General features: G+C 41.0%; 4 protein-coding genes and 2 long non-coding RNA genes across 11 annotated transcripts; 1 reads left to right on the top strand and 5 right to left on the bottom strand.

Annotated features, from left to right (window-relative positions):
- Positions 1-4511: 4511 nt before the first annotated feature.
- Positions 4512-14571, bottom strand: si:ch73-233f7.1 (uncharacterized protein LOC100537710 homolog). The gene is made up of 4 exons (XM_017703775.2): positions 11594-14571; positions 8430-8488; positions 7850-7968; positions 4512-5899 (listed from the first exon to the last, which is right to left on the bottom strand). The coding sequence occupies exons 1-4, from the start codon at positions 14090-14092 to the stop codon at positions 5580-5582; spliced, it is 2997 nt and encodes a 998-aa protein (XP_017559264.1). The 5' UTR covers positions 14093-14571; the 3' UTR covers positions 4512-5579.
- Positions 14572-19434: 4863 nt separating this feature from the next.
- On the bottom strand, positions 19435-26116 carry LOC119264349. The gene is made up of 4 exons (XR_005130968.1): positions 26053-26116; positions 25373-25432; positions 25165-25276; positions 19435-19500 (listed from the first exon to the last, which is right to left on the bottom strand). It is a non-coding gene; the product is annotated as an uncharacterized LOC119264349 (long non-coding RNA).
- Positions 26117-66717: 40601 nt separating this feature from the next.
- Positions 66718-90253, top strand: fgf18a (fibroblast growth factor 18a). Of its 2 annotated transcripts, none has more exons than XM_017703777.2 (5): positions 66718-68453; positions 80744-80783; positions 80939-81116; positions 88420-88526; positions 88666-90253. In XM_017703777.2, the coding sequence occupies exons 1-5, from the start codon at positions 68422-68424 to the stop codon at positions 88930-88932; spliced, it is 624 nt and encodes a 207-aa protein (XP_017559266.1). In that variant the 5' UTR covers positions 66718-68421; the 3' UTR covers positions 88933-90253. The 2 variants fall into 2 exon arrangements, with proteins under 2 accessions (XP_017559266.1, XP_017559265.1); XM_017703776.2 differs by having other exon boundaries at positions 66721-68453; positions 88663-90253.
- Positions 74793-91970, bottom strand: LOC108430954. Of its 2 annotated transcripts, none has more exons than XR_005130966.1 (3): positions 91619-91970; positions 81601-81757; positions 74793-74910 (listed from the first exon to the last, which is right to left on the bottom strand). It is a non-coding gene; the product is annotated as an uncharacterized LOC108430954 (long non-coding RNA). The 2 variants fall into 2 exon arrangements; XR_005130967.1 differs by lacking the exon at positions 91619-91970 and adding an exon at positions 86592-86687.
- A 2658-nt stretch (positions 91971-94628) lies between these two features.
- On the bottom strand, positions 94629-117918 carry fbxw11a (F-box and WD repeat domain containing 11a). Of its 2 annotated transcripts, XM_017703778.2 has the most exons (14): positions 117776-117918; positions 114079-114183; positions 108776-108844; positions 107586-107805; positions 106143-106329; positions 103337-103427; positions 103032-103169; positions 102776-102894; positions 100755-101004; positions 99450-99568; positions 99161-99271; positions 97367-97445; positions 96960-97124; positions 94629-95785 (listed from the first exon to the last, which is right to left on the bottom strand). In XM_017703778.2, exons 1-13 carry the CDS (start codon positions 117812-117814, stop codon positions 96963-96965), a joined length of 1689 nt encoding a protein of 562 aa, XP_017559267.1. In that variant the 5' UTR covers positions 117815-117918; the 3' UTR covers positions 94629-95785; positions 96960-96962. The 2 variants fall into 2 exon arrangements, with proteins under 2 accessions (XP_017559267.1, XP_017559268.1); XM_017703779.2 differs by lacking the exon at positions 114079-114183 and having other exon boundaries at positions 117776-117917.
- A 3537-nt stretch (positions 117919-121455) lies between these two features.
- On the bottom strand, positions 121456-133544 carry etf1a (eukaryotic translation termination factor 1a). 3 transcript variants are annotated; one of them, XM_017703780.2, is made up of 11 exons: positions 133398-133544; positions 132641-132763; positions 129956-130131; positions 129316-129455; positions 127676-127814; positions 127310-127500; positions 125417-125546; positions 125022-125195; positions 123640-123704; positions 123275-123422; positions 121456-122304 (listed from the first exon to the last, which is right to left on the bottom strand). In XM_017703780.2, exons 2-11 carry the CDS (start codon positions 132724-132726, stop codon positions 122222-122224), a joined length of 1332 nt encoding a protein of 443 aa, XP_017559269.1. In that variant the 5' UTR covers positions 132727-132763; positions 133398-133544; the 3' UTR covers positions 121456-122221. The 3 variants fall into 3 exon arrangements, with proteins under 3 accessions (XP_017559269.1, XP_037398918.1, XP_017559270.1); XM_037543021.1 differs by lacking the exon at positions 133398-133544 and adding an exon at positions 132994-133223; XM_017703781.2 differs by lacking the exon at positions 133398-133544 and adding an exon at positions 131508-131542.
- Positions 133545-144179: the final 10635 nt, after the last annotated feature.

Raw genomic sequence — 144179 nt, 5'->3', positions numbered from 1 at the left:
ATCATCATCATTGGCATCATCATTATATTATATTATGTTATATTTCATTTCTAGCATTAAAAGGTATTAGTCAATAATGTCTTTAAATTCTTCAGTATAACTGCTATAAAACCAGCATGTAAGTTATACAGTTATGAGTGTGAGTAACTTTAGTGTGAGCCCATATGTTTTAAGTGCTTACCAGCACCAGCAGCAGAACACGGGGTCAAAACGAAGTACCAAACGGTGGTACATGAAGGGTACCCAAAGAAACACTTGTTAGATCTGATTAAAAATATTTTTCATGTGGTAACAAGTAAATCAACGTATTATATTCAACCTAAATAAATACTTTGAATGAATGATTCTTTCAATCTGTGTAGGTTTTTAAGTTGAATAAGGTTAATCCACTTGTTACCACATGAAGTACATTTTTAATCAGATCTAACAAGTCACTTTTTACAGTGTCGCCTCTAAATAGAAAACAGAAGGGGGTGTATTTGAGTGACCACGTTTTTTGGGTACCCTTCATGTACCACCTTTTTCTTTCACATCTCCCCAAATCAAGTCATACAAAATAGCACACACTTTTTCCTTTGTTGGGAAAAAGGCAACACTTGAAGTTTTAGAAATTGTGTTTCACTCTGGGTGATCGCCCTCTGCAGGTTACCAGTGTTATTGCTCTCAGTGTTTTTTCACTGAAATGTTCCAAGTGGACAGTGCTCCTATATCTTCACACACACTCACACACACACACACACAAAAACTGATATTTAAATTGAACATGGCAGGTGTTTTGACAAATTTTCAAGAGTCTCTAATACTTAGAATGAAACTGTAATTTCAAGGAACCAGGCACTGTGTGGTATAACCACTGGCATAGCACCAAATGTTTGGCCCTTGGCACAGTATCATGCCCCTGTCCAAATAACTAACTAACTTATGAACTAACTAACTAACTAAATAAATAAATAATTATATATATATATATATATATATATATATATATATATATATATATATATATATATATATATACTGAAACTGCTCAACAAATAGAGAAAGTTATTTGCAAGTTACTTAAGCTCACCTTTTGTCTTCAGCTGCATCAGAAGAGGAAACTGCTCTCTCTCTCTCCCTCAGTGACTGTGGCTGCTTCTAGAACAGAGTGTGTTTTACAGGTAATTTCATGGGCTGTGATTGCAGAAACAAGCCGAATAATAAGCCGAACTTGAAAGATGCTAATGGAAAATACAGCATCAAAATAGAGTATCAAAATTAGAAACCAGAATTAATTTATTTCTCAGGGTATTGGAGGGGCCCATAATGCAGTCAGGTCCATCATCAGCCTTGGCCCGATGTCCCTGGGTAGAACAAATGCTATCCTATCTAGCTCAAAGGTTTAAACCTGCACTGTTATCATTTTATCCACTTCAAAATTGATGATGTCAACTATAGTACACAAGCTCCAGAATATGTAATCATAGGAGGTATTTACACAATGAAATAAGACATCAGATATAAAAGATGATCTAATCAAAATAAATCCTTTGTGGAGATGCAAACTCATTCAAGACAGTAGGTCTTAGGATTGAAATATATGCAGCTCAAAATACGTAGAGAGGAAGAGATTTTAGGGTCAGCATTTTATTCTATGTCTTGCATAAGTGTGCATTTGCATGATGCATTTCCAGATTTAACGGAAGTTTGAAAGCCCATGTTAAGATCTTAAATGTACAGATGTTTATCTTGTCGTTTTGGGACCAACTAGTTGCTAAAGTTTTCATGATTTGAACTTTCTTTCTTGATATTTCTCAATAAGATATTAGAAGGCCACCAATGCACTGAACTATAGGACATATCCTTAGCCTGTCACCTCTTTAATGTAGTACTCAAGGGAGGTTCTGTTCAGCATGGTTTTGCACACTCTGGGACACACTGGGCCATTTCCTGGAAAGCAGAAAAATGTGCACATATGTAAAAAAAGTGTTGACTTTGGAACAAGCCATCTGTTTTGGAGGACAAGGTTAAACCACCTGCTTTCCTGTGGCTTGGCCTCTGCAGAGTCAAAGGTCAGGAGCTAATAAAAGCCATTCTCACAGCATGAACCACTGCTCCTTAATGTATTATTCATGGTTGTTAGGGTAATTTTATTCGCCAAACTTTTTCAAATGGTTTATCAGGTTTAATATGACGTCACTACTTTTCTGCATGGAGTATTGTTGCTTTGTTCACACATGAAAGCAATGAGGCAAATAGTGAGTAGTCATTTTGATAATTAATATTACACAAATCAAGACTAATGAAATGTATAATGATTAAACCTAAGCATGTTATTATTCCATTAAAATAACGTCAATCCATGTTGCAAAACATGTGCCGACATAGAGTAACACTGTTCCATGCTTATTACCAGTGCCAGACAGTCTACCATATCAGTATACCATATAACTTACTCTACACAAAGTTACTCCTCTAAGACTTTCTGATGCTTTACAGAAATTGATCTGGAGCTACGCAGTGTCTGCTGAACTTGCACAGTTGTGAGTTAAGCAAATACAATTTGAATCACAGTGATGGAGTAATTTTAATCAGGCTATCCTGCTATGGCCTACTCTATGAAAAGATTCTAAATTGCTCCTCTCCTCACCTCCAGTCTCCTGGCCTATGGAGAGATGAACTTCGATTTAGAGAAGTGTGTGAGCACCACAGAGACTGTTTCCATCATTATCGTTTGTAGTGTGAAAGGACACGTGGCAAACCTAATTACCCCTCTCAATCGGGCGATACACATCTATTGACATTCTGAACTCATTTCCCGTGGAAATTAAAATGGAAAGGGCACCGGAGAGAGTGGGGTGCTTTCAAGATTGCGTCCAGGTGTGGCATTTTGAGGCTGAGTTCAATTCCCCAGCACTTTCCTCTGTTTCGCTGTGTTTAATTAAAATGATATTTCCAAGACGGAGCTGTGTGTTTGTTTAGTTAATGAACCAAGTCTATTCTCCACAGGCTTAAAGAGCAATGCAGATTTTAATGAGTATATTAGAATGTTTACTCCCCACTAGGGAGAGAGGCCTTGGTCTTTTTTCCCTGAGAAGCTCCTTTTCATGAAAATCGCTTGAGATAAGTATATAATGCAAGTTAATCAAGGCAGATTTTAAGTGAAGAAATGTAGTGATTGTATGAAATGCCAGTTAATAAACACATAATGTAAATATAAATGGATACTTGCATGATCTACTTAAGAATTGGATATACAGCCATATACAAAAGTTTGAACACCCCCAGTTAAACTACATGTTTTGTGAAAGTAAAACACATCCTTTACTGGGAAAATACTTAAAATGTTAATTTTTCTTCACATTTTAGTGGAAAATGTCTGTTTACCTGCTGTATTTAACATAATGCAGGGAAAATAATAAATAGAACATATAAAATGGTTCACAACTTTTACACCGGCCACAAAATGTTACATTCAGCAAGTAAATTGTAATTGTACTGTCATAGAACAGTAACTGTATAACAGCAATTGCATTAAAATGTGCAGAAGGGTGTTTTCTGCACAGAATGTGTTAACTTCTCTACACATTTGAGCAGTGGCAACCAGCTTTTTGCACACAACTTGTCAGTTAACTGTTTACTTGTCAACTAAAAACTTAATTCTTTACCAGAGGAACAATCAAAATATTTAGTAACACATTACTGACAGTTAGAATTTATAAATCCTTATAGATACAAATATCTGTAAGGATTTATTCAACCTGGTCTCATGGGATATGGGTACCTCTGACCACTTTTTTGCAGAGCCACGAATATGTACCCTCGAGTACGTTTTGCTGCACTTTTGAGAAGCAAATGTCCACTGGGGGGGCTAAAGAGAAGCTTACACTTTAAAGTAACGTTGCGATTATTTTGCCTTTGAAAATGACTGTATTGAGGTTTTGATTGAGCTCAAAACCTCAAATACAGTCATTTTCAAAGGCAAAATAATCGTAACGTTACTTTAAAGTGTAAGCTTCTCTTTAGCGCCCCCAGTGGACACATGTTTCTCAAAAGTGCATAAAACGTACTTGAGGGTACATATTTGTGGCTCTGCAAAAAAGTGGTCAGAGGTACCCATGTCCCAGACCAGGTTGGATTTATTCCAACAAGTATCACTTGTCATTTTACTTTATGAAGTAAAAATGACATTAAATTGATGCAGCCTTTATGGCAACTGATGCTGGAATAAGCCTTTATAAATGTTGGTTTATGTCAGTTGTTAATAAAAGGCTTATGTAGGTGTCATGTAGCATTTCAGTAATGTGTTGCAAAATATTTTAAAAGTGTGTGTCCTGAGATCACACATTCTACAATCAAATGTTATCGTAATAGCGAGTATTTCAGTGTAATTTTCTCTAACTTTATTTCACTGGTAACCTGTCACATATTGTGACATCATAAAGGCACTGTAATGACAGCAACCTAGTAATGTAAAGTTAATGGGGCTTTTTCGTTTCTCTGGGACAATGAAAGACAGAAATGATTTCACCTTTGTTTCAGAAAAAGAATACTTTTATTCTCAGAATTTACAAGGTAATGTACGCCATAGTCTGAAGTAAATTACCTGCGTGAGTCAGTCACCCACTTTGCATACATATCAACGCTGCCCCTATTGTTCACTGAACAATAATCATATTAGACTTACTCATCTGTTTCAGCAAGCAACCAATCATTCCAAGGCTGTGCACCATGGCACAAAGATTCTGCTCAGACAGAAAATTCACACTATGCGCAAAGGCCAAGTAATGCTTACATTTAGGCTGATATGATTGTCAAATAAACAGTACCGAAAACATTATAGTCACAATTCTTAATGTAAAAAAAATAGAATCTAATGATGTTATGAATTTTAAAATCATTTTGACGATGTGACTCACTTCTCACACCACTGTTGTTTCACTTGTGCCATTTGTGAGCTTCAGACCCAATGAACAGTAGACAACAGCTTAATTCAGTCAAGATTCACACAGAAGAATTCATTTTGACCCCCCCTTACCAGCAGCTAAATCAAGCCATCTTTTTGTCATCATGGTCATAACATCTAAATCATTCAGATTTTCTTGTACTGTCATCCTTTCTTGTATCCAGTAACCATTCACTTACCAAACCACATTGAGACCCATACAAACAGGGTTTTATCACAAGCCCAGCATTCAAGACTCACTCTCTCTGAATATTCATAATAAAACTAACTAATGGGTACAATGTGTAATCTCTGACAGTGATCCAGTTTTAAAGGCCAGTGCCACTGTTCAAGGCCTCCTCATATAGGCCCATGTTTAATGTGTCACAAACATAAAAACATGACAGAAATAAACTGAAAGATGTGTCTGAGAGCAAACGAGTCATGGGAAGCAGACCACACAGAGCAGGAAAATAATGTCACTGTAACACCAGAGTAGTTTGGTTTGGAAATATATGCTCTGCTTTGGTCATTATTCTCTCCTCTTTTCTTCTACCTTGTGTTATTCCTTCCTTCCACAACATTTGTCCCCCCCCCCATGCTCTGTCCACCATCACATCTCAGCTCTGTCCCACATTCTCTCCATTCCTTCTCTCTATTCATTGTAAAGGTCATTATTGATGACTTCTGTTCCTGTGTCATCTCTAGGATCGTAACTGCTGGGCGAGATGAACTTGCGCTTCTTGCCGAATGTGGAGAAAGCGTTATGGACGTCAAGCTCGCTGCGGTGGCTGGGCCGAAGGGTGCAGAGGGCAGAGGGCGTGCCAGGGATATAGACGTTATGCTGGTAGTCAGGTGGGGGTTGGCTGTGCGAGTGAGCTGCAGGCTGCTGCTGTTGGGGGTTGTTTGTGGGTGTATAGCGAGGTGTCCATGCCCTCTGGGGGAGGCCTGTGGCTGGGGAGGACATCCTGTATTCTGTTAGAGAGGAAGAGACAGCTAAAATGTGACATTTGCCATTGCTCACATTTAAATGGAGCAGTACTATTTAAGCAATAGAACACGAGAGAGAGTGTGTTATCGCGAAATAACATCATGTAATGTTATGGCGATACCACACAACCTCGAGTGTTCTATTGCTTTTCAATAATCGAAGCATGAAATTACTAAATTGGGTCGTGAACATAGTATTTAATATGTTTTAATGTTAGCGATTCCTTCCACCTAATTATAGTTCCTTAACAAGCAGCTCAATACTACGTCAAAGTAACAAGCTCAGCTGAATCGCTGCACAGCCAACAGTTCATTCTCCAGCTCCTTACATTAAATTCCAAAACTGTCACTGAGCAAGCTTCTTTGTTTTTTATTGCAACAGTTTTATGGCTCAGTCTGATTTAGTCAGACTCTGAAGATGAGACTACACATTTGGCGAATGGTATTCGGTTAATTTCTGGCTAATTCCAGGTTGTTTAGGTGTTCTTCTATCACAGCTGCCGACTGAAAAGCTTGCTCAGTGTTGATGACAGTTTGGGAATTTAGTGTAGTTTCATCTTCAGAGTCTAACCAAATTGGCCATCGGTCAAATGTGATCTTAAAGATATCCATTTTCCTGTTTGTGCACAAAGTAAGAAGTAAAAACTTCTAAATGGCTTAGCATCTCCAACAGCTGTCAAACTTGTTGCTTAGGAACACCGTCTTAGCGGAGTGATACAATGTTTGTGAAAAACCTGTTAGGTTATGTCGAAATAACAGCACAGTTAGAACGCCTCTCAACCAATCAACTTGCATGGCTGGAAGTAACTGTTGTAGAAAATATGATATCAAAAAACAATAAACAATGAAAAAATAAAGTGCATAAACAAATTCAGCATTTTTGCATCTTTTGAGGTCAGCATTTATTACTTTCACATGTACACCAAAAGTTCAATATCAGTCTAACCAAGACTACTACATGCTCATGTAAACAACATGCTTTGATTGTCATGGTCTGACTAAGGTCTTACTCAATCTGGACTAAGTAAGGCTATAACATGATCCAGGTCAATACTGCCAGAAACATGATGGGTTCTTCTGAGTGATGCCATGGAAGAAACATTTTTGGTTCCCTAAAAACACATTCAATTGATATATTCTGTATTTTTCTGTATATTTATATTTGTAAATTAGATGAGCGAGCATTAAGAATCTATTTAGAGTTTAAAAAGCCTCCACATAATGTAAAGGTTCTATATACTATAGAACCATTATATTTAACCACACATCTAAGCCAAGAACAACTTAGGAATCTTTATTTGTAAGGGTGTACCATATGTGAAAACCAGATTTATGACAGCAAACAATAACAAGTGACAGATAGCAAGAGTGCCCTCACTTTTCTTGGAAAAGGACTTCTTTGTGCCAAATCAACATTTGTTTAAGAATCTGGGGCTTAGTCAGGCTATTGTGTACATGTAAAGGAGTTCAGGAAGAGGGCTTAGTGTGACAGTTTGCTCAGTCCTATCAGAAACCATAAAACTATCAAAAAGCAGGGCAGAGAAGTAAACATTCAGAAATATTGTGATATGACACTCCTCTTATCTATTCAGTGCAATTCCTATTAAAATCCGCCGCTCTTATGTACACAAGTAGACCTGACAGAAGAGCTAACTGATAGATAAACTAACACATGCTACTAAGAATTTTTAATGAAAAAGATAGCACAGTGTAAGACATACTGTAACAGTAGCTTGTGTAAACATATTCTAGGAACATAACAAGGATGAAGCAGATTTGAAATATGCAAAAATGTCCCTCCCTTCTCTCAGAGAGAGTTTCAAAGTATGTAACTTGATAGAACTCCCTTTTCAGCATGGGATATAATGAAGTAGCAGGCCAGCGAGTGAAGAACAGCAGGCCTATACTGAATAGACTGGACAGTTTGGGGCTTACCTCTCATTCGTGTCCCCCAGGTCCAATACTGTCCTGCAGCCATTGGACTGACATAGTTTTCAGGATCATGCTGCATGGCCTTCCTCATCAGAGTGCCATCCATGTTTATTGAGTTATAGCTGGAGAGGCATCACATAGGTATACCAGTTATAACAAACACAGTATATGATAGAAATTCTGATAGAAATTCTATGGTAGCTACACAATTACAAATAGATGCTAGAGAAGAACGACTACAAGGGAAGTTGATCTTCAGTAGCACAAATGATTCCTTTAAATTTAGGATTCTGCAGTCTCTAGTACAATGCTACACTCTAAAAAGTGATGTGTTAAATAGCAACACACAAACTTGTGTTACCCATTTTAACACTTTTTGTGTCACAAATCTCTGATGTAGCACATTCTGTATTAAAAATAACCCAAAATGTGTTGTCCATAACTGGCCATAGAAATATTTCAAAATATTTTGTGCTAAATGTAACACAAAATATCTGTGTTGTTATGACAGTGATGGCGTATAAGGTGAAGTGTCAAAGTTTCTGTGTAGTGCACTGCTCAGACATTTGTGTGTGTGTGTTACCTTTTCAAGGACGAAGTCTGGTTCTTAGTGAGAGCCCAGTCTGTATTGTCTTGTTTCAGCTGCAACAATAAAGAAAATCAGTTATCCTCAAGACCTTCAATACAACTTATAAATAACAATTTAACATGTCGAAAATAATAATAAAATAGCATGTCTTTACAGACACTATTTCATCATGATGTTCAAAAGAAATGTGCCCCCTTGTGGTCAAAAGTATGAATGAGCATTGCTCATTTGGAGATGGAACTCGATGCCTTAAGCACAGGCTCTTGTCATTTTCTTTCCCTTTTCATTCGCCCAGACGCAGTGGGGGAGGCAGAAGATGAGGGGGAGGCGAGCGCGAGCTAAAGCAAAGCCCGCTCATATTTGTCCCGAGTTAAAGGAGGGGCGCGCAGATTCCACGCTCTATTAATTCACTTAGACCCCTTAACACGGAGAAGGCGATGTAAGCGTGTTATTAGAGGAGTTATTTCAAATACCTTCCGAAACCAATTAAACCACCGCCGGGATGAAACGAGACACGATTTTAATCTTCAAAGGAAATCCACAGCAGGCAGGAAATTAATTAAAAATAATAATAAATGTAATTGTTGAGCGGATTAGATCAGTTTTAATTTCTTGCTTTATTTTAGGAATTTACCGCCCTTGTGCGTTTTAATAACAGCTCTAGCAAGACTGATGGGAAAACTTTTTTTCTCTCCAAAAGAGCTCTTGTGGTAGAGAACACTTTAAAATGGCTTAAAGCAAGAATAAGACTGAAATCTCGAGGGAGCCGTCATCGCTGGCTGGTCTGCTTTTACTCATAATGTATATTTTAGGCCTGGTTCCACAGGCCTGGACTGACAAGACTGCATACAGTTTTTTTTTTTTACTGAATGTTAACCGAAAGTAAAAACGACCAAATCCAGTGGCTACTGCCTATCGCTGCCTACATCTATCTCTGTCTTTCTCCCCAGTAACCTATATCTTTACCTCTCGTTAACACTATCTCTCTATCCTCAGTAACGTTTCAGTACTCAGTCTGACTCAGTCTCTCTCTCTCTCTCTCTCTCTCTCTCTCTCTCACTCATAACTTCTCAGTACTGTTTCTCTCCTCCTAGTAACCTATCAGGTCTCAATATCTCTCTCTCTCTCTCTCTCTCTCTCTCTCTCTCTCTCTCTCTCATGACTTCTTAGTATTAGTATCTATCTATCTATCTATCTATCTATCTATCTATCTATCTATCTATCTATCTATCTATCTATCTACCCCCCCCCCAGTACCTTGGAATTCTCTCTCTTTCTCGTTATCTCATTCGCTTTATAGCCTTTCCCCAGCCCACAGCCCTCACACTCTGGCTTTCGCTGTCAGTAACATTCTTTTTTTCTTTCTTTCAGCAACCTCTCAGTATTCTCTCTCTCTCCTCTCCCCCCCCCCTCTCTCTCTCTCCTCCCCCCCCCTCGCTCTCTCTCTCTCTCTCTCTCCTCTCTCTCTCTCCCCAGTGCCTCTCTCTTTTAGTAACCCTCGCCCGCCCCTTTCCTTCTTTCTCTCTTTCCCTCTCAAAAACATTCTCTCTCTCTCTCTCTCTCTCTCTCTCTCTCCCCACCAGTTCACATTCCGCGGGGATAAAGAGGGTGAATCTACAGGCCTGACACGTCCCTCTTCCCTCCTGCTCTCTCTCCCTCACGCGCTCCCGTTTCTCAGCCCATTCTAGACGGTACCAGTCCGCTTTCGCGCGCCATTGTGCGCCGAATAATGGGCATATCGACTGTGCGCGCGTGCATGTGCGTGTGCCCTTGAGGCAGTCCTCGCGAAGGGTGCTTTGCGCCTAAGATGAACTGATAAAAAAGTAAAACGGGCAGCTACAGGTATTCATCAGGCCTTACTTTCTCTTATGAATCCCATTCTTCAGATTTTTTTTACACTGCAATAAAAGAAGCAATCTCAGGGAGGTAAATGGCAGAAAGGCACTTCCAGCTTAAAGGAACATGATATTTTCCTCTTCTGTCTTATTTTTTTTAATGCAGGGAAAACATCACCTTGAGCTGCCGTTTGCAGAAACGCGTGCTCGCTATCAATCGACTTGATTAACGTCACCTCCTCACTCCTGAGAGCGCAGTCACTGAATATTTATCGATCAATTGACAGAGTAACTGGTGTGGCAGAACGGTAGCCTCAAAGCTAACATTTTTTTGTCTTATTTCCAACTCAGAGATGTCAGAAGTGTCACCTTGAGGCATTAACCTGCCCATGACAAAATTCAAGAGCTAAGGCATGAATAACTGTGTGTCTGAGGACGATGCGTGCACGGAAACAGAAGAAGCAGCTCTGGCTCCAGATGAGAGTGATTACTCCCACCCCCCCGCCACACGCCCCCTCCTCACCACACACACACCGAGAGAAACGCTTGTTCTTTTTCAATCAAGTTCATCGATGTCGCCTCCTTTCTTGCTCTTGACAGCACACTCACTGAATATTCATTGATCAGTTATTAAGGTGACAGGCAACAGTGAATTAATGTCACTGATCCTTCAAGTTTTCCTGAAGGTGTGACAACACAAGGCTACTCATTTACGCCAGAAAACAATATGTGGCATTCAGGAAAGTGTTTCCGTTTTAGAAGGAAATTGAATAAAAGAACAGCCGCATCAGTCAAGGTATGATAGCCAACACACTATCCCATATGACCCTCATATGGCTCATCACTCTCCTTCAGGGTTGCGGGGGGGGGGGGTGCTGGAGCCTATACCAGCGGTCATTGGGCGGAAGGCAGGTATGGCTCAACACATTGTTTCTTAATACCTAGCACACTGTCCAGTGTGACACCACTCACTATCCCATGGCATATGATTTAATCCCATAACAATCAGCATGATACCGAATGTCACCTAACACGTTCTCTTAATACCAATACACCACCCCATGTGACCCAATACATCATCCTATATGACTCTACACACAATCCAGTAATACCTAACACATTGTTCCACAATGCTTGCTTCACTTCCTAACCCAACATAGTGCCTCATATGACCCAGCACACTCTCCCAGACGTTATTCCTTATAACGTATTACCTCATAACATCAATACGCCATCCTATGAAACCGAACACAATGCCCCACACGACCCAACACACAGTTCCTCATTACCCTGATATGACCCTCACATGAAAAGCTGCTTTACCTCGTTAGGTGTCGTGGCTCCGTTGTTCACTGTTGCTCCGTGGTTTTTCGCTGTATTGTTCCTCGTGTCTCCGGGACTGCACGGCTTCAGGAACATGAAGTCGCTCTTGGCGGATTCTGGGGTCAGGCACACTTTGTAGCAGTACGGCTGCGGCGCAGCTCCGGTTCCAGGACCCCCTGTGCCGCCGTTCACCTCCACGCAGCCCGTGGGCACCTTAGAGCCGGTAGAGAGCTGCACGTTCAGGTTAGACTTCTTAAGCACGTCAGCGGGAGGAGGATCGTCCTCAAAAGAACAGCACGCGGCGCCGCCGAGAGAGGAGAACGAGTCCCCACCGTCTTTGTAGCACTTGAAACCGGCAAGCACGATGATTGCCACGAGGAAAATAAGCGAGACGGTACTGAGCGACACGATGAGGTAGAGTGCGAGGCTGGAGGGGGGCCGCGGACCGCGTGACGGGTCGCCGAGCTCGGAGGGTGACTCAGGCACGCTGTCCACTACGGATAGCACGATGGAGGCAGTGGCCGAGAGCGGCGGCTGTCCGTTGTCCTTGACTAGGATGACGAGCCGCTGGCGCGCGGCGTCTTTGTCCACAAAGCGGCGGATGGTCCTGATCTCGCCCGTATACAGCGCCACGCTGAAAAGCCCCGGGTCCGTGGCGTGCAACACTTGATACGAAAGGCGCGAGTTCTGTCCAGCGTCCGCGTCCAGCGCCGTGATTTTCGCCGCCAGGTAGCCCGCGTCCACCGAGCGCGGCACCACCTCTGTAGCCGCGGTGCCGTTGCTCGGCAGCGGCGACACGATGACCGGGGCGTTATCGTTCTGATCCAGTACGAACACGTTGACCGTCACGTTGCCGCTAAGTGGTGGAAAGCCGGCGTCCTGCGCGCGCACGCGGATCTGGAAGTTGCGCAGCCGCTCGTAGTCGAAAGAGCGCAGCGCGTATACGTTGCCATTGTCTGAGTTGATGGAGACGTACGTGGAAACGGGCATGCCCTGAATTTGCCCCTCCAGGATGGAGTAGGACAGATAGGCGTTCTGGTTCGAGTCAGGGTCGAAGGCGGTGACCGAGCAGATGGACGCGCCCGGCGCGTTGTTCTCGGTCACGTACACGGTGTAGGAGGGCTGCAGGAAGCGCGGTGCGTTGTCGTTTATGTCAGCCACCTGCACGAGTAGAGTTTTGCTGGTGGAGAGCGGCGGCAAACCCGAGTCGCGCGCCGTAAGGGTGATGTTGTACTCGGCTACGGATTCCCTGTCTAATAAGTCGCTGGTCACAAGAGTGTAGTAGTTTTTGAAGGAGGAATGCAGTTGAAATGGCACGTTGGGTGGTATTTTACAGTCCACGGCTCCGTTTTCGCCCGAGTCTCGGTCCGTCACGCTCACCACAGCGATCACGGTGCCCGGTGGCGCGTCCTCCTGCACGGGCGTGGACACGGAGGTGAGGATGACCTCGGGCGCGTTATCATTCACGTCCAACACATCCACAAGCACCTTACAGTGTACGGCCACGGCGGACGGGCCCTTGTCCTTAGCTTGCACATAGAGCTCGTGCACGGCGGACTTCTCGTAGTCCACGATCCCCTTCACGCGGATCTCACCGGAGTGCGCGTCCACACTGAAAAGCTCGCGCACTCTCAAGGGTGCGTGGCCGCTAAATGAGTACACGATCTCACCGTTCGCGCCCTCGTCTACATCTGTAGCGTTAAGCTTGAGCACTAGGGCGCCGCGCGGCGCGTTCTCCACAAGGCTCACGCGGTACACGGGCCGCTCGAAAACGGGCACGTTGTCGTTGGCGTCCAGCACGGTGACTGTAATCTGAGCCGTGCCCGAGCGCAGCGGCGAGCCGCCGTCCACAGCCGTCAACACCATCTCGTGCGTCTTCTGCTGTTCGCGGTCCAGCGCGGACTCCAGCACGAGCTCGGCGAACTTGCTGCCGTCGTTGCGCGTCTGGATGTCCAGTGTGAAGTGGCGGTTCGCGCTCAGCAGGTAAGAGCGCAGTGAGTTCGCGCCCACGTCCAGGTCCTGCGCGCTCTCCAGCGGAAAGCGCGAGCCTGGCGCGGCTGATTCCGTGATCTCCAGGTTAAACTCGCTCCACGGAAAGCTCGGCGCGTTGTCGTTCACATCCAGCACCTCCACTTCCACTCGGTACAACTCCAGCGGGTTTTCTATCACCACCTGCAAGTGCAAAAAGCAAAGTGGGCTCTGCTCGCACAGCTCCTCGCGATCGATCTTCTCATTAACGAACAAAATCCCGTTTTCCAGGTTCACTTCCAAATACTGCTTCCTGGCTCCGGACACGATCCGGAACCGCCTGGCCGACAGTTTGGCCACATCCAAGCCCAAGTCTTCGGCGATGTTGCCCACAAACGCGCCGTGCTCGAGCTCCTCGGGAATCGCGTAGCGGATCTGCGCGAGCGCGCGGTCCAGCGCGCACACGCACACAAGCAGGCAGACCAATGACCCAGCTAACGTCCATCGCCTCGACTCGAGCCTCTTCCCCATCTCCGCCAAGGCTAAATTCTCACTGACTCGAGTTGACTACATGCATGATGAGTTCCGAGAGATGAAATTGCTTTATTCAAAATAATAATAAAAAAATTATTATTATTTAAAAAAAGTTTCACATTAGATTCTGCAGCATTAGACTTTGCAGGAAAAGTCTATGAGAGAAAGTCAACCATTTCGTTTTTTAAAAAAAAGTTAATACATGTATTGAATGAGCATAGATGGAGCCGTCGGAGAGGCTCCCCGCGCGCAGCTCCGCGGGTGAGTGCGTGTGTGAGTGAGTGAGCTGCGCGTGTGTGAGCAGGCTGCGCTTTGATTTTCCGGCGTGTTAGGCATTTTGAGGAACGGTACGGTGGGAGGGAGGGGTCGGACTTCGCCAGGTTTCTTATTGGAGGATGGCGACATAATTACTGTACTAACACGGTTAACCGTCTCAGCGCCGCGCTGCACGCAAGGAGGAGAGAGGACAAGAGTAAAGTTTCCACTAAATCACTAAATAGTACATCAACGTCTCAATCAATACGAGCGTTCTTAATGTAGCATGTACTAATGAAGTAATGTAGTAGAAACTTTGACTACATACACACACACACACACACACACCCACCCACCCACACACATATATATATATATATATATATATATATATATATATATATATATATACGGTTATGTAGATATATTTTAATACTTTATTAAAGGGCACGCGCTTTAGGACTGTCACTTATAATATGTGCCACTGTAAAACGTTGATACGACATGTTTTCATCGCATGGAGAGATTTCCAAAGGAGGACAGTGATTTACAAGATTAAGCATCAGGGAAGTTATTGTTTTGATGGAACAAAACGAAGTCGTGTCTCTTGAAAATGTGACACATGTTCGCCAGGATCTAATCTTTTATTTCCAGGGATAATCCCTGTAAGGCGGGACATAAAACCATCGAACGCGACGGTCTCCCCCTCTCTCTCTCTCTCTTTCTCTCTCTCTCTCTCACACACACACACACACACACACACTCACACACACACACACAGCCGCAGATTCCAGTTCACTGTAAAGTCCATGAAGGCTGAAGGATGATGTCCTCCACGCGCCGCTCCTCTTATGCCTCCACCTGCCGTAGAGCGAAATCCTACCGCGCGGGTTTAAATAACGGCTGAGCGCAATCTGTTTGCCAGACTTAACCTCAAGCAGATGGTTAAGCCGCAGCAGAAATGATTACATTTCTGGAAAAAAACACGAGTTCCACCGCTCTCCACTTCTTCTTCTTCTCTCTCTTTTTTAATTAACGGAGTGGAGGATTAGCGGCGTAGCTATCCGGGATCAGCCGTTCTCCAACAGCAGAATACAAATGTTTCCTGAGAAATAATCCGCGGGCTGCACCGGCGGGGTCACGGTGCCATGGACATTAACATGCGTTACACGAGTCTTTAAAACCGCCTCGATGTCCGCCGAGCGCGTGTGCCGCTACTTTCACCCACTTACCGCCGAGCGCGAACAGCAGCTACAGCACTGAACAGTCCGAGGTCAAGCTTCATTCCTTTCCTGCCTTCGTACTGATATCTCTGATAACTACTGGAGGACACACACTCAAGATTCCCATTTATTAAGCGCTCCGCCTCCACCGTCCATCCAGTTTTAATTAAAGATAAGGCTTTACAAATCTCCATGACATTTGGCCTTTGAGAGGGCTTTGAGAGCCCGTTGGTGGACACAAGCAGCAGCGGGTTAGACATCATGCTGTTTATTTACGTTTCTTCAGTGAACATCCAATCGTTTGGGCATTTTTCAAGAAATCTAAACATAATACTGCGCCATCTAGTGGAGCTATCAAACACTACAAATAACTTCTCCCATTAAACGGGCAACAAATATTGAGGATTAACACGTGTTAGTGTTTGTTTGTTTGCTTGTTGTGTTCACCCGTACAGGAAAGAAATAAAAATAAAGGCAATCAAACCAGACAGCACTCTTGATCCCAACTCTGTAACTCACAATGTTAACAAGAAGTAAAAAATAAATTAAATAAACACTGAATATGAATTCGCCGTCTAATGGCAAAAATGTCCTGCGTTAACTGAACTGAAAGAATCTGTAATAACCCCTACAGCAGAGCGCAGGTAGACTATGTGTTTGGACTGTGGCCCTCTCAGACCAGAGGGCCTGGGCCTAAAACCTACAAAAGGAGGACGAAGTTAAACTTTAAAGTAAATACATTTTAGTTACAAAAGCAGCTACACACACGAGTCACGCTGGCTTTAAAGCCAATTAACAGTAAACTGATGTAAAATAATTCTGCCAACTGTAAAAGAGTTCTGGCTATCAGCACCGGATGTGTGCGTTTCCAAAGCAGCATCATTGGTGAGGCAAATAAAGGACCTCCAAAAATGGCAGAATCTGAGGTGCGTCGGTCAAAAACTTCTAAATCATTTAATGCGCCAAACAAAACAGTCTTGAAAAACATTGTGTTGTGTGCCCATCAGGAACACAGCGTACTGGCAAAGAGGAGCAGTGGATATAACGCTACATTTCCCAAAACTAACAGACAGACACTTAACAGGATAACTGCTAAACATCACGAAATTATGGGCTTAAAAATGATGACGGAACTGTCACAGGCGCTCCTGCGACCAAGTCTCAAAGGAACTGCATGCTGTGACAATAAAGCTCAAATCTAAAGCAGCACTAGCTTCTGGGAAATGTTTATACCACAGCATAAATGCACTTGAGCAGCAGCCAAACCTGGAAAACTACACATCAGATCCATGAGTGATTACGGGTGTAAACTTGTAAACTTCATCTCCTGACCTTAAGTGCTAACTGACAACGAAAGGCTTAACACTGAGACTTTCTACGGTCTTAGAGTGCCATCTAGTGGTGATATTCAGCACTGCTGAATAAAGTTCAGAGGATAACACTGAAACGACCTAAAGAGGAACAAAACGTGGACTAAGTCCTGCTTTCAGGCCAATATGTGAGCAAAAAAAAACAAACCGCCAGACATTGCAGGTGGTTCAATCCCCACAACCCGCGGACTGCACGATGGAAACTATAGCGTCTGATGCACCCACATGGGCAAACTGGTGCACTTCTGCAAGCTGAATTAAACGTTCTTGGCTCTCTTGAACGGAGAGGCGTGATATTCTGTCATGTTTCATAGCATTAAGCAACACATTATTCGCTTCATGAAATACTTATAAGACATTCTTGAGCGCAAAGCAGATTCAAATCTTTCATAAATCATCTCCAGCAAGCTCCATAGATAAGCTTATCATTATAACATGTAATATTTGCATTGCAGTGCCATGGAAATGTGATCTATTAATGAGCACAAGTACTCGCAGGCTCACAACGAAATGCCATCAGTTCAACTTTAGATGGTCATAGAGGGCCATCTAGTGGTCATTAACAGTATTGCTGCATGAACTTCGGGTCAAAACACGGAAATGCCGTTAAATATGACCAATATGTGGACAAATTTCTGATTTAGCACAACAAGTGAAACGACAACTGTATCTACTACACGAGAAAAAGAAAAAAAAGAAAACGCCAGACAGCGCCGGTGGTGCGAACTCCGTGACCCGCGGATCACGAAATGGAAATTCGAAAGTACGAAGTAACCACTTGGCTAAGCTGGCGCGACTGCAACAGCTGAAATTTACACACTTGACTCTGAAACACAGAGGCGCGCGATGACTTCAGTGATCGACTTCACCTTTTTTCCTGTTACCCAGGACACGCAGACGTGCTTTCGTCGCTGTTTGTGTTTTGGGAGGTTGTTGGGGGGTAAATGACACCTTAGACGATCATATTTAAAAACAAACAAACAAACAAACAAATAAATAAATAACTATACGACGTTCATGCTTTGAATTCCCTCTCAGAAAAACGCACTAAACTGCACTTTTTAAGTACAAACACTGTGTTACTGCGGTGGCACACTGAAAAACATGGTTCTTCTAGGGTACTCCAGTTAAGAGTATGGTTCTATATAAAGCCCTGAACACTCAAAGAACCATTCGTGTGCTTACATGGCTGTTTGCGTGGTTAAATGGTTCTCCAGATTGAGGGAGAATGTGTTGTATATGGTTCTATATAGAACTTTTATGAAAAAATGACTATATAGTACCAAAAAGGGTTCTATTGTTAAGCTATCAAGCTTGTAATGATAGAAAAACCCCTTTTGGTGCCATCTAGAAGCCTTTATAACACATTCTCCACTAAACTGAAGAACCATTTCAGCATGAAGAAAACCTGCAAATGGTTCTTTGAGTGTTCTTGGCTCTGGGTAGAACCATCACCTTTTCTAAAAAAAAGCCCTTGAACAACCATATTTAAGAGTGTACCTTCAAGGAATCCCTATAGATGAATGCATCCTGCTATGAACATTTGTAGTGTAGTACCTACACTTTAAAATGGTTTGTCAGTTGTAGTTTGTCAGCTGAAAAATGTTCATATGGTAACAAACAACTGAACAAGTTCTACTCAACTCAAAGATACTCTAATTGAAAGTATGGTTCATTCAAAGTATTTATTTAGGTTTAATAACATTGGTTAATTTATTTGTTACCAAACTAGGCAGCTGTTTTAGGCTGAACTGACAAACCTTTTTCTAGGTTTCTTTTTCACACACAGTTTTTAATTCCACTGGTCTTCAGACCTTCTGAAAAAGAGAGGTGTGTGTGCCTCTGTGGTTTGGAAATGAAATGCTTTCGGTTTTACGTTCTGTGGCCGGCGAGTGACCACTACTGGTCTGATACAGTACTGCAGCATAAACTACAGAGTAAAACATGTATATTTTATATATTACCAATACATCAAGAAAATCCTGATTTTAGCACAATACTAGAGTTGACCAAGGTATTCGCCATACAAGAGTAAGAGGCAAAAAAGAAACAGGTCATCGTGGCTGGTTTGAACCCTCTAAACCTGTGGAGTACGGGTTAGAATCTACAGCCGAAGTAGGCATATCTGGACTACTCATATGTGTTGTTTTAGTCACATCTGTTTTGTAAGCGTGGGCTACATTCTGTGCCTGTAAATCTACAAAGTGCACCAGTATGGTAGGGGTTCCTGATAAAATGGCCAGAGAGTGTTGGCACAAAGTGGGTGCACCTTATTGCCCAGTGCAAAACCATGAAAGGAATAATACTGTGGCGTCAGCGCAGAAGAAGAACCAGAGAATGCCAAAAAATACTGTTTTATTGAATAATGCACAAAAGCCCACTGACTCATGGCAAGAATAGCAGGGAAGGTCATCTCCAGCGGAAAGCGCGAGCTTGGCGCGGCTGATTCCGTGATCTCCAGGTTAAACTCGCTCCACGGAAAGCTCGGCACGTTGTCGTTCACATCCAGCACCTCCACTTCCACTCGGTACAACTCCAGCGGGTTTTCTATCACCACCTGCAAGTGCAAAAAGCAAAGTGGGCTCTGCTCGCACAGCTCCTCGCGATCGATCTTCTCATTAACGAACAAAATCCCGTTTTCCAGGTTCACTTCCAAATACTGCTTCCTAGCTCCGGACATGATCCGGAAGTTTGGCCATATCCAAGCCCAAGTCTTCGGCGATGGTGCCCACAAATGCGCCGGTGCTCGACCTCCACGGAAATCGCATAGCGGATCTGCGCGAGCGCGCAGTATAGCGCGCACACACACACACACACAAGCAGGCAGACCAATGACCCAGCTAACGTCCATCGCCTCATTACAAAAGCAGCTAAATGAGTCACGCTGGCTTTAAGAATAAGTGACCCTTATTAGTCCCAGAACGGGGAAATTTCACCTCCGCATTTAACCCATTCGTGAAGTGAACCACCACATACACACTAGTGGGCAGTGAGCACACCTGCCCGGAGTGGTGGGCAGCCCAATCCGCAGCGCCCGGGGAGCAGTTGGGTGTTAGGTGTCTTGCTCAAGGAAACCTCAGTCATGTGCTGTCAGCTCTGGGGATCGAACCAGCGACCTTCACGAGGCTGGATCCCTAACCTCCCACCCATGACTGCCCCATTCAAAGCCAATTAACAGTAAACTGATGTAAAATAATTCTGCCAACTGTAAAACAGTTCTGGCTATCAGCACCGGATGTGTGCGTTTCCAAAGCAGCATCATTGGTGAGGCAAATAAAGGAGCTCCAAAAATGGCAGAATCTGAGGTGCATCGGACAAAAACTGCTAAATCATTTAATGCGCCAAACAAAACAGTCTTGAAAAACATTGTGTTGTGTGCCCATCAGGAACACAGCGTACTGGCAAAGAGGAGCAGTGGATATAACGCTACATTTCCCAAAACTAACAGACAGACACTTAACAGGATAACTGCTAAACATCACGAAATTATGGGCTTAAAAATGATGACGGAACTGTCACAGGCGCTCCTGCGACCAAGTCTCAAAGGAACTGCATGCTGTGACAATAAAGCTCAAACCTAAAGCAGCACTAGCTTCTGGGAAATGTTTATACCACAGCATAAATGCACTTGAGCAGCAGCCAAACCTGGAAAACTACACATCAGATCCATGAGTGATTATGGGTGTAAACTTGTAAACTTCATCTCCTGACCTTAAGTGCTAACTGACAACGAAAGGCTTAACACTGAGACTTTCTACGGTCTTAGAGTGCCATCTAGTGGTGATATTCAGCACTGCTGAATAAAGTTCAGAGGATAACACTGAAACGACCTAAAGAGGAACAAAACGTGGGCTAAGTCCTGCTTTCAGGCCAATATGTGAGCAGAAAAACAATCCGCCAGACATTGCAGGTGGTTCAATCCCCACAACCCGCGGACTGCACGATGGAAACTATAGCGTCTGATGCACCCACATGGGCAAACTGGTGCACTTCTGCAAGCTGAATTAAACGTTCTTGGCTCTCTTGAACGGAGAGGCGTGATATTCTGTCATGTTTCATAGCATTAAGCAGCACATTATTCGCTTCATGAAATACTTATAAGACATTCTTGAGCGCAAAGCAGATTCAAATCTTTCATAAATCATCTCCAGCAAGCTCCGCATAGATAAGCTTATCATTATAACATGTAATATTTGCATTGCAGTGCCATGGAAATGTGATCTATTAATGAGCACAAGTACTCGCAGGCTCACAACGAAATGCCATCAGTTCAACTTTAGATGGTCATAGAGGGCCATCTAGTGGTCATTGACAGTATTGCTGCATGAACTTCGGGTCAAAACACGGAAATGCCGTTAAATATGACCAGTATGTGGACAAATTTCTGATTTAGCACAACAAGTGAAACGACAACTGTATCTACTACACGAGAAAAAGAAAAAAAAGAAAACGCCAGACAGCGCCGGTGGTGCGAACTCCGTGACCCGCGGATCACGAATTGGAAACCAAGGAGTACGAAGTAACCACTTGGCTAAGCTGGCGCGACTGCAGCACCTGACATTTACACACTTGACTCTGAAACACAGAGGCGCGCGATGACTTCAGTGATCGACTTCACCTTCTTTCCTGTTACCCAGGACACGTATTAGCAAGTGACAATACTTGCTTTCGTTCGTTTCGTTCGTTACAACCAACCAGTTTACATAGAGAGGAGATAAATACTGGTGAAATACAGCAGATATTTAGCAGACTTTGAGCTCTTAAGCCAAACTTTGAATAGGTATATTTTGGGAACTTACTTAGAGAGATTTAAAGCTCCCTGGGGCTTTAAATGTCATTCATGCAGTAACTGGACTACTGCTTGCTGTGTAGACCATAGCATATAATTTATATGTACTTTCATAATCATCAAACCAGTGAGCCCTTGTGCCTCGTGAATGGGTGCACTGGCATGCACTCCAATCAATAATATTTGGTAATATTTGATCATAGGATTTAATCAAGTTTCAATCATAACTGTTAAATTGCAGTGACTTTTCCCTTTGAGAGGACAGGTGTAGCCAAACCATGGCAGCAAACTCTCCCTACTGCATGACAGAATCACCAGTCCCCCTCCCTTTCAAAGCCAAGCATTCAGCTCTGGTCCATTCTCTTGGTGTGTGCCACTTGTTAATTTCTGAAGAATATCTCTAGATGCATTTGATTTTTGGACCACTAAGCTCTCAGCGCACTTCATTAATCTATGTACTACAGTTCAACTATAATATCTCTTTCTAAGTCTGTTCTTGCTGACACAGTCTGATGACATCCTGCATCAACATTGACAGCCATGTGAGGAGCAGTTGATCTGTTTTTAATCACACTAATGCACAAGTGTGGTCACTGAATGTGCGATTTTCACTACAAGTTCTAAAACTATGTACTGATGTCTTTTGCCTTTTGCCTTCTGCAGGTACCACTACAGTCAGTGATCCTATTGAAACATTAGCTCACGTTTGTCTCCAATAAAGAACTATGTTTGAAAAACAGATTTGTGAGTGTGAAGAATCCTTTAAAAGTTAAAGGTTAAGTGTGAAAGTTCTATACCAACTAAAAGGTTCTTCCTAGAGCACTTACATTCTGTTGAGGCCCATTAAAGTCTAAAAAAGGTTCTTCACCATAATGCATTTTATTTACAAAAATGGTTCTCTAAAGACCCACCAATTACACCAAAATGGAAAACTGGTACAGATCCTTTTCAAGTGCTTTTTTTGTACATGTATATGATGTTTAAGTAAGTTGAATTAAGAACCTTGCCTATTTCGAATTAAATATGTAGATATTTGTTATGAAGATTAAAAATAAGCATTGACAAGCCAGCAGAGGAAATTCTAAAATAATTAATAAATAAATAAACGTTTCAGTCCTAAATGTGACTGGTTAGTTCACTACCGATTAGTATCCAGAAGGGGGCAGCAGAGACCAGAAAATCAGAGTCTGTGATAAAAGAAGACAACTTGAACATGCTTCACAAGTGACAACTACAGGACCTTAAATGTTATAACAAAAATACTCAGAAAGATTTCTGTAATTTACAATTATTAGAATTCGTGAGCTCCATATTCTATATGGATGAATGGATTTGACCTCAAATAAATGGTTGCCTTGAAAATGAATTACATGCACTGTTACACTGATTTATATTACGATCTTCAGAAACATCGGTTTGAATCTTTTTATGTGATTCTCTCCCACAGGTCTTTTAGAGTGAGGTCATGAGTGTGGGCTCGGACAAGCATGTGGTCCTGACATGTATATCAGGGAGTAACCTATGAGTAGGCCTCTGAGTATGCACTGTGTGAGTGTATGTGTGTGGCGCGTGCATGAACACCCCCTGTTGGGGGATAACCTCTGATTGCTGTAGCAGATGTGGGGAGAGAAAGAGAGAGAGAGAGAAGCAGTAAGAGAGCAAATGAGAGAGAGAGAAAGACAGAGAGAGAGCGAGAGCTAGTAAAATAAAGACATGCAAAAGATGAAATGTTCATGCCAAGTCAGACCTTACTGAACTGGGATTTGAGAGGACTGAGAGGAAAGACTAGAGGAGGAGTAAAAGAGTAAAGTGTGAGTGTGTGTGTGTGTGGGGGGGGGTACAGACAGCTAATGATAGAAATTAAAAAATAATTTTTAATTTCCAAAAATTACTATAATAATGGAGGAGAGGAGAAGGGGAGAGGACGAATAAGAGATAAGAAGAAGAACAAAGTGAAAGATAGAAGGAGAAGAGAGATTTTTGAAGACAAGTAAGGAGGGGAGAAAGTGGAGAGCAGAAGAGAAGAGAGCAGATTAGAGGAGAGGGGAATAGAGGAGAACAGACAAGAGGAGAGGGGGACAGAGGAGAGCAGATGAGAGGAGTGGAGAATAGAGGAGAACAGATGAGAGGAGAGGGGGATAGAGGAGAGGAGAAAACACAGGCAGAAGAGAACAAACAGTGAGAACATGAAGAGAGAAAATATCAGAGGAGAATAAAATGGAGGAAAATAGAGGACAAAAATATAGGACTGGTGTGGAGAGAAGAAAAGGAGAAAAGACATAAGAAGAGAACAAAAAGTAATAAAAGAGAAGATGAGAAAAGGGTGAAGACGAGATTTAAAGAAGAGAACAAAGAGTAAGAGAACGAAGAGAAGAGAAGAGAAGAGAAGAGAAGAGAAGAGAAGAGAAGAGAAGAGAAGAGAAGAGAAGAGAAGAGAAGAGAAGAGAAGTTCTTGCACATGCTGCTCAGCTGTGTAAACTGCAGGAAGGCACAGTCTCGGATTCCCTGGGAAAAAGGCCTGATATTTATAGGAGACTGGCAGCCCATATGCCTCTTGCACACACGCTAATATTATTATTATTCCTGAACACTCAAAAATGGAAAATGGCAGCAACCTGAGAGGCCTGGAGAGGTGTCTGTGTGAGTGTGTGTGTGTGTGTGTGTGTGTCTGTGTCTGTGTCTGTGTCTGTGTTCGTGAGAAAACACAAGTATGTCTGTTAGAGTATGTATACATATGAGACAGAGGGAGAGGGGGATAGGGAGAGAAATGACAGAGTCACAGTGGAAAAAGAGGGGATAGACAGCAGGAGAGAAAAAGGTTGCGAAAAAGACAGAAAAAACTGGCATGGGTAGAGGGGGTGTAACATGATCTACTGAACTTATTAGTGCTGTCAAGCAATGTGAGCAGAGAAAGACAGAAAGAGAGAGAGTAGAGAGAGGTGGAGGGTGTCAAGCGTACTTAGACATGAGCATGTATTCCAGCGCAAGATTATAAGATTCCCGCAAGAACAGAGCAGACGTGTCGTAACAGCGCGCACACACACACACACACACACACACACACACACACACTTAGAGAAGAAAAGGTAATTCCACCAGTAACAGGTGGGCAGAGCAAGTTATATCAGTCAAACCCATTTGATTACATCTGTGGTACATTTGACCAATTACAGAGTTACTGTCAACATGACCTTTTTGCATTTTCACATGTTAAATGTATTTTTGTAAAATTCATGCCTTATAGTACTATTACGCCAATGAATAACGCACTGCATTGATTCTTACTTTTTTACAACGTAGAGAAAGTCAGATGCTGTTCACGACAGGCCTAACATTGTTGTAAACAAAGACACAGCAGAAGAGCCTTGAATATGTGACTGCTCTGACATGAGTTCTTCATTCCTTTTTTTCTTTTTTACATACTGTTCTTACCAATTCTGTCTGCTAGGTGGCAGCACTGAGGCTCACTCTGTTCTCCATCTCCGCTTTGCCTTGAGTTAAATTTGCATCACCATCACCATCAGGATCAACATCATCATCGAGACTGCAGTTGAGAGAACAAGGGGTGAGTAAGAGGGAGGGGTGATGATAGAAAAGATTGAGTTTTTCGGGAAAAAAAGGAAAGAGGTATGTGACCTACCACTGAGTAGAAACCCCTCATGAGTTGTGGTGATAACACATACAGAGCAGGCCTGTTGCTCTACATTGCAGAGAAAGTTAGAGAGAGAGAGAGAAAGAGAGATATAATGACTATATTTACATGAAGATAAAGACTAGAAGAACAACACAGAATTCTCTTCTGTTTTGAGGTCAAGTGAGGATAAGGCAAGGAGAAAGACAGTACTGCAGAGATTTTCCTTCATTCAACACACCCAATTCAAATCATCTAAGGAGCAGGATATTCATAAGTTCAATTTAGTGTGCTAGAAGAGGGAAAAAACTATTCTCTCTACATGCTTGCAGCACCCTCCACGACCTGGTTGTCACCCCTGGGAATAGTTCATGGTTGATACATATGTGGTGAGCGCATACTCACCCAACATTCTTCAGTGAACACCAACACTATATTGATGGTAACTGTCTTTATACAATTCCAGAAAAAACATGCCACAAGCCAAATGAACCAATGTGAATGTGAGAGAACACTTTTAAACAGTGTGAAGGCAAGAGAGCATCTTAGAATATCCCAATAATCACACACAGTAATCACACACAGAACCTCCCAATAATCACACACCAAGGGTTGGGATGTGACAAAATACAAGTATTGGGAATAAATATTCAGAATACAGAAATTAAGTATTATATTCAGTCCAAGACCTGTCCAGGGTGTATCCTGTCTCCCGCGCGATGATCATTGGAATAAGCTCCAGCTCCCCCTGCAACCCAGAAGGAGAAATGCCTTAGATGTGTGTGTTTGTGTGTGTTCAGTCCAAGACACATTTTTAAAGGCTGTATTCGGAAAAGTTACTTTTTAGAAGAACACTTTTAGAATACTTACCTACTGAATGAAAAACATACAATCTTCAAAAGAAATACCATTCATGCTTATTAGATTTATTTAGAATGAGTGCACAGCATAGTATATCAACCTTGCTTGTTAGTTCAATTCTAAAGAGGACATCAATTAATGGCTTTTTTACTAATAAATCAAAGTGATGAGCCAGTTATTAATCACAATTTCACTAAGCTCTTTTGAGAGAAATAATCTCAGTAGTTGACATATCAGTGTTCAGCATTAGCACTGGTTTAGCAGTGGTGTTGCGCTGGGCTCCTGCTCAGGTGCTTTTCAGAACTTAATTTAAATGATAAACAATATTTTCAAGAAATGTAATAATAGAATAATTACATAAAGAAAGCTGCCAACCAGTACCAGCAAGGAACAGTGTAAAATCATAAAAAAAAAATCTTATGTGCAAATGTAATTTAAGTGCATTTTAACACTGTATTCAATATTCAGCCACTACTACTTTTTACAAAGTACTTTGTCCAACACTAACACTAGATGACCAAAAACATCTAAATACTCCTTCTAATAAGTGTGTTCAGCTACTTTAAATTGTGGCCATTGCTAATGGCAGGATTGTCTGGAATGATGGAGGAATATCCAATATCTTTGGGATGTGTTAGAGTGGTGTTAGTGATCCAGAATAAAGGTAATTCTTTATTGTTGCCCACCCCTAATTCTTCAGTGATATGAAGCTGAAGTCAGCTATTCACCAGCTTCTTGTTCACTTTTCCCATTCCACCTTAAATGGTGCAGCCGTTACATTCTGGCACTTCAAGTGTCAGCATTGCTGATTTATTTAAGGTGGAATGGGAAATTTAGCTAGCTAGCTACCGAAATATTAGCATACTATTAGCAATTGTTTATACTTGCTATAAAGAAAAGGATCAAATACACTGAATCAGCATTAAATTAAGAAAATACAATGGTTATTGTAATTTTTAACAGTTAAAATACATTTGTAGGACTTTGCTTGTGTAGCCATTTAACTGTTTGTTTTTTTCTCTCTCTCATAACACTCCATTGGAGTGTGCCTCTAAAAACCACCATTGGGTCCAATATAAAGTGTAAAGTCTTCCAAAAAGGGTACATGTTGGTAATGCAGTAAATGAGGGAGAAACTGCTTATTAATACTCTTGACTTAAGAAAAAAAAATTACCTGAGCAGGTGTCTACACATTTTTGGACATGCAGTGTGTGTGTGTGTGTGTGTGTGTGTCAGAAAAGATGAGATGTATTAACTACCCCAAAGGTATTTACTACTTAGTCATTGTCATTCTTACAAAAGCGGTATAGTCTTAAAACACATTTTCACACAAACACATTAACTAACTACTACCACCGGAAGGGAAAAGAACATTTAATACCTTCAATTTACCCTTTACCCTTCACCCTTTAATAACTTCTATACACAACTGCTACACTCTCTCTCTCGTACTCCAACACAGTGAATTGATCACAGTATAGAGTACCTGAAAATATTAATGTATCACACATTTCTCACAATTTTATAGTTCATCTCCAGATCTACTGTCAGTCTAAAATTATATCTTCCTCTTCCTTGTCCTTTTTGCCATCTCTACCTCCTTCCACTTTCTCTTTCTCTCCCTCCCTCTCTCACTCATTCACTACCTGAAGTTATGGCTCCTTGCCCTATGAGTCACAGCTCTGGTAAAGCCATCAAAGAGAGAGAAAGAGAAATAGAGAGAGAGAGAGAGAGAGAGAGAGAGAGAGAGAGAGAGAGAGAGAGAGAAGCAAGAGAAAAGAGATTTTATGCAAAAGCATAGTTACAGGTTTTCAGCACAACAATACATTTTCTGCATGACTCTCCCCTCTGGTTGCCATTGGATTCTACAAAAACAATCCCTATTGGGCAACATTAAAAGTCAGAGGAGGACGCAGGTCATACTTTCTCTCTCTCTCTCTCTCTCACACACACACACACACACACATACACATACACATACACTTACTCACTCACTCTTCATTTTCCCTGTATGTAAGAGTGGGCTTTTTTGACAGTAAGTGAATATTTTTGAATACTCAGAACGAAAGAAGGTGCTCTGTGTGTGCGCATACATGTTGATGTGTGTGTCTTTGTTATGTATTGTTTTAAAACTCTTTCATGAATCTGTAAGTAAAGCATGGATGGCCCCAAGAAGTCAGTGATGTCACACTCTGGAAATGTGAGAGAACACTCCGAAAGTGTGTGTATTTGCTTTCTTCTCATGGTGTTTGCTTTCTTTTCTATGAGTGTATAAGTTAGAGAGCATAAGACATAGCACAGCTTCAGTGTGGTAAATCCAGAGAACAACTCCAGCCAGTTTCACCTACCTCTTCCTTTTTCAGCCAGTCAACTGACCAAAAAAAAAAAAAAAAACCCATCCATCCCACCTACCCTACCAATCCCACTCATTCTAACTTAACCCAACCCATGCCACCCACTTTAACCCAACCCAACCCATCCCAACCACCCTATCCCAACCCAATCCATCCCAACCCATCCCACCCACTTTAACCCAACCCATCCCACCCACTTTAACCCAACCCAACCCATCCCACCCACTTTAACCCTACCCAACCCATCCCACCCTTCTCAACCCATCCCATCCTTCCCAACCCATCCCAACCCAACCACCCTATCCCAAACCAATCCTAAAGCCAACCCTACCCTAAACCCAACCCTACCCATTCCACCCACTTTAACCTAACCCCTAAATATCCCACCCAGGTTTAACCAAATCCTACAGTCCCATTCCATCCTAAGTGAGTGGAAAACACCATTTGAAGGCAATATGTACTGTGTAATTGGGGAATACTGGTGGCTGATTTTTAGGGCACACTGCTTTCTCCTCTTGGTAGGAGGGTAGGCTGTGTTGGACCAAGGGGGAGACAGAACAGGTAGTTCAAAGTGCTGGCTGTCTAAATGACAGGGAATGACCCCCAGGACTCCTGGCTTGTGTATTTCAGTGGTGCAGTAAAAGAGTGTTTGACCCATGGTTTGGAGCTGGGAGTCTTAGGCTGAAGTTTGCTCTGAAACAGGACTATGCCTCCCTGAACCCCTGATGAAACCTACTCTTGGGCGACAGAGAACCAGGCCGTGCACCAGAAACTGGACAAAGTGCTGGCTTGCAAGGCAGGCAAAAATGTTTCTTGGAGGTTCTTTTTCATTTCTGGTGCATAGTAATGATGGAAGGGGCAAATAGCTCATTGGGGTCCACAGGAGCATCAAGAAGACACACTTTTTCTTTGTCACTTTAGATTATGGTAACCAGAACCCTATAGATTGCCCAGCCTTTTGAATAACTCCACTTATTCTGCAGTCAAGAGCAAGGTGGCATTAAGTGCCTTGACTGCCAGAGCTGATGACTTGTAGATTTTCTCGTACATGGATGCAGTAAAGCATTCCATCTTCCCAGTAAGGGAAAGGCTAGCTGGGAAAAAATAGTCCCTCCTCTGAGGTGGCAGGTGGTGAGCTACCAAAGGGACCATAGTAGACAAGCTGGAGAGTCTAAGCTCCTCCATGTCATTCACATTTATTTTAGAGCAACCCAACCCTTGACAGGCACATGGTGAGAGAAAAGTTTATCACCGAAAGGTTTAGTACCGCTTTATCTCCATCACACAGGCAGGTAAAGCAACTACTTGTTGGGTGGCCCGCATGAGCGTCTCTTTCTGTTGTACAAATCATGCTCCACACCCAGGTTGCCCTGAGATGCAGGAAATTCAATGTTAAGTTTGGCAGCAGCTCTTCTGAAAACTTCAATAGCCAAAAGAGGATATTGGTTCCCTGCCTTGAGAGATAACTGGCCTGGATGTCTGTGCAGATGGCAATACGTTGGCATTGTTCTGTGGCACATCCCATAGAAGGCCCAGGAGCACCTCTTTGTCCTCCTCCTCATCCTGTACTTCTGTAGCTGCTGATCGAACAGCAGAGGTAAATTGAGGGACTCCACCTCCAGATCTGCCCAGTTAGGGGAAGCCTGTGATTTGGCCAGTTTGGTAGCCTTCTTAATAGCAGGCCTGGAGGTCAACAGACATGGGTTGTAGACGGCAGCAACATGAAGTCATCTTTCAAAAATCTGTACAGCCTGGCAGTGAGTGTTGATGTCTGGGTCAGCGAGTGATGCCTGGGCATGTTTGACACCCATGTACATGATGCCCATGAGATGAAGGTCCTTGCTTAAGATCTTGTAAATCCGCAGACTGCTGGCCAAGAGCAGGATGTGATATCCTTAGCTCAGTCAGAATCCCTTTTTGAAGAAGACATGTCATACTGAGTGCAGAAAAGTGTAGCAGTGTGAAAACCAGCAAAGGTATCAGCTCACTTTCCTTGGTGTGTTAGCTAGAAAACAGCAGCAGAAATTAATCTGTTTGAGGTGTTTCACTTAGTGAAAGTGCTCAGCACTGATAATTAAAGGAGAAGACACTTTGAAAGACAGGTAAATCCAAGGAAGATTGTGGGATTTACGGGGGAACAGGCAAGAATACTTAATTGGGAGCTGCAGTGAATTATATAAAAGAGGTAAAGTTCCCATGTCACAGGCTTGATTGGTCTGGCCTTAGACAGACATGGTGCCATTGGTGCTTTTGTGTTTAGTCACAACTGCAATGTTTTCTATAGCGAGATAGAGAGGAAACGTTGAACCTACCCATCCCAACTTATTCTGACTGACAATATGCATCTTGCTCTACATTAACCTAAGTAACCATTTTATACCATCCTAACCTAAACCCACACATCCCACGAATGCTTAACCTAACCATACCCATCTCACCCTGTATTAACCTAACCCTACCATCCCACCCCATCCTAACTTAACCTTACTCATTCAATCCCATCCTAAACTAACTTTATCCATCAAACCCAAACTTAAAGCTGGAGAAGATTTTGGATGTTGTAGAAACCAGGAAAGGTAAGCAAAATTTTTAAAAAATAAAACTAAAATAATCCCACACCTTATTTTCAGCCCTCCTACCAAAGTTACTCCCCCAAAACATATGCACACCTGATTTTAATGCAATGTCAAACATACACACACACACACAGATTATACACAAGATAAACAAAGCTAGCAAGCTTACACCTACAGCTTAGCTAACATTAAAGTTGAACTAATACCTAATGTAGATACATAAAATAATTCATTAAAATAACAAATTTACCTATGAACAAAACAAATCAGATAAATACCTGTCGAACAGAAAAATAGCAAACTTGGCATCACTTGCCAAGGCCTTTCAACTCCCTCAGGTTTTGCCACTGTTGGAAGGCCACACCAGTCTTCACTCTTGTATGACCTCTTGCTTTATCCAACTTTTTTTTGTTTGAAACATTTTCTACTTCTGTCATATTTTTTTCTTTCTTTAGCAGAGCAAGCTGCTGTGTCTACCTGTATAACTTTCTCTGCCAATCTTGTGAACCTAACTCAGTACCTTTTACCTGTGTGTGTGTGTGTAGAGGATGTTGCTGCAAATATTTTAGCAAAGTACCTCATTAATGATAAAAAAAGATGATAAGTGGAAAAATGAAGGAGCATTAAAAATAGATTGTGAAATGACCACAATGTGAACAATGATCATAATACAATAAACATGTTGAAAATAATTCAATTTGTAATTTTGCATTAATTACATATAACAACACTTGGCGATGAACTTCATCTGTTTTGGCTTTAATTTAAGTTTTAAACATATGTGAAGATTTGCAAATGTCTAACAGCACTATAGCAAGTTGTCAATCTAAATAAAGTGAAAATAGACAAAGATAACAGTGTCTACCCATCCTTCCCCATCCTCCAACTCCACCCATCCCACTCCATCCAGTCACCCAATTCAATCCAGCACAGACCAACTCATGTCAGCCTGTACTAGTACCCGTAGAAGAGTGGCTGAAAAATCATTGAAAAAACATGCTGGACCATTTGCAAATGATTAGGAGAGAGAACGAGAGAGATATATAGAAGAGATTTTTTTCTTTTTCTGTGTACTCACTATGTAGTCACTCCACACAGGTTTGATTTGTGCACAAAAAACACAGCAAAGAAGAATTTAATGTCTGTTATCAGATAGAGGGGTGGAAAGGAAGAACTTGTTTACTATCTTTTCCATGAGAAAGAACACATGTGAGAGATGAAAAAAGAGAGAAAGAGAGGGTGAGAGAGAAGGAGGAGTTCTGTTCCAGAGAGATCTGCAATGATAAACCATCATACCACAGCAGGCTCAAAAACAGAATACAGACTGAGCTGGAATTATTCTTTCTGGAGTTGGTGTCCCTGAACCCAATATCATAAATACTGAAACAGTGAGCAACAACACTCCCTAAGGGATGAAAATCATGCTGATATCCTGACTACCTTTCTAGAGCACTCTTGGAGGCCTATTACAAAGTACAAACAGTGCACTTAGGTTGTATTACCATGGCAGTACCAAACTGGAATAAGACCTTCTCACTGAGAGAAGAGAGAGGAGATTTCTAAGCCAAATGTATGATATTACTCTATATGGTCTTCTCATCACTGTCATGCAAAAACTTCATAATGTTTTTTTTTTTAACACTAACTATTTGAAAACATCAGCTGCCATTTATATTACGTGATCACTTAATGATCAGTGGACCAATAGAAATTGTGCATGTTTACTTGAAATAAAATGTCAATAGTTTCGTTTAATGGGGGCTGGATAAAATTCCACAATAGTAATAGTGTATTTTTCCTTCTCGTGTGAACTTACCATGAATACTAATGCAGTTACCATGAACACTGACACAGCAAACAGTTAATGAAAACCAGTAGTATGAACTCATTCTCAGTTGTTATTACTAATGTTAATAATTTTAACTGCAATGCTCCTTTAGTTTTTGCACATTCTGGAGGCCTTTCTTTACAAATGACAAAGAGGCCCAAGCACTATCAGGATCAAAACCAAATCAGTGTACCCAGTGACCAGCTCTGTCCCCCAGGGTGCACCCTTAGTCAAGTCCCAGGCTTTCCCAGAAGCGAGGCCTGGACACACGTCCAACCCAAACACACATCAATACGCAGTCACTCCACACTCTGGACTCAAACTGACAGTCAAAGACCAACAGCTCTGGAGCACTTCCACATGAGAACAATCGCTGTGCACATTTCCCATTTCTGTGTGTCTGTGTGTCTCTGCATGTGTGAGGGGGTAAGAAAGGGGGATGAGGGGTCGAAAAACAATTACGGTAAGAAATGACTAATACGTCACAGACATGCCGAAGTTTTTTTTTTTCTGCTTCGATCATTCTCTTTCTTTCTTTCTTTTTTTTCCCTCAAATTTCTTTCTTCTCAAAGTCACTGTAATTACAAACAAAAGCGCTGACTTCTCTCCAGCTGTACGGATGATAATGGAGAATCGTGAGGAAATCAAATACACACACACACACAAAGATGAGAGCGAAGAGAGAGGATTAGCACAATCTGGGCACATACATACCCAGTCTCCCTGACTTCATATCTATTTGCTCAAACACAGCTGCTCTCATTTGGTAGTGAATCCAATCAGAGGCAATCAGGGCATAAACAATGAGAATCGATACATTCATAAATTACAAACGTAAATTCACTCAACACATGCTTGCACACAAAGAGATCACTGTTTGGAGGGGCATACATACCGCTATTCAGGGGGAAGATGGTTGTAGTAATCATAATCGTTTAGCGTGAGAGGCAGCACGGGTCAGTGTAATTGCACAAGTGGTAAATATTGAGTATTCCGGTTTGTAAGTAGAAACCTCAGGCTCAGTAATGAATAATGGTCATAATGGTTTTATTAGTTAGCATGGCAGAGTGGTGATAATTGTAGTTATAAAATGTAGTCTGATGTGAATTTGTACACAGTGGAAAACGCACATACGCACACACAAAGTACTCAATGTCATCATCAGCACTGACAGAGCCAAGCAATAATCACACCCAGATCACCTACACACTAATGCCAACAGACGACTACACACACAGCATATGTGTGCTACACCCACCATACCTACCCACTTATGGCAAAAGAGGCCTATGAAGTGTGTGTGGAAATGACCAAACAGGAAAGTAATAAACATTCAGTGTTTGTTTGTGTGTTTTAAGGATCTTTACTACTGGTTTGCTGTTATGAGTAAGTAAATACGGTTTCTAATGTGTGCAAGAGGGAGCAAAAAAGAGAAAGAGAGTGGGAGAGAGTGAAGCATAAAAAAGAGGAGGATTAGAAGGTCTGTTCTATAGGAGGGAGGGTGTATTTTCATCTCTCTTGCTTTTCTTTCTCTCTCTCTCTCTCTCTCTCTCTGTCATTCTCTCATTCCTCCCCTCTATTTTCCATTTTTATATGCAGCTCCAGATGTTGAAGCAGTGAAATATTAAATTACAGAAATTGGCTTGTTTCTGTACTTTGGCTATATCAAAAACAACCCTGCCATCTCTCTTTCTTACATACGTGCACTTGCACATTCTCTCTCTCTCTCTCTCTCTCTCTCTCTCTCTCTCTTTCCAATCATTTGGCTTGCACACAGACATGGTACTTCTCTTTAGCTGTGCTCCATTTTTAATAGATCAGATTCAGACTTTGACCCTCTCTTTTACTCACTCTTATTCTCTATCTTGTCTTTTCAGTCATACGGGCCTGTAGACAGACATGGTACCTCTCTAGCTGCACTCTATTTTAATCGATTAGATTCAGACTGTGCCTAGCTCTCTCTCTTACACTCTGTCTGTCTCTCTCACTCTGCTCTAGTCCGTAAACCTATGCAGTGCCTGCATGTTCTGCACTCACGTCAGTCGTAGCTTAATTCAGTGTGATAGGTGAGAACTCTGTCTCCTCGAGGCTCCAGACATTTTTGGCCAGCTGCTCTGAAGCATTACAAAAGACGTTAGCTTATCCATAAATTAGGTACTGGCCACATCACCAGATTGTTAATTCACTTTGAGTTCCCTGTAACCAGGTGCAAAAACAAAAACAACAGGCCTAAAAACGCAGCCCTGCAGGACCCTGAGGTGCTCACTTACCCAAGTCTCCTGGGAGATGACTCAAACCTCTGAACATTCATGAGCACACGCACACACACACATACACAAACATAACCTGAAAATAGAGATAAATACCTAGCCATTGTTCTTAACATGCTTTTCTCATTTAATTTTAGTGTAAAGTTGCGGTTAGTGTTCAACAGAGCATGATGGCTTGTTGAACATGACCGTGTGTTTCTCGTTCTTGCGTCCATGTGTTTATGTACTGATATGAAGTGAAGCGTGGAGGTTTGCGTACAACTGTGTGCACGATGTATGTTTACGTACGTGCCTGTGTGTGGCTTCCATGCTGTGTGTGTGTGCAGGCAGGTTTGTGGATGTATACGCAACGACAGAGCTATGGATATGTTATGTGTATGAGTGTGAGTATGTCAGAGAGTGTGAGGGCTTGCCTGCTCAGGGCATCGACTGAATTGTTTCCACATGTGTCTTAATGCAGAGTTCTGGGTGGGTAGGGTTGGGGGAGCATGGGTGTGTGTGTGTGTGTGTGTGTGTGTGTGTGTGTGTGTGTGTGTGTGTGTGTGTTGGGGGGGGTCAGGTTTCATTGCACCAAGCAGCACATCTGGGCCTCAAAATGCAACGTTAAATTTCCCACGACTACCAACGCACATTTTATACCACCACACACACTCTTCACATGGAAAAGCAACAAAACACACACGTGTTCACGCGTGCACACCATTTGCATTTGAGCAAACAAGTGGCTCATGCTGCACAAACAAAAAGCCAATACAGGAATTTACAGCTGCATCAGTCAACAACATACAGCATTTTTCACCAGCCACACACGTCACACTCCCGCTCCCCTGACACCACAGTCCTCTGTGTCGTGGGCATACGGGCGTTTCACTGGCACAACACATGGAAGGAAAATCTGAATGTGTTCACTAATCACTCCCCCATTACACCCAGAGAGAGAGAGAGAGAGAGAGAGAGAGAGAGAGAGAGAGAGAGAGAGAGAGAGAGAGAGAGGAGAATATGGGAGAGGGAAAGAGAGAGACAGAAGAAGAATATGGGGGAGAGAGAGGGAGAGAGGGAGAGAGAGAGAGAGAGAGAGAGAGAGAGAGAGAGAGAGAGATAAACATTCAGAAAACTGTGAGCTCTCCAAAGCTCCCAAATCTAATTTACACAACAAACAGAGAGAAAGGGGAGAAAGTGAAAAAAGAAAACGAAGGACAGCAGCGAGGGAGAAAAGGAGAAAAATGCTAATAGGCTCCAGTTGGGCATGTCTGGCCAGAGATTAAAGTAAGACAGGACATTATATATATATATATATAGAGAGAGAGAGAGAGAATGAGAGAGAGAGAGAGAGAGAAAGAGAGAGAGAGAGTATTTTACTTTTTTTTTTTTTTTTTTTTTTACAAATGAAGGTTCCTAATCAGTTCTTAACTTACAAAAATGGTTTGTTAAGGAACCATCCATTAAGATAGGGATTTTAACAGGGAGCCAAAGGTATTTCCTCAATGAAGATCAGAAGAGAAGATCAGGCCATACCTGATGGCTAAAGTTGTGCTTTGCCATGTGGTGGTGAAGATATGACCAGCATAGATGTTCTCTCTTCTTTCTCCACCAACATTACACTCTCTGTTTCTCTCAACTCCTAGTCCCAAACAGCCACTCTCCTTCTCCCATGTCTCTCTGTCCCTCATCAGTCTACCTCATCATCCTTTCACTTTCTTTATCACTCGTTTGCTCTTCCGCCTGTCTTTTCATTCTCCTTACCTATTGCTTCCTCCTTTTTCTCATCACTGTCCAACACTTCATCTGGTCTGTTCTGAATATGCCACAATGCTTTCATTCATTTTCTCCCTCTCTCTTTCTCCCTCTCCCTCTCTCTCTCTCTGTACTGGTGAGACAGGGGACAAGAGCACACTTAGATGGATATACTGTTCGAGGAAAAAAACTCCAATGGTACAGAACCATTTCACCACTTGAAGGTTCTTGAAACTTAGAAAAACACACTGGCATTATCTTATTTTTTAAAAGTTTCCTAACTTTCATATTTTGTTGAGATTGGCTTTACTTAATTGTTTTGGGTCCCAGAGACCCCAGTGCTATAAACAGAAATATAATAACTAAATGTAACATCAAAATTTTCAAATGTGTCCACTTTACCTTTATCACAGCTTTCATTCTTTTTTTTCACTTTTCCATGCTCCTTATAAACATTCCCAAATTTAAGTCTTAGAAATTGGTTACATTTTCCAAGTAATCCCAAATACATATTTAGAATTATTAGTCAAGCATACCTTACTCCAAAGTTTGGATGTCCACTTTCAATAATCTCGTGCAACATTCTTTTTTGTGTATTTGTTTCTCTCGGTAACAGTTTTTTGATAGCAAAACTTTATTTCAGCCTCATAGCATTGAGACACCTTCTCAGAGTTGAAGGATAGACAGAAACACCTATATGGATCCATATATGGATTTTTTCCATATATGAAGATCTGTTTATCTGATAGTGACAGTTTTGGTGCTCTACCTTACACAGGTGATCTGTATCCTAATGTCTCTGTATCTTTTAATGATTTTTTTGAGGTCCAGTTTTTGAAATGCTTTTTTCACTTATTCTCAGAAATAACTGCTTTAGTCATTTTAGATGCACATACGAAAAATAAATCTGCAAGGCAGCTGAGATGTGTTATGGTACTTGATTGTATGTTGATGCCTTTTTAAAGAGTAACATAACGCAGAGTAAAAGTAAAGAGTGGCTAGATTTGGCATTACTTGGTAAGTTATTAAGTACTGAGCTGATAAAACAATGATTTTTAATCTTTCAAAGAGCGGCTAGGGTCAAAAAGATCCCAAACATAACATGAGAGTAAAAAACATCAACTGAAAGGTTCTTTAAGAAATAAAAAGTGGATCTATGGCATCATTCAAAAAGGCCCTTGATTTTTTAAATGCATGCCTGTCCTTCTATTCCAGTATAAATTATGCTTAATGTTCATTCTACATTAACTAATGCAGAATTACCTTGTTAGGCATGTGTCTGTTGTTGTTTATTAGTGTTTCATTATGTTTAATTCTGTTAGTTATTTACTGTGCAAGGAAGAGGCTAGTTGGCTCCAAGCTGGTGGCTTTTGATCTCCCTGTGGGTGTGTGTAGAGTCTAACCTTTGAGTGAAACTGACAGGTTCAAGTGTACAGAGTCTCTCTCTCTCTTCCTCTCTCTCTCTCTCTGGAAACATTTTCATGATAGATTTTTTTAAGTGGGTCATAGTTTTTATTTTATTATTTTATTTCTTTTTTACTATTGTTTGTTTTCTGAAATGTCTGTCATGTGTCTTGACTACATTTTTTCTGCCTCTTCTATTACTAAGAAATCTATTTAATAAACATTTAATGCAGAATTCTCAATTTTGCCTTTCATTTAGTCACAGCCTGAGGGCCCAGTCATGGATCCTGTTGTATGTCTCAAAGGAAACCTGCTGATGACCCCTACAGATTACACACACACACACACACACACACACACACACACACAGTGGCCAAAAATATCCCTCACATGAAAACTAGAATGCAGAACAGCTCTCTTTCTAGACATACTACAGAGACCCAGACGAAACAGTTAGAGAGGAGCATGGTCTCACATGCACAGTTCACATGCATTCACATACCACAGACATATATGTCCACCACATAGAAGCTTGTTAAACCAGGGAAAAAAAGAACCCAACCTCATGCATATATATATATATATATATATATATATATATATATAAGAAAGAGAGAAGCCTCTTAAACTGTGGTCTTATTTTCTGTCCCAATGGGGAAAAAAACAGTCAGATGGCACAAATGGGGAGGCTGAGAGAAGACCTGACTTAGCTGAAATTCTCCCTGCTTCAATTTCTACTTTTCCACCAGCATCAGCTAAGCAGACAGAGAGAGAGAGAGAGAGGGAGAGAGAGGGAGACACAGAGAGAGAGAGAGAGAGAGAGAGAGAGAGAGGGAGACACAGAGAGAGAGAGAGAGAGAGAGAGAGAGAGAGAGAGAGAGAGAGAGAGAGAGAGAGAGAGAGAGAGAGAATATGTGCACAGGAGGCAAAACAGTAACCAAAAATGCTGGCCACAGAACACTTATCTTTGATCAGTTCTGACCACCACAGCTTGCCCATCTTCGGCGTTTGACCCTCAGCCAGACAGAGACAAGTGCAGCGCTCTGCGGCTCTGCAGGCTTGGCGTGGAGCTCTGGAGTACTGTGTGTTTGTGTGTGTGAAGCAGCCCCGCCGCTCGCTTCGCTCAAATTGCCCGGGACAGTCACGATTACCCTGTGGCCAACCAAAGCATTTCCTGGGTTAGTGTGTGTGACGCGTGCTGCTTTGCTGTGGTGGCGTGGGGTGTCATTAGCTGCTTGTTTTACTGCTACCCCAAAAGCGCCTTCAAGCCACATCCCCGACCCAGGGGAACATTGCGGCAACGTTACACAGCACAAAGGAAACGTCTTCACAACACTGCCACAATGCTGTTTTAGAAAGGTTTTAGTGCTACTTTAGAGGGCAGTTTTCTGGGGGTCTTTTCTGAGTCAAAGGTATTGCAGACTTTGTAAAAATAGCCAAACGTAATAAAAAGGTTTGAGGCACGCGGTTTATAAGCGCCTTAAGAACACTGTAAAAATGCTGTAAAAGTGTGTGTAAATATGTTCCACTAACATGATTATGTTGTTGCTGAAACACCTGGGCTGCAGCTTCTCACTCTGTTGGAAACAAACTCATCAAGTGTGGGCCTGAGAAAGAGGACTGAAAACGAGATCTTGTTTGTGTGTGTGTGTGTGTGTGTGTGTCTGTGTGTGTGTGCGTGTGTATAAAAAGTCAATGAAAATAGCGATTGAGGCTGTACAATATGCCTTTTTAATTGTTCGTGCCATATTAGAATTTACAGTAGCACTATTACAGATTATTGCAATGAGCAAATGTGCCCTTTACCAAAGCACAATGCATTTCAATGTGCACTGTAAGCATCTTGAACTAACACAGTTCCAGGAGCCAATTTTAACTGCAACATTGTTTGTTGCCAAGACCATTTTTCTGAGAGGACTTTATGCCTATTTCACCAACCAATGTTACTTCTAGGTACAATTAAGTATCTCTGTACAGCAGAAGCATCCAACAATTGGAACCCATTGTTTTCAAAGAAGGTGCACACATAGCCCTATGGCGACTCCCAGCACTGCTCAATTTCTCAAAGCCTAATAAGCAAACATACTACTGGCATATACCAACATGCCAATTCATGCTACAAAAAAAAGGGAAAAACAAAACAAAAGTAACCTTAATGACAGTGAAACCAAATTAATTGAGTTATATAGTCTGCCACACTGATGGGAAAAATATAAATAATTAATTAAAAAAATAAAACAAAGAACAAAAAACTTTCTACTTTGGTTTTAACTAGAGTTTTAAAATTATGTAGGAATTTTTGCAGACGTGACAGCTTTTTCTAAACTCAGCCATTCTGAACGAAGTGATATGTCTACTTTTTGTTCATCATGTAATGTTGTTAAACATATTTGGTAAACATATAAGGTAGTAAAGTCTAGTAGTAAACAACTAAAGTTGTTTGGCTAAGTGCTGGTACACACCTTGCCAGTTACAAAGAGGCCAGTTAGAGACTTCTTTTGTCTGGCATGGTGTGCAGCAGTGATTAGCCAAACTAATGAACTAGCTTGTTTAAAGTTATCATAACCTAGAAACAATCTTGAATGTGTTCACGTCTGCTCCCAGCTGAATTTACACCTGGTCTCAATTTATGCTCACCCTTAGTTCAACTAGAAAATTGCAATGATCTTAAAGTTATGCCCAAATGACCACAACCAACTTAGCTTACAGACCCTCTTGATGCAACCAGCCTCAGTTAATTGGTTGTGTGGGGGTTTTGATTAATTAATGCATTCATATAATCCAAAAAAAGAAAATTATTTCGGCCAAAATTAAGCATGCTACTCTATAACCATGTCACAAGACTGACTTTTTGAAACTTTAACTTAATAGTTATATTTTGAGTACAATGAACATATAGTTACTTACACTGCATCTTTTTACAGTGTAGGTTCTTTACAGTTTATTAAAAAAAGATTCTTCACATTCACACTCTCATAATAATTCTCTAAAGAAACACCCACTGAGAGGGTTTTTAGGGAGCCAATGGCATCACGCAAAGAACCTTCTTTTGCATCTTTATGTTTAAGAGTGTGAGATGCTGAATTAAATAGGGTCTGAAGGAGTGCCTTGAGTAGCAAATGTGTGAATTGAGTGTAAGGTGCATATGAAAGACACACATAAGACTCTTAACATCTTCACAAGAACCAAAACACCAGATGGCTGTGATGTACTACAGCCACGTCTCACACACAAACGAGCTCACAGCCATGCACGAATGGAAAGAAGGATTACATGAAGAGATGGAGGGATGACGGAGAGAGCAGAATGTATGATGATATCGGGGACAGCTGTGCATGAGCAGCACATCTGTGTGCGTGTGTATGAGTGATCTGAATGATCATGCATGTATGCCGCTTTCTATAAGTCTGCTTGTCATAGGGTTTCGGTTTGAGGATGAGTGAGGAAAGAGAGACTGTGTAGATGTGTATGTGCAGATGCCCATCTGGTCCTTCTCTGCTGTGTTCTTATGCCAGCTGCCTAATAGCTCCAATAAGACTGTGGTTTACAGTCACACACAAGCACACACACTCACAGAGTCACTCATACACACACATATACACACACACAAACATATGCTTCTGTTATTCTTCTCTAGGAGAAATATCCCAAAAAACTGCCATTTATTTACTTTGAGCTGCATGATTGTGGTCATATACTCCTGCCAGTACCAACCGAGAGGGAGAGAGAGAAAGAGAGAGCAAGAAAAAGAAAGAGGAACAGGTTGGCATCCTTTCACCTGCTTGAGACAAAAAAAGAAAACTATCCCTTTTTATATGCAAATGCTCAGTCAGCTCAAGAATTTCTGCTGGGTCAGTACTATGCGGGTGTCTAGCAAGGGTTTAAATGTGTACATGTGCACTCTCTCAACCTAAACTCAGCAGAGAGGGCAATCACACCTTATTCCCTATTGGATAAGGTTACCCCGGTTACCTGCTTCTGTGTTCTCTCCACTCCTCCCTCCCTTTTCCCTCTCTTCTTCTTCTCTCCTTCTCTCTCCTACTCTTTTTCACCTCTCGCTTGCTCCCTCCCTCCTCTAATCTATTCCAGAGCATTCTGTGATCACATGGAAAAAACATAGCAAGTGCACATATTTCTTCTCAAGCCAAGAGTGAAAAAACACAGGACAGGCAGGGGGGTGGAGGAGAGAGTGAAAAGTGAGAGAGAGAGAGAGAGAGAGAGAGAGAGAGAGAGAGAGAGAGAAAGAGAGAGAAAGAGAGAGAGAGAGAAAGAGAGAGTGAGAGAAAGAGAGAGAGAGAAAGAGAGAGAAAGAGAGAGAGAAAATGAGGAGGGGGAGAAAACGAAATAAATTGTTTATTGAGTCTGGGCACTGGGCCCTTTGTTGTGGTGGAGACCTGTCTTTTATTAGCAGGCTGAACTGTCTTCAAAGCCTGGAAAGACAGACGACAAGCCAAGAGAGGGAATACACAGCCCTGCGGGGGAGTCACTCACACACACACACACACACAGTTTATTTCAGCTTGGAACTCACAGTAAGATGGTGAGAGACATACACAGCCCTGACCCCATGGCTGTAGCTATCACACTGTTAGCACTCCTCTTATGGCATAGAGCTTCTGTAGAAACAGCCTTTGTTTCTAGCTACAGGACACTGAAGTCATGATACAAACTGTCAGAGCGATGTAGCACTGTATGTGTGTGTGTGTGTAGGGCCCGTTACCAGCACTTGAAGCAAAATCAAAGTGCTCTGGTTCCAATAAAGAGTTCCAATCAGCAAAGTGGCAGCAAGCGATGACATCACTGTTGCAGCTGGGCCTTCAGCTGCAGCTCAGAAACCTGTGTGTGGAAAGAGACAAAAAAGACAGAGCTTGTATGATCTTTTCATGCATAAAGGCTTGTATGCAACTGCAAGTGTCCATAAAAGCACAGACTCTTTAGGTATATAGAAGCCTGTGTGTTCCGTGAAGGTTCTAATTTGAGCACATGTGTATTTTCCAATAAATTGTGTTAAAGGTTACCCACAATGATGTCTCATAAAAATACCCCAAAACAACAAAGCATTAACAAATTCCACCAGTATCACCTGTTTGGGCATGCTTGAGGTGATACAATGCAGCAGTGAGGAAAAACAACACTGTTTTTTGTTAAACAGGAGTTATTCTCATAAATAGTGATGTGCATAAACCATCTACTAGCAGCAATGCTGCAGCCAAACCAACATATTCCAATACCATGGAGAACATTCAAAACTAACAAGGCCAACTGCGGATAGTGTGTGCATGTGTGTGAGTTTGCGTGTGTGTGTGTTGGGTGTGAATGGATTTTCACACTATTTCAGTCATCCGAGCAGGAAAATTATAGTCATAAATGACAAACGCCTCTGAAAAAACAGACAAATTTGGAGCAAGCCAAGGAACACTGGTAAAGTACTAAACAGACAACACACATACACACTGCTACCGAAGACAGCACAAGTTGGCAAAGCACACACACACATATACAGATCAGCTGTTTTCATCCACAAAATCATCACTCTTTACTACTAGATTGTTTGTGGTGTTTTAATGGACTGAGCCACAAAGCTGCAATATCAAGTGCAGCTCAGTTTTGTCAATTTTTGCTAGACCAATATTAATGCTGTTTTGTACCAGCCTGTAAAGCATCTTACAGCCCATTTTGTTTGGCGAATGGTATTTGGTTAATTTCTGGCTAATTCCAGGTAGTCTGTCACAGCTGCCAACTGAAAAGCTTGCTCAGTGGATATGACAGTTTAGGAATTTAGAGAAGTATCATCTTCAGAGTCTGACCAAATCAGCTGTAGGTCCAATGTAATCTTAACAGTATTCATTTTCTGTTTGTGAGCAAAGTAAAAAGTAAAACATTCAAATGGCCTGAGCGTCTCCAACAGCTGTCAAAGTCATAGCTTAGAAATGGCGTCTCAGCGGAGTGATGCGGTGTCTGTGGAAAAAAAAAACAAAATGTGATGTTATGGCGAAACAGCACGACTAGAACACTTCTCAACCAATCAGTTTGTGTGGCAGAACTGTTGTATAATAATATACAAATGAAAGACAAACAAACAGATCCAACTCCAAAATGCCAGTAAGTCAAGAAGAATATACAATGTGAAATCTACATTAATTACAACAATTGACTCAAATAAGCACAACCATATGGTTGAAAGGAGTTGGTATAGTGTATTGGGTAACAGAGCTGAATCGCAACTGTAGACTGGGGTTCAATCCCTGCCTGGGTAAACATCCAGCACTATACCCATAAGAGTCCTTGGGCTAGACTCCTAACACTACCTTGGCCTACCTTTGTGCGAATGATCAAACTGTAAGTCACTTTGGATAAAAGTGTCTTCCAAAAGCCATGAATGAGGTACATCACCTTTCTGGTGTCATACACTTGACACAGAACTTTGATGATTGAATCAAGCATTTATAGATCCTTTGAGACTGAGCATTTAGACAACATTATTGGTCACCTTTTATTCCAATATTGACGTCTTTGTCTCTACTTTTTCCCTATTTCACTCTTTCAGAGATGCAGTATTAGGCCCATGGTTTTATGAATTTTGTCCAAAATTTGCTCTACATCTGCCAGACAATTCTGCAGTTTTGTACATGAGCACAACATGTGTAAATGTTTGCACACTTGGTTTTCATACCTGGTTCCAAAGCACCTCTGTCATGCACATGTAAATTTCTATCCTGCTTCAACACATTTGTTTCAACTCATGATGAACTAATAAAAAAACCTTAGACACATTCATTTTTTTTCTCTCATCATTGAGTCAAGCTTCATTGCAGCACTCACATCTTACCCACCACTTTCTCTACCTTGCACCAAGAATCCGTGTGCCAAATGATCGTACATTCAATGGATGATACTTGCCCTGTGGTGGACTTTGACAGTATTAAGTAGTAGCATCATTACTAACATCATTAGTATACTAAAAAACAAACAAAAAAAACAGTATTCCATTACAGTTAAAGAAAAAAAAAAAGACAGGAATAAGATCCTGAATAACATCGGCAAAGTTTTCCTGAAGACCCACTCTGCAAAAATTCTACAAATGCAAACTAATCTGGCAGTAAGCTCTTTATCTCATTTGTTGCTAAAATTCTACAGTTTGACCAGCTACAATTCAAACCTTAACCTGCCAGATTTTAACTAACAGTCTGAAATGTTAAAGTAGTGAAGTCTCACGAGTGGACAAAGTTAGTTTCATTTTCACATTTTTTTTTTCCCATATATGATTTCTGTCTTGAATAGTTTTCAAATGATGAGTATAAAATGTTAACATGTAAAATTATCTTTATTTGTAACCCAGACAAATAGCTCCCTCTTTTGTGAGAAAGTAATATCTTCTTAAACACACTGATTTCTATAAACTATTGAAACCACAAAAAGCTGAACAGGGATCATCCACAAATTACAACAATCAAAGTCCAAGCATGACACAGCAACATAAAACCAGCTTTTTAGCAGACTGAATACAATGGCCATCATTGGTATCAGTGACAATTTTTAGAATGGCCTCTATTTTATGATTATTTTTGACGAGTGACCTCAAAATAAGATTTCCACCATACTGATCTTTTGACTTTGGTAGGAAAAACAACAGATTGTTAACAAATAAGACAATTACATTTGATCCAGTGCACTGAATCATTCTACATTGATTATTTCTTGCTCTGTGTTTTAGTCAGAGCTTTTAGTGTCTGTTTAACTTTTTCTTCTTGTTTAAACCACTCATGTTTTTTTTTTTTTCCTGAGGAGCAAAGCTTGATTTCTGAACTTCATGGTTTGATTATACATGTCTAAACTCAAAATTACACCGCTATACAAATTTGTCATTTTTATGTTTTAAATATTTCCATATATTGCTCCACTTATTTTTGGCCATTTCATTAAATGTGAGATCAATTACTGACAGAAACCTATCACATTTTGAGAGCAAACCTCCCACCCCTGGTAACAAATCAAAACAAAACAAAAAAGTTTTTAAAATTTTTGGATACATTTAATTTCACTGTGCTACATTTCATCTACTTTTCACTACACTACTTTTTGCATTAATATGTTGGTACTTGCTACTCTGATGTAAAAGAAAAGGAATTTTTTCAATATCTGAAATAATAAAATGCTCTTTCAAACTGAAGTAAACCAAACATAACGCAGATTTCACTCACCTAATGACTGTACAATCGTAGCTTAGCAACTGTTATAAGGTCCAGGAATTATTTGTCTGTAAAGGACAAGACCAACAACCACAGCTGAAATCTTTATCCTTTTAGCACTTTCAAGCTGCTGAAAGATCGTGTTTTGTTTGTAGTCTTCAAACACAGACTGGAGACCTTTTTGTCTATTCTGCAAACTTGTATGCATTGATCCAAAGAACTAAGAATTAAACAAATTAGATAAAATCTAAATTGTTAACTATATGTGCTGTCAAATGTTCCAGGACTGTCACTGGTTTTCTTCTTCCTAGATTACTGAATTCACTGTCCTGCTCATTTAGTTAATCAAATCCTTGCCTTGCAGTACAACCTTGTTTCCAAAAAAGTTGGGGCACTGTGCAAAATGTAAAGAAAAAAACAGAAATCAGATGTGCAAATTGCAACATAGGGGTTGAAGCTGGTTGGGAATGCACAGTGGATTTATTAGGGGCAGTCCAACACTCATTGTGCATATAACAGGCAGGGGATCCATCCTCAAAAAACAGAGAGATAAGGGTCAGAACAAGAAACCAATACAAATGAAACCAGCTGGAACTCAGAAAGAAAACGCACTTTTCTTCCCTTTCTTTTTACTTCCCAACCACTGAAACAAACAAAAGGGTATATATGGGCCCAATCACATTTCACCCCTTGCTCCTACCACTTAGTCCTTAGCCCTCTTTTTTGCACGTTCACGTCTACGGTTAGGGTGTTCTAATTTTTGTTGAGATAGAGGGGTAGAGTGAAGTGTTAGGGATACATGGCCCTCCAAACGGAGTTTTTTCAGAGGCACACTCCAAATAGAGGTTTTTTGGAGGCACACTCCACACGGAGTGTTATAAGTAAAAAAGGAAAACCGTGAGTGACCAAAGAAACCCACAAACGTACGCATTGCATTATCTTAAATATCATTTCAATGTATTATGGTCGTTTTCTTCGTAACAAGCATAAAAATCGCTAGTAACATGCTAATGTCTCGGTAGCCAGCCAGCTAACTTTCCTGTTCTACCTTAAATAGTCCAGGGAAAAATTTGAACAAGAAGCTGGTGAATAGCTGACTTCAGCTCCATATTACCAATTAGCGGTGGACGATAATAATGAATTGTCTTATACCTTATACCATATATGATGGCTTAAATGTAACTAAAGCCCAGCTGTAAGGTGGCTTAACTTTTCCTTTCTCTGCTGTCACTGAAGACAGGCCAGGTCCCCTACAGAGCAGCGCTAATAGCCTCTTAATGTTTTTTTTGGGTTGTCCTAATTCATAGGGCAACATTTCTACCACTACCCCTTGGAATTGAGTTTCAAGGCGTTAGGGTGACACTCAAAAACAAGGGGTAGAGGCAAAAAGAATAAATGGGATTGGGTCTCAATGTCCTAGAAATGAGCTGCAGGTGTGTGAAAGAGGTGGAGAGAGGGGGGCTACAGACATGTCACAAATCATTTACACCTTATATTGAATTAAATTAAGTAAAAAATATTTCCCATTCTCAATGTTGGGTTTCAGCTACTCAACAGTTGGGGTCTCCTTTGTTGTATTTTTAATTACATAGTGTGCACACTGGCCAGTTTAGCATCCGGAATCTTTTACTACTAAGCCATGCTTTTGTAATATGTGCAGTGTGGTTTGGCATTGTCTTGCTGAAATAAGTAAGTCCTTCCCTGAAAAAGATGTCATCTGAATGGCAGCATATGTTACTTGTGGATGCATCGAGGAACTGTGTTCACAGACAATGGTTTTCAGAAGTGTCCCTGAGCTTCTGCTGTGATTTCCACTAGACGATCATGTCTGTTTTTTTATGCAGTGCTGCCTGAAAACTCGAAGATCATGGCCAGCCAATATTGATTTTAGGCCATGTCCCTTGCATACAGAGATTTCTCCGTATTCTCTCAATTAGTGATGAAGTGATGAAATCCACAAGTTCTTAGCAATTTTACATTGAGGAACCTTATTATTAAATTGTTGCACTATTTGCCCACACAGTCTTTCACAGAGTGATGAACCCTTCCCCATCTTTTATTTTTTTTGCATTACTTAAATTTACAAGTCTTTTGTTGTCCCATTGGGAATGTTTTTGAAATGTGTTGCTAGCATCAAATACACAAAGGTTTTCAGTTTCATATGTTATCTTTTTACTATTGTCAATTATATATAGGATTTAAATTATTTGTAAATCATTGCATTTTGTCTTTATTTGCATTTTTGGAAATAGGGTTGTAGTTACAACTTGGTGTTACCACCATTTTTATGGGGCACGAACAGACTTGCATCTATTCATTCTGATAACTTAGCAGCCATGCTCATCAATTCTCAAGATACTCGTTAGGATTGGTGTAGCTCCCTCTGCATCCTGTTAGGAACTCCCAGATCACAGTGGAAATTGCTGTTCAACACCCCAGGTTTTGGTCATCCCAGGCATACTACAGTAATATGCATATGCCAAGTCAACTCAAGCCACCTTTATTTCCATAGCGCATTTAAAGAACAAGTGTAGGGCAAAGTGCTGCACAACATTATCAATTAAAATAATCAATACTAACCAAAACTACACAATACATTTAACAAAGGAAATAACATGCATAGAAAACCAAATCAAATAAAAACAATAAAACTGAGAAATGGGTTTTTAAATTTGACTTAAAAATGTCTACTGTGGGGGATTCCATTATGCAAAGCAGAAGACTGTTCCAGAGTTTTGGTGCAACTACAGAAAAGGCCTGATCACCCTTAGAGCAAGAGCAACTGCACAGAAAATCATAGGGCTCCTGAGGTGGTATGGAAGCAGAGGTCAGACGTATAGCCTGGAGCCAAGCCATGCAAAGCTTTAAAAAACGAATAATAAAACTTTAAATTCAATTCTACATTTTACTAGTATCTAGTGCAATGACGCAAGTACAGGGTAATGCTCTCCCTTTTCTTGATACAGGATTCTTCAGTCAGGAGCTTCGCAGCGAAATACAAAAGGAAATGAAAGCATGAACAACTGTTTTCGGGTCCTTGAAAGACAGGATACTTTTCACATGGCTATGCATGATGACAATGGCCTCAGATCATTAGCTATCACTCTGGTCGAAAAAGGATTCTGAAAATAATAATGTCTGTTTTGTCTTTCTTTAAATTAAGAAAATTCTTAGACATGCAGAAATATATATCTCTCAGACAATCAAAAATTAAGGCACAGGGAGCCACTTTCACCTGGTTAAAGCAAAAGGTAGAGCTGTGAGTCCACTGCATAACAGCAATAGGGGATTTTGTACTTTTGAAAAACGGACCCAAGAGGGAGTACATATAAAAAGCAAAAAATAAGACCCAATATAGCTCTGAGGTAACCCACAAGTAAGTGCTAAAGAGAAGTGAGCCATCTTGACAGAAAAAAGATTCTATTTTCCAGATAAGAGGCCAACCACTTCAGCACAGTACCCTGGAATCCCACACTTCAAGTGAACAAAATGGTGTTATTGACAGTGTCAAAGGCTGTGCTAAGGTCTAAAGGAATTAAAATTACACACTTTCCAGAATCAACGGCTAAAAGTAAGCTGTTAGAGAACTTAAGAAGAGCAGGCATAATACAATGGTATCTAATTGCAACATATCCTGGGTAATATTTATGCTTAAAAATTAAGAAAGTTGTAAGAAGGCAGTCTTTTCAAATACCTTTAGCAAGAATGGTAGCTTCAGACATTGGTCTAAAATTGTTGAGAACCAATAGATCTATGCCTGGCTTTTTTAAAAGAGATGGAATGACAGCATGTTTAAACCCAGAAAGAACTATGCCATTGATGAGACTGCTATTTATTAGACAAAATACTCAGACCAACAGACAGCAAAACATCTTTAAGAAACGGTGTGGGTGGCGCATCCGTGAAGCAAGTGGCAGGTCTCATACACAATTATATTTGTTAGATAAAACATTGACACAGGCTCAAACTCATTAGGGAAAACAGAATATGTAAGTAAATGAGGGGGCCACCTAGAGATTCTGAGCACGACTCACAACTCAAGCGCTCTTTCCACTACCTTATGCAAACTCTGTAAATGCACAAGCATGAAGGTCAGGGAAAGTCCTCATCCTTCTGTAGTGGACTTCTAATATCTGGTATTATAATTATAATATGCTGGAGGCTCCGTTTCTGCCTTTCCTCCCAGGGCAGGCCATGCAGCTGCTACATCTTACATAGGGATGTAAAGTTACTGGATCTTCTTCTTCTGTTGTCATGTGTCACTGAATTTCTTTTTTCCCCATTTTGTTAAAACTGTGGGGAAAAAAGACTAAGCTAATAGCACACTGTGTTATGACATGTGCTACCCCAGGAGACAGGCATGATGGTAGCAGCAGTCACTGTTCTTTTATTTGCCCACAACGTAAACAAAAAAAACATAAAACCTCTTTTCAGCGGCTTGTAGATAAACTTATCAGTCCTTTCATGCACATCCACGCTATCTAGCTCTTACCTGCTGCTTGTCTGTCTCCTCTCTTCCCTCTCCACTCTTTTAAAACGAGCCCACTCGGCAGCATCCGCTGGTTCTTATCAGGGGCTTGATCTTGCCACTCCACCTCCACATCACCACTCCTGCTCCACAGCTCAGCCACCAGAATCAAATGTCAGGCATAGTACAGTGGCTTGCTGCAGAACAGGAGACAGGGCTCAGGGTTTGGACACCCTCCTCTCACAGCCATTGTCGGTTTTCCATCGTCTCTCACAACTACAATATATTTCCAAATGTATTCACTCGTCTGTCTCCACATGTATATGAACTTGAGTGACATCCCATTCTTAATCCATAGGGTTTAATATGATGTTAGCCCACCCTTTGCAGCTATAACAGCTTCAACTCTTCTGGGAAGGCTTTCCACAAAGTTAAGGAGTGTGTTTATGGGAATTTTTGACCATTCTTCCAGAAGCGCATTTGTGAGGTCGGATACTGATGTTGGACGAGAAGGACTGGCTCGCAGTCTCCACTCTAATTCATACCAAAGGTGTTCTATTGGGTTGAGGTCAGGACTGTGCAGGCCAGTCAAGTTCTTCCACACCAAACTCACTCATCCATGTCTTTATGGACCTTGCTTTGTGCACTGGTGCGCAGTCATGTTGGAACAGGAAAGAGACATCCCCAAAATGCTCCCACAAATTTGGAAGCATGAAATTGTCCAAAATCTCTTGGTCTGCGGAAGCAATAAGAATTCCTTTCACTGGAACTAAGGGGCTGAGCCAAACTTCTGAAAAACATCCCCATACTATAATTGCCCCTCCACCAAACTTTACACTGGCACAATGCAGTCAGAAAAGTACCGTTCTCCTGGCAACCGCCAAACCCAGACTCATCCATTGGATTGCCAGACGGAGAAGCGTGATTCGTCACTCCAGAGAACATGTCTCCACTGCTCTAGAGTCCAGTGGTGGCTTGCTTTACACCACTGCATTCGATGCTTTGCATTGCGCTTGGTGATGTAAGGCCATGCTCAGCCATGGAAACTCATTCCATGAAGCTCTCTATGCTGTTCTTGAGCTAATCTGAAGGCTTATGAAGTTTGGAGGTCTGTACTGATTGACTCTGCAGAACGTTAGCGACCTCTGCACACTATGCACCTCAGCATCTGCTGACCCCGCCCAGTCATTTTACGTGGCCTGCCATTTCGTGGCTGAGTTGGTGTTGTTCCCAATCGCTTCCACTTTCTTATAATACCACAGACAGTTGACTGTGGAATATTTAGTTGCGAGGAGATTTCACAACTGGACTTGTTGCACAAGTGGCATCCTATCATGGTACCATGCTGGAATTCACTGAGCTCCTGAGAGCAACCCATTCTTTCACAAATGTTTGTAGAAGCAGTCTGCAGGCCTAGGTGCTTGGTTTTAAATACCTGTGGCCACAGAAGTGATTGGAATACCTGAATTGGATGGGTGAGTGAAAACCTTTGACAATATAGTGTATCATCAGCCTCCCTCCACCTCTCAAAACCCTTGTCAGTGCGCAGGGTTTGAGCATTACCTACCCACTGCCCAGGGGTTGGGCGCCTGGCACACACACACCAATGCCACCATTTGTGCCGCACCACCAAATCTCCCTCAGCTCCCAGTCAGACTGGCTGTGGGGACTGGCTGGGGGGCCTGCCAACATTCTCCAACACTTCTGACCAACCAAATGAGAGCTCAGAAACGTATACACAGACAGCAGTGTGGGTCACGCATGGAGTTTTTCCAGACAACAATAGTGCACAATCTGACATGTAGGGCTGCTGCTAAGAATAGATTATTTTAATGATACATCACTTAAACTAAACTCTAAATTAATTTTGCTTAAAATAACAGCTATAGGACAAAATATTTTTTTAATTACATTGATTTTTTTAATAGATATTGCATGCAGTTTCACTAATAAACAAGATAAATACTACTTTTAAATGAACACAGCCATGCCTGTAGCCTTCCATGCATTTACATTATCAAAGGTAAACAGAGACTTAAATGATAGAGTTGATGTGAAAAGTTGACTCTGTAATCTGCCAACACATCCTGGAGGGGGAGGTGGGGAGGGAAAGCGGATATTATGTGTTAATATGATTACTTGTATGCCAACATATAAACTAAAAGACAATTGTTCATAAAAAGAGTTAGTTATATTAAGCTTGTTAAATATAAAAAAAGACAATTTAAAATGCCCAAGCCTAATGGTTAAGTAAAACAAATAGGCTACATATAATATAGTGTAGCCTAGCTCAGCACACAAAAATTCTTTCATAGCTTTTTAAGAGGTTTGCAAGCATGCGTTCAGGTTTGGATGGCAGCCCTGCGCCCAAGCCATCACAATATGTAGTTATTAAAATGCTTTAGCACAAGAATTCTTCAGTCAGTACAATGCACTGAATGCACAGACTTCATTTGAATATCAGCTACTTCACATGCTTACAAGATATTTAAGCTTGTTCTGATTTAGACTAATCACCAAATATCTATGTTGAGCAACGTTTTTGACTTTAAACATGGCATGATAGCAGTCATCCTGGGCTTTGAAACACATATGTTTCAAAGAGATCCATCCATCCATCCATCATCTTCCGCTTCTCCGGGGTTCGGGTCGCGGGGGCAGCATCCTGAGCAATGAGGCCCAGACCTCCCTTTCCCCAGCCACTTCCACTAGCTACCTGGGAGGGATTCCGAGGCGCTCCCAGGCCAGCTGGGCGATATAGTCGCGCCAGCGTGTCCTGGGTCTTCCACGGGGTCTCCTCCCCGGTGGACTTGCCTGTGACACCTCCCAAGGGAGGCGTCCAGGAGGCATCCTAACAAGATGCCCGAACCACCTCAACTGGCTCCTCTCGACGTGGAGAAGCAGCGGCTCTACTTTGAGTCCCTCCCGGATGACCGAACTTCTCACCCTATCTCTAAGGGAGAGTCTAGCCACCCTGCGGAGGAAACTCATTTCGGCCGCTTGTATTCGCGATCTCGTTCTTTCGGTCATTACCCAAAGCTCATGACCATAGGTGAGGGTGGGAACGTAGATCGACCAGTAAATCGAGAGCCTTGCCTTATGGCTCAGCTCTTTCTTTACTACAACAGACCGGTAAAGAGCCCGCATCACTGCTGACCCAGCACCAATCCGCCTGTCAATCTCCCGCTCCCTTGTACCATCACTCGTGAACAAGACCCCGAGATACTTGAACTCCTCCACTTGAGGCAAGAGCTCATTCCCAACCCAGAGAGGGCTCTCCACCCTTTCCCGCCTGAGAACCATGGCCTCGGATTTGGAGGTACTGATCCTCATCCCGGCCGCTTCACACTCGGCTGAAAACCGATCCAGTGAAAGCTGAAGTTCACGGCCTGATGTCCCCAATAGGACCACATCATCTGCAAACCCTGAGGTCACCAAACCGGACACCCTCCATCCCCTGACTGCGCCTAGAAATTCTATCCATAAAAATTATGAATAGAATCGGTGACAAAGGGCAGCCCTGACGGAGTCCAACTCTCACTGGGAACAAGTCTGACTTACTGCCGGCCATGCGAACCAAACTCCTGCTTTGTTTGTACAGGGCCTGAATGGCTCGTAGCAAAGAGCCATGTACCCCGTACTCCCGAAGCACCTCCCACAGAACACCCCGGGGAACACAGTCAAATGCCTTCTCCAAATCCACAAAGCACATGTGGACTGGTTGGGCAAACTCCCATGAACCCTCCAGAATCCTGGAGAGGGTAAAGAGTTGGTCCAGTGTTCCACGACCAGGGCGGAACCCGCACTGCTCCGCCTGAATCCGAGGTTCGACTATAAGCCGGACTCTCTTCTCCAGTACCCCTGCATAGACCTTACCAGGGAGGCTGAGGAGTGTGATTCCCCTGTAGTTGGAACACACCCTCTGGTCCCCCTTTTTAAAAAGAGGCACCACCACCCCAGTCTGCCAATCCAGTGGCACCGCCCCCGATGTCCACGCAATGGTGAAAAGGCGTGTCAGCCAAGACAGCCCCACAACATCCAGAGCCTTGAGGAACTCGGGACGGATCTCATCCACCCCTGGAGCCCTACCGCCAAGGAGCTTTTTAACTACCTTAGCGACTTCGGCCTCAGTAATGGACAAGCCTATTCCCATGTCCCCAGACTCTGCCTGCTCACTGGAGAACGTGTTGGTGGGATTGAGAAGGTCCTCAAAGTATTCCTTCCACCGCCCAATGACGTCTTCAGTAGAAGTCAGCAGCACACAATTTCCACTATATACAGTGCTAGTGGCACACTGCTTTCCCCTTCTGAGTCGCCTGACGGTTTGCCAGAATCTTTTCGGAGCTGACTTAAAGTCACTTTCCAAGGCCCCACCGAACTCTTCCCACACCCGGGTTTTTGCCTTGGCAACGACTGAAGCCGCAGATCGCTTGGCCTGTCGATACCTGCCAGCTGCCTCTGGTGTCCTACAGGCCAACCATGTCCGGTAGGACTCCTTCTTCAGCTTGACGGCATCTCTCACCTGGGGTGTCCACCACCGGGTTCGAGGATTACCGCCCCGACAGGCACCAACTACCTTGCGACCACAGCTACAGTCAGCCGCTTCAACAATGGAGGAGCGGAACATGGCCCATTCTGAGTCAATGTCCCCCACCTCCCCCGATATCTGGTCGAAGTTCTGACGGAGGTGTGAGTTGAAGATCAATCTGACAGGTTCTTCTGCCAGACGTTCCCAGCAAACCCTCACTATACGTTTGGGTTTGCCTGGTCTGACTGGCATCTTCCCCCACCACCTGATCCAACTCACCACCAGGTGGTGATCAGTGGACAGCTCAGCTCCTCTCTTTACCCGAGTGTCCAGTACACATGGCCGCAAGTCCGCTGACACGACAACAAAGTCAATCATTGAACTGCGGCCTAGGGTGTCCTGGTGCCATGTGCACTTATGGACATCCTTGTGTTCAAGCATGGTGTTCGTTATGGACAAACTGTGGTTTGCACAGAAGTCCAAAAACTGAACACCACTCGGGTTCAGATCAGAGAGGCCATTCCTCCCAATCACACCCCTCCAGGTCTTACTGTCAGTGCCCACGTGAGCGTTGAAGTCCCCCAGTAGGACAATCGAGTCTCCAGGAGGAGCACTTTCAAGCACCCCTTCCAAGGACTCTATGAAGGCTGGGTATTCTGAACTGCTGTTCGGTGCATAAGCACAGACAACAGTCAGGACCCGTTCCCCAACCCGAAGGCGTAGGGAAGCTACCCTCTCGTCCACCGGGGAAAACCCCAACATACAGGCGCCGAGTCGAGGGGCTATGAGAAAGCCCACACCTGCCCGCCGCCTCTCACCATGGGCAACTCCAGAAAAGAAAAAAGTCCAGCCCCTCTCAAGAAGATTGGACCCAGAGCCCAAGCTGTGTGTTGAGGTGAGCCCGACTATATCTAGCCGGTATCTCTCAACCTCGTGCACCAACTCAGGCTCCTTCCCCGCCAGTGAGGTAACGTTCCAAGTTCCAAAAGCCAGTTTCAGCAACCGAGGATCAGAACGTCAAGGCCCACGCCTTCGGACACTGCCCGATCCACAACGCACCACACCCCTACTACTGCCCCTCCCATCGGTGGTGGGTCGATGGGAGGGGGGACTCATGTAGCTCCTTCGGGCTGGCGAGCCCCTCCCCCAGGCCTGGCTCCAGGGTGGGGCCCCGGTAACCCTGATCCGGGCAGGGTACACAAGTCCTGCTTTCTTGTTTTCATAGGGGTGTTTCAAAGAGAATGGTGAGAATTAAAAAATGATCATTAATCAGAGATCCTGAGTACATAAAATGCTTCAAAAGATTAAATGAATGAAATCAAACAATCAGGATCCAAACAATCAGGATTTGACAAAAGCCCTGGAGTCAACAGTACAAATGTCAGTACGATAATGTAGGGAGTGTTTTCCTATCAGACCTTAGGGGTGACATACATACTAAAGAACGTCTAAATGCCTCCGTGTATCTGATCTTTGTTGCTGGCAAAGGTCATACCTTCATAGTTTCAATTTATCCACACTCAGGTGGACACTTCATACAGAAATGTATTCCACAGTGAAATTATAATGAATCCAGATGTTATGAAGCTTATTTGGAGAGTTTATAGAGACTAGCTAGCTTCATAGTGCCAGTCACTATGATTAGCTCATTAGCAATTCTCAGTAAATAGCACTTAGAATAGCCTAGCTAATTTCACAGAGCAGTGCAATTATATATATATATATATACATACATACATATATATATATATATATATATATATATATATATATATATATATATACACAATATTACTCAATGAATATGTTGTAATTGCAAAAAATTAGCACTTCAGCTGACTATCCAGTTAGCTAGCCAGTTGGCAAGTTTGCAAAGATTACTCAAGATTATTTGCAAACACTGCAAACACAAATATCATGTGCTTATGCCCTGAAATACACACTTGCTAGTATGTGCACTACAGCATAATGCTGTTATGTCGTAGCTGAATTATTTCTCTAAATCCCAGTGCCTTTGATTGAATTTTACACATTTCTATAGACTTTAATGACTAATGACTTTAGCCTTTGCCTTACCTTTCTTATGAGCTGCTGCAGGGACTAAGGCAGTGATGAACCAGTATTAAAGGGGAGCAACATTTCATAAGCTTTAATGAGAGAGAGAGAAAGAGAGAGACTCCAAATTCACTACCGATGAGGGACACCTCCCAGCAACACATTCCAACACACACATACACGCATGCATGTTCTTTACTACAACATATGTTTGCTAACCCCTCACACACATTCTAATACACACACACACTCATTAGGACCTATCAGCACCTCACTTATCAATTCTGTCAAGTACACCAGCTGATAGAGAACTTTCACCCTCTCTCTCCTCCATCTTCTCTCTCTCTCTCTCTCTCTCTCTCTCTCTCTCTCTCCCTCTCTCCCTCTCTCCCTCTCTCCCTCTCTCCCTCTCTCTAAAATTCCAGAATAATGCCATTCCAGATTTCTCTCACATCCCGTATCTTAAAACCTTCCCGTGATTGGGTAGAATTCCCAATGCCCCACAGTACTCCAGAACTCTGTCACATTCCATATTTTTGTCACTTTCTAAAATTGCGGCTTGTTCCAAGGGGCTGTCGGTTTCCATATTTCTGTCACGTTCTATATTTCTGTGGCCTATAATAACCAGCTCTGAAGGCAGCTCAGTACATCTAAGCAGAAAAAACACAGAGTGACAGTGAAGAGGAGAGAGTGACGGAGGAGGTGTCATCAGGTTCTCTTGCTCCTTTTCTCTCATTTTTTCCTCATGCTTTTCCCCCAACTTTTGTCCATTTTTTTTAAAGGTACAGTATGTGGCAGGTGGGGGAAGGTAAGCAAAGCAGACACTGACAGAATGATCCTGCAGGAATAAAATGAGAGACACAGAAGAAATAATCTGTAAGTATGAATCACCTCTCTCTTTTTCTTTAACTCTGCTATAGGACAAAAAGGCTGGGGCCTGGCAGTGTGGGTGTCAGTTGATGTGTGACGGGGTTAAATTAAAGATGACATAATGAAGGGGCCACTGGTGGGGGTCTGCAGAAGCAGGGGGCCAGACAGACTAGGCGATCCGGGCTAGAACACAGCATGCTGGGCAGCAAGGAGCTTGCCCGCGGCCCCTCCAGATGGTACATGTTAGCGAGCCATGCTAATGAAACGCAGACTGACGTCAGGCCCCACACCCTCCCATTGTTATGCTGCTTAATTTGTTATAATATTTGCCTTACAAACGAAGGCTATAGCGCAGAAAAAAACAGAAGGGGAGAGGGGTGAGTAAGGGGAAGAGAGAAGGGGGGAGGTTAAGGGGTTTAAGTCCACTTTACTATATAGATTGAGGGCTGTGGTGTAAGCATAAGTCCTAAAGCTGAAGGTTGACTAAAGGATTGAGGTGCTTCAACCTCTGTGAGCCTAAAACACAGTGCAAGATCAGCAGACTCCAGCCACGCCACATCACCAAGCCCAACTAATCGAGAGCTCAGCCTAAATCCAGTCCAAGAATGCTCCTGCAAGCCTAGGGAGCCATAGATTGTGCAGCATGAAAAGGGCTTCAGGATAGAGCAAGAAAGGGTTTGAGGGAAAAAGCAATACAAGGATAGAACTGGAACTGAACTGTTCACTAGAACTTCATAGTTAAAAAGAGTGTTAGGGTTGACCAGTCTTGCATGCATGCACACAGACACATAATCTTCTGTTTTTCAATGGCCCTGCCTATTCATCCCTAAACACACTCTCTCTCATTCTCTTTCACCAACACTTCCATTCATTCTCTTCTCTCCTCACTCTCTCTTCTCTCAACCAAGCCAAAGAATGCACTTTTGTTTTTCCAGAGACAAATGTACTGTAGCATTTGAAACCACCTGCAAAGCTGGCAAAAGAAAGACAGAGAGTGAGAGAGACAGGGACAGAGAGCAAGAGAGAGCGGAAGAGGGAGGGTAGGGGGCAAGGTGCTGTACACTAGGGAGGACAGTGAAGAAGAAAAGAAATAATGGCCAAAAAAGATGAACAAACAAAGATCAGAGAAAGAATGTTGGAGGGAGCAGAGAATTTGAATGGGAGATGGAAAGTTGGAGAGCCTTTCTCGTTTTCTCTCTCTGACAGAGTGATTGTAAGGTGCTTTATTGGCGTGAGTAATGAGAGGAGGTGTTGCCAGAGTAATTACATAGCACATTAAAGGCTTTCATAAACATTAGCGTTCCTCCTCTACTCAGTGGGATGGCTTGCTTGCAAAAGACTGAAAAAAACTGTGAGATGGATGGATGAGCAGGAAAAGAATCAAACAGTTAAGGAGGAAGGAGAGTGGTTAGAGGAGGTAGAAGGGCGCTGTGAATTTCTAGCAAGTTTGGTCATGAAGCAAAAAGGTTAAGATGAAGTTGAAGCAGAAGAAAGGAAGAAGCAGACGAAGGGAGGAAAGAAACGACATCTAAGATTCAGAATCCAACACAAACCACATCTGGTTTCCTCATCAAGACTGATCCTGTGCATGGAATGCAGGACGCACGGCCCTGACCTCATATTCTAAATATACATAGTCATACCATACATCTTACAGCGGCACATGCCCTGAGCCTCCCAACCCACACCAATCTACCACCTACTGCTTGCATATACACATGTAATACACACATGTAATACACACATACACCCAAAAAATTAAGAAAACATGGACAGGCTCCCAATTCCCAAGACAGGGGATAATAAGGAAAGAGCTCTATCACATCCCTACTGATATGAGTGGAGAGGATGGTAGGTATGGAAATGGAAAAGAAGAGGGGAGAGCAGAGGAGAGGAAATGAAGATGAAGGATAAGTCCTCTGCCTTCTGTCTGTTTCCAACACTTGTGAGGTGTAGCCTGCAGAGAGGGATAACACTCAGCAAAACAAGTTTGTTTTATTTTTCGTTACCCAGGTGCTGCAAAGGGCAAATTCCACACTTTCAGCTGCTGCAGTGCAATACAATGATGTCAGTTTGGTATTCCTATCCATAACCCTTTTCAGAGCCAGACAGCCATTTAAAAACAATACCTACTACTAATTATGTCATTATACATTCATTCTTTCAGCCATGTACAACTTTTTGACACAGGACACTGGCTCGGCCTTTGCCACTCTAGCCTCTTCCACAGCAACTTAAGCCTCCCCAGCATACCCAAACGTTTTGGTTGGTATACTGTACCTGTTAGTAATTGCTGGCGAGGTTTAAAGACGTTCTCCTCCATTTAGACAAGTTCATTTGGCTTGTCAGTGTTTTCTCTGAACCTTCTGAAGCCAGCTGCGAAAAGAAAGTTCTTTTGCTCTCAGAGGACCAAGGAACGTCAGGTCATAGTGCCAGGGAACTTCAGAGGTAAATTTACTACAACTTAAGCATGTGTTCAGCTTGTTAGGACATACAAACCGTAGGTCATATGGTCAGTGCATCAGAAATAAACTGGCCATTTGGTGTCCTTTTGCAGTCAAAAATTTTGGCAGATGACTTGGCAGTAATTGGGCTGGGAACACACAGGCATGGCTGTGATTAAAATACTGAAATGAAACTCACATTTTGAGTGCCGTCACACTTGTCAAAAGACACAGTTTGCTTAATGAATAATGAACCATTACTTATGAACATGGCTTTCACAACAACTGATTGGATGGGAGACGGCCTGGCAGACACAGTTTCATTAACTACCAGAAAGCAGAAGTTACTATGATTTTCTGATGCCTCTGGGAATGAACTGTTATTAGTGGCTTTCCTTTCAGCTCTGCTACTCTGAAAGTCCAACCTTTAGCTTCACTGGACAGGACACATCCTTTAAGGACGGACGTTTCCACAGTAAAAAATAGGGCCTATATCAACTAAAGCTTATTGAAAGACCAACAACAAATGGTATTGGTTTGAGTGGAAACAGATCACAGAAGAGAGAACACAAGCAGTTGCATGTCACTAAAGGCTTTCCAAATGTGCGTGCTGGAGTTATCACATGAAACAGAAACTTTTTTTTTTTTTTTTACACAAGAACTGTACAGCATAAGTGAGAAAAGTAAAGTTATCGCTCATCCTCCGTGTCCCTTGAGTCCATGAGACAGCTGTGACGGATTCCAAACATGAAGCAGTGCTCGCTTGCTTTCCCGAGATTAATCTCAGAGCGTGAGGGCCGGCACCCTGCCACCAACATTGTTGCTAATAAAAACAATATTTCAACTCTTACTCTCTCTCCTTTTCCTCTCTCTCTCTTCTATCTCCTTCAACTCTGCATGGCAAACATACACACCATACACACACCAGAACACGAACGTCGCTAATTAATTCCTGCTCCGTTTGCTGCACAGCTGTCCATGCTCGTGGTACAAGTGGCTAACAGGTTCTCATTTCAAAGAGCGGCACTGAACGCATTCCGTTTGCCTTTCACTAGGGCCTGTCATCAAAGACACTTAGTAATGTGCCTCATACATTTACACATTGGGGAATGGTTTAAATTTGGGGGCTTACTGATAAAAGGGATTTCATTGCAGATAACGACTTTATGATGAGATGTGACGCACTTCAACAGTCGTTCTATCAAGTGCCTTCCCTAATAAGAACCATAAGACTGTGGTTCAGAACTGTAATCACCATTGCTCTGGCCAATCAGGTCTACATACACACATGCGCACACACACAGAGGTTACTACTGAAACCACAGATCCAGCTGCTGCCTTACTATATGTCCAAAAGTTTGCAGACACCTGATTATGCATAGTTTCTTCAAAAGTATTAATAGGGGGTTTGTCTCCCTTTGCTTTAATAACAGCCTTGACTTATCTGGGAAGGCTTTGCACTAGAACACTGAATTTGTTTGCATTCAGCCACAATAGTTTTCGTGAGGTGAAATACTAATATTGATTGATTAATTCTGGAACACAAACTAATACCAAATGCATTTGATGGAACGCCATAGACCGTAATTCCACAGGAGCTTTATACCACCCTAGACAATGCTTGGCATTAGGCATCGTGATCTTAATGTGTGGCTGTGCCAGGGCTTCCCATTGTATTGGCAGCTGTGTACTGTGTGCAACTGAAACGTGTCAATAATGCCATGCATAGAAGAAGTAGATGAAGAATAGTAATTTATTAATTTTGTAAAGTATTTGGACATATGAACTCTAGTGCAAAAAAAGGGCCAAGCCCAAAATATGATTTTTTTTTTTTAATAATAGTTTTGTCCTGGTCTGGCAGTGTCCAGATTTAAACTCTACAGAAAATATCTAGTCTCACATTAAATACTATATAGTTTTTCTAAAAAAGGTTGTCTGAATCTTTACATTTAAAGAAATCAAAGGAAAAAGCTCTCTCATATCATAAAGTTACTTTACCTTTTCATAATGTCTTTTTAAAACCAATAACAGCTAAATGTTTTGCCGTTTTGGGCTCTGCCCTTTTTTGTCTGAGAGTGTAGTGCATGTCTTCTTCAGGCATAAAATCAACTCTGGATACATATTCAATTCTGCTTCCATTGAACAACTCTGATGACCCAGTACATAATATCACTGACCTCTCCATGATAATACATATTCCATTATGAATCTTGAAAGGAAATCACAAATTGGAGCACAAAACACCAAGGATTCTGACTGGTCCTATCAAACTAAGGCAGCATGAGTTCATTACACAACACAGGGTACTGTCTGAGTTGAACACTGAAAACCTGTTGCAAGATAGCATAAAATGACTTGTATAAACAGATTAATCTGGTTGTGAAAACTGACATGTTCAAGGCCACTGTAAAATCCTCAATATATGCACACATATGACCGCTTCACAGAAAATATATTCTGTACTTAAGCACAAGGTAACTAAAATAATATTGTGCTCTGAATGGACAGCTTGCATGGACCACCAACGCTATTGACAGATAAAATAAAAATACACTTTTCTTAACAACTAGGCTTATAGATAGCCAGCTAAACAGGCTAAAAGCTGGCTAACAGGCTAAACCATTGCACCATTAATATTATTTGTCGTAATGACAAATTATTTGTTGAACTATTGTGTATGTTATATTTTGTATTGTCAGCATTTTACAAAAGCAATAAGTCACCCTGAGATGGTTTATTTTAGTGATTTTGCCATGGGTGAGGTGATAAAATTACAGTAACACATGGCAATCTCTTTTTAGTCTTTACTGTATGCTGACAGCATGGTCTGATAGTAGTGTGGAATAACACTCACCACAAACACACACCACATATGCACCCAGGCCCAGTGCAGCACACATGCAGCCTGCAACAAGATTAAGGTCCTGTTAACACTGTGACCTTCAGCTAAGCCCTACAGCAGGCCTGATGTAACTACTGGTGCTAAAGCACAGCAGGGCTCGGCCGTGTGTGTGTGTGTGTGTGTGTGTGTGTGTGTGTGTGTCATAGGTCCTGTGTGTGAGAAAGACAGCTTTGGGGACTTGCACCTTGTACATATGCACACACAAACACACACATGGCTGCAGTAGCCGTAAAGGCAATGCATGGGTCTTTGTCTGGCTGGACCCGTATTGACATGGGCTGATGGATGTTAATTGCGGGACAGAATGGCAGTATTGAACAGGCTTCAGAAAACGCCTGCAGAGCTGGACCCAGAAACTAGAGAGAGAGAGAGAGAGAGAGAGAGAGAGAGAGAGAGAGAGAGAGAGAGAGAGGGAGAGAGAGAGAGAGACAGCCAAACGTACAGCCAACATAGACTCAACAACTGACACCTTTCACACCAGAGCAAGCCATCTCAAACAAAGACAATACTGGTGTGTGTGTGTGCGCGTGTGTGTGTGAGAGAGCGAGAGAGCGAGAGAGAGAGAGAGAGAGAGAGAGATGGGAAAGGAGGATAGAGAAAGTGCGTGTGTGCGTGTAAAATGTCTCAGCCAAAGATCAATAGCCCGAAGCTGCAAAAGCAAAGACATGGGCAATCAATACTCTGGCCACAAGCAGTGTGAAAAGGCCAAAGGAAGGAGAGGAAAAAAAGATAGGAGGAAGAATTAAAGAGACAGAGTAGAAAGAAGGAAAGAAAAAATGAATAAGAAACAGAACGGGCTCAAATGAAGCTATTTGACTAAAACGTCTAATGAGAATTCACAAGAAGTACACCAGATGTGAGCTTGAACTTCTGAATCAAGTTATTGAATTTAGCCTCAAATAGGTTGTAAATTAGCTGGTATCATACTATAATGCATTAGTAAAGACTCCTCAGAACTCACTAGGGGAAAACGGGAGCATCATTTGAAAGGTGTTTGATATCAAATGAAAAAATTCAATACTTCCTAAATCATTGGTTTTTGAGATTTGTTCTGAGAACTTCTTAGAACATGTGAGTCTAGAATCCATATCGTGGTACTAGAATGTAATGGTTAGATATATTTAATGTCACAAAATTGTATTACGGTCACACCTATAGTCATACACTTGAAAGCTTACAAAATTTCAATTTTTTCTATTCATTAGTTGGATTGAAAACAAAGACATTAATTCAAAAGACATTAATTTAAAACTATTTTGATGTGAAATGTCGTATTGTAGATAAACTTACCTAAATACTAACTGTAGGTTTGTCATCTATAATGCAGTTTCTTTGCAATCCAGAGCAACCAGTGAACACATCTTCTGCATTGTGATGCTGACAGCAGTAAAAGTGTTCAATCTGGAAAAAAAAGTTTTTAACTTAAAATGCCCTGCATGTAGTTAGTTCTTCAGCATGCATGTCTTTTCAATATATGTTTTAGGCAAACACTTTATCATAAACTACAGTAAAACAATATATGAAGCACAGGCACTGTATTTGTAACGTTTTCATGTGATTATGTTCTGTGATGTAGCATTTAGAGGCATTTCAGACATTGCTGTGAGACATTGTGACTTTCTCCAGAATGGCACATTTCTGATCAAATTACTCTGTGACATTTTACACCTTAATGGTTGAATTATGTAGAATGTTTTAGAAACAGGTTCTACAGGCACTGTGCAAATCAGGAGATATTAACCATCTCTTCATTTTTTTTTTTAAACTTGCCCAGTGTTTATTGAGCATGGTAAACTGTTTCTCCCATAGTGGTGCCCCCTAGTGGGCACTTCAGGGATGTATTAGAGCATAGCGGACACCAAGATCTTACCTGATGGATGCTGAAAAGACTGTGCGGCTCTGGTCCCTAAATGCCACGTGAGTTTATATTGGACCTGTTTTGATACGTTTCTTTCTCTCTGCCCTCCCCTTCTCTAACAAACAACTTAACTTCCAAAACTAGATTCTTTATAAGGTGGAAGAGGTCAGAGAAGAAGCAGCCAGCTCGCAATAGGGAGAGCTAAACATCAACAGATCAGAGAATAGCCGAGACCATGTGAATGTGTCTGTGAGGGTGGAGAACGCTGGTGAACGGACCTGTTGGTGCATTCCATTGACTAACTACTGCCCCTGATGGACCACAATTAATAACTCTCTTTCTGACAGACACCAACATAATAATCTCTTTTTGACAAACACACACACACGCAAAGCCATGTAAGTGCATTCGTACGTGCAAGTGTGAGAAAGACAGAAGGAAGGGGGGTTTGCGGAGAGGGAGGGAAAGAGGGAGAGTGTTGGCTTGGCTGACCGTCTGCGGTTCTGTCGCGGTAAGGGGGGTGTGTGTGTGTTTGGGGGGGGGGGGGGGGGGGGGGTAAAGCGGGCGTAGCTGCCGAATTCCCTGAGAAATGTTCCTTTTGGATCGGACCCTATGCTTACATACCTCCCTCTCTCGCTTTCAAACGAGCCGTCTCCACTCTCTTCTCTTAAACTTCTAACACGCGCGAAGCGGGGAGTCGAAGCAGATTCACTTTGAGCAACCCTGCAGTAGAGGAAGCCCACTGTCCACACAGGCTTTGGGTTCTGAGAGCAGTGGTGTGTGTATCACCTTAACGAAAAGGCAGAGCTCCCCAGAGCCTCACATCGTCGCCCTGGTGCTGAGAGTGGAGATAGAAACACGGGGAGTCCCGGGGGAGGGGGGGTAGTCAGTGTCCCACCGGCTGAGTGATCGCGTTTGGATTAAATAAGTGCGAGTTAAGGCAGGGAACGAGAGAGAGGAAAGGGGGTGGGGAAGGAGAGTGGATTGATCTGCCGCTTCTTGTTCTGAGTGTGTGTGTGAGTGTGTGTGTTTTCCTGAACTAAGATTTGTGCTCTCGCCTCCTCATCAGTGCGCGCACACAGAGGCAGGGCTGCAGGGGGAAGGCTCCACTCACAGAGCGCGCGCGGAGGACGACCTGATCTGCTCTCCTCTCCTGTTTTGTGCTCGTTTTTCCCGTCGTTTTCGTCTGTTCGTGAAAGCAAAGGGAAGGAGAAGAGAAGGTGGCTCGGTGTGGCGCTCTGTACGCACGGGTAGGCACCTAAACCGTACGCGCGTAACTGAAAAGAGAGAGAGAAAGAGGAGAACAGAACCTCTGAAGAAGAAAGGGGAGCATTTTCTCTTTCGATCTGAAGCCTTCGCTTTCTGCAGCTGCTCTAGACTTTAGCTCGTTGCGTAAAGAAGGAGGGACCTGTAAACTTTCTTCATTTAAAAAAAGCATATTAATAATAAATCAAAAGCTCGGATTGCGCTTTCCCCTCCACTTTTAAACATTTTTTTCGCTGATGTCATCGCGCTGGCTTGTTGGCCGCTGTCGCGCCGGAGCTGCGGGGGAAGCGCGGTGAACGCCGGGAAATCAGGTGCAAGGGAACCGCAGGGTGGCCGGTGATCACTGGGTCGCAGCTGCCCCTCCTCCTCACCTTGGACCGCTTTTTACCCCAGCTCCTCCTCACCTTGGACCGCTTTTTACCCCAGCTCCTCCTCACCTTGGACCGCTTTTTACCCCAGCTCCTCCTCACCTTGGACCGCTTTTTACCCCAGCTCCTCCTCACCTTGGATTGCTTTCCTGCCCTCCGCCGGACTCTCCTGTCTCCCACCCGCGGCAATGCTCGCGCCCGTCGTCCTCCTTTCCTCCCTAGGGAATACAGGCAGAATACAGCAGCACCCTTAACTGGACCTCGGTCAGCCTTACATGGGACAACACCTAGAGGACGCACAGTTCCAAAAACAGACTAAACAGAGAGCGAACGCACCGTACTTGGATTATACTTGGCTCGACAGAGGGTCAGGTTTTATGCCTCCCCTTTACCCTCTGGGGAAACCTTAAATAAGGACCTCTGACAGCCAGATTAACATGGGACAACACTTGGAGGACGCGTGGCTGTAAAGTCACAGCTCCAAGGAGACTGAACAGAGAACGACCACACCGCGTTTGGAGTAGGCTAAAAAGGTCATTATTTTGTCCACACAACTTCTGGCCGATCCTCCAACCGACTGCAGCCAAACTTGGCTCTCTTTTTGGCCGGAGGTTGCGCGGAGCTGTTGGGTCTCTTCGGGGCTTGAACTCCGCTTCACCTGTTCCTCACTCCCTGGAGAGCACAGCTGTTATGCCCTAATACAAACCTCCCCTCTACCCCACCCCTTCTCTCCTATTCCCACCTCTCCTCCTCTCCCTCGCGCTCCCGCTGCCCCGCCCCAACCCGTTTACCGAGCGCAGCCGCCGTCCCGTCCCTGCCGGTGGCACACACTGCACCGCGCACTCCTCGATCCTTCAACTCACCAGCACACACGCACAGACACACACCTCCTCCTTCTACAGAGGAGGCTATGCGCGCCGCCGGCCGCCGGCGGGAGCCTCCGCTGACCTCGTGACCTCGTGGCTGTCCCGTCCCGTTCAGCCGTCGGATCGGCACGTGACCCGAAAGCTGGGGAAGCTGCGCTGAACCCTCCTTTTCCCAAAAAAGGCGCACGGATCGACCGGGACGCAGAGGCACGGAGCGATGTGGTCCTTTCTCTCCACGCTGGCTGTCTTGTAAGTCATTAACGCTGCGAGTCATTACCTAATGCTGAATGGCTGTAAATGCGTGTTAAACACGAATCGTTTCCTAAGCTGTAATACTTCAAATATTTACTCTGCATGAGAGAAAGAGAGAAAAAAGCAGCAGTTATGTGGAATTGCCCGTTTGCTACACGCTTCACTTGACATGACTAACTGTAAGTCTTGCATACATAATGATGAGGTGACATCATCCCCTCTGGGTTACCATGGCCACGCATACCAATCAAACGTGTGGCTCAGGTAAGAACGGCTGTCCAATGAAAACAAACTCCAGCAATGTGTCCAGTTGTCTGATCCAGAAATGTACATGCAGGGTCTCTTATTTTTCCTTTCCTTTTTGTCAAACTCTCTTCCTTTTGCACATGGCAGTCATCTTGAGGTGGTTATCATTCCTTACCCTAACCTGTAGATGGGATGGTGGAGGAAACGCTGACAACCTGCTCCACCCAGGACTTTCATTACAGGCCTGGGCAGACAGAGAACTGCCATCCACCCTTTGATTCTCTCCCTCTATCCGGAGCCCCGAAATTATCTAATAATGTTCAAGGATGTCTGAGCTAACATGGAGCTGGCACCTTATCTACTGCCTGGGTAAAGAGAGAGCCAGCGAGACACTGGCCGAGAGCAGCAGACGTCTAGTAGCTCTCCAGCAGGAAACGGCTGCCACATACAACACATCTCAGCTCAAACTGGATTCTAGTAGTCTCAGCCAGTTGTACAGAATTAGCTGAGTTTCTAGAACACATACTGAGCTCATCCTTAATAGATTAAGGGTGGTTTAAGTAGGGCACGACTCTTCAGAGCACATTAATACTAACGCGTACCGGTTGCGCTTCTTGTCTAAACCAGTGGTTCTCCAACCTGGTCCAGGAGAACCACTGCTTTGCATTTGCAACCCAATTCAACTCATGAAAGGACGAGTTGAATAAGGTATGGAAAAACATGCAGGTCAGGGGTTACTCCACAACCAGTACTGAGAATCACTGGTTGAAACCATACTCACCTTGCCACATTGCCCCACCCAAGCCCTATACTACACAGACAGAGAACTGCAATAGGATCCATCCATTTCAATTTAACTCTAATATTTCTTCACTCGCGTCTCTTGCATGTGCAATCCAGAGCCGACTCTCTCCTTCGAGCCCTTGGCTTAGGCCTGCTTCGCAGATGTGAAAGGTGTACTGTGTAATGTGGCAGTAACACTACATTGCAAGCTGATTAGCTGGCTTGCAAGGCTGCCATACCTCTTTGACCGAGACAGTCAGTTAAAATTTGTGTGAGGAGGGGTGGAAGAGAATGAATTGTGCTTGAAGGGTGCAGAGGGAAGAGTGTTAGGGGTGATTTGGGATAGAACTCCACCTCATTGAGCTTGACTCCACACACAAACGCCTTTAGGACAAATCCTGTCTCAGGTCTGATGATGTCACACCGCCTTGCTTGTCTTGGCTCCTGACCACAGAACACTGTAGAGTAAGAGCTCCCAGCTACTCTTTCTCTCTCTTCTATTACCTCCCTCTCCTCTTTTCCCCTTTCTCTCTCTCTCTGGCTGACTGTAGACTTAATGTGGTTTGGGAGGGATAGGGAGAATCCGAACTTCCAACCGAAAGGGTTTTTTTTTCCCCTCTTCTTTTTTTTTTATCGTTCTCCTTCTTTCAGCGTAACAGAGTTGTTTGAACAGCTGAGAATTCTTACCAAGCTCAGAGCCGTTTTCACCTGCGCTGCCAGCACTGGCAGGTACACGAAGCATATATACACCACAGCAGGCAGCCAGTGCTCATACATCTCCAAATAGTGCACATAAATATGGAGATAGCATGCATGAATGCACTTATAATACGGATATAACCTCTGCCAGAATGGCCAGCATTAATTCTGCATAAAACATACAGTGCAATGCTTACCAACTGCACACTTTAAAGACAGCACACGTGAACAATACATGTATTTCTATTAGGCATACACTCGGGATGCTAATGCAGATTTACTCTTAAGCACGCATACATAAGAATTAAGACACTGCAGCAATGAACATATATGTATGGAAGTGTTTAACTGCAGATTTCCCTATCCAGGGATACAGGTGTACAACATGTCAGTAAACACATATACATGGTGGAAAGGTATGCTGCAACAATAGATACATTTAAATGCAAGTAGTCTTTTTGGATGACTTTATGGTGCATATACAGGGAAGAGCAGGGAACGACCTAACACTGGGTAAAATGCAACGTACATTTTATATACCTAAAGAGGTTCAAGTATGTGCTTTAGGTCTTCCTTTTTATGTTCTCATAACATCTCTCAAATTTTGACAGCAATTGGATGGATATTTCTGTGAAAATAACATTATTCATCATGCATGTTCTTTTATTGTGAAAGACGCTGCTACAACTGAGCCTCACAAAGTAAACATTGACAGAACACTTTGCCCCCTGCCCCCTATTTAAATTAAAAATAAAAATTTTTAGAAGCATTTTGCACAGAGCACCAGAGATACCATGTTGATAAAATATATTTAAAATGTTAGTTACATTTTTAATACTATGTAGTGAAAAATAAATTTGCCAAATCAAATAATCTTGATTTTGATGTAAATGCTTTTTGGAAAGCTTGCTTGGTTCAAACAACATGGAAATGTACTGAATTCAGTGTGTTTGCATTGATTTATCAGATGTTACAACTAGCCCCTCTGTTGGTTACAATTAACCCTGTCTACAGGGTAAACCGTAGTAATTGCATTCACACTGCTTTCGGCTGAATTGTCCACAAACGACAGTTCTGTAGTTCAGCATACAGTACGCACATTTTGTCTAACAGTGTAGTGTGCCTAGATTGTAAATTCCTATTCTCATGTAACGCATGCCAACAGTAAGTAACAGTTGCCCAGACAGCATAAATCAATGCACAAGCAGCATGCATACATGAGAAGACAGCACTGATTGATTCATGGTCTGTAAGTTCAGGTGTATGCTTGGTATTGTAAACCAACCCATTGTTCTGCACAGGTGTAGGAATGGCTTGCATATGCAAGCGGTACCTTCAAGCATCTGGCTGACACACTTCACTGCTCATGTAGTCTATGCCTACAGGTGTAGAATGGGCACACACAGGTGCAAGCAAACCGCGGACACACAAGCAATCCATCAGCAAATACCACTGCTCGCCCCATATGCACTGATCCTAAGCTAACGCATTCCCAGTGTGCAAACATATTGAACCAGTCTGCTCGGATTTAAACGAACTGTGCACAGCTATATGGCCAGAAGGTGTTCGTTGTAGGCCAGTTTACTGAGGAAAAGACGGCCAGTGGGGAAGTACAGAGACGACCACCCTGCAAAAAGGAAGATGATAAGATATACAGAGACATACAGTCCATGCTGTTCAACTCCATTGGCAGCTTCCAGTTATACATGGCCAATGAAGGTATTCCCAGAGACACAGTCTGAGAGCAAACACACATTGGGCCAGCATGGGACCGCGTGAGGACAGGATGAATCAGCTAGGTTTGTTATGGAAAGAGACGAGGTCAGTTCATTCAGACGATTTTCCAGCAGCACCATTCAAACATCTGAAGCATCTGTCTCCCTCTCTCCTGCTCCCCCACTTTGACTTCCCCTCACTAATGCAACTTTGCTGTGTCCCTCCAAATAGCTCTGTCCCTCGCTCTCTCTGTATGGGAGTCCCAAGGTGCAATTTGAGAAAATAAATTATATAAAAGAGACAGAAAGACAACGCAATAAAAAGAGAAAAAGAAACAGAGAGAAACAGGACAGACAGGAAGAAGTATTAGTTTCAATGAGGAATAAGGTTTGTTGAAAGGTCTAGTCATGGAAACCGCTGAAGCACACACAAGGTGTTTGAATCAACAGTTGTTATGTTTACGTGTGTAGCTTGTTAGACTGTCTAATAGGTATCCTACTATAAAATTACACAGTTACATACATTAGGGTGGCTAATGTTGGCTGTGTCACTATGTCTGTGTAAAGTGCTTCATTGCCATAAGAGATATGAAAAGGTTGGATAATCCTCAGTATCTGGTAGTGGAAACATGGAGCTCAGCTACAGTTGCTAGGACTTGTTAAAACAAAAAGTCAAATATTTACACGTAGTATCAGCAAAAAACAGGTAAAAAGAACTAAAAAGGACTGCTTTTGAAAACAGAATCATCTTCAGGTTTGGAGTATTTATGGATTTGTTCCAAATTTATTTCAGACCAAACAGGATCCTCTTCTTGGTCAGATGGAACCACTTACAGTTAAACTGAATAAATTGAACCACTTTCAGTTAAATTGAATAATGGTCCATTTTTAAAATTACAGCTCATTAGAAGTAGTGTGGTTGGTACAGAGACACCGTGTATAGTAAGGAGCATATTCTAATAACCTGGTTCTGGTCACGGGATGGTGTATGTTTGAATGAGAGGGACAGCCTTAGGCTAGGTGCTGGAATAGTCGGGTCTAGGCCCATCACAATTATTATATAATCGTCTGATCACATTTATTTGAGCTGATGGCAATTTTTTAAACTGACCACAAATACATTCCATAGTTGTCAGTTTTCAAAATATGTTTACATTTCAACAAACAGAATGTGCTCTGGTTGTATTCTGAGGAAAATGCATATAAATAAAAGAAAGAAGAAAGTGCATTCACTGAGAAGTCATAAGCCTCACGAAAACAAAATTTCTCATTTCTGACCTCTGCTGTAACACCTTTAGAGAGTAGCAGCGAGAATTCTGGTTTAATTTAGCTTGAGCTGTGTCTGACATCAGTTGGGAGCTACTAAGTAATAAGACCTAGGAAACAAGTCAGCTAGTGATTTGGTCAGGTCAGGCTTGCACTAAATATTTGCACACAATGAACAAAAAATAATTAAAATTGAAAATTGTTGTTAATCGCAATTATGTACATGTAGTCCCCCGTATGTTACAGCTAATCTTCTCATATGGGGTATACTGTAACATTTGCTTTTGGCTGAATTGTTCTGGAACAGCAGGTGCTGGAAACTTTGTATTAAAAATCCATTAATCTTGCTCTTTTTTTAAATAAAATTAGGAAAAATTCAAAATAGGCTATGCCCCATTCTCCCCTGCTTTGAGCCACACTGAGTGAATTAATTAAAAAAAGTCAATCACAGTTATTTATATGGCAATTAATGGTCAGCTAAAATTTCATAATTGCGAGAGGCCTACTCTAGTCTGTGGCTACTGAAGTGCAGCTGAGGTGCTGGATAGTGAAATGCGTGGTCCAGCTCAAAATCTTTGTTTCTGGTAGAACATAGTTCGATAGTGTATTCAGTCCATGTGTGCACACCTGTTCTTTGCGCATTCTTTGCAGAAATATGAGAGGTATATTCTGTTGTATGGCATACTGTTTTATGTGGAAAATAACTACAAGTATCTTTGATAAGGCTGTACATGATATAAAATGAGTGTCAATGTGTGTTGTATGTGTGTAAAGAAAAGTTTGATGTGAAAAGAAGTGATTTGTGTGTGTACATGTTCCTCATTACAGATGTATGGAGGGGAGTATAAGTGTGTGTTCAGCATCTGAGTGTGTGCTTTGCTGTGGCTGCCAGCTGCTGAGACACTTTCTCCCCCTCTCTCTCCCTTACTTTCCCCTCTTACTGTTTCTCTCTCTCACTCCATGTTTCTCTTTCTCTCTCATATCTCCTCGCTGCTGGGACGGCATGGGGGAGTCTTCCCTTCCTCCTACCATCAGACAACAAAACAAGAGAGAGGAAGGGAGAGGAAGAGAAAAACGACAAGATGAGAAACACTCATTCAATTCCTTTCATATCTCTTCCTTTCTGCTCTTTTCTGGAACTGCTCCCTGTTTTTTCGAGAGCTCTCCACGTCTCCGTTGACCCTGTGGAAGTGATGTAATAATGAGGTGTGAATTTTTAGGATGTAAACAAGTAACCGGGTCCAGTTGAATCATTCCGAATAAATCACAGACTACTGCCTTATCGCGATCACAAAAATATCATTAATATTACTTGGAAGCCACAGCCCAGCCACAATTCAAAGTAAATTGCATCCTCATTCAGAGCGTAACTGACTAGGAATCTCCCAGTGCTAACTGTCTGGTGCCCTATTACGTCAGTGATCAGTGACCGAATGCCTGGATATGAGTGTGAGAGAACGACTGGATTTCCACTGATGCAGCACTGCTGGAATCACAGGGCTTCTTAAGGACACTCAGAATGGACTTCTCTAACACAAATACTCATAAATGCTCAGCCATAGAAAAGTCAGGAGGTCACTGGTAGGGAGGAAAAACGGAAACGATGAGAGGAGTTCTTTGCTTGTTTCTCCATCTCTCTTTATTTCTTCAACACTGATCTTGTCAGATCACTCCCACTCCTCTGCCCCTCTGTATCAGCGCTGACATCACACTGACCACACCACCCAGAGAGACAGAGACACAAACTGAGAGGGGAAAAAAAAAAGAGTCAGTGAGAGATGGAAAGAGAATCTCATTCTATAATGTTCTCATTCACGCATATGCCAAATACTGGGTGTAGAATGAAAAACAGAATAGATAAATAAAGAAAATAAGATAGACAATATAAGATAGATAAAGAATATAAGATAAATAAAGACAACAGAAAAGAATGTATGACAAAGACGAGTGAAGTAAAAGATGGGGGAAGAGAGGAAAAACATGGCTTCTGATGGCTTGTTTGTGTGTAGCGAGTTGCCAGGCACAGGGCGGTGGGATTATGGGATCAGTCTCAGGTTTTCCTCTCTTGGTGGGCAGATCGGCCACTTGAACTAGGCACACCCATATGTGAAACACACTTACACACATATCACTACAAAACACAGAGCATGTGTGCATAATCACACACTCCCAAAGCGTACGAATCACATCCCTGGAGCAGCCACAAATACACTAACATCACTGGCGTATACACTCTGATACACTTGATTAGAGCACACAACACTCCCTTTCCATGCTTAACTGGAAAAGATCTCAGCAGGATCGAGCCCCAAAAGCCGACCCGGGATCAGTTTATTTCTGCTTTGCTCCGACTCACTATGGGCCAAGATTTCAAAGCAGAATTTGAGTCAGCTGTAAGACATGCTATAAACATGCCATGTATCGTATGAGTCTAAGTATAACAATTGCAGTTCTAGTATATTGCTTACAATAATCAAGCAATTTTGCGGTGAGCCTGGAAGCAATACGTCAGCCACAAATCAAATTTTCTCCCTAACCCAAATGTAGTCAATCGGTCAAGACATGTTTTTCATCTTTAATTTTGCACAGGACCTACAAGTTTAATTTAACGAACAAGCAATGGAAGCTTATAGCAGTCAGTTTAGCATTGTGCAAACTACATGTCAAAATCATCTCACTTGGTTTAAATGACTGCAGGTTGTTTAGCAATCTAGACTTCTTTGTGTTAGTTTCTGAACTATATTGCATAGCCAGCAGTCTTGCAAGCCAGACTTCTGCCTGACATCAGAAGGTCTGATGCATTTTTTTCCCTTAACCTGACCAAGAACCGCCTACTTTGACAGAATAGGGCCTTCTGACTGACATGCAACTTAACCATTGTTGTTTTTGTGCCAGAGGCAGAAGTGGTATGTGCTAGTTAGTATACCTTAGTTTCTAGCTTTTAAATACTTCAAAGAAAACTACTGAATAACAAAGTTGTGTGAAATTCACACACATTTTTCTATCCATGCAGTATCTTACTCCAAAAGACTTATCAAGGCACGAAGACCATAACAGTTTCCCATCTGTCAAATTAAAGCCAGTGCATGGACATGCGTACAGTCATTTGAATAGCCAGTCAGAATACATCTGACAAATAGCTGTGGACAGGTTAATGTGCAACACATACTCAAAAATAGTATAACAGTATAAAACAACACATTCAAAAATAGTAGTAGTAGCCTAAAGCCTGCATTTTGTATTTTGTTATTGATACAAGTACATACAAAGGAAAAAGAGACATCTGAGTGGCACTGGGATCCTAAAGACTGGTTCAGAGACCACTGGTGCTTCCATGCACAGAGGCTGGTGCATGTACTTGCGTAGCTTGGTCCAGATAATGAACAGCAACTAAACTGATGACGTTCAACTTATTTCCATCAAACAGGATACACAGTAGTTTACCTGCAGTATGTGCATTATGGCCTGTGTTTTATAATAAATAGAATATCTAGATAGTCCAAGTGCCTAATGTCATCCTGTATATGCAGAGATTTCAATGCCATGGGATATCCTGCATGTTGATTAATTAAATGCTCATTAAAGGAATATTTTAGTGAAGAAAATAAATAAAATAATCAGCCAATATGCATTTATCATCAAACATTCTTTCTTAGGTTCTGCACTGGAGCCAGGCTGTGTAGTTGAAGCGTATACCCCATTAGCTGTCACTGCGCAAACACTTCATGACATGTTATTATATATAAAAATTGACAAAAGTGCAGACAAAATTCTGACTCAATGATAGTTGCTCCTGCTGTTTTTAACTATGCAATGCACATTATTTTTATTAATAAAAGAATGGCATTAAGTGTCATAAGCAAGCCCCAAGCAAACTTCAGACACTAAACATGTCTTGGTTGATCAGCTATTTTTGGGGTAAGGGGGAAATCTGGTTCTTCACTTAAGTATTCCTTTATGGGGTTGAATGGACAATGTTTTTGTTGTCAAAATTTCTGTATAAACAAATATCAGCATCAACACTTTCAATTTGCCTGCTTTCAGCTATGTTTCTGAATCTACTTTAGACTGCTCCTGGACCGCAAAGGCTGAATATATAATGTCAGAATATCTGACAATTCCTGCAAAAGCTGTTCTGATCATACACCCTGAGGTGAACCTAAAAAGCATCTCCAGAGCATCACAAGACTGAAGGACTGAAGGGCTCCTACCACCCCTCTTAACCTTCACAGGCCTGTGCTGGTCTGCTGCAGTTCATATTTAATACAGTACAAACGGTTCTCGCATGAGCCACTCTCCAAGTTTCCATGCAAATGTGAGCTATGCTTCATATGTCAGCTTTTTCCTCTCCCAAAGTGAGGAGATTAAAGATGGCAGACAGAGAAGGAAAGTGCGCAGGGCTCTGTCCAAAATCACAGCACACTCCCTTCCCTCCCACCCCATCCTGCTCAGTGGAGATGAATAGGGAGATTATCACACATTCAACATTCTGACAGAATCAACATCCTGCTCTCCGGGAGGTAGAAAAGGAGTTGTAATCTTATTGTTTATAATTTTATGACCCTCTTAAGATTCAGCCAAATTGTCTTAAGGGAGTATGACTACAAGGAGTTAGAGACTGGAGAGAACTCGGAAACATCCCAAAAACATCACTGCGTAAAGAACATCATAAAGTATTCTTTTTAGGAGTTAGGGTGTTTCCCTCAAACCACCATAGCCATGGTAAACTATGATCAGCACAGTGTTTGGGAAACACGGCTCAGAGTAACTGGGAATGTAAAAAAAGCACATTAACTAGACCTAGGTGGCATAACTACCTGTGCTAAAACAGGAAAAACAAAAACCTATACATTAATGCAGTGTTCCAGGACTGGGACTGAAGAATAGTGGATTAGGAACAAGATTTAGATGGGTGTAGATTCTGATGTTAGATTAAAGTTGTAGTTCAGCAAAAAATCTAATTACACAATTTGCCTCTTTGTATAAATGTCATTGGTAACCAATATGTTTAGTATCTGAACTTTGCTTCTTTTCCCACACAGCATTGCGTAGCATAGTGTTAGATAGTACAGTATTAGATAGTATAGTGTTATTATAATGTTAGTTAGTATAGCATTATACAGCAGTACGAAGCAAAGCTACACTGCATAGAATGTGCTGCAGGGGAGAGTAAACAAGCTCAGATATACTTTGAGTACAGATTTATATGTATAACTTTTGGTATCAGCTGATCTCTTTACAAACCGTTTCTGAGCTAAAAGATACTAGGTGAAATAAAATATGATACTAGGCTAGTAACATTATCATTTTTCTGTTTATTAGAGATGTGAATGTGTACTCGAGCACTCAGTTAACCATTCAAGTTGGCAGCATTCAAGTACTAAACTGCTATTCGGGAACTTGAGTTAATTTTGCGCCAAAAGAATAGAATAGCAAAATATTATGTACCAAAATGTCCAAGATATGTTGCAAATACAAATAATGATAATGAGTTAAATCAGAATTTTTTTTTTTCTTTGCTTATGAATTTTTTTCTTTTGTTTCTGACTATTGGAACTTTTTAGCAGGGGACGGGTCTAAGAAGAGCACGTTCACCCAACTCAAACAACTCATCCAGCTCATCAACTGATCAACGAACCATTCATGAGCTGAGTCAGGAAATCATTAAATCTGCAGTGCTTAGAGTCGACAGAAATAAAGTTGCGGCAGCACTGGCTTAAACACAATGAAGAACGGGAATATCACTGACAGTAGCCAGCTACAAATTACGGCTGCCGTGAGATCACTGATAGACGATAATGTTTAATTTGACATATCATGGTTGGCCGTTCTGTTCTGGGGTTACAAAGGCTATGTCAGTGTGTTCTTCTTTCTACCAACAGAGCGCCTGTGTCAGTCACTGAAACAGGCCTCCTATTTCACATTATTACAGTGAAATAACTGTAGATATTTAAGCTGTATTGTTTCATATCCAGAATGGCTAGCCTTGTTAGCCCTGAAGGACACTGCTAGGCTAGCTAGTACTAGCATCTGCAAACTTGAAAGATGGGACAGCACTGTTCATTCATACAACAGCTAAGTTTAGGTTTGTCAATGCCCAAAATAAGTTATCTTCTCACACTGGTGGACACAAGACCCTTAAACATGTGCTACATAAATCATTAAAAGGAATCAAGACAAATATTGCTCATAAATGTCAGATAGTTCAGTACGCTACACCCCCAGCATAGCTCAGTATGTGTTCCGCCATGCTGGGAGCGGTTCACGCTCAGTGGCTATGTGTTCAGAAGACCTGTCATTCCAAATCAGTTGACCAAAATAAAGTGCAGGTGAGCGCGCTCCAAACCCACCCCTTGTTAAAAAGTGCCAAATGTCATTAGAGGGGAAAAAAAACAACAACTCAGAAGCAGAAGACCAATTCCGGATGCAAAACAATTTATCAGCAAAATGAGCAAAGAGAAATAATTTTAAAAATGGCAAAATGAGTAATACATTTCTATAAAAACTTTTCTTTTTTTCACGAAATAAACTTGGCACATTTCAGCACTGGAATACAGAGAAAACATACAGATTAACAGTTCAATAAAATACTGCATTTATGTTTTAACAGGACAGTACAATGTTATAGTTTGGTTCATATTTATGAATAATTATTATTACACTGTCACTCCAAAAATTGAGTGCCTATATGCGAGCAGACTGTCAAGCACACCTTGATAAGGACATGATCAAGAAGGCAGATGTAGCATGGCTTTACTGATAAATTAGTATAGCTGGTCCAGAAACAGAGAAAATATATTTCTCTGACACACTAACATGTTGGCACATCTACTGCGGACAAATACCTCAAATAAGACAATGAATTCTCATCAGCATCCAGTGTTGTACCAACTGCAGGTTTTAGCTCATACCTGTAGAGGTACCCTCCATTACACATTTGAAGAGGCAGCCTCCAAACACTAATTTCCCACTGCTTTTTGAAATATTCTTTTATGTATTTCTTTGCTTGCTGCAAAATTGGAGTACAATTGTTTTTAGCCTTTTAAACCCAGTACTTCCAACTAAAGTAAACGAGTCCCAGCAATAGTTTATTTCAGCCATTTATTTTTGCCATTTTTTTGGTCCTTCCCCATGATTAACTGGATTTCCTTTCATTGCGGTTACTCTTGTGGACAGTTAAATATCAAAATTAGTTGTAATGAACATCCTTATGTTTATTTTAAAGATTGCTGAATGGCACACTAGAGAAATAGTGGCACTTAGAGAAATAGAGCTGTGCTGTGCTGGAAGTCCTAGAGCATGCTGACAGCAAATGTTGTGTACCTTCATTAAAACATTTTTTTACATTTTGCACAAGGTTCAGTATGTTCAGTGTGCAGTGGCCTTAATGCAGCTGACAAGAACTATAATATACTCCACCAATTAGCATAATGCAAACTACATGCTTCAGTCATCACACATTTATTTCAAACTGTGCTTAGTTGAAAACAATCTGAAAGAATTTTGCTTATAGCTTCTGTTATGTTAACTATTAAAAAGAGACCAATTGCTTTTCTTCATCTTTCTCTCTTCTCATAGGTTTATCCAGATGATGCTGGTGATGTGCAACCCTTTGCAGGTGAGTTAGTGTATGTGTGTTTTAAGTGATTTCAATGCACATTTAACAATGAGCAACATGCAGAAAACTTGGAGATATCTGTAAAAACAAAGAAGAGGGATACTGGTGGGGTAGGGAGAGATAACACCCCTGTGCTTATGCTACTATCCCTGCAGGTGTTCGGAGTTGACGGTGTGAACTTCAGCGTGCACGTGGAGAATCAGACTCGTGCACGAGATGCCATGAGTCGAAGACAGCCCCGAGTTTACCAGCTCTACAGTCGCACCAGCTGCAAACATGTCCAGGTGGTGGGCCGCAAGATCAGCGCACGCGGAGAGGACGGGGACAAATTCGGTAACAACACACACACACACAGTCACATAAAGGGTCTAAGGCCTGTCTGACACCTTCACTGGAACCTTTTGTTCTCACACTCCATCTTAACTTTGCCTCTCTCTGACAACTCAGCCTTTCTTTCATTCCCCCTCCCCTTTCTGTCTGACTCACAGTCTCTGTCTCTCTCAATCTCATTCACACGGTTCAGAAAAGGGCAGAAAAATAATGAGATCGTGAGAAAAGCATGTATCTGCAGACAATATGTTGGCAAACAGACTAGAAGGCAAATAATATTGTGCTTATTCTGTGGTACAGAGACATACACACACAGAGGAAAGATGTAGTGAGGAACTTGTGTGTGGAAAACAAAGACCTCAATGACTGCTGACACTGTGATTCACTGAGGGGAAAGGGGGGGGGGGTGAAAGAGAGAGGAAGAGGTAGTGAGAGATGGATAGAGCACAGTCAGCACTGGATGTTAGACAGACTGTTAGAAATTCACCTCCAGATCGATCTTTCCATTGATCCTGCGTTCTGCCTGTGGTCTTTCCCTCGACGCTTTTAAACAGCATGCTGACCATCTCCTCCCCCTCTCCTTCCACCTTCAGCTCATCCTCTGTCTCTTCATTCATCCATCCATCCATCCTCCCCCACTCTCTCTGCGTGATGCACAGCAAAGCCATACAATCAATTCCAGAGGAAGTTGAAAGCTGATCCATAACCTATGTATGTGACTTTCCTACAACAGCAACGACATTTACATTTATGTAAATTTTTTAAAACTCTGAATTCATTCTTCTGTGGCATTTTATGATGGAGTTTAAAGTGCATATATATTGCAGAAAACAGCATTTCCGTGAATTTTTTAAAAATAAGGGTTTGATGTAGTATGTACCATCGTCATTTTTATAAACATATCACTCACTTCCCCAGTCCTTGCAGCCATTTTTGAATTCATTTAATTTTTTTTTTCCCCTGACAGCATGTTAACATATCGCTGTTGTCGGAACAAAACCTTGCATCTCCATTTTTGTTGTTTTTTCACTTTTTGACATAATTTGAAAATACCTGCAGTCCTTTACATTGTGTGCAAATTTCATAATGAACAGATCAACAGAAATGACCCAAAATTACTTGGGAAAAATCCTGGTTCCATTAACTTACATTGAAAGTACAGTGTGTTTTTTTCCTTTCCATTCTGAAGATACAAGGTTTTGTTCTGACAGCAGCGATATATTCAGTCCATGTCAGTTTAGCCTTACCCATTCATGTTAAAGTGTTAAGGAATGTTGTAGCCCAGACTGTTTCTGAACGAGTACAGTCAATCAGAACAGAGCTCATTAACATATCAGCCTTAAAAACAGAGCAACAAAAATAGCCTGTTCAATTCTAAGGGATAAAAAAGTACTATTTTTTTGTACATACAGACTGCAGAGACAAAAAAATGTATGTGCCCTTTAAAGTTTACCTAAGTCGTTCGATTATGTTAGTGACTAAGGGAAATAAGGAAGACCAAAAGCAATGGGAAGAGTATAAGAGGAAAGAGTCAAAGGGATGGCTTTAGCACAGATTGGTGGAAGAAAAGAAGGGAGTGAGAGCTTATTGATTTGTGATGACCCCTGTGCTTATAAAGGTCATCTAGAAACCATTTTAGGGCTTTATCTTTAAACAGGCACGCTCCCTGTGAAATGTACAATGCATGAATAAAACAAACCTACAACTTACATACAATGACCTACTAGACACTTACTAAATATAAGTAAATGAAATGTACTAAACAATACCCTATTGGGAGAACAAGATGTTCGTTTTATGTCATACTTAACTTATACAGGCCAAAATTGTATCACTGGAGGTCGATTTTGAAGTTGAATTGGACTCACCCAGGCACGTATGATGGTTATCACTAACTGAGTCAATCAGGAAAGTCAGTGTCAGTCATACTGGGGATTAATCTGCTTAAGAGCACCAGGTTATCTCTCCTGCTTTAACTATCTCTGGCTTCATATCATAACTCCTGCTTACAGTGCTGATGCCAGTGGTAAATGTCAATCATTAGAATCAGAGCAATTATTAGAAGCCACTTGATCAGTTTCTGTTTGATTCAGCTCTCACATGGCCTCAATCATCCCTAACTCCTTTCACCATCTTGACCATTTCACCAGAAAAGAATTTAATATTAGAAACAGACAAATATATTTGTAGAATAATTTCTATACTATTTCAAATATTTAACCTAAGGCACAATTATGTGAATGTTCAGTACATTTATTCATCTGCACTGTCTCAAATCAAACTTCAGTTTACAAGTTTACTATAAGACTGCAAATTCAATTTACTGTGGGCAATGTTTTGGCTTTTTAAGGATTTGACAAACTTCATATATACTTAACCTGAGGTAAAGATTGTTTGATGTTCGTAAATCTAAGAAAAAAATAGCTGCTTGGAACAGTCGATTTCTTATCATTGTATTTCTTAATAAAAGTGCATGAGGCAGAGGAGTGAGTCACAGACACACAAAATGAAGGCTATTTTGACTAACCACTAATACCGCATTTTACTGTACAGTGTAAATTTTGTTGTCTTTCACTTAGCTGTTTAATCAAGCATTGACTTTGTTTTTTACACCAGCTAAGTAATTAGTTCATATTAATGTAATTCAGTAATTAATGCGGGCTAGGGAAGAACAACTAAAGTGTGGGGCAGAGTAGAACAAGAAAAATAAATGAGTTCAGGAGAAATTTCCACAGACAATTTGGTAATGCAAGTAGCATTCTGTGCAACTGACCCATATTGTTGGTCCCTCTTCTTTAACAGCTAAATTAATTATTAAAAGACAGTATGGCAAGATGTTGTGTGCATTATTTTTCAGAATACATGTCAAAAAAAAAAAGATGTACCTTAGTCTTTGAAAGATTTGTACAAAGAGGGTGACCGAGAACGTCTCACAGTAATAGAGCCTAAGTTAAAATATGAGTCAACTTAATTATTCAAGTCATTTTAGTTGGATCAACAAACTCATGTTTCCAATAGGTGAATCAGATCCCTACTAAATATCCATCCATCCATCCATCCATTTTCTAAGCCGCTTCTCCGTCAGGGTCGCGGGGGGGGTGCTGGAGCCTATCCCAGCAGTCTTCGGGCGAAAGGCAGGATACACCCTGGACAGGTTGCCAGTCCATCGCAGGGCAGATACTAAACCAATAGTGAAACCAATTTATCAGAGTGGAATAACTCTGCCATAGATTTTAATTTCTCCATCACTTATTGAATTTTATGTTAGAGAGGTTTGCAGTTATATCAAATCAGATGCTGTGGGTTCCTCATGCTAATACAGCAAACCTTACCAAGCGCACTCAGGTCAATCATACACTAAAACGAAGCTATATGGATGTAAATTACTGAATGAAATATTTCAGTCTTTTCATGAAGTACTGCATTTTGTTTACATTATGTAGCTATATCTCACTTTCAGTCATAAACATGCAGCAGCTGTGCAGATCACTAAATAGTAGGGCTGAGTGATTTGGGGAGAGTATGTAATTGGGCTTGTTTTTCATGCATATCCATTTTTGTCAGGCTTCAGGTTGGAATAGTGAATGTAACATGGTTCAGTGTTAGTTCACACACTCTACTAGGTTACTAGTTTAGATTTATCCACTTAAAACTTAAGAAAACTGTAAATGTAGGACATAATTCAAACTGTATTCTTGTGATTTTTTGCCATTAATTGTGATTGATAAATAATTCATCATTAAGCCACATTACATAGCAATAATGTAGAAACCTTGCAATTCACTTATTTAACTGCTGTATAAAAGCAACAGAACACTCAAGGTCGTGTGTTATCTCGCATATCATAGCTGTGGTATTATTTCACAATAACACACTCCCTCTCGTGTTCTAGTGCTTTTATACAACAGTTAAATAAATAGTAAGAAATTAATAAATTGGGCCATGAACGTAGCATTTAATATGTTTTAGTGTTAGCAATGCCTTCCACCAAATTATAGTTCTTTACAAGCAGCTCAGTGCTACGTCACAGTAAGGAGCTCGCTGTACAGCCAGCAGTTCGCTCTCCAGCTCCTTACACTAAACTCTAAAACTGTCATTACCGATGAGCAGGCTTTGTTTTTTTTATTGCTTCAGTTTCATGGCTCAGTCCGATTTGGTCAGACTCTGAACATGAGACTACATGTTTGGCGAATGGTATTCGGTTCACGTCTGGCTACTTTCAAGATGTTTGTGTTTTCCTGTCACAGCTGCTGACTGAAAAGCTTGCTCAGTGGTGATGAGTGTCGGAATTTAGTGCAACATCATCTTCAGAGTCTGACCAAATCGGCTGTGGGTCCAATGTAATCTTAAAAGTAGCCATCTTATGTTTGTGCGCAAAGTAAGAAGCAAAAACGTTCAAATGGCTTGGCATCTCCTACAGCTGTCAAACCCGTTGCTTAGCAACGGCATCTTAGAGGAGTGATACAGTATTTGTGAAAAAACTGTGATGTCATGGCGAAATAACAGCACGGTTAGAATGCTTCTCAACCAATCAACTTGCGTAGCCAGAACTTATTGTTATATAACATAAAAATAACACTTGTTCAATCAATAACCAGTGCTATGATATTTCTGGGATGTGCCAAGCTAGCAGCAGTGTATATTCACATTTAAAGATAGACATATTTAACACATGATATTTGAAGCTTGTACTGTATATTTTAACACTGCATGTTATAGTTTAATCATTTATAGCTTAATCCTGCCTTATTATGAAACAATACTTCCTACTAGCACTAGCCATCCTGACTGATTAAATGGACAAGGAGTCAACTACTGTTAATTATCAAAATAACAACATATGCCAAATAATTACTGAATTACACTCAATAAAAATAACCAGGGATGCACCGATATTGAATATCAGGCTAATCCTGTGCTTATTTACTCGCACTGTGATATAAGCTGAGTGTAGGCTACCGCGCTAACTTAATGAACAAACGCAGTAAAGGAGGCTCTGCTCGCACGGAGGACAGTTGTTGACTCCGTTAGCTATAGTCGGACGTAAAGCCATCGGTCACTTTGAGCATTCCGCTTTGGTAACGTTATATTCCCGCTTTGGTAACGTTATATTCCCGCCGACCTACACCGTGCGATTTTAAGCCATTTTAAACACAAAATTCCAGTTGCTTTTCCAATACGGGTGGAGACATTCAGGCGGAGGAAAAGTAGACATTTACTACTAAAATATCTTTATGCTGACTTTCCTCTGTTTGAACGAGAAAAATGGGAAGATATAAACGTTGATACGGCGCTTTTCTTTGTAAATCAGGCTGTAGAGAGACCGTAGCTACTGCCCTAACTACCTTGTTCATCTAACTGACGTTAACGTTACACCTGGTTTTAGCTTCAGAGTTCAGCATTGTCACTGAGCTACAGAGACGGCTGTTGAAAGATAGAGATTAGGAGCATCAAACTAGTGAAACACGCTTTACTTACCGCTGTAACGTAGTTACATAACCTAAGCTAGCTAACTAACTACAGAAGCGCTTTTATTAAACCCGCTCGTCTCCACAGCAGCACTACTCGGTCACATGTAACTAGCTAACTACTATGGCTAGCATAGTTAACACGTCATTTAAAATCAGCTAAGCTAGCTAGCTAGATTTTAATTATTTGAATAGTTTGTGGTTTCGGACTTGGTATCGCCGAGTACAAAAAAAACATGCACATTACTCGTATTTAGTTTGTAAAAACGATATCGAGGTTTCCTCACCTTTAGAGGTTAAATTACAGTTGGGTCGGGTTAGCTGTAGCGTTAATCCGTTAAATTTTGAATTTGAAATGAGGCGCGCGAGTGCAGCCCATTTGGTGCGCTGTATTAAAGGGGAATTTCTCCATAATTCACTGGTTAGGATACAAATGAAGCCATTCACGGTGATTTGATGTAAAATAATGTATTTGTAGAGGAATTTACTGGCACAGATTTTCTTTACAGTGGTGGTGACAGGAACCAGAGGTCCCAGTGTCTACAGTGCGAACATAGCCATTTTATTTACTGTCCAAAATCATCAGTGAACGGTAAAATGGTCAGTCCATTTTCTTTGCCTAAGAACGTCCTTCATGTATCCCTCCACCAAAATATGATTCAAATACGTTTTAGAACAAAACACCACTACCACAAAACAATGTCTCAGACATCAGGCAGTATATTCCTAAAAACAATCATGCATGGTTTCGCTTCTTTAACTGTCTACGAGGGAACATTTCGAGGTTCCTATCACCACCACTGTGAACAGTTCTGGCTCAGTACATTTCTCCAGCACAGAGTATTTCACATCAAACCACTCTACATGACTTTTTGACATGCTGACCATTTAATCGTGCAGAAAACTTGAAAAATCGGTGGCGTTCCACTTTAAGCAGTAGGACGAAGTCCTACAAACCCTGAGGACGTACAGTTAAACTGATGGGGTAATCTAGTGGTGCGGCCATTGTCATCCTGCTATAATGGTTAGGAGTGACCGCCTGGATACGCTTCACCCTTGCATGGTCCTAGTGCCAGTCCAGGTTTCTGCTATTTTTTAGAACATACTATCATTTTGTAAAGCGCCATGTATACCTGCTTAAAAACAAACATGATAAGCATGATATAGAGCACTTGAAAAACTTGTGAGCAGGCATCCCCAGCGTTATCACTGTAAATCATGCATAGAGCCAACAGGATGGTCAAGTTCAAGACAAAGATAAAAGTACAGAGCTCAGTTAACTGCTTCATAGATTAGAGGAAGTCGAGTCAGCCTTCAAGACAATGGCTCAGCAGTCTGATAGTAAAACCTCCCTGTAATGTTTTCATTTATTACTTTTTAGGGCAATTTTAGCACCTTTTGAGAAGCATTTATTGTCTCAACCTTTACACCAGTCCAATCTTATCCACAATGGGCTGGCTGCAGGTTTTAATTCCTACAAAAACAACTGATTAAACAAGTGGAATCAGATGTGCTCCAGCTTGTTTTCAGTGAAAACCTGCAGCCACACGAGTCTTGTGGGTAAGATTGGACACTGCTGCAGAAGTGCACAATACTGTGGTGATCTATATTACTGTAGTACTGTCATATTAATATATACTGCTTTTGGCAAAAAAAAGTAATTGTCTGAAATTATTGTAAGATTCTTATAAGAATCCTGTACATTTTATAGTAACATTACCACCTTTTTCAGAGGGGAAGTAAAAGAAGAGACATCTCATTTGTAACCTTAATGTATTTAATGTAATTCTTTTTGTAACGTCTGTCTGTCTGTCTGTGTCCGTTTGTCCCTTCACAAGCCCAGCTTGTAGTGGAGGCAGATACCTTCGGCAGCCAGGTGCGAATCAGGGGGAAAGAGACCAACTACTACCTGTGCATGAACCACAGGGGCAAACTCGTAGGCAAGGTGACACATCTCTATGTTAGCTTATGTGTTGCATTTCCTTCTCTGAATGGCCAAATTGAGTTTGTGGCAAACTGACACGTTTCCATTCTCTCCCTTTCTCTTTCTCCATTTTTATTTTTTTTTGGATTATCCTCAGAAGGCCAGTACTCGTAGTCCAGACTGCGTATTTGTGGAGATGGTGCTGGAGAACAACTACACAGCGTTAATGTCAGCACGGTACACAGGATGGTATGTGGGCTTCACCAAAAAGGGGCGTCCTCGTCGTGGCCCCCACACGCTTCTTAACATGCAGGACGTTCACTTCATGAAGCGCCCCCCTCCAGGAGAGCAGTCAGACCACACGCCCTTCCGCTTCACCACTGTCAGCAAGAGGAGCAAAAGGGTCCGTGCTGCGCGGCCACGTTAACATACACTAAATCTCCACTGTCCCTCCATGGGACACTGCTGACGCTCGAGTCAGGGCCTACTAACAAAAGACACTCCTAGACTACAGCCCTGCTAATGGGACCACGCTAATGCTAACTACAGGACCTGGTGTCGATGGAAGGTTGGAAAGAAAAACTCCATTTGACTGGCTAATGGACAATGCTAAATATGGAATGCTTTCCTTTTTGAAGGGTCAGCTATGTGTAACATCCTGCAGTAAACAGGATCTAAACTGGACCTGCTAGCATACCAAAACAACTGCTACTCCCCACTAGAGCCTTGACATGGCCTGATGTTGACAAACAAAACCAAGCCAAAACCGACAAGATCGGTGGAACTTAATACAATGACAAGCTCTAGCCATTTTCTATGGTCTAAGGAAGCAAAAACAGACAATGATAAACTAACAACCCTCATTGCACCATGGGGGGACACTGACGCAGCAGCCTCCTAACCCAGCTATCACTTCCTTCCACTTCATAAGAGGGACACTCTTTCCTACAGCATAGGCTCCACTCAGGATTCCCGGAGCAAGATTCATTTGGAACTGGACCTACATGGCTGGGAGAGAATAATGGATTTCCTGGATTCCTGTAGAAGATTATGCGAAAAGAGTTCTGGACTGAGTCCTACTAAAGGACTCAAAAGTGATGACGAGGAGAGACTAAAACTGAAAAGCCTCTGCCTGCAAGCTAGTATGAATTTAGCAGTGAGCAAGTGTGTGTGTGTGTGTGTGTGTGTGTGAGTGTGTGAGAGAGTGTTTCAAGTTGCACCAAAGACCACATTGGATGCTACCAAGGATGACTCTGAGGAGGTACATCTGCATAGGTGAGCTTGAAAAAAAAAATATATAAAGCCTACCTATGGCTGGAAGAACCTACTAAAACTGGAATGTAATGTTAAAAAAAGAAGAAACACCCAGAAACCCCTTAGAAAGCTGCACCAAAAATGACAACAACCAAAGACAACTGGAGACCAATGATGAACTTGACAGCCCCCACACTCTAGAGCCTCTGAAGCCACCAAGCCTATCAGAGTAGAGCACTCAGCAGTGGGACAGGAAAGGCACAGAGTTGCATTTGGAATGACAAAAGGAGCAACGTTCACGTTTGGGTTCCATTCGGAATGCTGCTAGTGGAAAATTCAGTACCAAAGTCACTTACATTATTATTAAAAGGGAAAAAAAAACATAACAATAAATAAAACTATATATATATATGAAAAGAGCAAAGCTAAATAAGCGATTATATTATGACTGCTACTATAATTGTTGTTACTATAAAGTTTATTTCACTTATTTATTGCATCTGTGTATGGCAATCTTTCTAAAGCCAGTAAACTCTGCAGAAATTGTCTGTGTTTTAAAATATACTCACAGTGTCTGTTTCTCTCAATTATCACTTTTGTTTTTGACAGCAAGCTTGTCAAACTTGTGGTCATTATAAAGACTCTCCTATAGAGATTAACCTTTTAAGAAGAGTGAGGGTGTCTTAGTGCTCATTGATTTTATGGTTGATGATAACAATAATAATAATAATAATAGGGCAATATGGCAATATGTATCATTATTGCAATAATGTGTCATAATATGCTTTTTTTAATCATGGACATTGTAATTTCATCAGACACGTATTTCAAAACATGCCTAAAGAACAGTGACTAACTGCATGTGTCATGACAAAGACAAGAAAATTAGCCCCATTTTATTGGACTTAGTTCGGCACAATATATGAAACATTAAACAAGTCACAGTATTCATAGTTCTTGCTAGTATTCTTAAAGGGCCCCTTTTTTATTTAATTGTTTCCCCTGAAGTCTAATGCATGAGGTTTGGATAGTTTTAGACCAAAAATAAATTAATAAATTTACAAAAAATAATACATTTTGTTCAAGGCCATTTTCTAACTCCTCTTGAAGCCTTAGAAACAGGCTGTTTTTGCTACAGTACCTTTAAGACTGATATATGTAAATTATCTTTGCTTTGATTGATTGAAACACTATAGACATTGTAAAAGGGCGGAGCTAAACCGCTGTACACTAAATAGGCGGATATATAGTGAATGTGTGGGTTTTTTTTGCTTGTTTTTTTCACTTCACAAAAGCAAAAAATTAAAAATGGCACATTTTGTAGCTTAGTTTTAATATATGAATGCTATGGACTGGGGAGTGAAAGTTAACAATGTTTACATATGACACCAAAGCTCTTTGAATATGACACTACTGGTGCTTTTCTATATGTTCACACACCAGCAAGACTAAATACAGTGTTATACATCATGTACTGTGAAAATACACCCCCCCCACCCTTATTTAAAAAAAAAAAGAACAAATTATACAAAAAAACATTGAACAAATTAGAGAACTAAATTATTAATTAATCAACCTGGATACTGGCTTTCCAAGAAACTATTGTAAATAAGCACTGAACAATCATTAAACATTCACATATCATTGATTCATCCAAATAACATAAACCAATGATAACCAACTGAGCTGCCAAACAAATGAAGTGAGTAATCTAAACACAAAATACTGCAAATGCTTCCTTAAATCTGTTTTCTGGGTAATGAATATAATAGTAAGTTAACCTAAAAAGCTAGACACCCATGGAAGTTCCGACATGTCATACAATAATTTCGGTAAATATACTCACACATCCCTCTTACCTCTGGTGGGAAATGTTAGCCTGTTGTCTGTGAATCATTAAAGGACTCTAGTGAACACACACACACAGCCGTCACCTCCAACCTGTAATCCCAGCAATCCCGGTCGGCTGACTAAGCGGGAAAGTGGAGCGTTCAGAGAAAGAGAGCACAAGGAGGGGTTCAGAGAATTAGAAAGAGGGAGAGAGACAGAGAGAAAGAAAGAGGGCTTTGGAAACAGAATGGTGGAAAGATTCCACGGTCAAACCCAGAGGAAGGTGTATGGTAAGGCTGCAGCAGGAAGGAATGTTAAAAATGTGCGTGAGAACGAAGCAGTGACCTGGGACCTGCAGGAATTATGAGAAAGGAGAGGGAAAAAAAAAAAAAAAAAAACATATCCTTCAGACCTACAGGAAACACACACGCCCTCCATCATACACACTGCACCCCACTAGTAGCATACTTGGATCATACACATGGCTAATATACTAAAACTAAGCTGCAAAAGCAGCCTGCTTTGAAGCCATCGCTTTTGTGATGTCACAAAAAGTGGTGCATTTACATATTTCCCCCTATTTAGCTTATTGCGTTTTAATGTGGGCGGCTTTTTGAACGACCCACAATAGAGAGCAATGAGAATACAGGTCATTTGCTTTATATTGGTCTTCAAAACCCAGCAACAAAAACAAGGAAAGCTTGGAAAATTGTCATGTAAAAATGCATCAAAGCTGTTTTGGTACATAAAACACAAAAGTGTGGTTTCTAGAAAAAAAAAAGTGGACCTTATTTAAAAAAAAAAAAAAAAGTATGATTATGGAACATTTGATATTAATATAAGTGATTGAAAACTTTTGAACAGTAGTGTACATATAGTGTAATAAATCCCAAACATCTATGTAACGCTATGTAATCTGGGATAAACCATAGACACTGCACACATCTGTCACTGCTGTTGTGGCCTAAGCACACACTCAGACACCCATGCTTAATACAGTTCTATAAACCCACTGTGTAGCCACTAATACCATAGTATGTAGTGTAAATGCAGAGTATCACTCAACACAAGGAACCACAAATGCAAGGCCGCACACACAATCACGGTAAACCACAACTATACCGAAGCTCAGCAGCCAGACCCACAAAGTAGAACAAGGATTAGACATGCACATTAAATGCCCTCAGTCTTAAACACCACAACAACCACTGACACGCTTCTCTCACACACACACACACAAAATCATGGTCCAACTGTACTCACTGCACACTGAAGTGGTCTGAAGGCTGTTTTAGTTTTAACCAACTAATGGCTTGTTCAAACTTTGGCGATTGGCTTGAAGATGTTAAAAAAAAGAGAAAAAGGAAAGAAAAGGAAAAATGGAAGGGGAAAAAATCTTGACACACAAATCAAGGACATAATTTAGTATGAAACAAATACAACTGCAGCTCTATTTAAAGTTGCAGGCTATGTTGGACCCTTTTCCTACTCACTTCACTGCCACATTTGATTCAAATCCTTAGTCAGTTAACTACCCTTTTGTGAGCTGGAACAAGTGTTTTAAGACTGGAAAACAAAGCATGGCATCACTACTGATGCATTTGACCATTAGTGCTTTTGTATGTGCACTACTCTTCAGAAGTTTGGAATCACTTGTCATGTTAATATTTGCAGTTTAATTTCAAGATTTTTCAGTAACATGGAGGACTTATTAAATTACAAATAATATAATGTAATTAACTAGTTATAGTTAAAGTCCTCCATTGGAATTTGAGCACAATTTTCCCAAAACTAGGCATTGTGGATGTTAATTTAGTTATAACTTGTTTCTCAATATATGGCTCTGGTTCCCTAAAAGCATTTTAGTGTTCAGATCATCTTAACTGGTTAAGTGCATGTTTAGAGTCATGATTGCTCTACCACTTAAGAATGGTCTTTGTGCTAAGGGGCTTTTGGGATACACAGTCCACTTCACCATTCTGTGAACATCTAATATTTTGTTTTACTGCTTTCCACCAATTAGCTGAAACCTATAAGGTCAGATTAAGCCTGGTTCTGGACCTCTACTTCTTTTTCAATGTAGAATCTCCTTTGAGAATGTCATGTAGCCTAAGACCAGGCTTAATCCCTGCCAAGGAATGCAACCCATGAAACTGTAGAGTAGTAGCATCATAGCAGGATCATTCTGAACATCTATTGGCTTAATACTGAAAAGAAAAAAGATTTCAAACTTTTAAATGGTAGTAATACTTATGTACTGCATTTCATCAGTAGCTGAGCCAAGTACACAGTTTGTGCTGTCTCAGAAGAAGCCTTTAACTGTGCCGCACTTGGACTGGCATACTGTTGGAACATGTCTAATGACATCCGAATACTGCACCCATAAAGTCATGTCTGGAGCAGAGCATATCGACATTCAGAAGAACATTGCATTCATGACTAAAGTTCGTTAAATCTAAAGTAAACTCCGGGTGAAGTCAAAAATCAAGAATGGAAGAACAAAAATGCCTCTTATTCTAAATGTTGCCTACTCTGTATGTGCAGGCTTTAGAGGATAAATGATCCTGAGAAAACCTTAACTATAGCCACAGGGGAATTTTTATTTATCCACTGTTTCTAATTATCTAATCACTCAAATGCCTTTAACAGGAGGCACAGCAGGTAAGTCCAGGCTTGTTCTGATCTGAATGAACTCAGCTCTTTCATGAGACGTTGGTTCACAAGCCACAAGATGACAGATTACAGAGCAACAGCACCACCTGTGGGCCGTGATGAGAACTGTTCCTCCTGGGGTTTCACCATTTTTAATACGTCCACTGTTCACTCCAGTGTGATTCTGGTGGTTCTGCGTGTGTAGATTATCATCTCTTTGGGTCCCAAAGGGTCAAATGTCACATTTGGTCACTGAATCAATTAAGATTTGCTATGTTTGAACACCTGTTCAAAATTCACCATCACCCCTAATCCCCCCATATTGATTTAGAATACGTTTGGGTGTACAAAACGTATTAAACAAACACAACATGTAGATACACAATACATTGTCAAAACATCGCCATAGTCATGTACTTTATTCACAATAAATGTATTTTTTTTCTTAAAAAAAAATAATATACAACACAATTTGTGACAAGACACTCCTGTTTACAACTAGAGTCAGCCCTCATACAGCAAGCAGGCAGAGAGACAAAGACTGTGATGAGAGAGAAAGATCTCAGAAAAAAAAAAATTATGTACACTAGTCATTGAGTGGAACACATAGCTCTACACTGCCTAGTATAAGCATACAATGGAGGACAAGTCCAATTAAATAAAATAAAAAAAAAAGAATAAGAACAGTCAGAAAGAAATAGCAAATATAAAGATAAAAAGCAGAAATAGGAGAAACTGCTTTAGAGGAGACAGAAACTCTGCGCTGTCTCACATGCACAACGCTAGTCTCAAGGCGAGACGAAACGGAGTAACCAAACTCCATTCTGCCAGTTCAGAGCTGTTGCTCTCCACAGCATAAAGATGGGAGTGTGTCCCTAGTCCTGAGGAGAAGCCTAGGGCCAGGGAACATCAAGAGAAAGGGGAGATAACATCTTTGTGCATCCTTACTCCACCAATCTGTCCATCTAGCCCATTCACTTCACCCTGTTTGCAGATTCGTCAAGAGTCTCTTTCTCTAACACTGCAGAAAATTCATCCCTCGTTCATCATTGTGCCCATCCAGCACTTCCAGAATGGAGGCAGGAGAGTAAAACTGTCTTTTGACAGAGTGTTTGGTGTGTACAAAGTCGTGGTTAGTGAACATTGAGATTAAGGTTTTTTCCTAACATTATTATTAAAGAATTTCTGAGCAATACTGTGGCAATAGATATTGTCTCAAGCTTATACACTTCATTCTGAGTGTGTGCTTGTGTGTGAATATAGAATTAATGCAATATTATAGAGCAAAACTGCTAAAATGTCTGTGTGCAACTTTGTGTATTGTGTGTATGTGTGTGTGTTTCCGTATTGGCTTAGAGTGTAGTTGTGTATGTGCATGTTTCGAGGCTAAACTTGTCGAGTGTTACTGGAGAAGTTTCTCATCAGACTGGACAGATGAAAAGAAAAAAAAAGGCGGTTCCCTGGACACCTTTCTGTGATAGACACAGCCAACAGCCAAGCAGCTCTCAGCTTTCCCAGGACACACTGGCACACATAAGAGGCACCTGGAAGAGAGAAGCGATAAAGAGTCAAAACAGTCAGTGGAGATAAAGCGTGTGCTGCTTATCTAGAATTGCAGGGGTAAGGGTGTGTATGTGCGTCTAACAGTTATCAGGTGCTTTTGAGCGGGTATGTATGCATGTGCACTTTTCACAGATGCTTGTTTAAAGAACCTACACTCAAAAACATGTTTTTTTAAAATGGTTAACTCTTGTTGGAGGGCTTATTATGAGTGTTTAGATTGCTATTTGTCTCAAATCCATTACATAACATTCAGTTTTCCACTGGAAATACAGGCCTTTTTTCATACTACTGTGAAAAAAATTCTTGGTGCACAACCCATCAGCTTAGTTTTTTAATGTCACAAATAAACTTGAACCTGTCACAGTCCAACCGTGGGAAATATATTAATAAGAGGACTCTGATGTGGTGACAAGAAACATCCAGCTACTGAACATGTACTAACACAGATAGCCTGTTTGAGATGTTTGGACTATAGTTAGCCTAAAACAGAGAAAAATGCTGGTGAAATCTAAAACTGCGACAGAGCTAAATTTGTGTTCATCTACTTAATAAACTGTCAAATGGTGGTGTAATTACGATCCTTGAATGAATAAAAAGTATTAATATTTAAATAAGTAATCTGCTGCATACCTTGCTATTAATATGTCTCAAAAAAGTTAGCGCTCTCAAGGCTGACCACTCTACTGCTGTTAAGAAATTGGGATCTTTCAGTCATAGGTGTACAGTTTTATGAGGAACCCAGTAAAAAATTTTGTGGGCCTGGTTGCTATGGGTATGTTTCTCAGTTTCTGGTTAAACACTTATTGACAGGTTCATTGAAAATCTTACCAGTTTGTTCTGTTACAGTGGGAGTTTTCTAGTCTTGGCTGCTGAACTGAAAATCTCACAAGTCTATTTTCAGTTCTGCTCCATCTCTTCTGCTCAATCAGGATATTGAGGGGGGCAGGGTAGGGCTTATCAAACATGAATAATCAATGCATAAATCAGGCACACTCGGAAATCTTCATATTCATAATTAGTGTAAAGGTTTAGTGATGCCCCTAGGCCATTTTTGTAGTTACTCGTGCCTAACAAAGATACATAACATTCACTATTATGTGGGTAAAGTTTTGGCATTTACCTCAAAACTAAAACATTTTGTGTGTGTGTGACTACCTGCTATCTGGAGATATACGTGTAGGTGCGTGAGGGCGATCGTCCCTCTGGCTGCCCGTTTGAGGAGACATTCAGGAAGTCCCATATAAGGATGGTGTCGTCATGGGAACTGCTGATGATCTGGAACTCATCAAACTGTAGACGGAACACACGTCCAGAATGCTCCTGCAAGTGGTAACCATGACAACACACTCTTAATACACACAGAAAGAACACACACCCACACCCCTTTGGAAGATCACTTGTTCACAAAAAAGTACATTAGGTACAAGATGGGAGGAGTTAACTGCTTAAAATTCTGACCGCAACACTCCAAGTTCTTTAACAAAACAAGTAATTCCATCTGCCATCAGGCAACCTATTCAGTTAGTGCCAGAGACACTACACAAGCACACGTATACACTCACCACTAGTGTGCGCAGGCAGAGTGTGCTGGCTGGAGCTCGAGGGTCCAGAGCAGCCTGAAGGTCCCACACTTTAATCTTCCTAAACACAAAAAGAGACAAATAAAAATGAGTAGCACATCAGTAAACAGGTGTTTGTGTAGAAGTGTTTTTGTACATTTTCAATACAAAAACGCCCTGAATTTGTAGGAAACCCAGAGAAAAGTGAAACGAATACCTTGACTTTGTAAAGCACATTTTGCAAAATCTATATATTTCATTTTTTTACAATTAAAAAAGGCAAAACCATTTCTTTTTGGTTTGTGATGTTAAGACTGGGTTAGGTTCAGGGTTATCCTTAATAGATTCTTATTACATATACATACATGTACACAAATGGCTCAGAAATTCAACAAGTCTAAATATATTCAACAGGTCTCTGGAACTGGAATTTTTGTTCATGCCACAGAGCAGAGCAATATGTTAATTGCTAACTAAATGCTGTACCTCTCTGAAATCATCAGAGCTCATTGAGTTTCACTACTCCTTTACTTAGGTTTTTCCTTCATTATAGGAATATCTATATCTAATACATATTGTACAGTATTACACATTAAGGCTCAGCTGCTATGAAAATTGTAACTGATTTCAATGCCAAATTTAAGATGCTAATAAAAATCAGATGAATTCTGACTGTGTATTCTACATTTTACAGTTTTAAACAGTGCTTTACCTACTACGAACGGTCAGTTGCCAATCGTAAACTGTCAGATGTGACTGTTAGACCTCAACTGCCACGTTTATTGAACTCAAATAAATAGAGGAAATCTTCCTAGTTGTGTTTATCCTTAACATTCACCAGTTCCCTTCATAAGAAGTGTTGGTATTGTTGCATGTTACTTTCATAAAGATTAGGTCTGCACTCATTGAATATGTTATTCTAATCTTGAAGATATTTTGTGTTAAAATTTATCAGTGCACTCTGTATTGCTGTGATACAAATAGCATTTGTATTTGCTGTGATACAAACAGGGAAAAAGTCCTATTGGGCTCCCAAGTGACACCCTATGGTTGGGAGATCACAAGTTTGAATCCCCTGCAATGCCATAAAGAAATTCTACTTATCAGTACATTATAGATGGCACTTTAGCCAATACAGATAAATCTGTGGGTCGTCAAGGTCGTCTGATATTATCGGCCAACGTATATTAGTCAGCTCAAGTATGTATATGCACTTACATATGTATATAACGATGAGCAAAATAATAACAAAAAATAATTTCATTTAAATCCAATTAAATTAAAATCTTTTTACATTAACTTCTATTAGAAGTTGAGTATATTTTTTTTCTTTCTCCATCTCACTGCTAGTTCAATATATACACATACATTCATCAGGGCTCTTCATAAGATTTATTTACTGCCTTTAACATTTTAGAAAATGAAAAGAAAATGTAAAAAGTGCATAGGGCATATTTTATGCTTTTTTCCCCCAGTACAGTAAATTAAGTAAATAAACATTGTGTGTTAAAATATGCAGAAATGTGTTCGCTGTAGAGTGTAAAGGCATGCTAACATTTCCACAAGTTCCCAGCCTGCCAATGTACAAAACGGACAAGTATGTTGGATGGAAGAGAAGCAACAGCATCAGAGCTCATGACAGAAGGAGGCATAAGCCATTACTCAGATTTTACATGATTTTAACGGCCTTCTGCTTTACAGTGTGGTTCAGTCTGTCAGGTACTCAGCCGCTCTACTGAACAGCAGTATGTCAGCACCAGAAGGCCCGGGTGTGAGCAGCAAGCGAGTGTGCGTTACCCATCGTAAGCTCCACTGACGATCCTTTTGTTGTCAAACCGAATGCAGCGAACAAGCTCTTCATGACCCTCTAAAACACGCAGACATGCGCCACACTCAATATCCCACAACCTGCATGGCACAAACACAAACCGAGGTGTCAGTAACAAAGCTCTGTATTTCTAGTGTTTCTATATAAGCACTTTATCTCCCTCTTATGCACACAGACACATTCTTATCATACTTCACTGATAGGCAGAAGTACCATGACCACATGTGTACATTCACACACAAACACACACCCACACACCGTATGGTGTTGTCTGAGGAGCCGCTGACCACCAGTCTGTCTCTGTATTGAAGGCAGGCAATGCCTCGCTTGTGTCCATTTAGTGTTCGCACAAACTCACACGTGCTGGTGCTCCACACCTAAGCACACACACACATACATGTACCATTAGAACACTGTCTTGTGTCCACACAGAACAGCCTGCTGGAGTATAAACACAATAATACTGTACATTACTTCAAGTAAAAATAAATGTTACAACAATAACTGAAGGCTGTTCTCGATAAGCATGAATATTGTATTATTTATATTATATGGCAAACACATTTCAAATGGCAAACCCAACCGAGAGCAGAGCATATGCCACAATAACAAGCATGACACAGTTAAAGTAAGCATGCAATATTTACATGTAAACAAACTTTTACAACAGACCATAAACAAATGTAACCACAGTCCTTGCCCTTGCAGCCTATAAACCAATAATCAGTGGAACAAATAACTAAATGTTCTGTACTAAAGCTGTTTAAGGAAAATTGAATTTTTTTCAAATTTTCTACATATGTTAATGGTTGAAAGGTAAGGTGAAATACTGCATTATAAAGAAACATAACAATATCAGACTTTCTTTACAATGGTAGTGACAGGATCTAGAGGTTGCGATGTCTACAGTGCAAACTGTCATTTTATTTACTATCCAAAACAACTCGTGAACCTTCACATGCCTTCAGGCTTTTATAATGTAAAGACAGGTAATGATGATGGCGAAACAGTCCTGAATCTGAAAAAAATAAAACATTTTTACAGACTATTTTACCTTACCACACTCTATGTGTCTCTCTGCCGTGGCCATGAATGGCATGAATATATCTATAACTTTTTATTTACATGGAAGAAAAAAGTGAATTCACATAACATTTTTACATGTGGCATTTTTAATGAAAATGGAAATCTTGCTTCAAAGAAATCACCACCATAAACAATATTATTTAATATCAAAGAGATTTAAAAATCTGAGCAGACACATCAGGTGATTCTTGCATTCCTATTCTTGAAACCTATTAAAAGTTCACATGGTTGAGAAGTTCTTATTAATATCAAGATCAGTTATTTTTAAGATCATTTTCTGTACTACTATTACAGGAATTAATTCCATTTAGCTACAGTAAAACAAAAAAAGGTAACAGACCAAAAGAAGCAGCACAGAGGGTTGTAAGCATACTCTAGATCTATAAAAGGAGTAAAGCGGAACACCAGTATAGTTGTTAAGTCCAACAATGCAAAGGTAAAAACACTTCAAACACCTCTACTAAGATTCTCCCTTACTTTTATAGTCCTGTCTCCTGACGCCGAAACGATGTATTTGTCGTCAAAGTCAACGACATTCACAGCAGCCCGATGTCCGACAAGCACACGGCGGAGGCTGATATCAGTGGCAGACGCCATGTCCCACACTGCGATGGAGCGGTCCTTAGAACACGTCACCATCAGCCCGTTACAGAAACGCAGGTGAAGAACTGCCTCATTATGGTGGATAAGAGTATTCAAAACCTCACCGGAGTTTACATCCCACACTCTGAGAGGAAAGGAGGAGAAAACAAATTAGAAGGACAGTACCTTTCACTTGCAATATGAACAAACAGCTTTAAAAAAAATCCTTAAAAAGTGAAGCACAGATGCACATTTAGAAAGCACTAAAAGGATTTGCTGATGAAGTCAGTTCCTGATTGATATTCATCATGGCAGATCCTGCTATTGCCTCTAAATCAGCTCTTCACAGTCTCAACTAGCACGGCAAGAGCCGTCGGCTTGAGTCATAAAAAAAATCTGCTTCTCACCCAACACTTCACTGAAGATTATGCAATTAGTTTTGCATGAGTTAATATATACAGTCATCCTAGTCACACTCACAGGACCATTATAAGATTTCTGCATGGTTTCCCAAAGCAATCAAGAGCCTCTTAACAAAAGTAAGACAGTGCAAACAATAATAGAGCACATTCTGGATGTGCAAATGTTTTTTACATGACAAATGCTCACATTTCAATTTGTTTCACATTTCAAATGATTGCATTTGTCTTGATGCTGGAGCCTATCCAAGCAGTCATCGAGCAGAATTGTATGAACAAAAAGGTGAAAACAGATTTTGCAGGAGATTAAGTCAAAGGTGAGAGTTAGAGAGGTCAACCATTGTTAAAAAAAAAGTTAAGTCAGTGTTTTCTTGGAGATTTCTGATTGTGAGCAAGTACAATACAGTGAATCTGACAGCAAGAGAGCCAGGGTCTGAATGAGAAAAAGAGTGAAAGTGAGAGAAAAATTAACCTGTAAACAAATGCTGACTCGTTTAGCATCATTTCTTTAATATATTCAGGAAATTAAACCACACAACAATTAGGGATGAATCATGATCTAACATTTCACTGTCAACTGCAATGTGGAAATCATGAATCTTGATCATTAATCATTAATCTAAAGTACAGTTGACCATTCCTGGAATGTTTGAGTCCAGACAAGTGTAGCAATTAGATGAGGAGTTCAATATAATGTGTTACAGCAAAGGGAAAAAAAGGTTCAGCAATGTTGATATATTTTAAGGCAGTTATTTACATTCCAAGATTGCTACACTATTTATTTCTCCATCTGTGCCATGCTCTAGCCCTTCAGGACCACTATAAACTGGATAGTTTTGGTTGGCTGACTGCTGAATCAGTTTAATTCAGAATATACACATGGTGCACTACTTTCGACCATTCAAGACTCACATAAGGAAAACATGGCAGCAGTTTATTTTCTACATGCTTGTGGTGCCATGACACTCCTGACAAGTGGCAGAAAACAGAACAGAATAGCTACATACTCACATTTTACGTGAGTAAGTTTAGTCAAAAGGTGGCTAGCTCAAATTCAGTAGAAACACGGTCACCGTGGAATTCCACACTTTTGTTTTCCCACCTTAAAGCAGCTCTGAACTGCAGACATTCAACTGTTCTGTTAAACTCTGAAAACCACAGCTGCAGGTTGTGGGACATATCTGTGTGTACCACTTCAACAACAGTCAAATAAACTGAGCACGAAATGAAATGGAGCCAGACTACACTGGACTTGCTTTAGCTGATACCTGATCCATGAAAATATGAGTAGATTTCCAGAAATGTTATACTTTTAAAAGTTAAATATGAGAATATTTATTTTTGTAATTTTAGAACTATTTTTTTTCCCAAATCTATTTTAAGACCTTATGAGACTTTTAAGGATCCTCAGGAACCTGTCTGATATGATATTCAAATCATACTCATCTTAAAATGTCACATAATGGTCATTTTATTATGTTCCGAATGTTTGTCTACCTGACAGTGGAGTCTGAGGAGCCGGTCACTATGACTCTGTCATCATACTGCAGACACAGAACTGATCCAGTGTGACCGGTCAGAATTTTCAAACATTCCAGACTGTGCTTATCCCATATCTGGGGGGAAAGACAAATGTAAGTTTTAGAAAGTTTAATTAATGTATAATGAACATCATTACTGATAACCTCTCACAATTGTGTCACTTGATGAAGTTCAGATGTTTGCCCTCAAAAGCACATTAACACACACAGACCTTGATGGAGTTGTCTCGGAGGCCGCTAATGATCTTGTCATCGTCATACTGCAGGCAGTAAACCCCTTTGCTGTTCTCCGATCTGCACTGGATTCTCTGTAAGTTGTGTCTGCCACACCGCCAGTTTGCCTCGATGGTCTATGCAGACAAGGGTGAACAAGACAGGTTAAAAGATTAGCTATAATTACTGGGCTCTGTGTATAAATAATTATTACATCAAATACACCCTAAATGACAGTCCAAATGACTCAAAGCCAATGGCAAATCCTAAACTAAAACAAAAGAAGGAATGAATAAATGATCACCTCAATGTCCTGTATAATTTTGGGATAGAGAGAGTGATAATATGAGTTGGGTGGGACTTCATTTGTGCGGTTCTTGAACAAGTACTTCTCCCTGGAGGTGGACAGGAAACAAAAACAGTTGCATTCTTTGTTTATTCCCTTTTGGACTCTGGTCTGGTCTTATACTTTATAACTATTAATAACAAAAATGACAGTAGACTTAAAGTCAAGGCTTTAGGCAACACACTGGACAGCCATTTAAAATGTAATGATAATCTTGATCACTCTGATGCAGTCCCATCTTCAGTGAAATCCCATTTCTTTAAACATTTACATGAATAAAGAGACAAAGCAAAGTAAAATCTCTCTCATCTGGGAAAATGTAGCAAAAGGTCACGCTTGCTCTTTGTTCTATTGCTCATGCTCACAAATCTCATGGGGTCATCTGCGTAGGGGGTTACTGCCAATCAAAAATTAACTCGCAAAGTTAATTAAAACAAACAACCATGACCTTTTCGAGTCATTTCAGCAACCAACAGAATTGTTTTATTTTTATTCATTAGGTATGAATTTCTCATGGAAATTGGCTGCGGGCAAGGAGAAGCTCTGATGGTCTTGATTAAACATTTTATGATTAATTAATGATAGAAGATTATGTGCACATACAAAGAGAAGAGAATAAATCAATAACGTTCTGCACGTCTTCTCAGGGAGCCAAGGCAAAAGAGCTTAAGAAAACAAGATAGCTATGTGCTGTGGCCATAAGCCCTTAGAAGCTAAAAAAAAAAAGCTTTAACAACCTGATCTCACTTATATAAGTTTTTACTGACATCTGTTTTTCTTCTAAATCGGTTATTTTAAGAACATTCAAAAAGTAGCAACAGTGATTTGCTATGAAGGTTCAGGCAATTAGGAAAATGACTACATCTGTTCCTGAAGCTGTCCTGGAGATCTGCCACTTTGCTCCAATTTCAATCTAACACCGTAATCTAGTTAAGGATTTATTAAGCCTATCATGTCAGAGCCAAACATTTTATTTTAGGGTTGAAACTAAAGATCTCTAAAGGCCGTGGCACACTGAACCAACATTCCCTAATAAACACCAACATTCCAACGGTGGCAGATTTCATAATGTTACAGAGCGAGAACTGACAAGCCTAAATCAACCACTGTGAACTTGGTCACAACATTCTAGAGCAGTGAGAACGGAGAACATTCAAAAACAACGTGAATGGGGGTTAACATTCACACTAAAGGTGGGCTGCACCAACAAGAATTAAATTAAACTGAGCTTAGAGCTCATCAAAGATTTGTTAATCTAGGTTTTATTTCAAATCAAATTGTGTTCCACCACTTAATTTTAAATAAGGATTAACAGATCTGTGATTAAAGCCTGAATCTGCAATTAAAAAGTAACCCGTCATCATTTTGATGACTGGATTTAACAGCAGAATAAACAGCAACAGCATTACACTCCACATGAATTACTGTCAATAAGTTACTTGATTCCATTTTGAGTGAAAACTGGCATAAAGCGGACAAAGAGTGAATTCAGACATTTATACAGCTCATTATGAGACCCGGAGGCTCAATGTCGTCAGAGGGAGCTGTTTATCCAACCTGAGATAACAGCTTAAAACACAACTCCTCATGGTAATTTAAATCAAAACTTTTTAAATAGAAACGCTCTGTATGTTATTCTGTAAGTTGCAATTATATAGCAAAAGCTCAATAATCACTTCAATCTAACACTGAGTAACAGTGTTACTGTTAAGACTAACATTAGCCTTTTAGCCTGTTATCTAGCTATCTGCCAAGATATTCATCTAAGCTCAAGTAGTTCAACAAAATCATTCTTGCTATTCTTCATCAATCGGTCTTCAACTGTTTCTTCCTTTTACATACTTCTGTAACTGTACAACATGCATTAGTGAGATCCCACTGCAGTGTTTATTTTCTTCCATTTGGGTGATGCATACAAAAGCTACATGATGCTAACAGCCCCCCCTTGTGGGGAGAACTGTTGATCACAAGTGGGCAAGGTAGGAGTCCTTATACAGTTTATATTTTATATTCCATTGTGGTTATAGTTTTACTAGAGAGATTTTCTGTTCTGCAGAAGAAAAAAAAATTAACACATTTTGTAAATTTAAAACACTGAAAATGGAAAAGTAAATTGAACCCCTGAATGAAGTTTAAATCTACAGAATCTACAGTAACAGTGCAACAGGATGACATTTAATCTAAATTTACTGTAAAATAATTAAAATGATGGTTTAAATGTACCCTGATTATTTAAAAAGTAGCTTTAAAGGTGCAACATAATTAAATGATAACCCTTGATCCAAGTTTATGCTTAATCCTTGTTGGTGCAACCAACCCTAAATGAGGAGAATACTCTAGAACAGCAAGCATGGAGGAGAAAATTATGGAACAGCATGAATGGTGGAGAACGTTCCAGAACAGTGCACCAATATGAGAAACATACAGCACACCAAAACAGTGTGTGGGTCTGATGGTGTCTGTTGAAGAACGCTGGCTCTTGCCTTAACCGTATAATGTGTGGGGATATGCGCAGATAGTCTGCTCTATAGTGGATTCACCTACATCACTGGTCACCAAACCCTCTTCTTGTAGGTTTCAAGCTGTTTAACCCAAATATAACATCTCATGCAGATAATCTACTTTAAGGACTTCATTAGCTGGGGCAGGTGTGGCGGATTAGGTTAGAGTGAAACTGTGCACTGAGGTCAGAAACAGTCTGGTGGCCATGCAATAAGTAAATAAGCTTTCTCTTAATAAGTGTCTGTTAATCTGTAGAGCTCACCACTGATGTCTTTCAGACAGCCCTTTCCACAGTGGATCGGTTCGCACCATCCTCTCTATGAGCTTCTTCCAGAGCATTCCCTCTGAGATCACTCTCTGCCACTCTCGACAGACCAGCTCAGCCGAGCACAGAGAACGAGCATCCAAAAACGACAGGATGTTCTCCGCTATGTGGTCCAGGCCTTGAGCTAGAGAGACACAGCAGGGAAAAAGGTTTAAAAGCAGATAAGGTTTACAGGCAGAGATGCTTGGGTGGATAATATACAGTGTGTTAAAGCTGACAGAAGCCCACCTCTTAAGTAATTATTCCTAACAACTTATAATATAATACGAGGGAAAAGAAATGTTTCCAGTTAATGTGCATGGCGCTGGAAATTTCACACTGCTTCATGGTATTATTACAATTTAATTATTTATAAATTGCATCACTTTTGGCAAACTTTTTAATCATGCTTTATGATTTTACAATATTACATTATTTAGAAAATCAAATACCTACATGTAAAAGATAATACACTAACAAATGTACAGGTTTGAATGCCATTTGTTAACTGCCATAATGATTGATGCTTACACATTTTGTGGATTTCTATTTTTGAAAACTTCCATATTCTTCATATTTCTGGAATCTTGCTTTTTTAACTCACTAGGAATCAAGACTTTCTAGATTTCCACTGTAGACTATCAAGAGGCCATTTTAATACTTAAATGTAACATTGCATGGACCACCACACCTACACAAGAAGCCACTTGATTTGAGAATGACTAGATTTGTGTAGAACCATGGTGTAGGGCTTTTTTGTTGTCATTAGATGTGAAGCTTACAAACTGTTACAGTGTTACAGTTCTGAAATATTAAGCATTTTGACACGGTTTACTGCTACGGCTTAAAACAGCACTGAACAATCATATTTTGATTTGAAAATGAAACTGCTGATGGAATTTCTGGATTCAGCTTCTGAAGTTGACATTTTGTCCTTTGCCCTCTGAAGGCTTATTTAATAAACTTCACTTGAGCTAATCAAGTAACATAATGGAACAGCTCTTAAGAAAGGATCCAAGGATTCTCCCAAGAAGAAATAGTGAGGCCAAATAAATGAGGACATGTTAAAACTGGTATTGAGCTATGAAGGTGCTCCACCAAATAACACACTAAAACAGCTGCATAAACATCTAATAAAGCGTGGGATTACAATGTGACAGTGTACTGAAACTTTGTTTAACCAGATCTACTCCACAAGGCAAAAAAGTCTGGTGAAACTGTTACTTGTTTGACTAAAATTCAGCAACAGTATTTCAAAGTGTCCATAATAATACTATGTGTTGAATATATACCTTATTTTTTAATATCGGCACTTGTCTAATTAACACAAATACTAACCACTTTAAGTAAAGAATATAAATGTTAAGGACAGTCATAATGAATGTAATGGTTTGTGTGTACCTGGCAGTGCAGTTATGAAATCTCTCTGTAGCATGGGCTTGAGGTAAGAGTTGATGTGGCCATGCTGGTAGTGGCACATGCGTGAGATGAGATGCTCCACAAATTCCACCTGGTCAGCTTCTGACCACTGCTCAAACATCTGGATACACATCTCCTTCTCCTTCTCAAAGCTCACCCGCGATGGACGTTTCCTTGAGCCTGTCAGAGTACCATTTCCCAGCTGAACAGCAGGGGGCAGACATGGGTCAGCAAGGTTTCAGACTCACCACTTTGAGGACAGTCAGTAATAAAATTATTAAGGAAATATTCTTTTATCAGAACTAGCAGGTAAAATGACCTATGCTGAAAGCAACACTAAAAGCCTGCTACCAACTACACATGATAAAACTTATCATCTACTTAATGAGAAACACCAATCTTGTGCTCACTAGCCACATTATGAGCTCCACTACAATACCACCTTTTGGGCTTAACATACAGTGAATAAAACTATAAATGCACAATTATCCATTACATTTTTCCCCTAGAAATGCTACAGTGAAATGTTTCACCAGATGTATCACCAGATACTAACATGGGAATTCTGTTTCATAACCTTCATAACCATAACTTTTCTTGCAATGTTTCAGTATTTTTTTCAGTAAAAAGTGTTGCATTTAAGTGTTGCTCAGTGTACATGGGTGTACAATTACAGACTGTAGTTCTTTTTTTTTTCTAAGCACACATATTTTGTCAACCCACTCTACCCCATTCATTACTGCTCTTTTTCTGACCACAGGACCACTGCTAACCTGATATTATTTGTCTGGTGGAGTATGCACAACATATCAGTGATACTGACATGGTAGTAGCATGGCTATGTGTGGTGCTGGTATGAGTACAGGCACAGTTGTCTTGCAGTGGCTTTTACCCCCCGTCATTGTCACTTCCACCCGTACATATCCAGTGAAGAGAGGTCTGTGGCCAGAAACTGAACACTGATGAAGGGCTTGCAAGCCTCTAGCCCTTCATCAGTGATTGGTACCACTTTCCAATACACAAACTGTGAATGGCAACAGATGGGCCTTTGTCTCCAAGACCAGTAAGGTGGGTCTACAAGAAAGGCGTTTCCAATAAAGTGGCCAGTGAGAGCATTTAAGCACTCAGCTTGCACATACAGACCAATATCACTCCTTCTTTCACACACAGACCTTAAACACTGTGGTCTTCTTTGGCGAGAGGTCGTCGGTCAGATTCTGCGACTCCATAACTGTTAAGTTCTACAAAAAGAGAGGGAAGTCAGAAAGAGAATATTAAACCACATGCTTATAATCATAAATATGCAAACTTAAAAGACAGAGAAGGAAAGGGTTCAAACACAAAGGGATGTGTGATCATTAACAGTGCAATCTGGGTACGTCATCCATGACAAGTGCAGATTTATCAGACATTTGAGGATGAAAAGAAAAAAAAAAAAGCAACTAAAAACCACAAATGAACAAACAAACAAAAAACACACACATTCTGTAGCATACGGCCTGTTCTGAGCTAATCATTCCAGGCTACGTCTTAAGATGGATATATATGAGTCAACAATTAATAAATAACACACAGTGCAACACTTACACTAATGTGGGTGGACTGTAAAAATGAGGGGAACAATCTGTGACAGTGGCTATATTAGTGTAGCCTAGTTAGTGCACGATCTGACATCTTTTAGCAAATGCTATTTAAGGGTGGGTGAAACGGCAAATATAACATAATACTTGGAAACATTTTCATGATTTTCATTTTGGTTTTTCAGACCAAATTTTTTTTAAAGTTAAGTTCATAATTTGCAACAGTCCTAAAAAAGCTACGTTGCTATGCAGTTACTACAGTCTGGCAGTTGTCTCTTTAAGACTCACTGAATTGGGGGAAATACAAAACACCAATTTTCCTGACCAATAATGCAATTTTGATTTGAATACAATTATGATCTACACATTAAGCTCCTGATACCTCTTGTATTGTGAGAACTGCACTCCTTTAAACTGCAATTTCAATATAAAAATTAATTGTTCTGTCTTGCTCTTAATCTAAATGTGTTACACAGAACAATCCAGTGTTCCTGAGGTAATAATGATCCTAGTGATGCACAAATATTTGGTGACGTAATTTATTACAAGAACGATAATATATTGCCATACTGCCCTCTCCTAGGTGCACTGCTGCTCTTCCTAAATAAGGAAACCTGCACAGGCAGGCAAACATGGTAGAGCTGCTGAACTTGAAGAGCTTTCAAGAAGCCGTTAGTGCCTACACAGTGAGTGGGTGTATGGTGCGCCGTGTGCTGCTGTGCTGCTCACAGTTTCTCTGTGTGCAAAATAATTAGAGCTGCCCACTCCAAATGGATACACAATCTGAACTCTCCATCTCTCCGTCATCTCACAAATACACAGTGTACTCAGACACTTAAAGGCAACGTATCCTTTAACTTAATCTTTGTGTCCACATTCGCACATAAGCACACAATAGAGCTGACGCACAAAACCAGATGTGTGCTTAAAAAGTCAGATGGCACAAGTACAGGCACAAGTGTGCGCACACAAACAAAAGGTAAACTGTACATGCACACACTTGAACAGATGAGAAAAGCAAACGGACAGGATGACAATCATGATGCGTCAGATCACGGAGGTTCAACAACACCCTTTTCAGATACCACAGCCACAGCAGAAAAAGGCAGAAAATGCTGACAAAGCTTACTTGAACCACTTTTGCAAACGTTCATCGGATGGAAACAAAATATCGATGATGGACAAATTTGACCAATGTTTCCTTTATGTGTCTATTGTTTAAAAATGAATAAGGGTGTAGATTTCTGATGTAACAATGATTTAACTATAGGCAGTTCTTCAGTAAAGATTAAATTGAGATGGGCAGTATGAAGATATTTATGGTTACAGTGAAAACTATGCCATAATATGCTTTTCTGAGCATACTGCAGATAGTACTTGAAGAACACTGAGCAACTGCATGTTTCATTAAAGAGACAGCATAATTTACTGTTAACGAATAAATTAGCTCTTAAATACTAAAGACAAATCGCTGCATATATAGTTTCACACCATCTCAGAAAATAAATGCCATGACACATATTACGATGTCATACTTTTTCCATATCATCCACAACTAGGTAAGTAGTATCATGATTTCTGGATGATAAAAAAGCATTAAAAGTTCTTTTAATTTTGTACCCACTTTAGTCATGCCCAATTCCACCTGCTAGTTAGCTCTCCCAGTTACACGGAGCTACCAAGCTGGAAGAGAAAAGGCTACCATGCTTCCTCTGAGAGACACAAAATCAGCCACCAAATATTTTCCAATTGCTGCTAATGCAGCCTTCACTGGGCAGCTGAATACGTTCGGAGGAAACTTCTAACTGCAATTCTGGTATGTGAGTTAGCAGAGACCTGCACTGGCTAGCGCTGAGTGATATATGAGGTGGAGAGTAAGGGCCATCCTATCCAGTAAGAGGGAACAGGGCTGATTCAAATTATTTTGGCCAAAAAATGAGACAGACTTTCTAATCTATTTGACAACAATTCTCACAATCATAATTAAATGCACTGGCACCTTCACAATAAAGCAATTCATTTTAACACCCCTAACAAAAAAATAATCTCTCTAAATTCACAGCCATAGCAGTTGCACAAGCTGCAAATTCATTTTGCACTGCTCCAGGAGCCTTGAGGGCTGGTGTTGAAGCCTTGTCTCTTCCAGTGACATGCAGTGACCCTAAAACACACAAGCCCACTGTTGTCTCAACTGTGCTGAAGATCATTACAACAACTGAACAGACAAGGCCATTTCCAATGATTGCTTAACCCAAGTGTGCGTATGTGATGTACATATAAGCAAATGACTAAAGAAAAGGAGGAGGAGGGTAAAAACTGAGAGACACAGACAAACACAGGAGAAGCCTTAACACTCAAGCAACAATTGAAAAGCCAAACGCACAACATCGCTATAAAATACATATATAAATAAATATCAAAACCTCTGTGGCAGACGACATGGCCTAAACTAAATCTGCGACAGTAGATGCTGTCTCGTTCCATAGTAGATAAGCTTGTCTGTCTGTGTCTCCCTTTACATTCTATAATTTATTAAAAATTATTTTGGATAATGAGTAATAAAGGAATGCAAGATATCAAAATTATACCAGCAACAGCTCAAAAAAATGATCAGCATCAGAAATTTAGATTTGACCATTATTTCAAACTGATTTGTTTACGTATTCATTTTATTCCAGAAGAGCAGAATGTTTAGGCGATGCTTGACTACTTTATTTGTTTAACTCCATTTGTAATCCTATAGGAATAAATGTTATAGTTTTCTGCTAACGCTAATCTATCTTGGTAAAGTGCTGCTGTTGGTTGGAGCTTAACTAAAGCTTTAGAACTGTGGCTAATGATGACTTTAACTACAACTACTAGCCTTGAATCTTGCACACACAAGTGTGTTTGTTACAGAATTCTCTTCATCTCCAAATCGTTACTGAACCCACTCTCACAGGCACTTCAGTATGACTAACCTTTCCAATAATAACCTGCTGCCTTAAACTGGCCAAATCAAGCGACTGCTGATAATGGAGGGACCTTGTCAGTCCACAGTGTCTTCAGGATGGGCACTAGGAGTGGGCAGCATGGAAAAAATGTATTATAGTGACACTCGAAGTCATCTAAACAATTCACCATATGTTTTACAATTATGTCGTTTTCTATCTTTAGTCAAGCCAATATTAAAATTTTAATATTAAAACTTTTTTACCTTGCTAGTACATGTTCCTCATCATAATATGCACAATTTATGATACTGCATCATTTAAAAGACAAAACACTAATTTTCTACTATGAAAATGTAATGACTTTCATCTGCTCCCAAAACCTCATCTAATTTTTGATTACACTACTGCATACTAGCAGGAAAGGAACAATAACATTAACCAACAATATCATGCATCATGTACCCCTTCCACCACCCTCAAGCTCATGTAGCTCTCAGACCCTCCCCGATAGCACGTTCCACTTGGAACCATAAAAAGGTGTGATGCATGGGTCACATTGACGTTTTTTTTTTTTCCTTTTTTCATGAAGCATGCTACCAGCATGTGTCCTAGAAATACTACCAATTCTGGGAATGTGCTGAGAATAGCTTACTGTGATTTATTTAACTGCGATAATGATAATGTCTCCTTAACATGTCTACTGGCTTGGCTTAAGATTTTCATATGCATTAACTGTGTGCCAGTCCTCACAAACAGGCATGTCTTTGTCATGGTTACAAATATCTCTGCTAGAACAAATAATTGTGTTGATAAAATACTGCCAGCATGCCGAACCGCTCTATTGTATGAAAGAGTAATGACACTGAGCCAGAAGACCAGATATAAGGTCGCCAACAAAGACTTAATCCTCACGCAACCCTTTTTTTTTTTTAATAAATATACAATAGCCCTTGTGTATTTATCTCTACCTGCTCTCCTTTAATGCTGTTACTCTCACAGATAACAAGGTAACAAGATAACAAGGCACAACAAAGCACTGGACAGAAGAGGGAGCATTCACGCAAGACAATCACATAGATCACCATATTCATGCAGCATTTTCAGGAAATATAACTACTGTTTTAAGGGTGTAACGATACTTTTTTGTTTATATATGTTTTATATATATAAATATATATGCATATATGTGTGTGTGTGTGTCTGTGTATATATTCTGCCCACTGTTGTATTTTTTTATAGTTCAGCTGTGCAGTTTTAAAAGATCAACAAGATTTGATTATGTTTTGGAATCAAATATATATTTTTCTAAACCAAAATAATCCATAGAGTATAAAGTTAAAGCGCTACAGGATTGAAAACCACATGTATCGTTACACCGCTAGTGTGATTAGACTCACACGGTCAGAAAAAAAGGTACTGTGCCGGTACATTTTTGTTCATCAAGGTGCAAACAATGCAAAAGTTCCCTGAATAGTACAACAATCTTCGTACCGTAAGTATTTTTTTTGTTTCTTCAGGAGAAAACTATGTATTTGTACCTTTTCATAACCAAATGTTTTAAAACAGAATAAAAGCCTAACATTCCCTGAGTAAAGGTACTGAAGACATAACCTTGAGGTACCAAACCCAGTGACAAGTGAGCTACAATGCCAGGGAAAATGGAGAACCTTTTTTTCTGAGAATGTAGGTTACTCGAGCAGGCCCAGACCCAGCCTAGAGTGGCCATCCAAACCAGAAGGAGAGCAGGAGGTGAAGGGGGGGGGAGAAACATTAACAATGGGCAGACAGCAGGAAAACAAGGTCGTAGGGGGGTGATGGAATAGAAACTTGTGGGCCAGACAGGTTGGAGGGTGGTAGAGGGAGGGGCAGTACAGTGAGGAGGAAAAAAGGAGAGGAAAGGAGGTGGAAGAGGGCAATAAAAACTTAAAGAGAGAGAGGGAATATCAAAGAGGAGAGCAGAACCTGGTTGTGGGCCCGGGAGGTGGGGAGGCTCTGCAGACACCTGAGAGCACACAGGCTCTCTGCTACCGAGGAACAACCCAGCCAGAGAGAACGAGGCAAAGAGCACTGTGTGAGAGAGAGAGCAAGAGAGAGAGCACGAGAGAGCGAGAGAGAGAGCAAGAGAGAGAGAGAAAGATAGAAAGAAAAGAAGGAGGAAATGAGCCGTGAAAGAGGAAGTGTTAAGGGAAAAGCAAAAGGGTAGTTAATATTGAAGGGGGAGAGTCACAATGTGGGTGCCGTTTATATAAATGGGAAGATTAAGAAATAGTAAGCAAGAAAAAGAAGAAAAAGAGAGATGAAATGAAGTGAGAAAAGGGGGGAAGTGAGATAGTGGGGGAAAAAGAGGGGAGGAGAGTAAGTGGGGGAAGTGAAGGAAGGGAAAAAACAGTATTAGAGCAACATACAGTGAGCAAATGCATACACACACACGCACACCCACTCAACTGCGGACAGTGCTAGACACACACAAGACATTAAAGCATTAGGCCTATTCATTATGCCGTGGGTGGGGCGTGAGAGAGAGGGTGCAGATAGAATTCAATTAGGACCACCCAATCCTCTTCCATCCTCAAAGGGTGCTCTTGTTAAAGAGGAATTTCACTGATTTTTCAAGATTTTCACAAAATGTAAATATCTGAGACATAACGCCTTGGTGTGAAATGTACTGTAGACAAACTTACTGAGCCTATTTACAATAGTGGGGAAACCAGGGGACATGATGTGTACAATCCTGATATATTTACAGTCCAAAACATTCAATGAACCTACATGTGTTCTGAGTTTTTATATGTAATGCTGCTAATAACAAAACATTAGTACAGATGCACCAATAGAGGAGTCCTGGGCTTATGCTAATGTTTTTTTTTTAAATAAAATGTCCAGCAATGCCTATAGATGAACATTTATAAAAAAAAAAAACAGAAATTGAGACTAGATCCACCTAGATAAGCACTACATAAAGATGAATTTATTTGTAGATGAGTACAAATATAGTAAAATTAATAAAATGCAGACATATTAGCACAGAAGCCAAGTATGACCTAAACGTCTACTCTTCTAGACTACGATAAATATTTTATCAAATATCAGTTTGAAGAATTGGACAAATGTAGATATGGGTCCAATGCTGACTGTTTTTTTAAAGCAAATATATGCTGATACAAATACGATTCCAAAATCACTGTTCACTGTAAATAAACGATAAAGATCAAAACCTCATCTCAAAAGTATCATTAAATAATGTCTATGGCATCAAAGTATCCCTGAATATTTCATGTAAAAGCATTCTGTGAAGTAGCTTTTAGAGCCATTAAACACTTCAGACTTTAGGTTCCCATTGCCAACACTGAACAATTCTGACTTGATAAATTTCTCTAGAACAGAGCATTTCACATCAAACCACTCTGAATGACAGCTTACATGTTTCCTACTGACTTATACAGACAAAAATCAGTGAATTTCCCCTTTAAGGTTAGCACAACACTACTAACACTAACATGCACGTATACACATACACACATACACACACACACACACACAACCCCACCCAGAGTCAAAGCACACAATTAAGCGAAGTCACCATCAGGCACAGACGTGTGTTTGCTTGAGTAGGTGTATTTGTACTGGACAACAGATTGGATGTAAAAGACGAAGGGACACGACCTGAGCTAGTCCTTTTAGAACTGTCATGCGAGTCTAAAAGCAAAACAGGTCATCATGATGGTTAGTTGGCAACTAGTGGTGACAGTGGTCTCCTTGTTGGATTAACCCACATCTCACTGAAAGAGCAGCAGAGTATTGTAACAGATGCAGTGTTACACATTGTATAGCTTGGTGGGGGTTGGGGAGGTGTTAGGCCATATGTTGAGGTCAGCCTGTCCAGCAGGACTGAGGATATTACAGATGAAGAAACGAAGAACAACAACAACCCTAACAAATCACATATTGAGATACTGCACCCACCATGTAACATATTTTTAGTTCAGTTGGACACAAAGCAATAACAGCACTATCAATAATCAAGGAATAATTTAATGCTCAAAGCAACTAAAAGCTTCAGACAGACAAACCCACTGCACTGCCACTGATAAGGAGCAAGCAATGACATTAGCAGAGCAAGCAAACTCTCTTAAAGGGCCCATATTGTAAAAAACTAATTTCCTTAGTTACGTAAATTCTTATCATAAATATAACATGTGAACATTACTAAAGTGTTAACTCCTCGGGCCATATAGCTCATATCTAAAAACCAAGCTGCAAAAATAGAGAGTTTGGAGTTAATTGTTTTTGTGATGTCACAAAAAAAAACTACACATTTACACATATTCAACACGCATCAGTCCAGCCCCACTCATTCACCTTGAGCTTATAAGGCAGTGTTTCTGGACCTGATGGCTTTTTTAAACGAGGCACAACACAAACTGCCAATAACACCATAAATTACTTATACAGGTGTACACAAGTCTTAAAGGTACAGTTACAAAAACAAAATGAACTAGGACTGGTTTCGAGAAATAAACCCCACAAATTCATCTTAAATAAAATAAAAATACAAAATATGGGCCCTTTAACATCCACTGGCACTACCGTGACCGACTAAAAACTAGTCGGATTAGTTACTAGCTGGCACGTCCTCCTACTCTCTTACAGAAAGGCGTCCTCAGGGGTTCCTCAGTGAAGAGAATGGTTCTATATAGAACCTTGAACACTCAAAAAACACTCTGCATGCTTAACCGGTTCTTTCAAGCATGGTGAGGTGGTTTTTCAGACTGAGGAAGAATGAGTTGTACATGGCTCTGCATGGAACCTTTACTGAAAATAGCGTCAAAAAAAGGTTCTCCTGTTATTACAAGCGTGACATCGTCAACAGCAGCGCCTGCTGACCCCTTTTAACCCTGCACAACACATGCTCCATCACTCTGAATAACCATTTCACCACGCACACTGCTCTACACACCACCGCTGTCTTTACTAAAGAACCCCTGAGGTACCACCTTTTTAAGAGTGTGCGCAGCAGAAGCGGCATCTAATTAAACTAAACGCTGGAAACAGCGGCACGTGCATTTTCAGACGAGCACTGTGAGAAATCTTCGTAACGGGGTTCAGGGGATTTGCCTAAACATCTGTCCAGACAGACAGCGACCTAACAGGGCTAACAGGCCGAGGTGGTAGTGAATTTGGGAGAAACTGAGGAGCTAGTTAGTTAACTTACACGGGCAAATGGCGCAGCAGCAACGCCGCAATGACCGGACGGCTCCCTCAATATTGACGTTTGCTGCGAACAACAACAGCGAGGCCGCCGTGCGCAGCTGCCGCTCTGCGACACGGTCAGTATCGACGGATAACTGCCGTCTACCTGACCGAAGCCTCGGCTAGTAAACAATGTTTTACTGATGGACTAATTCGGCGGCAATCCTACAGGCAGCGCTGAATAATCCACATCCACATCCACATCCCGCCAGACCCCTGAAACACAGCTAGCGTCAGCTAACCTAGCCAGCCAGCCAGCCAGCCAGCCAGCGCTAACTCCCGTCGCTCGCTCAGCCCGACGACTGACTCGGAGCTCGTCGAGCAGCTACGACTGCAGCCAGAGTCAGCAAGACTGGGGCCCTCGAAGCCCCGTGTTCGGCTCGTGTTGGTGTGGTTGTAGCCAGCTCACCATCAACTCCAGCGTTTTGTCCTCCATCTCCGGCTCCATGTTGTTGTGCCGTCCGCCTCTCGCTGCGAAAATGGAAACCACTCACTCACCAAACGGAGAGCAGAGCAGCAGCAGCAGCCGCGTGAAGACAGCGACCACTCACGACCCTCCTAGAGCCGGTGTCAAAATACTGCGCCTTCGTCTCGCGCCTCACACGGCTGCGAATACCAGTTACTGTAATAACTAACTGGCCGAATAAATGAATAAAAACCCTGAGATTATCCTTTATCTGATAGATTTGTATACAGAGCTTCCTGCATGGGTCGTGTTTTAGGTATATTCATGGGATTACAAGATTTCTAGTCATTTAAAAGATAGTCCTTCACGGGTTCTTTAGTAAAGTAAAAGTACAATAGACCACTACAGAACCGTGAACACCCAAAGAACCATTTGTATGTTGACAGGTTTGGTGCTATATGGAATCATTCTATATATACTACACATTCACTATCAACAAGGAGACATAGTTAAGCATTAAATTGTTCTTTGCTAAAAAACAAAAACAAAACAAAAAAACCTTTGAAGAAGCATCTTTTTAAAGAATGCAGTGCTACATAATGTCTGAAGAATGCGTCGATATGGGAGGTTTTGGGCCGGCAAGTTCCTGAAACTAAGACAACACTTACGTGGATTAGCATTACAAAGAAGTGTAACATTTATTTTAGAGGCTTAAAAATGGAGTGAAATGGCGACATTCTTGGACAGTATCCAGCATCAGCATCACCAACTGGTGCGTGTGCGTGTAATAATAATAATAATAATAAAAATTACCCCAACTAAATGCGTCTAAACGATTTTTATTTCCGCAGGCATTTAAAAGAACTTTTATACTGAAAAATATGGGCATATGGGCGTCACGATCCCGCTTCCTGTGTTTAGAGTTGACGCAGGCGGACTGTGAGAATCTGGAGTGGGCGGGTCATTTGGAATAACATGAATTCGATTGGCCAACTCCATGGCAGAGGGCGTGGTTTGGTGAAAGCATGTTTCTTGCTGATTGGCTATTTGTGTTTCGGCATTTCCTAGCAATAAAGGGAAAAACAGCAATTAATACACGAAGAAATAAACCAGACAGAGAGTGCATGTCAGCTGAGCCCATCTTCAGCGCAGGTGGACAGAGCACTATAAAATATCCTCTAATAAAACGGATTTTGTTACTTCAATGAAGGAACAGCTCAAGTATCATCTAACAACGGCTACCAAAACAACTTGCAGTACAAGTAACAGGACAAAAGTGGTCTAAGCGCATGAGCAACAAATCAGTTTTGGGGCAAAGTGAAATAAAATCCAAAAATGTAACTATGTAGAGGTAAATAAATGCAGATGGCTAGACTGGAACTAAGAATAGTATATTTTGCGTAAATTGAACATATTTCCATTTCAGTATTTTTATTTTTACTATATTTAGTTTCTGTAGTTACCTGAGCCTCACCCCCTCGTTTCAATGCATGAATATCCTGAAATGATGGGCAAATGACAAACTTGAACTTAATTTCTTCAGAAATATATTTGACAGTATAAATCTATCAAAGTTACTTACGTACAACTTGACCTTTTTGACCCCAGTAGAACAGTTCAAAGGAATACTTACACAGGTTTCTACATAATCCTGGTTTTAATTTCTTGCACATAAGCATGCTTTGTAACTTGTAGAATTAAAAAAAATTCTGTACCTGTATCACCTACCTGACATTCTCCTACAGATTTAGTATTACAATAGTGCCCATCAGAGAACATGGCAAGACTTTTTTTTTACCTGCAACTTGGTCCATATATCAATTTTCCCTTTATATAAAGTAAGTCATATAATAATATTATATTAAATTTTTTTTTTTTTGGCAGGGGCGGGGTTGTAATAGCAGAAGCCTTTTCAAAGAAGAGAACCACCTACAACATTCTCCACCAATCAGAAGACCCCTTTCATCATGCAAAGGGCCCTGAGTGTGCATGGTTCTACTTAGAACCAGTTTCTTTACCAAAGACGAAGTTTTTTTTTTTTTAACAGCATGGAGAGACACCAATGGCTGGAACTAAATTCTCTGCGTCACCATACTTGGTCAATAAATCTGACTGATGAAAAGTCTCCATCAGTTTCTGGAAAGTTGCTGAAGATGGACGAGATCCTTCTGGCCAAGTGACTTTGGACCCTTACCCAAAAGCCTTAAAACTAACAGGTTAGATCCCCTACTACTTTCCTTAAAGTCTGTCTACAAAACCACAATCAGAGATGCACTCCACAACTCCACTATTAAAACATCATTGTAACCTTAAATTATCATAATCTGACAATTTTCTCAAACACATCCTACAATTCTCTTACCATCTTCACCAAACCCAGTTCTACTCAGTCCATTACACTGAGTGAGAGAGTGAGAGAGACTGGTTCTGGATTAGGGGCAGACAAGGTCTTCCCAGTTTTGGAATGGGGGGGTGATCAGGAATGAGACTTACATAAAAGTTTGATAAAATTGATAAAATGGAGTTGGGGAAATTAAATAAATGGTAGGGGCACAATCAACTGAAATTTGTCTAAACATAAGTGTGGAGTTGCTTAGTGCATATGTTATAGAGACCAGCTCTACAACCATGACATTTACACAGCTCTAAATGATACAGTGGCTGGCGAGGGCCAACACCTTAACACAGCTGTTATCATCAGACAGCACATACTCACAGAAGTGAGTTCAGGAGAGAAGTTCACTAAATACTAAGCATAAGATGAAAGAAAAAACATTTCACATTCATCAACATGTAAAATACAAAAAAACAAAAAAGGCAAGGTACTGCATAAGAGCACTAAAAGACAAAAAAGTTTTGCAACTCCTACCACAAGCAGGCAGCCAGGCCCAAGTTACTGAGTTGCACAGCCCTTTTGCTGTATTTGCTACTGGCTTAGTATCAGTATGAGAGCTATTTTCAGACTCATGAACATTAAAGCCTGAAATATATTGTTTTGAAATGTACAGCAATCATTTTGATAACAGCTGTTGGTGAAACCAGCTTTGACCAAACACAATCCACCAAGCTCATTTAGTGCTTTGCCCGATATAAATAAGCTACATAAAACAATCCCAACTCAGTTCTACAGTCACTGCGGATTTTTACTCAGACGAGTAGACCAGATGCCACAACCTGTTTTCTGGCAGTTAAAAGTTACAATTGCATTGTCTTCCAAGTGGAAAACAAAAGGTGAAAAATGAAAATATCCCATATATACGTTCATACTGTCACTGTCCACGAAAAGAAGCCTCAATTCTTTGTAGTTTCTGCATACTTTAAGCTCAGCAGCTGCCCTTTACATTCTGTGAAAACTTCACAATGACTGCACCAGAAGAAAAGCTCCGAAATTGCTAAATATCTTAACATTAACGTACATTTATAGTAAAGTTTTGCCCTCTTCTGTAAAGTTAACCTTTAAGACATTTGCTTTTCCTGGGACAGTGACTATACGCAAAAGTTGGATCTCCCCCAGTCAAATGTTTTCCAAGGCCTAAAAGGGTGGGGGGTGGGTTAACACGTCCTCTACAGAGAACATACTTCTACATACTTTTACTCTTTATTCGATGAACTTAACATACTAAAAATGGCAAATTTACAGCATTTAATTTCATCTCCAATATGTAAACTCAGCAAACAGAAAATTGTGATGTTCAAGTTTATTCGTTGTAGAGGACGTTGACTAATTTTCATTCAGAAAATTAGTTAAACATTTTATTAAACGGGTGTTCAAACTTGTATGACCGCATATATAGCACTGTATACTGAAATCTAACAAACCAGGTCAGATGAAATGCTACTGGTTTTAAGCAGTTCAAATTTAATACTTTTTTGTCCCCCCAGTCGCTACAGAAACCCAGGTAAAAAAAAAAATTCCCACTGTCAAAATACAGCAGCAGCAGTTGCCAGTAAAAAAAAAAAAAAAAAAAAAAAAAAAATGCAAAAAGGACCCAGAGAGACAGAGGTAGGGATGGGTTGATGAAGGAAAGAAGAGATGGAAGGAGAGATATAAAGAAATATATTTCTGTATAAGAGGAGTGAGTCCAAAGAAACTTTCTTCCTTGGACAGAGCAGAGTTACATCCTGGGCACGTGTTGACGCTTTAATTCAATGGGGAGACAAAGAGAATAAAAAAGAAAATGAGGCAAAGTTCTATCCAATCAAGAGCACTCTAAGGCAGGGGCATATTCATTAATTCATGAAGGCTCGGTCCTTCATTTGATTGACAGACAGTTAACTCCTCCTTTTCAGCATCTGGAACTGTCTGCGTGTGTTTGTGTGTGCATGTTTACGTGTGGGTTTGTGGTTAATTAGAGTCCACACACTCTTGCTGCAATAGAAATACGCATTTCTTTCCATATTTCTTCACTCTTTCATTTCGTTTTTCTTCCCATTTCAGTTCCCGACTACCTAGTAGTCATCCAAATCGAAAAACTCATCATCCTCTCCTTGGTATTCCATGCCTTGGAAATCCACTCTGTACCGCAAGATACCTGAGAGAGACAGAACACACTCAGTAAGTCAGAGAAAGCATACATGCAGTGAAGGCACTCTTTTTAATAATTCAGGGGTTACTGGCTTTACAAGCTCTTGCATATCTTCAGTGGAAGAGCTCCAAGTCATTGTTTGCATTCAGAGCTCATCCAGTTTAAATATACTTTAAAAGCATCATTTAAACTGTTCTGAGCAATAAATGGTTAAATATTTTTAAGCCCAAGAAACTACTAAAATGACCAAGGAGCATCTTCACACCTTTATCCCCATCAAGTTTGCAAAAAAAGCTATGAATATGCATGACTGTAAATATCAACCAAACACAAACCCATTCTTTTTTACCACCACACTGGTATGCTATGATTTGGCAAACTACACTACTGCTAAACAGCAAGAGATCTGACTCTGTACCAGAATGTTAACCATCAACTGGCATATCCTGATATTGTTCGCTGCTACTATACAATGTTTGTGCTGTAATTAGTGTAGATAGCTAGCAAATTAGGTCTCGTGTCACTTTTGTTATTTGAGTTGATCTGCATGGTCATTCTCAGCTATTTATAAACTAGTAACATAACATAATATAACATAACACAAAACATAACACAAGCCAGATTAACGTTTAGTAGCCAACATTCTTATATGTACTGTTCAAACATCAAAAATAGTAGCCAAGTTACAGTAAGTACTTGCATGTTCTGAAGGTTTCTGATAACCACATGCTCACCCTACAATTCACTTTTGAAGATTTGATAGAAAAATAAAATGGTGTGCACCACCAATCATTTACAGAAGCACTATGGATAGAAAAAACAGCAATTATAATAATATCATAAACAGTCGATGAGGATTTAACCAGTTTTGAGTGCATAAGGTTTTTGAACCTACTACTAAAATAAACTGCTTAAAATACCCAAGTGAGTTTTGCCCTACGCACACACAGGTGAATTCACAGGCTAGTATGCTCACCCCCAATTCCTCCAAAGCCTTTGACAAACTGTGAACCCTCCTGGCTCTTGTCTGTGACGATCTCCAGCGTGGCTCCAAATTTCTTATAGTTATTAGCAAACCACTCCAATAATGGCATACACTCGATCAGTTCATGCTCCTGCCCCGTCTGAGATACAAACAAATGTTAAATTGAAGATATGATAACATATGGAAGTAAAGAAAGCTCTATGTAATTGGCACTGTCTTTTCCTCTCTTGAAAAAGAACATGGTTCATTTCCAAGAATACAGCTCATCTTGCTTGGACATGTAATTTTATGGACCAGTGCAAACATGACCTTTAACATAGATCTGCTCTAGAACAAATGCAGACACATATACACACCTCTTTGTCTGTGAAGTGAGACTTATCCTTCTCCTGCTCAGGTGTCAAATATATGGTCTTCTCATCTGAAACAAATGTAAATAAGAGTGAGTAAAACTATCCATGAGATGAGTTTCGTGGATGTTTCATAGACAGTGTTACACAAGAATTATGTTTTGGGAAAACACAAATTAACTCAATGTTCAAGCCTCACAAATTTCTTATTTTTTTCTTCTAAACTAAATTTCCATACATGAACTCCAGCAATAAATTAGGTCAGGGTCATGAATGCAAGTAAGACACCAATGAGCAGACACCTGACAGCTGGCTGATATGGTGTTCAGGTAACTGACTCCACTTAGTCTCGAAAACACCTTGCTGTGCAAGTACTGCCATTTGCTCCATCCTCGTGCGCAATTACTCATTGTATTTATCCCTTAGTGCATGTGAATAGTTTTCTGTACACTGTAAATAGACAGCATCTCACATTAATTCCTTAAGAGTTGCACCAATACCGATACCATGGGGTACCGATACCATAAAGCAATTTCTGCAGCAGATGGAACTTAATGTGTCAGTGGTGTGGGTTGGCAAGCAGCAGTGAAATGCTCAGAACAAAATCTGTAATGCTAGTATTTCATGAAAAGGCAGAAGAAGTGGGTGATCTACCAGTTGGAACTCCTGAGCCATTAGTTTGACTCCTCGGTCACAAATACACCACTTAATGTACAAAGGGTGTAAAATATGCTAACAAGAGCCACTTGCCCCAACGGATCAGGTTTCTGTTAGTCATCACTCATCTGCCAGGTTAACGGTAGTCCAGTGTTTCATTGCAGGAGTGAATGTAAGGGAGACGTAAGGAAAGTGCTGCTGGTCTCTTGAGGCAATGAGAGCCTTTCACATCGGTTTAGTCTGCATTGCAGCCTGCTAGCCAGGCCTGCGTATCCACAAGCCCCAGCTGCCGTGCATCTCCAAAGAAAACACTTTTACCAAGCTATTACCAAAATAAAATATTAAGGAAGAACCATATGATTTTTAGGACTTATGTACTATTTAGACAGAGTTATCAGCCAATATTCAGGGAACATGTATCGGTTTTAGAATGGAAAAGGCGGTGTCAGTGCATCTCTAGTCTGTAAAAGTGAGGCTTTCTCTGCCCTAGAGTATACTTGTGGGGTATATCTTATGATGCAACTAAATGTTATTTCTTGTTTAGTGTACTTATTCTTTCAATGCACAAGGTACTCGACAAGTACTATTCTTTGATGTATGCGCAGTATTCGTACACACTGACATACTTTAGGCTTACTGTGTGGGGAAGTGAGCCCTTCTTGTTTGTTGTACCCACAAGATGAATCTCCTAGAATGCGGGTATGTGTATGCGCACTGTTGTGCGTATATACCATTTTCTGCTCCGTTTCCCTCTGCCCCATGTACTCTTAGGATGTATCTCATGGTGTCCAGGTTCTCGTAAACAATGAGGATCTCCACTGCCCCCATCTCCAGCGCCTTCAGTGTGTCCTCCACACCAAAACAGTACTTGCCCGTGTCCTGGCTTATCTCATCAAAATAGCGACCTGAGGGTCAGAGGAAGAAGCCATTAATCAAAGCAGGCAGACTATATAATGTTAACATCAATATCTGAATCAAACTGAGAACCAAAGTAAAACATTGCTGCCTTTGTCAATGCCTTTAAGCAATTTTACCAGTGATATCCTTCTCTTGCAATTTACACACAAAAGCAGTCATCACCTTAAAGCATCTCCATGCAGATACTTACATATACACATATACCCACCTATTAACTTCTTCTCTTGAATGAATTTGACATTGGAAAGGACCTCAGCTGATAGTTCAATGGCCTGGTTGAAACCATTCTCTCCACCGTAAGAGATATCCACCAGCTTCAAAACCTTTGCCTGTAACCTCTGTAACCAAACCACATGCACACACAAATCATGAAGACAAACACATGAAGATGGTCGATACTACTGTTCTAAGCTATGCAACATATTTTGTTGATTTTTATTAGAAATACATTAGCAAGTCTGAGATTATTTTACAGCTTGACATGGTCTGTGGCAAATGTGATGACTTTTGCATGTCACAATGTTTACTGGTGGTACTCTGCTTTGTCAGACACCAAAACATGTTTCTGGTGATCAACTACATTTTTGCAAATCTGATCTGCAAATACTGATTCAAAAGTGAGAGCTTTTCTAAAAGAAACACTATGGTGGCCACAGTTTGGGACAGCACCCTGTATTTGCAATAGTGTCCCTTTCAAAAATGGCAAAATGATGTACTGATTTAATTTGGGAAATGCAGCACCTTTGTCTACAAAGAATGTAGAAGACCCTATGCTCAGCTGAAAGGGCCACATGTTTGTCAGCAACAGTCACCTGGATAAGTACAGTGAGGTCAAGGGAGGGATCAAGCTGACAAGCTTTAGAGAGACCACATAGGAACATTTGGGAGTAATAAAAGGTGGATAACTTTCAAGTTCAAACATTTCATAAATTAGGGGGGCTCAGAGCCAAAGCAGATGAACAGAGGTAAATAATCAAATGACTCCTTCATAGACACACTAGATGAAGAAACCCGGACGTTCAGAGAAGGAAAATGATTTTGATTATGTGGGTGAAGGACAGAAGCACGATGACTGCTCAAGCTCCCCTTGAGGTGAGAGAACCTGCATTTTAGAGGATCTGGCTGTTTTTATAGAATCACTGCACATGCTGGGGTGAGGTTTGTAGGCCTTGGGAACAGGCAAGAGCTGCTAAGCGATTCTGGTCCACAACATGAAGCATGTGACTAAGCTAGGAGGAGGTAAAGGACACAGACATTTAACTTCTTTGCTAGGTATGATACAGCAGGATGAGTCAGAGGATTTTAGGAAGGGCTAAGTAGATTAAATAACCTGACAAAGTTCAAATGATTTATTGATCTGATAGTGAGTAAAGAGATGACCCACAGGGACAGGTTTCTATGTGTGGCAATAAAAGAGGTGGAACAAAATGAGTATAACCCTCAGGAAGAGGCTGTGGGGAATCATTATTACAAGGGAATCATTATTACAACGACAAATGTTCAGACTACAACAAGAGCAAAAGCCTAAGATGACCATCCTCCACCCATGGACAGCTAAATCAATCACAAGAGAAACTGTGAATCAAACAAGATGGTAGCCATTCAAAGATAGAAACTTGGATATCAAAAACATTTAACAATTATTAATCCAAAAAGCACCAATGGCAATGGCACTGCTTTTCATAAATGCTTTACTTTTATAAATGCTTTCGTTTCAACAAATTCACATAGATTGATTTCTATTGATTAAACATGATTACATGTTTCAAGAGATTGGCAGTTCCTAGTGAACATCATGCATCCCATGTGCATGTACATGATGATTAATCATAGCTTTTATATCTAAACATGGCTTAAGAGTGAAAGCTGTGAAACACCTTTATAAAACAAGTTAACTGCGGCTGCATTTCTTAGGTTTGTGAAGATGAAGTTCTGTCAGGAATCCTTTTTAGGTTTAACATGCTTCACAAGAGAGGCCCAAGACTGGAGTTAAACATGAAATGAGCTTGCTCATGAACCAACATGCCTGCAAAGAAGCATTTGTAGAAACTCCAAGTAAACAGAATCTCAGTGGGCATAACCAAATGATTTACACTCTTACCGGATCAAACATGTCAGACTGGCTGAGTTCCGTTTTGAAGTCTGCAGATCCAGCCAGCACCATGCCAGCCACATTGACCTTGTCATTTGACACGAAAAGCTGCACTGCTGTTTCAGCCACTTTACGCACGTAGTTATGTCTCTTCTCCATTCTCAACCTGGCAAAACGCAGCGCAGACTGCCCTCCTCGACCTGAGAGGCAGAGACAGGAGAGAATCAGCTTGGCTTTTCTGATTGACAAGGTTTTACTGATCAAAGTAAGTGGAGGAGAGAGTCACTGCAGGAAGATGACACTGCTGCCAGATCAATTACAATTTAAATCTGCAGAGCACATTATGTCTGTGTGCGTGTTGTGTGTTTCTAGTACCGTGTTTTTTGGGAAGGTCCACTGTAAATTTGTGCAGTACTTCTCTAGTGTTTCCCTGTAAGGTCCCGAATAGTGCGCCACTACCATCAATCACTATGAAGCCAAACTTACTGTCATCTGACAACAACGCCGTCAGAGCCTACAAGGGTGAAGAAAGAAACAAATGTTATGAGCAGACAGTGTGTGTAAAACAAACAATTGTGTATACTGCCAAAACACAAGGAAGCAGACTGATGGGGGTGAAAAAGTCAGGGGCCTAAAACTGTATGTAGAAGCCTCTGCTGGCCCCGAAACAGCTGAACACAGCTGGTAACAGCCATGGACAAAGGTTCTAGCTGTCTAAAGCCTAGAGATGAGCACATTACTCTTAAAGCAAAAATGGGTGTCTACTGTAAACAAGCTCCCTTACAATTTGAGTGTTCTTTCTCTGTAGATTGTTCTTTGTTAAAACAACTAAGTGAGCTTCACATCTTGGACTGCTACTGACCACATAACCTGACTGTAGTCCCACCATAGGTGTTGACTCCTGAGGGTGAACTCATTCATGAGTGTTTATAAACAGATAAGAACCATAACAGCACAGGGACAAGACGGCATGACTTTGCATGGTCATAGTTCTGTATAGCTTGAGTTTTCATTCAGAAGGCATACACCAGAAAACTGCTGGAGATAAAATGTATATTGACTCTACAACAACATGCTTATTCAATGAATCAGCTGAGTGCAGCAATTGAACAAGCTCTCAACAAATAAGTTTAAGCACAGCCATTTTCTGTGTAACAACTTGTGGTACCACTGCAATCAAACTGAACAACTACTCGTCTTATTTGTTGAACAAGATCACAGCCCCCTTTTACTGATTCTATATAATCTACACTAATCAATCACCAAGAAAATAAGCTTAACTGATTAAATGAGTCCTCTCCAATCAACAATAGCATATGTTGCTCTCAAGCAGAGCTGCAAAAACTACATCATCATCATTAATGACATTGATAAGATGGCAACAAATGTTCGATTAGTTTGACATCTGCATTTCTCATTTACATCACATGAAAGAAAGTGATGAGATGACGAGCCATATTTGTTTTCTTTTAGCAAATGACATGTTACATGAAACTAGAAATATACAGCCACATACTACTGTCCAACCTCTACAATCATGTACTTAGCAGTTGCAAAGATTATTATATATTACATAGTACAGTTTATTAGCATTTTCTACAGTTTTGTACAGTTTGAAATTTAATGAGTGTTAATTCTGTTGCCTGCAGCAATGTTAGTGATAAAATCGACAACCTGACCTACAGGAACTCTAAGTCTTCCCTTATCAATAGCTTCTGTTGTGAGAAGTAAGGACAAAGCTGACAATGACTTTGACAATGCTGCACAACCACTGTCAAGTGGAAACTTGCCTACAGATGCCCATCCATATAAACATTTCCTCTTTACATTCATGTGGTTACATGGGTAAGCAGAGTCAAGCCAGTGTATTGTGCTTAGACGACTAGTTTGCATCTCTCATTTAACCATGTTTACAAACATTCTCACAGACATGAGTAAACTTTACACTCACTCACACATCGATATGTTAATTATCTCCCTCTCCTTAACAAGCACACACCTATTGCACTACTTACCTCGGTGTGAAATTTGTTGTCACAGAGGTAGAGCGAGGTATTGATGGGTTTGAAAGGCTCAAAGTCAATGTTGACTTTCTTCTCTTTGCCCTCCTCTGTCACAATGGTTCCACAGTACACTACAAGACCATTAGGGGGCACTGCAAAAAGAAAAGGCAATCATAAGCACAATGTGACACTAACATTAGAACTGAATCGGGAAAGGGTTAAATGAGACAAAAGCTGATTACTACAATCTTTTCAACAATACCAAGCTTGACCAAGCTTAGAATAGACTCTTTTGGGCTTATAAATAAAATTGTTTGCGTTAAATGTCAGAGTTTGAGTATTGCTTTGTTTTGACCTGTATCGACATTTGAATTTACACAGACATGTACACAAAGACACATACATAATGCACATACATAACGGCTGCTAGTATTTTATCAAAAAAAAATAAAATAAAAAAATGCATCTTCCCACTGAAAGCCACCTGGTTATATTAAGGAACAAAAATTAAATGCCAATACTTTGGACTTCTACTATGTAAAATAACACCCCAGTGACCTGCAAAACATCTCAGGAAAAAAAAAAAAAATTATATATATGAGTATAGCACCCCAACTAGTGACCACCACAAACTCACTCATACACAACCCACCTTTGTTGTACAGTTTGAGTCTCTGCTGTACTGAAGTGATGGCTCCCAGCACTGACAGTCTGTTAACTCTGCTTTTGATATTGGAGGCTGTCCCAAACTCATCAGCCAGCATCTTGGCCACTCTGGAGATCTGATCCTTAGGAGGGATGATCAATGAAATCATACTGGTCCCATTACTGAATGACAAAGAGACAGACAAAGAGAAACATTTATGTCTCAGCACAGCTGCCAATCAAAAAAACAGGTTAGCCATTTATTGTTCTTAAATTTATAACACAGCCTAAAACATACAACAGACGAAGACAGGCAAAAACTGACAAAATTAAGATGTCAATTAAACCAAGGCCAACATCTCAGTAAAACCTTGCAGTAGCCATTACTTTCTTAATCAAACCTGGCCAAGAAGTTAGTCAGCCAATGCGAATCATCAAGACAAACTAGGCAGAAATATGTAAACAGTTCACAATCACTTGACCTTAATGTTTAATTAAAAGTAAACAGTTTTTAAATCAAACTGAAAATCACATATGTAGACATAAAGCTAAAACAAGCCTGTTGAAACATGTATGTGCCTTGATTCATCAAAGGAATTGCCATAACTAGCAATCAGATTAATAACACTATCTTTAATACCTATAGTAAGAATAGTGATGGTATCTAACAACTCAGCAAAAACATGAACACAAAAACATTCCAAAACCCTGTGCACCGGTTGCCATTACATGTGAGAAAAGGGGAAAACTCACCTAAACCCCTAAACCATTTTTTTTTTTTTTTTTATAGAATACTATTAACTACACTCCCCAGATTTCACCACCGTAATGTATTTAGCAGTTACATGAAAATATGTAGTGAGGCAATGGAGATCTACCCAATTTAATCTAGAAACACACTTATTTTGTCAACAGCTTTGGGCATAATCAGTTGTTGATATTCAACATCTGACAGTTACAGTGTTATTTTGGAGCTACAGGTGCTTCAGGGTGGAATAACAGAGTTTAGCTACTGTAAACGCAAAATGGATAGAAATCAACATTTGGGCTTCACGCAATGCTGGTTTGGGCCAAGTTAAATTAATCTTGCAAAACCTAATTTTTTTGCCATAACAACTATGACTACTTATACAGCTAGCTAAGCAAAACACTAATTCAGTTGCTGTAACAACAGAGGATAGATATCAAAGTCGTTGTTTGTTATTCACACAATCTGAGAATGGACAAACAGGATCATGTTGGTGCCATCACTTCCCCAGACGAGAGGGAATGCAGATCACAGAACACAGATCTGTGCCAACACACACATACAAGGTCAACTTAGGAAGAAAGGGAAATGCTGTGGGTCCATTCACACACAAGGCAGTCAGACTATGTCAATTACATGCTCAGAAAAAGGTTCAAAAGTTGTCTAACAAAAGGCCAAAAGTGACAGTCTGAAGTCTTATTCTCTTCCAAAAGCATAAAAATCAGTAATCAAATGAAATGTGTAGTATCAAATTACCGACACTCAAAGGGCAACCACACAAACAATGCCTGTCCTTGAATGAAGGACTAACCTGTTGTGACACATTGTGTCCTCAGCCATAACTACCTGTCAAGAGGTTAAGGGAGGAGGTGAAAAGATTGAAGGAAGAATGAAAGAAAGAACACACACACACACACACACACACACACACACACACACAAGGCCATGCAAGCAGTCACGCTGACATTGCATTTACACACATGGGGTGCATAATAGCGGACATGCTCAACAGTGCATGGTGCCATTATCAACCATCACAAACGACACTTGGGCATAAACACACCTTGGATCCAAATTACAACACATTACAATAAATCTCTGTAAGAGGATAAACTAAATTACACAAACAAGTAAGATCAGCAGAGCTAGCTTATGCCAAGGTTGTTTTTTTTTTGTGATGGTTGTCGTGTTGTCTTTTGTTGTCCAACCACACTGTGCTTACTTTACACTTACATTATATACTAATTTGCCTATTTAGTTTTTAAATGGCGTTTACTGTGCGTTTTGTTTGTATGGATGCTACCCGAACCAGGAGCCAAGCAGCTCATTTTGTTCCCTTTCAGAAGTACATGCTCTGGAATGGCAATAAGCGGGTCTGAATCTGTAATCCAAAACATTAACGTCTCTGTAAAACCAGAGAAGCTCATAGACACAAGAAACACCGATGTAAGAGATACTAGAGTTATTTCTCGACAGTGACAGCTCACTAACGGGATTTCCACCATCGTCAGTAAGAGAAACCATGAATGATTATACGCTAACGGCGCCGTCCTATGAGCGCACTCCTCAAGAGAAACCGTTAACGTAAAGCCCTCATTCGCCGTGGCCCTTTGTCGGTTAGTTTAAGGGGGCGGAATGGCGGAGGCAGCATTAACCTACGTCTTCCCAAACACAACTCTCGAAACACCAGAACTAATACGCTGCCTTTATGAGCTAAAAACCAGAAAAACGCAGAGCCTGGGAGTTGCAGAGTTTCGCCTCGTCTGCCGGCTTCTCTAACGTTACTCCTCCCAAGGCCCGGCTAACCAGCTAGCTAGCCACTTAGCAAGCTGGACATCCGTCGTCAGTCCGCCGGCTAAAACCCTCCAGCTAACGAGACTGAGAGGGCCTCGAATTTGTTCTGCGCCGTAAATACATCAATAAGGGGGTGAAATGTAGACATACCCTCTGGCCGCCTCCAAACTTTTGATCAGCTTCTTAATTTTCCAGATCTCCACGTTCCTGTCCGCGGCGCTGGGGTCGTCCGCCATCTTCCCTGCTGTAAGTTAACGTTAATCGCTTCGGCACCTGAAAAAACAAGAAGAGGGGAAAGGAGCACGAAAGCTCATTTTAACCCTACGTTACAAGCGCATTCAGAAGTCAAAGCTTAAAATACAGAAGGTAACGTCACATGTCCTCAAAGCTTCGCACTGGTCCCGCTGAAGCGGGCCTGAGCTCAGTGGAGTTGCTCATTCGCGTCCGTTGCTTTTTCAAACGGCGCAGTTCAAGTTAGCTTGCTAGCTCGCGGAAGAGCTTACCTGACGAACTAAAAAAGCCCAGACCGAGGGTGTTAGAACGCAGTGCAAATCTAGGCCCTTCGCTCCACCTTCTTCTTGTTTCTTCTCCTAGGGCCCTAGAGTCCATCCAACTCCCGCAAATCTACCTCGCTGGCCTCGCAAACAGCGTAAAGCCACTCATGTCCAGCCGACCTTAAAGAATCTCCATACTCCACAGCTTCTTGTTCGAATTGTCCCGTTCCGCCTTAAACGTTAACGTTAACACGCTGGCGACTGAATGCACCATTTAAGGTGGAAGGGGGAAATCTGAACAAGAAGCTGACTCCAGCCTCGTCGACCATTCCGCGCCGACTCGACTCGGGTACGTCGATGTCTGTAAAGGGGTTTAGGGGAGGGTAAACGAATTTAAAACAAGACCACCGTACCTGCCACAGAGGCTCCGCCGCTCCTCTTCGTTGTTTTCACCGGACCGCGGTGTGACGTTGCCTCCCTGCCGGTTCCGTCCCTTACCGACGGCGCGTGGTGCAAAAAGAGGGCTCACATGTGGGAGGAGGGATTATAATTTTCCTATTTTTCACTTCCTAGAAACGCTGGTAGAAACTGCGACCCAGCAGCCCCTGATTGGTACAAATTCGAGTCCGTTAAGCGCGTCAGCGGATTTACGTCAAACCCATGTGCCGCGGGAGAGCTGGGAAATGTAGTTCACTACTCTCGTCAGCCATGGTTATGATGATATAAACCAGAGAGATTCGTCATCACAGTTCTGTTTCACACCGTGGCTGAAATGTAGTCTCTCTCCCTGGTTTACCCTGCACTCGACACTTTCACCGGCTCTTCAGATGACTTTGGTAAATGTTGGTGTAAAGCGTTTTTGTTCACTTCACTTGCTCCGCTGGGAGAAATCCCCGCTGCATCATCACATCCCTTTCTGGCGGAAATGTTTCCACTTCATGTGAAAATCTAAGCTGGATAGAAGGCTGACATGTGTTGTCAATATGTATGTAGTTGTTTTGTTCACATTGTTCATATTTTGTTACTATAAACACACACACACACACACACACACACACACACACATATATATATATATATATATATATATATATATATATATATATATATATATATATATATATATATATATATATGACCTTACACAGCAAGCTTGCATTTTCAACCACTCTAATTTATCTAACTTCCAATTTATATATCAGTATGTCACAAAACAAAAACAAATCTGAAACCAAGTATGAATGAGATATTACTGTTTACATTTTTTCACATTTCATGATTTCCAAGGAAGACGGCAAATGAGAGAAATCAGAGTGAGGGGCGCATCAGTGACACAGTATTTAATGTAAATTCACTTTTCTGAATGTACACTTTTCCCATTTTTGAAAATGTAACATCTTTATTAAGTAGACATCTATGCAGTCCTCTGTCCCTTGACTGCTCTTGCCTGGAGTGTATGGTAAATTCCTGTCTAACAGTCTGTTATATTAACATTGCCAGTTCTCACTGCAGGAGTTCTGATTTTTCATGGGGCCTGTTGCCTACATACATGCTGGTGGTGCAAATGCTGTAACCTGTGCATCTGTTTTTGTGAATCGTGATCATTTTTTGTACCTCCCCTCAGGTTCTCACAGTGCATTTTTGTTTGGTTCCAGTTGCTTGCACATCACGGTGCTGCAAAATGCACTGTACCTGCCTTCAGGTGTGTTGGAAACAAGACTGTTTGGCAGGACCCTGAGGATTTGGCTGACAGCTTTTGCTCTGGTCTAGTGCGCAAGGTTCCTGGCCATTAGATCCAAAAGGATGGGGAGTTTTAAGGGTACATTTTCAGCTTGAAAGGTAGCAATCTGCCACAATCTGGTACCAAGCAACTGTTTTAGGGCCTCCAGTGAATTTTTTACAGCCAATTATTGCCTGCAGATTTATCAGACTTCACAGCCAAATGCTGAAGGCCATTATTCCCTTTCAAGATTCAGGACTGGTTTATTGTTGTATGTATACAAAATACAGGGCATTCAAAAACACAGTAAAAATTCCTTTACTGCAACAGCACAACAGTTACAGAAATTACACCAAACAGTGCAGATGACTGGCAATAATAAATAAGGTACACTGAAGAAGTCTGTATGATTCACTACTATGTAAAGAATACAATGTAGGGTAACATTAACAGTAAACTAATGAATAATACAGTTTAGCGCTGCATTTTTTATATATATATATATATATATATATTCTGTCAAAACAGTATATACACATGTAGCAATTTACTAGCTGGACTGAGCTACATGTACTAGTGCAGAAAAAGTACAAATTGCAAAATGTACAATACAAATAGGGAGATTGAGTCAAAAACAATGTAAACTGTTAAGAGCACTGATGGCCTGGGAGGAGAAGCTGTTTCTGTGGTGGATGATGCACACTGATGCTTCAGAAGAATTTACCAGAGGGAAAACAGTAGAACAGGACATGAGCTGGGTAGGAGGCATCTGAGATGATGGCCCTCACCCAGGGATGCATAAATGTGCTCTTTTTATGGGGGAGGTCAGTGCCTCTGATGGAAGCAGTTCTAACAGGTTTTTGTAGGAATGAGAAGTGAGGGTGCAAAGCCACAACCTGCTACTTGTTTCAAATCATTTAAAATAGCATATCTAATATAACAGCAGTAAAATGTTATAATTTAGCATGTGAATGCAGAGCTCAGGACAGTATGCACTTTTGCTAGTTCCTCTGTTCTGATGTTATTGCCAGCAATTTAACAAGAGACCGACTATTATGCAAAAGCCATCAAAATACTTGTTTTATGGATTTCATTCTCACGGTTGAATGATCTAGTGGAAAAAAGTGAACTGTGTAACAACGAGACACTACGTTATATCCAGTGTATAGTTCAAGATTTTCTGCAAAATTAACCAAAAAAAAAAATAAAAAAAAAAAAAAAAATTTCCAGCAGTGCAAAGGTCCAAAATTGCTCTGGTATAAAAGTGATAATGTTTTGAAAAATGAAAAGCTTTTACTAAAAGGTACAATATGTACAGTTGTATGCAAAAGTTGACACCCCTTGTCAAATTGGATGTTGTGCTAAATTTAAGTGAAAATAAGTTAACACGTCCCCTATAAAGAACATTTAAATGCATATTTATTACATGATTACTATTTGCTAAACTTAACATATTGGAAAAAACAATATAGATAAATGTGGCCTGTGCAAAAGTTATGGCACATTTACATTAATGTAATTTTGTTTTTGCCCATTGCCTACAGTTGCCTATTTAAAGAACATGTAATAAAGTTCTACTTCAAAAATAAGTCAATTTTGTTTAGAAATATGAGTCATGGAAAATTATGCTTCAACATTGTGGTATAGGTGTAGCAACAACAGCTCTTACCTGCCTCATGATGTTTACAATGTGAAATTGTGATAAATCTGCACAAATGTGAGCAAAAATCTGCCTATTCTGATTGTGTAGCCCAGGTCATTATAGAAAGTGATTCCAAACTTTTGCCTGCTTGTAATGTGGCCGCCTCCTCGCTCCGCATACGCTGAGATAAGTGAGATTTATTAAGGGCAAATCCAGGGTCGTAGTCAAGACAGTCCAGGGTCATAGAGCCAATATGGATAGATTGGGGGCAGATATGACAAACCAGAATAAAAAACAAAGAGACAAACAAAGACCAGCAAACACAAGAGGCAAACAGGGCTTAAATATACAGGGATAACAGGTGAACATCAGGGGCAGGACAAACCAAAACAAACCCACATGGAAGACCAAAACAAAAGGAGCACATGGAGTAGTGGGAGGAGCCAACCGTGACAGACAACCTCCCCCCCCCCCCAACCTAGGCGCGCCAAACAAAACCAAACAAACGACCAAAAACAAGGACAGAACCAAACTAGACAGAGCCAGGCACAGACACAGAAGCAGAAGCAGGAGAACACTGAACATGAACAGGCACACAAACAGAAGCCGGAGCAGAAACGGGCACAAGGAACAGACGGAGACACCAGACACAGGAACAGACGAAACTAAACGAGGACACAACACAAGAACGACACTGAACGAGAGATAACCGGAGAAACAGGACGAGGAAGACAAGAACGAACCACAGACCACGCAAAAGACAGGGGAACAGGCACCAAGACAGACACTGGAACAGAAACAAAAGGAGAAACAGGAACCACAACAGGAACGGGAACGGGCACAGACAACAGTAGGGAACAAAACCACACCAGGGACAGAAGAGGGCAAAAACGAAGGAACAGACAGGAGACACGGGAGGCCCACGGGGAACAGACACTGGCGAGGGCGGGATGAACGGGAACAAAGGGGCTGTAAAGTCCATGGGGGCAGGCGGGCCTGCTACGACGTCCACTGGGGCAGGCGGGTCTGCTACGACGTCCACTGGGGGGCGGCGACTGGCGGCGGGTCCGGAGGCGCAGGCTTGCCGCGGGGTGCGGCCACGGAATCAGGCTTGCCGCGGGGCGTGGCCACGGAATTGGAAGTCCGACTGGGTACAGCGGCTCCAACCTGGAGGAACACAGACACGGGACCCACTCGGCCGTTCCCAAGGCTCACTCGAGCTATAGGCAGCTCGCAGTGGCGCTTGCGAACGAGCCGAGTACCTACATAGGGGTTTTCTGCATGTTCCAACCGTCTGACCACGTCTTGCGCTGCAGGTCGCTCCTCCCTGCAGCGGCACTCAAGACGGGCAGACCCAAGACGCTTACCCGAGGTCTCGTCGTCCGGACACAAGGCGGGAAGGTCTTTCGCCTTCTTACGAGACCGACGAGGCTTGTGTTCCCTCAGCCAGGGGATTTGCTGTCTCCAACTTGGTGGGTTGGGACATGTTGATCAGGGGTCATGGAGCCAACACGGATAGATCGGGGGCAGATATGACATAAACCAGAATAAACACAGCAAACAGAGAATCAAACAACAAACAGAGACCAAGACATCAAACAAAGAGCAGCCAACACAGGGCTTAAATACACAGAGATAACGAGGGTCAGGTGAAAACAATCAGGGGCGGAGTAACCAAACGGGGCAGGACAAAACCAAAACAAACACACATGGAAGACCAAAACAAAGGAGCACATGGAGTAGTGGGAGGAGCCAACCATGACACTGCTAGTGTACATAAACAGCATATTGCATTTCCTACATGTAAAATGAGCTTTGCCTATTACACACTTACAAGGGGAACAATCGGACCACACTTATTTGTAAAATAGAATATAACAGCCTTAATTCACAGGTCTGGGCATGAGTGTGTTCACCTTTACCCAAACTTCAAAAATAGCTTTGTAGTTACACATTTCACTGAATCATGAAGTTGGAGGCAGAAAGCAGTAAATCAGCAGGGGTTTTACAAGGTGGAATGTACCATCACAGATGCAGCACAACAATCATTCCTATCTACAGTAATGATATAATCTCTCATGTCAGTACTTGGAGCTTATGTGAGATTATCAGTAATGTTTAATTATGTTTACATGTACACCACTTGTTGAATGTAAGTCTATGTATGTCTCCTGCTCTGACTAAAATATGATGATATAAGCAGCATGGTTTAATGGTCATAGTTCACCTAAGGTTAGCACGATTAAAACACCAGGTGGATACTGGTCAGACTAATTAAGACAGATTTGGACATCTAAACACTTAGATCACTCATACTCATACTGACGGTGACATTTTGTGCTACATTTTGTGGCACTTTCTGCATCACTGCATGTGTCATGACAGTCAAAACAAACATGCTGTAAAAGCTGTAATCACTGGAGTCTATTTTTATGTAGAGCCATAAAAAGGAAGGCTTCAAGCCCAGCATTTTTGTATAATTGCATTGCTACTGCAGCTAGAGTGTAAAAGAGGAATACCACCGTGTCAGCTTTAGTAAGCTTGGCAATGTGTTTTTTATAGAGGAGGAAAACTCATACTTAGGTGCATCATGAAAGAGGCATTATTTCATGTTGTAGTTAAAGGGCACATATCCTACATTTTCCTTTGATTTTGTTTTAGTCCCTGAACTCCAATATATATATATATTGGATTGTATGTATTGTATGTGTATGTATATACATTTGTGAAGTCAGACACTGGTGCTGGACAAGAAGGCCTGGCTTGCAGTCTCCGCTCTAATTCATTAATTCATCCCAAAGGTGTTCTATCAAGTTGGGTTGAGATCTGGACTCTGTGCCGGCCAGTCAAACTCACTCATACATGTCTTTGTGGACTGTGCATTGTGCAGTGGTGCACAGTCATGTTGTACAATAAGGGATCATCCCCAAACTGTTCCTACAAAGTTGGAGCATGAAATTGTCCGAAATCTCTTGGTCTGCTGAAGCATTAATTTCTTTCAATGGAACTAAGGGGCTGAGCCCAATTCCTGAAAACAAAACTTTACACCATAATCCCCCCTCCACCAAACTTTACACTTGGCACAATGCAGTAAGACAAGTACCGTTCTCTTGGCAACCACCAAACCGAGACTCATCCATCGGACTGCCAGATGGAGAAGCGTGATTCATCACGCTAGAGAACACGTCTCCACTGCTCTAGAGTCCAGTGGCGGCACTTTACACCACTGCATCTGACGTTTTGCATTGCGCTTGGTGAAATAAGTCTTGGATGCAGTTGCTCGGCCTTGGAAACATATTCCATGAAGCTCCCTATGCACTGTTCTTGAACTAATCTAAAGGCCACATGAAGTTTGGAGGTCTGTAGCTATTGACTCTGTAGAAAGTTGCAGACCTCTGCGCACTATGCGCCTCAGCATCTGCTGACCCCACCCTGTCAATTTATATGGCCTACTGCTTTGTGGCTGAGTTGCTGTCGTTCCCACTCACTTCCACTTTGTTAAAATACCACTGACAGTTGACTGTGGAATATTTAGCAGCGAGGAAATTTCATGACTGGACTTGTTGCACAGGTGGCATCCTATCACAGTACCATGCTGGAATTCACTGAGCGACCCATTCTTACACAAATATTTGTAGAAGCAGTGTGCATGCTGAGGTGCTTTGTTTTATACACCTGTGGCCATGGAATTGATTGGAACAACCAAATTCAGTGATTTGGATGGGTGAGTGAATACTTTTGGATATATAGTGTATGTGTGTTGGTTTTTGTGACATCGCAAAAACAGTGCATTCAAAATTGGACATTTTTGCAGCTTGAACACCGTATATGGACTTAATCTACTGGGAAGTAGATGGTACACTTTGAAACTTCATGAAAGTTTACATACTAGATCTCATGTGTCACGCTCCAGCCCTGGAAGGCCAAACCACTGCCGACTTCAGCACATTACCCAGTTAAACACACTGATTCAGGTCACTAGCTAATAAGCAAGGCCTTCATGAACTGAATTCAGAGCATTAGATGAGGGTAAATGCTATCATCTATAGCGCTTTGGCCCAAAAGGTCCCCAGTTTGACATGCCTGTGCTAGACCATACTCTTGTTTCAAAAGAGCAAGATCATTCTGTTTTCCATGATATGGACAAAGGTTGTTTTTACAGCTTATTCTTCATACCGGACTGTATGGATTGGAAAGTGAATGGTACCATGTTAACACACTACATCAAACTCTTTTATTAAGGAAAGCAAGGAACATTCAGTTTTCTATGCCTTTTAATATCAACTATGCTGCTGTGCACGTAATACACATGAACTAGTACTTAAACTTATAACTTAGACAAACCTCTTGATTTAGCTCAGAAATCAGACTAGAAGTGCTTAGTTGGGCTATTTTGTGCATGTATGACCATGCAGTTTTTTACAATGTCTACCAATAAACTCCCGATTCCATTCACAGTTTCATTGACATCTAGCCCACTCTAAACCAGTGTTTTGTGGTCCTGGTTGTGAAATACCCCTGCAGCACACTGTTCTACTACAAGTTTTAAACTGAGCTTATGTTTTAAGCCTATTAGCTTACATAGAGAAAACACTGAAATCTGATTTTCTAGAAATGGTTTTAAAACTGCAGCACTTTACAAGACGCCTTGGCATGGAGTTTAATTTGGTGACTGTTTTTGAGGCCTCGAAGCGCAACTTCGTGAGTTCACCTGGATTCTTCCTTAGTTCCCTCTCCTCTGTTCTTCAGCTTGCCCTTGCATCCTCCAGCTCTAATACACTCAGAAGAATCTTTTGAGTCGCAAAAACAATTTTAACTCCTACAAATGAGAGAAATATAGTAGTTTAATTTATTTTTAACATAAAGAACAGTGTAATTCACAGTTTCCCAACCTTGGTCCTAGAGTACCCTCTAGTCTGCATAATATTGTGTTTTCCTGCTAACGTGTCCACTTCACCTCAAGAAGAGTTTGGTCATTAGCAGATTAGTTGCAACAAGTGTGTTTTAGAATCAGGAAAAACATGAAAATGTGCACAAGGGGTACTCCAAGACCAAGGTTGAGAACCATTGGTGTAAATGATTGTATTAGAAGCAAATAGTTCAATAATCCAGCAGGGAAATGTTCTCACATGTATTTGTATATTCCAAGGCTGGCATAGAAACAAGTGTATCAGGTTTAGCAGGTACAGATGGACGTCAGCAAAACAAGACACGTGATCACAAGACAAGTTCTCTAACATACTTGTGAAGTGTGAATATTTAAGTGAGAGTTGAGAGTGTTGAGAAGCCTTGTGGGGATTAACTGTTGAATGAGGAAGCTTGCTGTGTTTTTCAGTCTTCTGAAACATCAAATTGTGGCAAAGCCTCCACTTTGAGAACATGAGGTAAGACTTTGTGTCATGCTAACGTCTTGAGAATAGCTATCATTTGTGAACAAACCGTGAATAAATAACTGAACTTACAATCTCTAGAATTGGGTTTTTTGGGTACACATTAAAAGAAATATCCACTGAAAAAATCGAAGTGTCCGAAGTTTATTTTGGTTGTTTTGCAGTGGAGCTATGAGGCTAATGTAATAAAAGTCGATGTCACCCAAAATAAGCCTGTGTCGGACCAAATAAGTCAAATACCTACATTAACCTTTGTTGATCCAGTGCAAAACTGAAGCAATTCGGGTCTTGGCTGATCTGATTTTTGGTCTACCATACCTTTAAGAATGCTCTACTGAGTGCTGAAACGTATGCATCATCATTATTATTTATACATAATATGAATAATGTTGTCTAAAAATGTATTGCATTTTCATGTATTGTCTACTCACCTTCTACTTTATGAGAAACACCTCCCTTTCAGGTCCACTATAGGTGTACAATTACAGACTCTGTTGTTATGCATTTATCAGCCCCCCTGTATCCCCATACCAGTCTCTGACCACAGGACCTCTCCTGACACTGTTCGGGTGGTTGACCTGTAGAAGTGTAGGAGAAGCAGGGTAGTGCTTATATATTGTGGTGTCAGTGGTGTTGCTGGGTTTTTTCACATGTCGGCATCACTGTTAGGTTGAAAGTTGTCCGCCACCCAAAATATCCAGCCAAGAGCAGCTCTGGGGTGAGAAAGGCTAGAGTGTGGTTAACACAAACTGTGGCAATAGATGAGCTACAGCCCAACTGCACATGAGAAAGACTGTCCTGATAGCTTAAGATTTGTTTAGGAGGGCTAATGAATAGGGCAGTCACGCTAGTCATCAAGCATTAAAATATCAAGCATTAAAATGTGGAAAAATGATGTACTGTAGACTGGTATGCTGTCTTGTGTGCTATCTTAAAATCGCACGGTCCATTAAAATGCCATAGTTGGGAGGGTCATGTGGAGATTTTAATGTAAACTGATTCTATTGCACACAATAGTAATCACAAGTGTGCACTGAGCATGACTTATGCAACAGTAACATTGGGACTTTCCCTTTTCTCTCCCTCTTTGTTCTGCTACTAGTAACCAACAGCAGCACTTCCTCTCAATGTCCAGGCCTCAGCATGGGAATACTGCACAGCCAGGGTAATGTCAGCTTCCATTTAAACACATTTTTACCCCTTTCAGATTAAGCATATTACTGTTGGAGCAAAGCCTCTCCAAAATGGTAACATTTCAGGGAAAGATGCTGTAAGTTTATGTAAAAAGATTGCTAAGTAATTTTGGACCATTTCTACTGGTTCATTCATCATGAAATTTCCACACAGTGTAGAGCAGCTGATAATGTAATATGAAAAATGAAGAAAATTATGATGACATATAAACAGTGTATAATACATATTGTGGAACCAAAAAGTAAAAGAAAAAAAAAATTAAGTTTTATTCAACTTTTTGTGGAAAGGAACCCAGAATAGCTGGTGAATCAGATAGCTAAAAGGAATGTATCACACTGTGACATATAGTGAAAAAACTTTGTCTTTCTTATTGCAACTGTGACATCAGTTTGTGTCTCAGTATGTGGCAACGGAGTAATATGATGCCTGAGTAACAGCAGCAATGTCTACTAAAGTCCTGTATAATGAAAGGAAAACCTTAAATTATCTTGCTGGTTATGGCATGTTTACTCACTTATAAACACTCTATAATTGTATTTTAAGCAGTGGTTAAGATTAAAGTCTAATGTATACATTTCCCCCATTTCTAGAAATGTATTTTATCAGCCAATACATGTTAAGCAGTTTCTTTAGCTTTCTACTAGAGCTACAAAGCTAATGTAACTAACAAGTATTGAAAGCTTCATTGTGCAAATTACACACTTAATAATCACACACTCACCTCACATCATGTTTTCTGGCACTGCCCAAGCCATCACTATAAGTGGAGGTAAGAGTAGCTACATTCATGCTTTTACTTTGGGAGAATGTCAGGACATTTTACACTTAGAAAAGAACAAAAATGTTCAGATAAACCATTAAGAAATTACATTATTACAGTATATCTTCCAAAGTGTCTGGTAGGGGACATTTTTTTTGTAGGCCTGTAGACTCTTTGTGCTAACATGCTGCCAAATCTGCCCATATCTGTCCTAAATGGCACTACTTGTTCTTTTTCAAATGATTAATTAAAAATTGTTCCCATTATTTGATAAACATTGTGTTGATTGAACATTTTAATGGACATCAAGCTTTATCAGACTCTAAATTGGTCTGTGTGCATGGCCCTTTCATTTCACATTATTTGAGTAATTTGTTTGCCAACTTGTTTCTACTGACCACTGTGAGAAATCAATAGTATGTCATCAGCCCAAGAACAGCTTTGATTTGCATTATTTTCCTGCTTTGTTTTGGTGATAGGTACTCCAGT

Source organism: Pygocentrus nattereri, chromosome 11, assembly GCF_015220715.1.
Source record: "Pygocentrus nattereri isolate fPygNat1 chromosome 11, fPygNat1.pri, whole genome shotgun sequence".
Lineage (NCBI taxonomy): Eukaryota > Metazoa > Chordata > Actinopteri > Characiformes > Serrasalmidae > Pygocentrus > Pygocentrus nattereri.
The sequence above is the reverse complement of the archived record's forward strand: the minus strand, read 5'-3'. Positions and strand labels throughout refer to the sequence as shown.

Bases quoted from the DNA above. Each gene is read 5' to 3' on its own strand.
- si:ch73-233f7.1 (XM_017703775.2), bottom strand. From the start codon at position 14,092: ATGGGGAAGAGGCTCGAGTCGAGGCGATGGACGTTAGCTGGGTCATTG. The intron at 8,489-11,593 runs GTAAAGCAGCTT...TTATTGTTGCAG, and splicing joins GAGCCACGACACCTAACGAG to CTGAAACAAGACAATACAGA. The intron at 7,969-8,429 runs GTAACACACACA...ATGCCTCTCCAG, and splicing joins CAGACTTCGTCCTTGAAAAG to CTATAACTCAATAAACATGG.
- fgf18a (XM_017703776.2), top strand. From the start codon at position 68,422: ATGTGGTCCTTTCTCTCCACGCTGGCTGTCTT. The intron at 68,454-80,743 runs GTAAGTCATTAA...CTCTTCTCATAG, and splicing joins CTCTCCACGCTGGCTGTCTT to GTTTATCCAGATGATGCTGG. The intron at 81,117-88,419 runs GTAACAACACAC...TCCCTTCACAAG, and splicing joins AGAGGACGGGGACAAATTCG to CCCAGCTTGTAGTGGAGGCA.
- fbxw11a (XM_017703778.2), bottom strand. From the start codon at position 117,814: ATGGAGCCGGAGATGGAGGACAAAACGCTGGAGTTGATG. The intron at 114,184-117,775 runs GTGAGCTGGCTA...TCTCTCACACAG, and splicing joins ACAAAACGCTGGAGTTGATG to TGCTCTTTGCCTCGTTCTCT. The intron at 107,806-108,775 runs GTCTGTGTGTGA...CCTGCTGTTCAG, and splicing joins AGAAGACCACAGTGTTTAAG to CTGGGAAATGGTACTCTGAC.
- etf1a (XM_017703780.2), bottom strand. From the start codon at position 132,726: ATGGCGGACGACCCCAGCGCCGCGGACAGGAACGTGGAGATCTGGAAA. The intron at 127,815-129,315 runs GTAAGTAGTGCA...TCACCCTTGTAG, and splicing joins ACAACAAATTTCACACCGAG to GCTCTGACGGCGTTGTTGTC. The intron at 123,705-125,021 runs GTATATACGCAC...CATTTGTTTCAG, and splicing joins GGGAAACGGAGCAGAAAATG to ATGAGAAGACCATATATTTG.